At 43.0% G+C, this 144,179-nt stretch overlaps 7 protein-coding genes across 15 annotated transcripts; 3 read left to right on the top strand and 4 right to left on the bottom strand.

Annotated features, from left to right (window-relative positions):
* The first annotated feature begins 9,967 nt into the window (after positions 1 to 9,967).
* Positions 9,968 to 14,636, top strand: LOC106583486 (DNA damage-regulated autophagy modulator protein 2). Of its 2 annotated transcripts, none has more exons than XM_014167719.3 (8): positions 9,968 to 10,070; positions 10,940 to 11,145; positions 11,298 to 11,365; positions 11,482 to 11,624; positions 11,770 to 11,947; positions 12,152 to 12,234; positions 12,327 to 12,419; positions 12,582 to 14,636. In XM_014167719.3, exons 2-8 carry the CDS (start codon positions 11,015 to 11,017, stop codon positions 12,702 to 12,704), a joined length of 819 nt encoding a protein of 272 aa, XP_014023194.1. In that variant the 5' UTR covers positions 9,968 to 10,070; positions 10,940 to 11,014; the 3' UTR covers positions 12,705 to 14,636. The 2 variants fall into 2 exon arrangements, with proteins under 2 accessions (XP_014023194.1, XP_014023193.1); XM_014167718.3 differs by lacking the exon at positions 9,968 to 10,070 and adding an exon at positions 10,368 to 10,582.
* A 4,067-nt stretch (positions 14,637 to 18,703) lies between these two features.
* On the bottom strand, positions 18,704 to 21,055 carry tpgs1 (tubulin polyglutamylase complex subunit 1). The gene is made up of 3 exons (XM_014167721.2): positions 20,512 to 21,055; positions 19,848 to 20,007; positions 18,704 to 19,390 (listed from the first exon to the last, which is right to left on the bottom strand). Exons 1-3 carry the CDS (start codon positions 20,919 to 20,921, stop codon positions 18,905 to 18,907), a joined length of 1,056 nt encoding a protein of 351 aa, XP_014023196.1. The 5' UTR covers positions 20,922 to 21,055; the 3' UTR covers positions 18,704 to 18,904.
* An 819-nt stretch (positions 21,056 to 21,874) lies between these two features.
* Positions 21,875 to 51,534, bottom strand: LOC106583491 (DENN domain-containing protein 2D). Of its 2 annotated transcripts, XM_014167729.3 has the most exons (13): positions 51,165 to 51,534; positions 47,826 to 47,924; positions 44,603 to 44,763; positions 43,955 to 44,067; positions 41,521 to 41,590; positions 41,361 to 41,438; positions 32,671 to 32,811; positions 29,583 to 29,731; positions 29,283 to 29,454; positions 28,903 to 28,953; positions 26,951 to 27,032; positions 25,725 to 25,964; positions 21,875 to 22,466 (listed from the first exon to the last, which is right to left on the bottom strand). In XM_014167729.3, the coding sequence occupies exons 2-13, from the start codon at positions 47,914 to 47,916 to the stop codon at positions 22,378 to 22,380; spliced, it is 1,437 nt and encodes a 478-aa protein (XP_014023204.1). In that variant the 5' UTR covers positions 47,917 to 47,924; positions 51,165 to 51,534; the 3' UTR covers positions 21,875 to 22,377. The 2 variants fall into 2 exon arrangements, with proteins under 2 accessions (XP_014023204.1, XP_082823751.1); XM_082967625.1 differs by lacking the exons at positions 21,875 to 22,466; positions 25,725 to 25,964 and adding an exon at positions 26,525 to 26,835.
* A 15,803-nt stretch (positions 51,535 to 67,337) lies between these two features.
* Positions 67,338 to 70,842, top strand: LOC106583492 (transmembrane protein 263). 3 transcript variants are annotated; one of them, XM_014167733.3, is made up of 3 exons: positions 67,338 to 67,725; positions 68,591 to 68,672; positions 69,216 to 70,842. In XM_014167733.3, the coding sequence occupies exons 1-3, from the start codon at positions 67,717 to 67,719 to the stop codon at positions 69,521 to 69,523; spliced, it is 399 nt and encodes a 132-aa protein (XP_014023208.1). In that variant the 5' UTR covers positions 67,338 to 67,716; the 3' UTR covers positions 69,524 to 70,842. The 3 variants fall into 3 exon arrangements, with proteins under 3 accessions (XP_014023208.1, XP_014023207.1, XP_014023206.1); XM_014167732.3 differs by having other exon boundaries at positions 67,346 to 67,725; positions 68,588 to 68,672; XM_014167731.3 differs by lacking the exon at positions 67,338 to 67,725 and adding an exon at positions 67,803 to 68,450 and having other exon boundaries at positions 68,588 to 68,672.
* Positions 70,843 to 71,704: 862 nt separating this feature from the next.
* Positions 71,705 to 82,925, bottom strand: LOC106583488 (cryptochrome-1). Of its 2 annotated transcripts, none has more exons than XM_014167722.3 (14): positions 82,724 to 82,925; positions 80,696 to 80,867; positions 78,863 to 78,971; positions 76,964 to 77,106; positions 76,688 to 76,872; positions 76,478 to 76,575; positions 76,246 to 76,386; positions 75,807 to 76,112; positions 75,462 to 75,613; positions 75,035 to 75,237; positions 74,773 to 74,886; positions 74,529 to 74,624; positions 73,367 to 73,575; positions 71,705 to 72,912 (listed from the first exon to the last, which is right to left on the bottom strand). In XM_014167722.3, exons 1-14 carry the CDS (start codon positions 82,821 to 82,823, stop codon positions 72,895 to 72,897), a joined length of 2,046 nt encoding a protein of 681 aa, XP_014023197.1. In that variant the 5' UTR covers positions 82,824 to 82,925; the 3' UTR covers positions 71,705 to 72,894. The 2 variants fall into 2 exon arrangements, with proteins under 2 accessions (XP_014023197.1, XP_014023198.1); XM_014167723.3 differs by having other exon boundaries at positions 82,684 to 82,924.
* Positions 82,926 to 83,272: 347 nt separating this feature from the next.
* LOC106583489 (retinoblastoma-binding protein 5) lies at positions 83,273 to 100,350 on the top strand. 4 transcript variants are annotated; one of them, XM_014167727.3, is made up of 14 exons: positions 83,273 to 83,513; positions 84,566 to 84,591; positions 86,807 to 86,979; positions 87,190 to 87,330; positions 87,681 to 87,843; positions 88,030 to 88,139; positions 88,337 to 88,456; positions 88,701 to 88,854; positions 89,059 to 89,130; positions 97,561 to 97,678; positions 97,759 to 97,828; positions 97,946 to 98,193; positions 98,281 to 98,478; positions 99,577 to 100,350. In XM_014167727.3, exons 3-14 carry the CDS (start codon positions 86,837 to 86,839, stop codon positions 99,627 to 99,629), a joined length of 1,590 nt encoding a protein of 529 aa, XP_014023202.1. In that variant the 5' UTR covers positions 83,273 to 83,513; positions 84,566 to 84,591; positions 86,807 to 86,836; the 3' UTR covers positions 99,630 to 100,350. The 4 variants fall into 4 exon arrangements, with proteins under 4 accessions (XP_014023202.1, XP_014023203.1, XP_014023200.1 ...); XM_014167728.3 differs by lacking the exon at positions 83,273 to 83,513 and adding an exon at positions 83,520 to 83,639 and having other exon boundaries at positions 98,281 to 98,358; XM_014167725.3 differs by lacking the exon at positions 83,273 to 83,513 and adding an exon at positions 83,520 to 83,639.
* Positions 100,351 to 109,676: 9,326 nt separating this feature from the next.
* LOC106583493 (uncharacterized) lies at positions 109,677 to 121,719 on the bottom strand. The gene is made up of 6 exons (XM_014167734.3): positions 121,239 to 121,719; positions 115,479 to 115,738; positions 115,155 to 115,266; positions 113,225 to 113,320; positions 111,660 to 112,174; positions 109,677 to 111,467 (listed from the first exon to the last, which is right to left on the bottom strand). Exons 1-6 carry the CDS (start codon positions 121,281 to 121,283, stop codon positions 110,000 to 110,002), a joined length of 2,496 nt encoding a protein of 831 aa, XP_014023209.2. The 5' UTR covers positions 121,284 to 121,719; the 3' UTR covers positions 109,677 to 109,999.
* Positions 121,720 to 144,179: the final 22,460 nt, after the last annotated feature.

The raw sequence follows: 144,179 nt of genomic DNA, 5'->3' as shown, positions 1-144,179 counted from the left end.
AAGCAATTACGCAGTTAGTGTCTTCCTCATTATTGTCAACCTCCACACAGAAGAGGCACAGTTGGCTCAGGTCATCTAGCAAAACATAATGTCAAGTAGTCTATACATCTTTACATGTATTTTTCAGAGAAAACAGGGAACAAGGGAATAGTATAGGTTTCTTGTAACATAATTATTTAAATACATGTGTTTTAGTGGCCATCTAGTCAGACGTTGGATCAAAGATAATCTTGAAAGGTCCATATAAATGTTGTTTTTTAAAAATATACAATTATATTAAATTAGAAATTGAACATTCTGGTGTTTTGGAGGAGAGTGACTGCTTTTTCTTCTCTCATTATGTTAACATCTTTATCCGTATTTGAAAAGACAATCGACTCCTCCTTCAGAACACATTCAGCAAACTGGAGAAAACATTTGATGGGCATTTCAGTTTTCCCAACAAAATGATGTTACACTTAAGATTCTAATTCGCAAGTATACAAAGACACAGCTATAATATAATTTTACAGTTCTGTTTTGCTTTTTAGTCAGTATACTTTCAGTAGGTTAATTGTACATTACTTATACTCTCATACTTACTTTCAAGGCAAAGACCCCACAAGAAGTAACATCTTGTTGGCATGGGTGAGGAAGGGTACCACACGCCCATCTGGAGATATTACACCCCTTCTCTCTCAGGAATTATCTGAACATATAAATTATGTTAATAAAAGTACAGCATTTTGAAACACTTTATTGATTACAATATAGAGATTAATAACAGAGGGGAATCTGAGAATGCAGGGATTCCAGCAGGGTGTGAGCTGAAGTAGTCAAATCTGGAGTTGACAATGGCTGGAATGTAAATGACATGTGCTCATCTGGGATTATCTAACATCTGAGAATGGGCAGGCATTCCCTCGGTCTTGCTGATTATGTGCTGTCATCCAGGTGGAAATGACACCTGCATATCTGATGTAGGAAAAGAGATAAGAGAAAAGTTGAGTGTCCTGTGAATATGTTTATGTATATGTACTGCACATGTATATATATATATATATATATATATATATATATATATATATATATATATATATATATATATATATATACTGCTCAAATAAATAAAGGGAACACTTAAACAACACAATGTAACTCCAAGTCAATCACACTTCTGTGAAATCAAACTGTCCACTTAGGAAGCAACACTGATTGACAATACATTTCACATGCTGTTGTGCAAATGGAATAGACAACAGGTGGAAATTATAGGCAATTAGCAAGACACCCCCAATAAAGGAGTGGTTCTGCAGGTGGTAACCACAGACCACTTCTCAGTTCCTATGCTTCCTGGCTGATGTTTTGGTCACATTTGAATGCTGGCAGTGCTTTCACTCTAGTGGTAGCATGAGACGGAGTCTACAACCCACACAAGTGGCTCAGGTAGTGCAGCTCATCCAGGATGGCACATCAATGCGAGCTGTGGCAAGAAGGTTTGCTGTGTCTGTCAGCGTAGTGTCCAGAGCATGGAGGCGCTACCAGGAGACAGGCCAGTACATCAGGAGACGTGGAGGAGGCCGTAGGAGGGCAACAATCCAACAGCAGGACCGCTACCTCCGCCTTTGTGCAAGGAGAAGCACTGCCAGAGCCCTGCAAAATGACCTCCAGCAGGCCACAAATGTGCATGTGTCTGCTCAAACGGTCAGAAACAGACTCCATGAGGGTGGTATGAGGGCCCGACGTCCACAGGTGGGGGTTGTGCTTACAGCCCAACACCGTGCAGGACGTTTGGCATTTGCCAGAGAACACCAAGATTGGCAAATTCGCCACTGGCGCCCTGTGCTCTTCACAGATGAAAGCAGGTTCACACTGAGCACGTGACAGACGTGACAGAGTCTGGAGACGCCGTGGAGAACGTTCTGCTGCCTGCAACATCCTCCAGCATGACCGGTTTGGCGGTGGGTCAGTCATGGTGTGGGGTGGCATTTCTTTGGGGGGCCACACAGCCCTCCATGTGCTCGCCAGAGGTAGCCTGACTGCCATTAGGTACCGAGATGAGATCCTCAAATCCCTTGTGAGACCATATGCTGGTGCGGTTGGCCCTGGGTTCCTCCTAATGCAAGACAATGCTAGACCTCATGTGGCTGGAGTGTGTCAGCAGCTCCTGCAAGAGGAAGGCATTGATGCTATGGACTGGCCCGCCCGTTCCCCAGACCTGAATCCAATTGAGCACATCTGGGACATCATGTCTCGCTCCATCCACCAACGCCATGTTGCACCACAGACTGTCCAGGAGTTGGCGGATGCTTTAGTCCAGGTCTGGGAGGAGATCCCTCAGGAGACCATCCGCCACCTCATCAGGAGCATGCCCAGGCGTTGTAGGGAGGTCATACAGGCACGTGGAGGCCACACACACTACTGAGCCTCATTTTGACTTGTTTTAAGGACATTACATCAAAGTTGGATCAGCCTGTAGTGTGGTTTTCCACTTTAATTTTGAGTGTGACTCCAAATCCAGACATCCATGGGTTGATAAATTGGATTTCCATTGATTATTTTTGTGTGATTTTGTTGTCAGCACATTCAACTATGTAAAGAAAAAAGTATTTAATAAGATTATTTCTTTCATTCAGATCTAGGATGTGTTGTTTAAGTGTTCCCTTTATTTTTTTGAGCAGTATATTTGACTCTAGCCACAAAAATAAGGAAATTAGAGGGGGGGGGGGGGATTTCGGCAAGGCCATTTTCTTGCCTGCCGAAATTCTCCCCCCCCCCCCCCCCTTTCTATCTTGGGACTGCAAGGCCTGGCACACTTCTGAATCATTTTGGTAGCTCATGTTGACCAGTAGTGTGTGCCACAGAAAGCAAAATTAGAGTATAAAGAAACATAAACATTTATTTTAGAAACATTTTGTAATGTATAAGAAAATAATTATAATACACAAATATTATCACACAATAATACAAACATCACAGAAAGTTAAGTTTGTTAACAAACATTAAATAAGAAATACACATTTCGATATTTGCATAATAAGATACAAAATGACAGTAAATCGAATATAAAAAGACAATAAATCACATAAATATTGGAAAGCTGCAACAGATCGACTGAACATTTAGTCCACTTTTTATGGAAGTTGACCAGGGAATACCATTGCCTGGAGCTCAAGCCTAACCTAGTCCTGACAGGCAGCGCAGACATAATCCTCCAATGATGGGATGGTTTTCATACAGGACTGGTGGAACCATCGTGGGCAGCGGTCACAACCAATCTGAAATTTATGATTACTTTTTTTTATATATTTAAAACATTAAATACATTTTCTTGAATTACAATTATTTCATTATCAGACAAAGCGGATGATGCTACCTCTAGAAATATTACTGCTTATACAAATTCGTACTCCTAAAAATGTGCCTTTAAAATTGAACAAGCAATTACGCAGTTAGTGTCTTCCTCATTATTGTCAACCTCCACACAGAAGAGGCACAGTTGGCTCAGGTCATCTAGCAAAACATAATGTCAAGTAGTCTATACATCTTTACATGTATTTTTCAGAGAAAACAGGGAACAAGGGAATAGTATAGGTTTCTTGTAACATAATTATTTAAATACATGTGTTTTAGTGGCCATCTAGTCAGACGTTGGATCAAAGATAATCTTGAAAGGTCCATATAAATGTTGTTTTTTAAAAATATACAATTATATTAAATTAGAAATTGAACATTCTGGTGTTTTGGAGGAGAGTGACTGCTTTTTCTTCTCTCATTATGTTAACATCTTTATCCGTATTTGAAAAGACAATCGACTCCTCCTTCAGAACACATTCAGCAAACTGGAGAAAACATTTGATGGGCATTTCAGTTTTCCCAACAAAATGATGTTACACTTAAGATTCTAATTCGCAAGTATACAAAGACACAGCTATAATATAATTTTACAGTTCTGTTTTGCTTTTTAGTCAGTATACTTTCAGTAGGTTAATTGTACATTACTTATACTCTCATACTTACTTTCAAGGCAAAGACCCCACAAGAAGTAACATCTTGTTGGCATGGGTGAGGAAGGGTACCACACGCCCATCTGGAGATATTACACCCCTTCTCTCTCAGGAATTATCTGAACATATAAATTATGTTAATAAAAGTACAGCATTTTGAAACACTTTATTGATTACAATATAGAGATTAATAACAGAGGGGAATCTGAGAATGCAGGGATTCCAGCAGGGTGTGAGCTGAAGTAGTCAAATCTGGAGTTGACAATGGCTGGAATGTAAATGACATGTGCTCATCTGGGATTATCTAACATCTGAGAATGGGCAGGCATTCCCTCGGTCTTGCTGATTATGTGCTGTCATCCAGGTGGAAATGACACCTGCATATCTGATGTAGGAAAAGAGATAAGAGAAAAGTTGAGTGTCCTGTGAATATGTTTATGTATATGTACTGCACATGTATATATATATATATATATATATATATATATATATATATACTGCTCAAATAAATAAAGGGAACACTTAAACAACACAATGTAACTCCAAGTCAATCACACTTCTGTGAAATCAAACTGTCCACTTAGGAAGCAACACTGATTGACAATACATTTCACATGCTGTTGTGCAAATGGAATAGACAACAGGTGGAAATTATAGGCAATTAGCAAGACACCCCCAATAAAGGAGTGGTTCTGCAGGTGGTAACCACAGACCACTTCTCAGTTCCTATGCTTCCTGGCTGATGTTTTGGTCACATTTGAATGCTGGCAGTGCTTTCACTCTAGTGGTAGCATGAGACGGAGTCTACAACCCACACAAGTGGCTCAGGTAGTGCAGCTCATCCAGGATGGCACATCAATGCGAGCTGTGGCAAGAAGGTTTGCTGTGTCTGTCAGCGTAGTGTCCAGAGCATGGAGGCGCTACCAGGAGACAGGCCAGTACATCAGGAGACGTGGAGGAGGCCGTAGGAGGGCAACAATCCAACAGCAGGACCGCTACCTCCGCCTTTGTGCAAGGAGAAGCACTGCCAGAGCCCTGCAAAATGACCTCCAGCAGGCCACAAATGTGCATGTGTCTGCTCAAACGGTCAGAAACAGACTCCATGAGGGTGGTATGAGGGCCCGACGTCCACAGGTGGGGGTTGTGCTTACAGCCCAACACCGTGCAGGACGTTTGGCATTTGCCAGAGAACACCAAGATTGGCAAATTCGCCACTGGCGCCCTGTGCTCTTCACAGATGAAAGCAGGTTCACACTGAGCACGTGACAGACGTGACAGAGTCTGGAGACGCCGTGGAGAACGTTCTGCTGCCTGCAACATCCTCCAGCATGACCGGTTTGGCGGTGGGTCAGTCATGGTGTGGGGTGGCATTTCTTTGGGGGGCCACACAGCCCTCCATGTGCTCGCCAGAGGTAGCCTGACTGCCATTAGGTACCGAGATGAGATCCTCAAATCCCTTGTGAGACCATATGCTGGTGCGGTTGGCCCTGGGTTCCTCCTAATGCAAGACAATGCTAGACCTCATGTGGCTGGAGTGTGTCAGCAGCTCCTGCAAGAGGAAGGCATTGATGCTATGGACTGGCCCGCCCGTTCCCCAGACCTGAATCCAATTGAGCACATCTGGGACATCATGTCTCGCTCCATCCACCAACGCCATGTTGCACCACAGACTGTCCAGGAGTTGGCGGATGCTTTAGTCCAGGTCTGGGAGGAGATCCCTCAGGAGACCATCCGCCACCTCATCAGGAGCATGCCCAGGCGTTGTAGGGAGGTCATACAGGCACGTGGAGGCCACACACACTACTGAGCCTCATTTTGACTTGTTTTAAGGACATTACATCAAAGTTGGATCAGCCTGTAGTGTGGTTTTCCACTTTAATTTTGAGTGTGACTCCAAATCCAGACATCCATGGGTTGATAAATTGGATTTCCATTGATTATTTTTGTGTGATTTTGTTGTCAGCACATTCAACTATGTAAAGAAAAAAGTATTTAATAAGATTATTTCTTTCATTCAGATCTAGGATGTGTTGTTTAAGTGTTCCCTTTATTTTTTTGAGCAGTATATTTGACTCTAGCCACAAAAATAAGGAAATTAGAGGGGGGGGGGGGGATTTCGGCAAGGCCATTTTCTTGCCTGCCGAAATTCTCCCCCCCCCCCCCCCTTTCTATCTTGGGACTGCAAGGCCTGGCACACTTCTGAATCATTTTGGTAGCTCATGTTGACCAGTAGTGTGTGCCACAGAAAGCAAAATTAGAGTATAAAGAAACATAAACATTTATTTTAGAAACATTTTGTAATGTATAAGAAAATAATTATAATACACAAATATTATCACACAATAATACAAACATCACAGAAAGTTAAGTTTGTTAACAAACATTAAATAAGAAATACACATTTCGATATTTGCATAATAAGATACAAAATGACAGTAAATCGAATATAAAAAGACAATAAATCACATAAATATTGGAAAGCTGCAACAGATCGACTGAACATTTAGTCCACTTTTTATGGAAGTTGACCAGGGAATACCATTGCCTGGAGCTCAAGCCTAACCTAGTCCTGACAGGCAGCGCAGACATAATCCTCCAATGATGGGATGGTTTTCATACAGGACTGGTGGAACCATCGTGGGCAGCGGTCACAACCAATCTGAAATTTATGATTACTTTTTTTTATATATTTAAAACATTAAATACATTTTCTTGAATTACAATTATTTCATTATCAGACAAAGCGGATGATGCTACCTCTAGAAATATTACTGCTTATACAAATTCGTACTCCTAAAAATGTGCCTTTAAAATTGAACAAGCAATTACGCAGTTAGTGTCTTCCTCATTATTGTCAACCTCCACACAGAAGAGGCACAGTTGGCTCAGGTCATCTAGCAAAACATAATGTCAAGTAGTCTATACATCTTTACATGTATTTTTCAGAGAAAACAGGGAACAAGGGAATAGTATAGGTTTCTTGTAACATAATTATTTAAATACATGTGTTTTAGTGGCCATCTAGTCAGACGTTGGATCAAAGATAACCTTGAAAGGTCCATATAAATGTTGTTTTTTAAAAATATACAATTATATTAAATTAGAAATTGAACATTCTGGTGTTTTGGAGGAGAGTGACTGCTTTTTCTTCTCTCATTATGTTAACATCTTTATCCGTATTTGAAAAGACAATCGACTCCTCCTTCAGAACACATTCAGCAAACTGGAGAAAACATTTGATGGGCATTTCAGTTTTCCCAACAAAATGATGTTACACTTAAGATTCTAATTCGCAAGTATACAAAGACACAGCTATAATATAATTTTACAGTTCTGTTTTGCCTTTTAGTCAGTATACTTTCAGTAGGTTAATTGTACATTACTTATACTCTCATACTTACTTTCAAGGCAAAGACCCCACAAGAAGTAACATCTTGTTGGCATGGGTGAGGAAGGGTACCACACGCCCATCTGGAGATATTACACCCCTTCTCTCTCAGGAATTATCTGAACATATAAATTATGTTAATAAAAGTACAGCATTTTGAAACACTTTATTGATTACAATATAGAGATTAATAACAGAGGGGAATCTGAGAATGCATGGATTCCAGCAGGGTGTGAGCTGAAGTAGTCAAATCTGGAGTTGACAATGGCTGGAATGTAAATGACATGTGCTCATCTGGGATTATCTAACATCTGAGAATGGGCAGGCATTCCCTCGGTCTTGCTGATTATGTGCTGTCATCCAGGTGGAAATGACACCTGCATATCTGATGTAGGAAAAGAGATAAGAGAAAAGTTGAGTGTCCTGTGAATATGTTTATGTATATGTACTGCACATGTGTGTATGTATATATATATATATATATATATATATATATATATATATATATATATATATATATATATATATATATATATACTGCTCAAAAAAATAAAGGGAACACTTAAACAACACAATGTAACTCCAAGTCAATCACACTTCTGTGAAATCAAACTGTCCACTTAGGAAGCAACACTGATTGACAATACATTTCACATGCTGTTGTGCAAATGGAATAGACAACAGGTGGAAATTATAGGCAATTAGCAAGACACCCCCAATAAAGGAGTGGTTCTGCAGGTGGTAACCACAGACCACTTCTCAGTTCCTATGCTTCCTGGCTGATGTTTTGGTCACATTTGAATGCTGGCGGTGCTTTCACTCTAGTGGTAGCATGAGACGGAGTCTACAACCCACACAAGTGGCTCAGGTAGTGCAGCTCATCCAGGATGGCACATCAATGCGAGCTGTGGCAAGAAGGTTTGCTGTGTCTGTCAGCGTAGTGTCCAGAGCATGGAGGCGCTACCAGGAGACAGGCCAGTACATCAGGAGACGTGGAGGAGGCCGTAGGAGGGCAACAATCCAACAGCAGGACCGCTACCTCCGCCTTTGTGCAAGGAGAAGCACTGCCAGAGCCCTGCAAAATGACCTCCAGCAGGCCACAAATGTGCATGTGTCTGCTCAAACGGTCAGAAACAGACTCCATGAGGGTGGTATGAGGGCCCGACGTCCACAGGTGGGGGTTGTGCTTACAGCCCAACACCGTGCAGGACGTTTGGCATTTGCCAGAGAACACCAAGATTGGCAAATTCGCCACTGGCGCCCTGTGCTCTTCACAGATGAAAGCAGGTTCACACTGAGCACGTGACAGACGTGACAGAGTCTGGAGACGCCGTGGAGAACGTTCTGCTGCCTGCAACATCCTCCAGCATGACCGGTTTGGCGGTGGGTCAGTCATGGTGTGGGGTGGCATTTCTTTGGGGGGCCACACAGCCCTCCATGTGCTCGCCAGAGGTAGCCTGACTGCCATTAGGTACCGAGATGAGATCCTCAAATCCCTTGTGAGACCATATGCTGGTGCGGTTGGCCCTGGGTTCCTCCTAATGCAAGACAATGCTAGACCTCATGTGGCTGGAGTGTGTCAGCAGTTCCTGCAAGAGGAAGGCATTGATACTATGGACTGGCCCGCCCATTCCCCAGACCTGAATCCAATTGAGCACATCTGGGACATCATGTCTCGCTCCATCCACCAACGCCACGTTGCACCACAGACTGTCCAGGAGTTGGCGGATGCTTTAGTCCAGGTCTGGGAGGAGATCCCTCAGGAGACCATCCGCCACCTCATCAGGAGCATGCCCAGGCATTGTAGGGAGGTCATACAGGCACGTGGAGGCCACACACACTACTGAGCCTCATTTTGACTTCTTTTAAGGACATTACATCAAAGTTGGATCAGCCTGTAGTGTGGTTTTCCACTTTAATTTTGAGTGTGACTCCAAATCCAGACCTCCATGGGTTGATAAATTGGATTTCCATTGATTATTTTTGTGTGATTTTGTTGTCAGCACATTCAACTATGTAAAGATAAATGTATTTAATAAGATTATTTCATTCATTCAGATCTAGGATGTGTTATTTTAGTGTTCCCTTAATTTTTTTGAGCCGTGTATATATCTTGGTATATCTTTTTTTCTATTTTTTTTTCTATTATTAATATCATTATTGTGTGTTGTGGTTGAGGGGTGCGGGGAGGTTGATGGGGATGGTGGAGGTGCTGGGGGTGTCCTATTGAGAGAGGACCTATTGGGGAGGGGGTTCTTCATGGAGGAACATTCAGTCATAGTTTTGTTTATTATATTATTATTCATTTGTTTATTTGTTCTTATTTTTTTCTATTATTATAACAGTTTACTATGATTATGGATATGCACTCATGTTGACTCATATATTTGAACTTTCTTTTTCGCCCAGAGTACAAATTGTATTATTATTATTTTACTATTACTACTGTACCTACGTTCTTAAAAACTAAAACAGAAAAAGTGTAAAAAAAAAATGTAGGAAAAGCCATAACAGGGAAAAGCACGATGGGATGGGGGATTCAGGGATGGGTAGAGAGAACAGTAGAGGGCTCTGAAAACTATTATTGCTGAAATAACCACTTCCTTTTGTGAGTAGAGTCTAATGCTTCCTGTGGCACACAACACCGGCACCTAAAATGTTCTACCCTTTGAGCTCACGTTCCTCGTATAGAATAAGTAAGTAAGCATTTCACGGTAAGGTCTACACTTCTTGTATTTAGCGCATGCGAAAAATAAAGTTTGATTTGATTTTGATATTAACTCAAAAGTATTCTGGTTCCTGCACCTAAATGTAAACAGTACCGGCAGACAAAATGAGTACCGGAACCTATTTCAGTCCAAGTCAAGCACTGTTTGTAAATATATGTATCATCATCATATCATAATTTAAGTAACAGAGCAACTTTTGTCTCTGCTGTCAGATGATTGACATGAAAGATCCTCTCTGTTAACTTTCGCTAAAAATCCGGGTATTTCAAGGCCACGCCTCTTCTGAAACACTAACAGGAAGTAAAGGGATTACGTTTTTAGTTGAGAGAGCATGACATAAACCCTAATCCGTGTCATGTATATTTAATTATAGCGATCAGAAGAGTAAACTACAGCTTTGCTTTTCTGCATTCTCGCTGTTCATTTTTCTTTTGTGAGACCAATTGACGTGTGATGAGGTGACAGCAAAGGAACCGAAGGTACAATAGGGTCATATTGTCAGAGTTCCAGTTATTGTATACACAACTGTTTGACTACGTATTCTATGTAGTTTGTTCACTCTCTATTTATCCGATTAAACAGTATCATGTACTCATTGTGGCCTAGCAAATGTAACCGTAACGTTTCTGTATCTCTCTAAAGTTACTTGCTAGTACATCGAGGCACAGAAACAGTAGTAAGAGGAACTGAGAAATGAGATCACGTGGGAGGAATGCATAGTCTCTTAATAATGTGATTTTATCCAGAATGAGGAAACAAGAGTGTGCAGATTTAGCTATTTAAGTGTGTGTGCCCACAGCGCACTCTGGCGCCTTACATAACCTCATGCTCTACAGGTGAAGACAACACACCAGCACAAGTGGTTTAACTTGGATAGGCTACTGGTGGATTGACACACACACACAGAGGACATGTGGTGGTTCCAGCAAGGTCTGTGTATTCTACCAGTAGCTCTGGTATTATGGACGACAGCCACGTTCATATTCGATTACATCACAGCTGTGGTGCTGAGACATGTGGACCCACTGGTGCCATACATCAGGTCAGATATAGGCTGATTCCCAAATGCAAACACCATCCTCCTTGTATCCTTGTCTTTTTACATTTATACCTGAAATCACTTCGGTTCATAAATAGGCATTGCATTGTAATAGGAAGTGACTGACATTGTGCTTGTCATGTTTCTGTTCACAGTGACACAGGGACAGTTGCCCCAGAGAGATGTGTGTTTGGAATCATGCTGGACGTGTCAGCATTCCTAGGTAACATCACCTTTACCTCTCTGAGTCCTCTTGAATCTAGCAATCAATTTGAAATCATGTGTATATCGGACTGAATTTGTGACTGTTTTAATGTGTGATCATGTTTGTTGTGGCAGGTGTAGCCACCATGTATGTACGCTACAAGCAGGTCCAAGCCTTGACAGACGAAGAGGAGTCAAAGCTCCATAAACTCAACGTCTTGGGCCTGGTGCTGGGATGGACCAGCTCCTTTGGCATGTGCATCGTTGCTAACTTCCAGGTACCCTTTGAGTTGTGTCCTGTTGTGTATATCTGTCTCTCCATTTCTTTCAGTCTCTCTTCTACAGTCCTTGTTCCACTTTTTCCTATAATGACAATCATGTATGTAGCTGTGATACTGTAAATCAATACCTCCCCCTCTACAGAAAACCACTCTGTTCTTCATGCACCTGGTGGGGGCGATATTGACGTTTGGTGTGGGGGCCCTGTACATCCTGGTGCAGACGCTGGTGTCGCTGTACATGCAGCCTCACGTCCACGGGAAGAGTATATTCTTGGTCCGACTCAGCATTGGAGTGTGGACCTTTGCCAGCATTATCAGCAGTATCCTTGACTATATTTCTGCCAAACATGCAAATATGAAATCATGATTCATTGTTACTTATAGATTGTTGTTGCTATTAGACAATTACAGTGAATGGAAGCTGATAACTTGCACAAATTGCAAGGACCTCTGACAACTGCAAGAGTTGCCCTCTGTAAAACTGCTCTAGCTCCTGCCTGTTGTACTCCTTGACTTCTTCTCTGTGTTTGTGTCATCTGTCATCATGTACAGCAGTCTGCCTGGAGTGGACGTGGCCCATAAACTGCACTGGATACCTGGAGAGACGGTTAGAAACCTTATTTGTGTGTGTGTGTGTGTGTGTGTGTGTGTGTGTGTGTGTGTGTGTGTGTGTGTGTGTAACAGTTCTGTTTGTTGCAGGGCTACATCCCTCACATCATCAGCGCCATCTCTGAGTGGTCTCTGGCTCTCTCCTTCGTCAGTTTCTTCCTCACCTACATCCGAGACTTCCAGGTACTACAGCTCTCATCCTCATTTCCTCTATTCACTTACTTTATCACTAGGGCCACATTTGTTATTGCTGGGCTGCAGTAAAATCCTGCATACCCTATAGCTCTCCTGGGCAGAAGTTGAAGACCACTTTTCTAACAACTGTGCTCCATTTCCCATCTGTAGAAAATAACGCTGCGGGCAGAGGCGGACCTACAGAGTAATCACATGTATGATTCACCACACTACAGCATCACCACACCTCCCAACCAATCAGAGACCTCTCCTTTGCTGGCAGGGGGCATCTGAACAAGACCACTCCTAGTAGTGTGGTGGAGTCGAGCTGTAAATGTCAACATACTGAATGGAATAAATGAGATTATAATGCGGATGGTTCGAGCCTGAATGCTGAAAGCCGTGGTATATTAGACCGTATACCACAGGTATGACCAAAAACATTTGTGTTCTAATTTAGTTGGTAACCAGTTTATAATAGCAATAAGGCACCTCGGCGGTCAGTGGTATATGGCCAATATACCACGGCTAAGGGCTGTGTCCAGGCACTCTGCGTTGCATCATGCATAAGAACAGCCCTTACCCGTGGTATAGTGGCCATATACCACACCCCATCAGGCCTTATAGCTTAATTATAAACAGGGTGGTTCGAGCCCTGAATGCTGATTGACTGACAGCTGTGGTATATCAGACTGTATACCACAGGTATTACAAAACATTTATATCTACTACTCTAATTATGTTGGTAACCAGTTTATAATAGCAATAAGGCACCTCAGGGGTTTGTGATATGGCCAATATACCACGGCTAAGGGCTGTATCCAGGCACTCTTCGTTGCATCACACATAAGAACAGCCCTTAGCCGTAGAATATTCGCCATATACCACACCTCCGCGAGCCTTATTGCTTAAATATAGAATGCTGAGTGTGCGATCAACAAGCACTAAGATACTGCTGATAAGCCTAATTCTTAGATACAGTAGAAATGCCACACGCCCTTCTAAACTGACATGCCTTTTTGATGTCAACTGCACTATTTTCACTGACATTTGGTTCTTGTGTTATGAGCGGTACATATTTTTATTGGGCCTAAGGGCATCATCTAACAAATGTCATCTGTGGTGTGTAAAGGTTTTCATACCTTGTACTTTTTTTAGTGTTCAGAACACAACTATGCTATTCTTATCAACCACTGGATGGTGCCAAAGAGCCAGCAACATGTTTGGTTCTGCTTTCTTACAAGTCGAGCAACCCCCTCAACACAAAAATAGATATGAGCATTTGTTGCGTGAGCTTACGTTGGTTGTCTTTCATGAGAATTTATATTAAGTGGTTTGAAGCAAGGCACTTGAACTAATTATCTAAAAGTATAATGATGCATTTACTCTACTTCACTTGTGCTTCGGAATGCTAAGTTATTGTGCTCTGGCTGTGAAGCCCTCTGTGTTAATGTAGGAGAATAAGGAAATAAGTGTGTTTTGCTTTAGATTTGATCATTACTGAATGGATTGTATTTTTTGTTACTTTTCTATTTGGTTTTGTGCTTTTCTGTTTCTTCCCCAATGATGATTTAAATTACTTCCATACAGACCCATTAAAAAGTAATGAATTCACATCTCTAACATTGAATGGATAAAATATAGGGGATATAAGCAGGTTTTACATTTTACTGAATCTCTGGTTATTAATTTTGTTTCTACTAAAAGTGAATTTTGTTGTATAAAAAAAATGGCAGCTGGCTACTTGTATTTGCACAACAAACACTTGTCTCAAATACATCATTACAGTTGTTGGTTAGCTAGTGAATTTTAGCCATATTAGCATTGATATGAATTCAGTCAAAACACATCAAAACATGGTATCAAGAACAAGATGAAACGAGTCACAATTCCCCACATGGCAGTTTCTTGTCATTGTTGGTAGCCATCTGGCCATCCAGAATTACAACTCATGGACTTCTGCCCCATTGAACTGTGAGGATCTTTTGTGTGACGTTGTCAGCTAACTCATCTATGATGCTCTGGTTATTCATTTGTTTTCTACTAAAAGGTTTATTTTGTTAAATAAAAAATGGCAGCTGGCTACCTGTAGCCACCTGTTTCTATGACCACACTGGAGGTGTGTGGAGGAGGTATTGCCATCATTGCTGTTAACTGACAGGGAAATATTTTAGGCAAATCTGATGTTCCATGTTTCCTAATAAACGGTCACATCTGCAGTAACTACATAGGAGCTTTAATTGTGTTGTCTCCATTCTCAGGAATGGCAAGCATTATACATTCACTGTTGCTTTATAACAGAATAAAAACCTTTTACTTGTATCTAGGTCTGTTACGGTGGCCACTGGCCATATCACGAGTCATGATAGCAGTAAAATTCCATGTCACAGTAATTAGGCTTTTCCAAGCTCTGATGCTGCTGATGGTCATTTATAACCTACCAAACTTGGTAACTGCCTCTCTGTCCCTCTAATCACTCTGACATCAATGCAAATGTCATCAAAAATCAAATAAAACACTTGATAAGAGCCCATGAGCTCATGTTGCGCAACATTTCTATAGGCTATGCAATTGCGTGAGAAAACAGTGATGGCCTCTTAAAAAGAAGATGATTCTATCATCTTTCGATAGGCTAGGCCTACTATATTGATTTCTCAACTTTCCTTATATTTCATGCGACTTCTTTCAAATCATCATTAGAGTCGCATCATGCAGCTATAGAATGTATTAAAAGTCAAACCATATAGCCCAATATTTGTATCACAACATAAATAACTCTAAATTAAGTATACAGTGCCTTTGGAAAAAATTAAGTCTGAATACTTTCCGCTTTGTTACATTACAGCCTTATTCTAAAATGGATTAAAAACAAAAAAATCCTCAGTAATCTACACACAATACCCCATAATGACAAAGCAAAAACAGGTTTTTAGAAATTTTAGCACATTTTAAAATTAAAAACAGAAATATCTTATTTACATAAGTATTCAGACCCTTTGCTATAAGACTCGAAATTGAGCTCAGGTGCATCCTGTTTCCATTGATCATCCTTGAGATGTTTCTACAACTTGATTGGAGTCCACCTGTGGTAAATTCAATTGATTGGACATGATTTGGAAAGGAACACACCTGTCTATATAAGGTTCCACAGTTGACAGTGCATGTCAGAGCAAAAACCAAGCCATGAGTTTGAAGGAACTGGCCGTAGAGATCCGAGACAGGATCTGGGGAAGAGTACCAAAAAATGTCTGCAGCATTGAAGGTTCACAAGAACACAGTGGCCTCCATCATTCTTAAATGGAAGTTTGGAACCAACAAGACTCTTCCTAGAGCTGGCTGCCCGACCAAACTGAGCAATCGGGGGAGAAGGGCCGTGGTCAGGAAGGTGACCAAGAACCCGATGGTCACTTTGACAGAGATCCAGAGTTCCTCTGTGGAGTTGGGAGAACCTTCTAGAAGGACAACCATCTCTGCAGCACTCCACCAATCAGACCTTTATGGTAGAGTGGCCAGACGGAAGCCACTCCTCAGTAAAAGGCACATGACAGCCCACTTGGTGTTTGCCATCCCTACGGTGAAGCATAGTGGTGGCAGAATCATGCTGTGGGGATGTTTTTCAGTGGCAGGGACTGGGAGACTAGTCAGGGCTGAGGGAAAGATGAGCGGAGCAATGTACAGAGAGATCCTTGATGAAAACCTGCTCCAGAGCGCTCAGGACCTCAGACTGGGGCAAAGGTTCCCCTTCCAACAGGACAACCCTAAGCACACAACCAAGAAAATGCAGGAATGGCTTCAGGAAAAGTCTCTGAATGTCCTTGAGTGGCCCAGCCAGAGCCTGGACTTAAATCCGATTGAACATCTCTGGAGAGACCTGAAAATAGCTGTGCAGCAACACTCCCCATCCAACCTGACAGAGCTTGAGAGGATCTTCAGAGAAGAATGGGAGAAACACCCAAATACAGGTGTGCCAAGCTTGTAGCGTCATACCCAATAAGTCTCAAGGCTGTAATCGCTGCCAAAGGTGCTTCAACAAAGTACTGAGTAAAGGGTCTGACTACATATGTAAATGTATTATCAGTTTTAGTTTTTTAAATAAATTATCAAACATTTCTAAAAACCTGTTTTTGATTTGTCATTATGGGGTATTTGTAGATTGATGAGGAAAATGTTTTAATCCATTTTAGAATAAGGCTGTAACGTAACAATATGTGGAAAAAGTCAGGGGGTCTGAATACTTAACGAATGCACTGTAGGAGTACCTGTTTCTTTGTTAACAACTCAACACAGAATAGCCGCATGTGCGTACTCCCTCAAATTGTTTGGAGAAAATATCCTTTATTTTATTCAGCTATGTTCAATTGTATCTTCATACTATAAAATAATTCCACGGAATTCTAAGCAATTGCTGTTTGCTAAATGAACTAGTGTAACCCACAACCATATGGAATAGCCAGATCAGGGCCTAACATAAGGACAACTCAGAGTATGCCATTCTGTTCTTCCAAAATATACTACATTTTTCTTCATATCATGTTTCTTTAGACCAGCCTAAAATTAATGATGGATTTATTGTAATGGTGTAGGCTAAATTACATGGATTTCTTATAATTTTTTAAATGTAGATGTCCCAAAGGTCTGATTCAGTGGCTTGTAGGCTCTGGGTGGAAGCCATGAGATGCTAAATGGGTTTCTTAATTAACGGTCAATTACTGTGAGAACGGCAGTTACAGTGAGGGAAAAAGTATTTGATCCCCTGCTGATGTTGTACGTTTGCCCACTGACAAAGAAATGATCAGTCTATAATTTTAATGGTAGGTTTATTTGAACAGTGAGAGACAGAATAACAACAAAAAAATCCAGAAAAACGCATGTCAAAAATGTTATAAATTGATTTGCATTTTAATGAGGGAAATAAGTATTTGACCCCTCTGCAAAACATGACTTAGTACTTGGTGGCAAAACCCTTGTTGGCAATCACAGAGGTCAGACGTTTCTTGTAGTTGGCCACCAGGTTTGCACACATCTCAGGAGGGATTTTGTCCCACTCCTCTTTGCAGATCTTCTCCAAGACATTAAGGTTTCGAGGCTGACGTTTGGCAACTCGAACCTTCAGCTCCATCCACAGATTTTCTATGGGATTAAGGTCTGGAGACTGGCTAGGCCACTCCAGGACCTTAATGTGCTTCCTCATGAGCCACTCCTTTGTTGCCTTGGCCGTGTGTTTTGGGTCATTGTCATGCTGGAATACCAATCCACGACCCATTTTCAATGCCCTGGCTGAGGGAAGGAGGTTCTCACCCAAGATTTGACGGTACATGGCCCCATCCATCGCCCCTTTGATGAGGTGAAGTTGTCCTGTCCCCTTAGCAGAAAAACACCCCCAAAGCATAATGTTTCCACCTCCATGTTTGACGGTGGGGATGGGGTTCTTGGGGTCATAGGCAGCATTCCTCCTCCTCCAAACACGGCGAGTTGAGTTGATGCCAAAGAGCACCATTTTGGTCTCATCTGACCACAACACTTTCACCCAGTTGTCCTCTGAATCATTCAGATGCTCATTGGCAAACTTCAGACGGGCATGTATATGTGCTTTCTTGCGTAGGGGGACCTTGCGGGTGCTGCAGGATTTCAGTCCTTCACGGCGTAGTGTGTTACCAATTGTTTTCTTGGTGACTATGGTCCCAGCTGCCTTGAGATCATTGACCAGATCTGTTGTCACCTTCTCACCAAGCTGCTTGGCGATGGTCTTGTAGCCCATTCCAGCCTTGTGTAGGTCTACAATCTTGTCCCTGACATCCTTGGAGAGCTCTTTGGTCTTGGCCATGGTGGAGAGTTTGGAATCTGATTGATTGCTTGCTTCTGTGGACAGGTGTCTTTTATACAGGTAACAAACTGAGATTAGGAGCACTCCCTTTAAGAGTGTGCTCCTAATCTCAGCTCGTTACCTGTATAAAAGACACCTGGGAGCCAGAAATCTTTCTGATTTTGAGAAGGGGTCAAATACTTATTTCCCTCATTAAAATGCAAATCAATTCATAACATTTTTGACATGCGTTTTTCTGGATTTTTTTGTTGTTATTCTGTCTTTCACTGTTCAAATAAACCTACCATTAAAATTATAGACTGATAATTTCTTTGTCAGTGGGCAAACGTACAAAATCAGCAGGGGATCAAATACTTTTTTCCCTCACTGTATTTGCTTGACAATCACCGGGTGACAAAATTTAATGACCGTGATAGCCTTGTAACAGATGTTTTCATTATATTATAAATTGAAGCATAAATAAGCAAAATCCAGTTCTGAAATTTATTGGTATATTGAATCATATTTACATGATCGTACTATATTATACAGTATATATTTAGCCATGCTGTATGTTCTTCAAGTGCTTCATAAGAACGAGGAAAGTCATACACACATCTCATTATACTAGGATCTGACACTACATTACAAGGAACAGTGCAGGCATTATAGGATGAGAATACACCAGCAGCTAACACACAACTCTTACTCGAGCGATAAAGAGCTCTGCCGCAGCGTCCTCAAACTCCTTGGCGTCCATGTTGCCCCCGGCTGGCTCCGCTCCAGCCATAGCCTGGGCCAGCTTTCCGGGCGAGATCTTAGCACTCGCCTCCAGGTAGCGGCTAACCTTAGCCTCTAGGTAGGGATTGGCCTTAGCGTTAGCATTAGAGTAGTGGTTAGCATCTGAGGAGCCACCATCAGACCGGGAGGTCTCCAGGGCTTCATGGAGGGTGCCCAGCACGGCAAGACATAGTGTCCGACCAGCAGGCCCCTCAGCTGGGCCGCAGACCTCCGCGTACAGCCTCTGCGCCCGCCGGATGTAGTCAGAAAACACAGCACACGTCAGCACACCGTGCCTGAAGATGTCGTAGGGCACGGCCTCATGGTCCTGGCAGTAGAGCCGGCGTAGCAGAGGGGCTGAAGTGGAGATGGGGACACCTCCCTCGCTGCAGAGACACTTTAGAGTAGAATATAGCAGAACAAAATACTTAGATGTCCATCTACAACAGAAATTGGTATTTTGCTCTGCTCCCAAATACCTCAGACAACACACAAACACAGCACTTGAGAAGACCACACAGGGTCAGCTGCAGAGGTTAAGGGCTAGATTCTATCCGATCTCCCCTTTTAGGATATGCACCATATATATAATATATATCATATTTATTTATCGTCACATGCACCGAATACAACAGGTGTAGACTTTACAGTGAAACTTAAAAGGCAATGTTTCCTCGTTCATGGAGACCACATTCACGGTAAATGCTGCATATGTCAGCTCAATCAAAAATTACCTTTAAATGTCAATCACGCTATAACGCTGATCTAAGTGCCTTGCTCAAGGGCACAATGGAAATGAATGGTTTCTGAAACCAGCAGTGTTTACAGTATGACTTGTCAATTGTATACCCTACCTGGAGGGTGTGTGTGTAGAGGCGGCCCCTGACCCCCCCACCTGGGTTGTTAGAGCTGCATTGACCAGCAGGGCCACTGGGACCCACTGCTCCTCGCCGCTGGGGCCCTGTCTGCGTTAGCAGGTCGTAGGCCACACGGACGTTGTTGCTGAAGGCAGATCTGAATACATACACATGTGGACGTACACATCACAGGAGGACAGGCTCGTGGTAACAGCCGGAGCGGTGGAATGATGTCAAATACATTGTTTCCATGTGTTTGATGCCATTCCAGCCATTATTATGAGCTGTCCTCCCCTCAGCAGCCTCCACTGGTACACGTGCACAGGCACACATGGATCATTTCCACTGGAACAACGTCTAGTTATGATTAACATTTGGTTGAGCAGTTGTCAACTAATGTAAATTCAAACAAAAATGTCACCTGGTCATTGGATGTAGGTTAAAAAGTTAGGTAAAAAAATATGTTGACGACTTTTTGCAAATCCAATCACTTTTCCACGTTGATTCAACACCACATATATATTTTTTAATTAAAATCACATGGAAACACGGTTGATTGAACCCGTTTTTTCCCAGTAAGTTGTGTTATTTCATTGTGAGATAAAACGAGAACATAGACTTGAGCTTGGCAGTCGCAAAATGCATGTTGTTTCTGGTTTACCTCTGAGAGTGATGCGCTAGACGCAGGTGCCATAGGGCTCGACTCAGCTGCTGCTGCTCGTGTGCGCCTGCGCCGAGGTTTAGCAAATCATCGCTGCAGCATCCACCCGTCCCATTCTCAGCCTCCGAGGCCTGATTACTGAAATGGTCTGCCAAAAACCCCATTGGGTCCTCCGACCTGGCCTCTACCATTTTTAGCAGAGCCCCCCGGAGTAACTCCCCGACTCCCGCCTGCGATAGGAACTCCCGCTCGGAGTCGGTCTTGGTCGGTTTGGATTCGGACATCCCCGAAGTTCCCCCGGACCGACGTTTCTCCGCCATAGTCGTTCTAGGTAGTGACGGAAGTGATTCGTTCCTCAGGACAGCTCCGTTTGGAAAACGTAATCGTTGTGGATGCTCATCCTGCTCCATTGTACACCGCAGTAATATAAAATCGCATTGAATGTAAAATGTGTGTGCTTAATCGTGATGACAGAGATAAAACCCCGACAAATTGTTGATTTGTCTCTCGCTCTCTGGCACTGGTTGCTAGGGACGCTATTTCATGCTCCGGATGTGATGTATGAGTGTCAAAGATCATCTCAATGGTTGCTAAAATGGGAAGAGGTCTGGCCATGTAGCGTTGCTCTGCCTTCTTGACATCTCAGTCGACCAGATAGGTCGTACAGGCCCAAGTTTTGTCGCACCTGGACTACTTACTGTATGGTTATGTGCGGCAAAGAAACACATTGGTAAATTGTAGTTCGTCCATAACAACGCATATCACACTTAGAATGTATAGTGTCAGTGACAAGCATGTAAGTCTCTCCTGGCTCAAAGTTGAGGAGAGATTGACTGCATCACTATTGGTCTTTGTGCGAGGTGTTGATGTGTTGAAGGGAACTGTATATTCAAGCAGTTGGCACACAGTTCAGACACAACACAAGACATGCAACCAGAGGCCGCTTCATAGTCCCCAGGTCCAGAACAGAGGCTGGGATAAGCTCAGTATTAAATAGAGCCATGACTACATGGAACTCTGCCACCCTAGGTAACTCAAGCTACCAATACAACCAGTTTAAATAAACATAAAATAACACCTTACTGCACAAAGGGGATTGTGAAGAGAAGGCCATTTCATATATATTGAACGGTAATTTGCATTGCACTATGTATTAGACCTAGTTTGTGTGTATGTACTGATATGTAGGCTGTGTGTGACATTTTAAATTAATGCATTTCAGTCCTTGACTAATAATGTTCTGTACTGTGTATTATGTCATGTTTCATGTGGACCACAGGAAGAGTAGTTGATGCTATTGCAGTGGCTAATGGGGATCCTAATATATATACACCAATCTCATGAATGCTAACTTAAAGGCATGTTAAAACATCATTGATCCAACGTTTATTCACATTTTTTTTTTAAAGCGCTTATTCGCATCCTAACTTTCACATTCATACCCACAGCTTAAATAAACAAAATAACAATTTATAAATACTATGAAATACTCATAGGCATGTTTAGTTATGAATGTAAGAGCATCTTGCAGCACAAAAGTGCAATAAATAAACCTTTATCAATTAACATTTTGCCAAATCACCACAACAGAAGTAACATCCTTCAATAAACCTAGAAACATTGACAAAAACTTGTTTAAGTGTTTCTTCATCTTTAGCACACATTCATTCAACATGACAGGGGAGTAGCCTACCATTTTTACAGGCAAGAGGAAATACTGCAGACTTAGATTGTCACCATCTCCGCTCCACTGAGACAGCAGCAACATCCTGTAGCGTCACCTTTATCCAGCATCACAAATGTATACAAATAACGTATATACACACACACAATGGTCAGAATCCATTTGTCTGAGGATGCCTACATTTACACCACAAGTCCTGTCACCCAGCCTCTCTTTGCCTTCTCTTTCTTCTTACTTTGTTGGTACTCCGCAATTTTTTGGTGGAAGAATCCTACAAAAAAAATGACAGGAAAAACAAATTATTCATTGCTAGGTAAGTGAATCTTAAGTGAATATGCTCCTATGAAAAAGTTATTTTTTGTTGTTAACCACACATCTTCCTCCAGCTTTGGTTAGTGCTTGGCCCAAATCTGTTTGTTGTACATCAATGATCTACCATAGAGCCAGCCTTCAAATGTACACCAATGACACTTGTCCATTTGTCTGGTAAAACCTGTGCTGATGTCTAAACAACTGACAGAACATCTGGACTCAGTGGCTTGCAACAGTGCCGAGACCCCTAGAGTCACTGTTCCAATGCTTTGAAAATCCTGGACCAAAAGCATATTCGGTACCATCACGGTCACATCTTGAAAAACTACAATGTACTGAGCTTTGAACACTTAATCAGATTTGCACATGTGAAGCTTGTGTTTCAATGTCTCAAATGGTCTTGAGAGGTTCTAAAAACGTTTCTTTTAATGAAAATGACAAACAAAAAAAATCCTAGCTTTCAAATAGGCACATTCTTCTAATCTCCTCTCTCTTACAACTCTTCCACGGGCCTTAGTGTACAGTCGTGGCCAAAAGTTTTGAGAATGACAAATATTAATTTTCAAAGTCTGCTGCCTCAGTGTCTTTAGATATTTTTGTCAGATGTTACTATGGAATACTGAAGTATAATTACAAGCATTTCATAAGTGTCAAAGGCTTTTATTGACAATTACATGAAGTTGATGCAAAGAGTCAATATTTGCAGTGTTGACCCTTCTTTTTCAAGACCTCTGCAATCCGCCCTGGCATGCTGTCAATTAACTTCTGGGCCACATCCTGACTGATGGCAGCCCATTATTTCATAATCAATGCTTGGAGTTTGTCAGAATTTGTAGGTTTGTGTTTGTCCACCTGCCTCTTGAGGATTGACCACAAGTTCTCAATGGGATTAAGGTCTGGGGAGTTTCCTGGCCATGGACCCAAAATATCGATGTTTTGTTCCCCGAGCCACTTAGTTATCACTTTTGCCTTATGGCAAGGTGCTCCATCATGCTGGAAAAGGCATTGTTCGTCACCAAACTGTTCCTGGATGGTTGGGAGAAGTTGCTCTCTGAGGATGTGTTGGTACCATTCTTTATTCATGGCTGTGTTCTTAGGCAAAATTCTGAGTGAGCCCACTCCCTTGGCTGAGAAGCAACCCCACACATGAATGGTCTCGGGATGTTTTACAGTTGGCGTGACACAGGACTGATGGTAGCGCTCACCTTGTCTTCTCCGGACAAGCTTTTTTCCAGATGCCCCAAACAATCGGAAAGGGGATTCAGAGAAAATGACTTTACCCCAGTCCTCAGCAGTCCAATCCCTGTACCTTTTGCAGAATATCAGTCTGTCCCTGATGTTTTACCTGGAGAGAAGTGGCTTCTTTGCTGCTCTTCATCTTCCAAAAGTCTTTGCCTCACTGTGCGTGCAGATGCACTCACACCTGCCTGCTGCCATTCCTGAGCAAGCTCTGTACTGGTGGTGCCCCGATCCCGCAGCTGAATCAACTTTAGGAGACGGTCCTGGCGCTTGGACTTTCTTGGGCACCCTGAAGCCTTCTTCACAACAATTGAACCGCTCTCCTTGAAGTTCTTGATTATCTGATAAATGGTTGATTTAGGTGCAATCTTACTAGCAGCAATATCCTTGCCTGTGAAGCCCTTTTTGTGCAAAACAAACAATTCCTCCAAACATAACGATGGTCATTATGGCCAAACAGTTCTATTTTTGTTTCATCAGACCAGAGGACATTTCTCCAAAAAGTACGATCTTTGTCCCCATATGCAGTTGCAAACCGTAGTCTGGCTTTTTTATGGCGGTTTCGGAGCAGTGGCTTCTTTCCTTGCTGAGTGGCCTTTCAGATCATGTTGATATAGGGCTCGTTTTACTGTGGATATAGATACTTCTGTACCAGTTTCCTCCAGCATCTTCACAAGGTCCTTTGCTGTTGTTCTGGGATTGATTTGCACTTTTCGCACCAAAGTACATTCATCTCTAGGAGACAACGCGTCTCCTTCCTGAGCGGTATGAGAGCTGCGTGGTCCCATGGTGTTTATACTTGCGTACTATTGTTTGTACAGATGAACGTGGTACCTTCAAATGTTTGGAAATTGCTCACAAGGATGAACCAGACTTGTGGAGGTCTACCATTTTTTCCTGAGGTCTTGGCTCATTTCTTTTGATTTTCCCATGTCGTCAAGCAAAGAGGCACTGAGTTTGATTCAATTGGAGGTGTACCTGTGGATGCATTTCAAGGCCTACCTTTAAATGATGTGGGGTAACTGCCTTCCTGTAGCGCCGTCTTAAGCGTCTCACAGTACGGCCATTGCAATTTATTGCCCTGGCCACATCTGCAGTTCTCATGCCTCCTTGCAGCATGCTTAAGGCACGTTCACGCAGATGAGCAGGGACCATGGGCATCTTTCTTTTGGTGTTTTTCCAGAGTCAGTAGAAAGTCCTCTTTAGTGTCCTAAGTTTTCATAACTGTGAACTTAATTGCCTACCGTCTGTAAGCTGTTAGTGTCTTAACAACAGTTCCACAGGTGCATGTTCATTAATTGTTTATGGTTCATTGAACAAGCATGGGAAACAGTGTTTAAACCTTTTACAATGAAGATCTGTGAAGTTATTTGGATTTTTACAAATTATCTTTGAAAGACAGGGTCCTGAAAAAGGGACGTTTATTTCTTTGCCGAGTTTATATTTGTGGGTCTAACTTTCTCACTCATTTATGATCAATTCAGGACTATCCGTATACCAATACTTTTGGTCCCCTAAAATGGAGGGACCATGTACAATAAGTGCTGTAATTTCTGAACGGCTCACCCAATATCGATGGCAGCTCACCCAACGCTCAAATGCAAGCTGACAGTATGCACTTAACCTCAGTCAATGTATCATTTCAAATCCAAACTGCTGGAGTACAGAGCCAAAACAAAGGAACATGTCACTGTCCCAATACTTTTGGAGCTCACTGTATGTATGATATTTGCTGTGTGCATATAACTGTAAACTATGACATTTTGCTTTGTGCATATAATTGCGTTAATGTAGTGATATGTGATTTAGTGATTATGCATTTCTTTCTTTTGTTTCTATTAGAACCTTAGACTATAGTGCATGCACTGGACCATTGTTTATTCAATGTGTTTTTACTTGACCCTATCCAAATAAACCAAATTCAAGTTGTATTCTATTCCATCCTATTCTATTGTTTCAGAAAGTGATGCAACCAGACCTTCCTGTGTGGGCTGTCTCTCCACTTCCTGGATGAAGAGGTCGAACATCTGTGTCTGGATGAAGCGTTTGACAAATTGGCGGCTGGCCTTCGGCTCGGAGGCCTTGCAGAAGCTCTTGATCTGGAATACTCCAGGCTGCCCGCCGCTTCTGCGTTTAACATGGGAGGGGAAGTGACCCACAGTCTTGACAAAGAAGGAGAGGAAGGCCTCCGAGACCACCTTATTCAACTCCTCCGAGGCTAGATAGAAAACACAGTACAGAGAATACAGATGATCCAGTCAGGATGCTGAGGTGGTGTCTACAAACACAGGTTGAAAGGCCTCAGACAACACCCCTCTCATATATTCTGAGGCAGGACACAAAGTGTACAGAAGATTGTCCGTTTTTAAGTGGCGTCTGCTTTGAGATAGCCAATATGTTGTTGACACAATCATAGTTGTCTTGGAGACTTTCCAACCTATGTTAAGCTGTATGGCAACCACAACACATGGTGGATTGGCATGTGTGTGTGGATGGATGGGGGTGTGGTGTGTGTGTGGATGGATGGGGGTGTGGTGTGTGTGAGCGCTGAGGGGTTGCAGAGGTGCATCTGTGTCTGGATCCACTTAGGCACTGTCAACAGTATCCAGAATAGAACTTCCAGGGTCGTGACGCTGGTCAAACCCTGGGTGTATGTTTCTACAGTATTTTCTCCAACATCACAACCCTCCCACGCACACCCAGACTAGCATAAACTTGGGACATTCCAGGGTTCATACTGTGTGGTATGAGAGAGAGATATGTTCATATTACAGCAACCATCCAGAACATTTCATTGCACATCCACCTCATCATTATTTCTCGCTCATTCTGCACAGAGGATCTCACTTCTACCGTTGGGTTTGTATGGACTATGATCGAGGATCTCACTTCTATCGTTGGGTTTGTATGGACTATGATCGAGGATCTCACTTCTATCGTTGGGTTTGTATGGACTATGATCGAGGATCTCACTTCTATCGTTGGGTTTGTATGGACTATGATCGAGGATCTCACTTCTATCATTGGGTTTTATGAACTATGATGCTGCCTCATGTGTTTCGATTTGTTGCTGATGGAGTCCGTCTTATCTGAAATCGAATGAAAGCCTGAGTCACTGTGTTTACAGAATCCTCTTAAGCCCTATAAACAAGAGTAAAAATTCTAGTCAGTCATCAGAACAAAATGTAGAATGAGTCCACTCACTGGAGTTGTCTTTCCTGCAACACAAGGCCTGGAGAAGCTCCTCCTGTAGTTTCTCTGGTAGGATGGTGCTCTCGTCTCCTATCTGTGCAAAAGAGAGAGGACACAGGAATCTGAGAGGTTGTTGCCAGACCAGCAAGAATGTTTTGGTATTTCTGAGTATACACACATTCAGCCAGAGAGGGAAAAACATTTGAACTGAACTGGTCTGAACCACATACACGATCAAGTTGGCTTTCAAAATGAGAATCATGGGAGTAGTGACGCTAGTTTACTAATCTGATTGTGAGATAAGCGTTTTAGTTTATTTACAGTGGGGGAAAAAGTATTTGATCCCCTGCCGATTTTGTACGTTTGCCCACTTACAAAGACATGATCAGTCTATAATTTTAAATGGTAGGTTTATATGAACAGTGAGAGACAGAATAACAAGAAAAAAATCCAGAAAAACACATGTCAAAAATGTTATAAATTGATTTGCATTTTAATGAGGGAAATAAGTATTTGACCCCTCTGCAAAACATGACTTAGTACTTGGTGGCAAAACCCTTGTTGGCAATCACAGGGGTCAGACGTTTCTTGTAGTTGGCCACCAGGTTTGCACACATCTCAGGAGGGATTTTGTCCCACTCCACTTTGCAGATCTTCTCCAAGACATTAAGGTTTCGAGGCTGACGTTTGGCAACTCGAACCTTCAGCTCCATCCACAGATTTTCTATGGGATTAAGGTCTGGAGACTGGCTAGGCCACTCCAGGACCTTAATGTGCTTCCTCTTGAGCCACTCCTTTGTTGCCTTGGCCGTGTGTTTTGGGTCATTGTCATGCTGGAATACCCATCCACGACATTTTCAATGCCTTGGCATCAGGGAAGGAGGTTCTCACCTAAGATTTGACGGTACATGGCCCCGTCCTTTGATGCGGTGAAGTTGTCCTGTCCCCTTAGCAGAAAAACACCCCCAAAGCATAATGTTTCCACTTCCATGTTTGAAGGTGGAGATGGTGTTCTTGGGGTCATATGCAGCATTCCTACTCCTCCAAACACGGCGAGTTGAGTTGATGCCAAATAGCTCCATTTTGGTCTCATCTGACCACAACATTTTCACCAGTTGTCCACTGAATCATTCATATGTTCATTGGCAAACTTCAGACAGGCATGTACATGTATTCTTGAGCAGGGGGACCTTGCGGGCGCTGCAGGATTTCAGTCCTTCACGCGTAGTGTGTTACCAATTGTTTTCTTGGTGACTATGGTCCCAGCTTGCCTTGAGATCATTGACAAGATCCTCCCGTGTAGTTCTGGGCTGATTCCTCACCGTTCTCATGCTCATTGCAACTCCACGAGGTGAGATCTTGCATGGAGCCCCAGGCCGAGCGATATTGACAGTTCTTTTGTGTTTCTTCCATTTGCGAATAATCGCAAATGTTGTCACCTTCTCACCAAGCTGCTTAGCGATGGTCTTGTAGCCCATTCCAGCCTTGTGTAGGTCTACAATCTTGTCCCTGACATCCTTGGAGAGCTCTTTGGTCTTGGCCATGATGGAGAGTTTGGAATCTGACTGATTGATTGCTTCTGTGGACAGGTCTCTTTTATACAGGTAACAAACTGAGATTAGGAGCACTCCCTTTAAGAGTGTGCTCCTAATCTCAGCTCGTTACCTGTATAAAAGACACCTGGGAGCCAGAAATCTTTCTGATTGAGAGGGGGTCAAATACTTACTTCCCTCATTAAAATGCTAATCAATTTATAACATTTCTGACATGCGTTTTTCTGGATATTTTTGTTGTTATTCTGTCTCTCACTGTTCAAATAAACCTACCATTAAAATTATAGACTGATCATTTCTTTGTCAGTGGGCAAACATACAAAATCAGCAGGGGATCAAATACTTTTTTCCCCCACTGTATGTACTTTTGTTTGTGAACTTGAGGGGAAATATGGTGCATGCAATACTTACACAAGTGATGAAGGTGTTCTCTGCTCCCTCTGTCAGATCTACAATGAGCATCTGTTTATAAGACAGAAATACACACAAAATCTTCAGGTCGGAGATAACACTCACACTGGCTGTTTTCCATAGGCTGTAATTCTGTTAGTGCTAGCTTAATGAGTGTCACTGGATATATTCTCCCATCTGTAGCCGGTCACAGTGTAGAGACAGGAATGCCTGATCCCAAACAGTAAAACATTGTTTACAATACTCAACAACTGCCCTTAAATTTCTTTAAAAAAAAATCTGTCTTTGTCCCCAAACCATAACTTCATCAAATAGTATTTTCTGAAGCCGACATGTACAGTACGTATACAAACACATTCTGCTCTGCAATACACACTCACGTCACTCTGGTCGATGACATCATCCAGTTTGTTCTTTTGCACACCAAGCAGGTAGGGAGTGGGTGCCATGACGACATCAATCAGCACTGAAGGAACGATGGAGATGAAGGTGTGTTGCCATGTGAACGGATAGAGCAGCGCCGCAACCGCATGCAACACCTGGGACAGGGTACTGTAGGGGGGGGAAGCAGGTACAAACTTTACACCCATTCAACATGCAGACAATAGGCCTGCCCTTGTCTCAGACAACCCAGGCTCAGTGATGTCCTTTTGGGGTTAGGATTAGGGTTGGTGTTGTACCTGAGTTCGTCAGCCATGAAGATGATTCGTCGTTCGAGAACGGTGGAGGCAAACACCCGCAGCACCTCCTCGTCTGTGAGACAGCGGAACAGTGTCCGGAAATCCACATGCTCCAACCACGAGTCCAACGGCCTTGTCAAACTGATGACCTGGAGACACACAGGCCAGGAACAGAGACAAAAAGGTCTTCAGGAAAAGAGAGATGGAGCGAGATCTGAGAGCTCTTTCAGTGCTGGACTCTAGGATGAAGGTCTTGATCCTCATCGTGATGTCAAGGGCTTTGTGTGTGTCTCCAAACTCCATGTGTCCTCAAGGGCTGCGGGTTTTTGCTCCTTCTCTGTACTTAATTGATCGATGAAGGTTATTGATTAATTAGGAACTCCCCTCACCTGGTTCACTAGGTTTTAATTAGCCATGAATTTAAAGGAATTAACAAAAAACAGAAGACACACAACCCTCTAGGAATTGAGTTAAATACCCCTGTTATTGATAACTTTGACACCTTCTGGAAACAGGAGATACTCTACAGGAATGACAGAGTCCATCCAAATCATCTTGGCTCCTGGACTCTGTCCATGCATTTCAAGTCTGCGTTGAAACAATGACTGGTAACTGATCCAAGACCAGTTCAGTTAATCCCTACCGTTGTGACAATGAGTCATCATATTGCATGATCTTAGGGGCATTGGCAAACACAATGCAAGTAATTTAAAGTACCCTAATTGCGTCGAAAACATCTGTTTATCATACAGCTAACGTAAGCAGTAATCATGAGCCTATAAACCAGAGTTACACTGTTAGCACTGAGGCGGTGTGCAATAGTAGGAAGACCACGTCATGCAGTTCACCCTGCACTATCAGCTCCAATGTACCTCTGATAAGCTTCCCAGTAAAGCATTAAAAACAATCAAGCAACACAGAAAAGTGCTGAAAATAGGTTAATATGGGCTATGTAACCTAAGAAACAAGGTCCATGAAGCCAATAACTTGCTTGTAACAGATTACATTCATATTCGGACTATATCTGAAACTCACTTAGATACTACAGTTGAAGTCGGAAGTTTACATACACCTTAGCCAAATACATTTAAACTCAGTTTCACAATTCCTGACATTTAATCCTAGTAAGAAATCCCTGTCTTTGGTCAGTTAGGATCACCACTTTATTTTAAGAATGTGAAATGTCAGAATAATAGCAGAGAGAATCATTTCTTTCAGCTTTTATTTCTTTCATCACATTCCCAGTGGGTCATAAGTTTACATACACTCAATTAGTATTTGGTAGCATTGCCTTTAAATTGTTTAACTTGGGTCAAACGTTTTGAGTAGCCTTCCACAAGCTTCGGACAATAAGTTTGGTGAATTTTGGCCCATTTCCCCTGACAGAGCTGGTGTAACTGAGTCAGGTTTGTAGGCCTCTTTGCTCGCACACGCTTTTTCAGTTCTGGCCAGAAATATTCTATAGGATTGAGGTCAGGGCTTTGTGATGGCCACTCCAATGCCTTGATTTCATTGTCCTTAAGCCATTTTGCCACAATGTGGAAGTATGTTTGGGGTCATTGTCCATGTGGAAGACAACCAAGCACTAACAGTCAGTATCTGGATAGCGTGTGTGAAATCAGAGGTATATTTTCTGGGTGACCTAAATACTGACTGGCTTTCATCAAGCTGCCCACTCAAGAAAAAACTTCAAACTGTAACCAGTGCCTGCAACCTGGATCAGGTTGTCAGTCAACCTACCAGGGTAGTTATAAACAGCACAGGAATTAAATCATCAACATGTGTTGATCACATCTTTACTAACGCTGCAGATATTTGCTTTAAAGCAGTATCCAAATCCATACGATGTAGCGATCACGTCGGATATTTAATTCGATTTTTCTTCTTTCCTTGAAACCAACTGGCTAGTACTTTAGTTAGCTAATCAAACTAACGTACATGCAGGCACAAGTCCCAGTGCCCTCCCATTAATTATATGCCAACGGAAGCCTCAAATATAATCCAGTTAGAATCAGGAATTCCCCAGCGTAGATGATTAGGCCCCTTGCATTTTTACTAAATGACATGCCACTGACTGAGTAAAGCCAGTGTCTATGTATGCGAATGACTCACTATGCATGTCAGCTACTGAAATGACTGCAACACTCAACAAAAAGCTGCAGTTAGTTTCAGAGTGGATGGCAAGGAATGAGTTAGCCCTAAATATTTCTAAAACTAAAAGCATTGTATTTGGAACAAAACTCACTAAACTTCAACTAAATCTTGTAATAAATAATGTGGAAATTGAGATGACTAAACTGCTTGGAGTAACCCTAGATTGTAAAGTGTCATGGTCAAAATATATTGATGTCGTAGTAGCTAAGATGGGGAGAAGTCTGTCCATAATAAAGCGTTGCTCTGCATTCTTAACACAATCAACAAGGCAGATCCTACAGGCCTGAGTTTTGTCGCACCTTGACTACTGTTCAGTCGTGTGGTCAGGTGCCACAAAAAAAAAAAAAAAAGACTTAGGAAAATAGCAATTGGCTCAGAACAGGACAGCACAGCTAGCCCTTGGATGTACACAGAGCTAATATTAATAATATGCATGTCAATCTCTCCTGGCTCAAAGTGGAGGAGAGATCGACTTCATCACTACTTTTATTTATGAGAGGTATTGACATGTTGAAAGCACCGAGCTGTTTGTCTAAACTACTGGCACACAGCTCGGACACCCATGAATACCCCACAAGACATGCCACAAGAGGTCTCTTCACAGTCCAAGTCCAGAACAGACTATGGGAGGCACACTACATAGAGCCATGACTACATGGAACTCTATTACACATCAAGTAACTCATGCAAGCGGTGAAATTAGATTTTAAAAAAATAAATAAAAAAACTTACAGAACAGCGGGGACAGCGGACACACACACACACACACACCACACACGATTTAGTACAGTAGATGTGTGGTAGTGGTGAAGTAGGGGCCTGAGGGCACACAGTGTGTTGGGAAATCTGTGAATGTATTGTAATGTTTTTAAAATTGTATAAACTGCCTTAATTTTGCTGGACCCCAGGAAGAATGGGGATCCATAATAAATACCTCTGTTCCAGACTCTGGTATGAAGCTCTTGATCTTGACAGTGCTTCCGGGAGCAGGGAAAGGCGCCTCCCTCAGGCTCTGCATGAATGGATAGATCATCGCCATGGAGATCTGCCTGCGCTTCTCCACCTCATCAAAGATCTGAAAAACACATATAGAATTATATAAGTTGTAAGCACCAATCATACTGTAGTAAAGCTCTGTTGTGTGTAGACCAGCCTCCATATTAGGCCTACCATTTAGAATGGGTCATCAGCCCTATGTAAATGTATTGCAACCTGACTTTTGATGAATGCTATACTCATCTAGTTAACACTGACTAGTTGGGATAAGTGTATGTGGAAGAGTGGCTCTCAGGTTCTAAATATAGTTGTTCATAAACAGTTTGACTCATCAGGGAATTTTGGCCTAATGAAGTAGTAGGGAATGTCATTACTAGACCAGCCCGTTTCTCTCTTCGTCTGACACACACTCTCCTTGCCTGCCGCAGCATAGATAATCTACTGTAAGGGTTAGAAGTCACCCTGACGGATGAGGACATCAGTTGAACAACCCTCAGTGAAGATTGCCTTGCTACAACAGGGCAGGGAGCTGAAGAACACCCCATTCTCTATTAATGAACAATTTCCCCATTCAATAGGGGAGAGAAGACGTGCCCTGTACCCTACTTTCAAGTCTCAGAACAGAGAAGCAGAATGTCTACTGGTCGATTAATTGTACATAAACAACCAAGAGTTCAAGAACTAGAAGAATACAACGTGGCTGTGAGTGATAGCTACCTCCTGCTGAAATATATATCTTTTTTTATGCATGGACACTTTATTTAAAAAAATGTATTCATGCAGTACAGAACCATGTGGACTTAAAATAAGGTTGGACTTACGGGAAGGCGAAATGGGTATGCAGGATTAAAAAAAAATATGTAACTTATGCAATATGGAACTTGACTTAAACAATTTTTTTTTTAAATATATTATATAAATAAATCAGGTTTGGATCTAGGGGAAGACGAAGGAGGGTAAGGCAGACCTTTCTTTTCTTTCTTTTTGTTTGTTTATTTAAATTTGAAGACTGCACAGGTAGTAAAATACAAAACCAAGGTTGTTTTTTTGGAGTTTGACATAATATGGCCCAATTGTAGGGATCAGGGTATATTATGACTTAAAAGCTGTTATATAGTGCGGCCCTTTTTGGGGATGTGAATCGGAACGAATAGAATTTAAGCTATACGATCCTAATGTGACATTATCTATTTTTCATTTTTTTTAAATAGATCTTAAAAATGTAAACGGAATATTGTTCTGATACACACCGGCAAATGGATTGGTTATTGTCAACAGGGTTGTTGTCTATATTAGTGTGCGGCTGGATTGGTTAACACTGGGTTAAACTGATTAAAGTTAATGGTAGAGCCAACACAATAACTGGCTTATGGAGGCACTTCTCTAAGTGAGAAGTGTATTATGAGCTACAGTTGAAGTCGAATGTTTACATACACCATAGCCAAATACATTTAAACTCAGTTTCACAACTCCTGACATTTAATCCTAGTAAAAATTCCCTGTCTTAGGTCAGTTAGGATCACCACTTTATTTTACGAATGTGAAATGTCAGAATAATAGTTGAGAGAATGATTTCAGCTTTATTTCTTTCATCACATTCCCAGTGGGTCTGAAGTTTACATACTCAATTAGTATTTGGTAGCATTGCCTTTAAATTGTTTAACTTGGGTCAAACGTTTTGAGTAGCCTTCCACAAGCTTCCCACAATAAGTTGGGTGAATTTTGGCCCATTTCTACTGACAGAGCTGGTGTAACTGAGTCAGGTTTGTAGGCCTCCTTGCTCGCACACACTTATTCAGTTCTGCCCACAAATGTCTATAGGATTGAGGTCAGGGCTTTGTGATGGCCACTCCGATACCTTGACCTTGTTGTCCTCAAGCCATTTTTCCACAACTTTGAAAGTATGCTTGGGGTCATTGTCCATTTGAAAAGACCCATTTGCGACCAAGCTTTAACTTCCTGACTACTGTCTTGAGATGTTGCTTCAATATATCCACAATTTTCCCTCATAATGCCATCTATTTTGTGAAGTGCACCAGTCCCTCCTGCAGCTAAGCACACCCACATGTTGCCACCCCCGTGCTTCACGGTTGGGATGGTGGTCTTCGGCTTGCTATCCTCCCCCTTTTTCCTCCAAACATAATGATGGTCATTATGGACAAAGTTCTATTTTTGTTTCATCACACCAGAGGACATTTATCCAAAAAGTACAGTCTTTGTCCCCATGTGCAGTTGCAAACTGTAGTCTGGCTTTTTTAATGGTGGTTTTGGAGCAGTGGCTTCTTCCTTGCTGAGCAGCCTTTCAGGTTATGTTGATATAGGACTCGTTTTACTGTGGATATAGATACTTCTGTACCCGTTTCCTCCAGCATCTTCACAAGGTCCTTTGCTGTTGTTCTGGGATTGATTTGCACATCAAAGTACGTTCATCTCTAGGAGACGGAACGTGTCTCCTTCCTGACCAGCATGACGGCTGCGTGGTCCAATGGTGTTTATACTTGTGTACTATTGTTTGTACAGATGAACGTGGTACCTTCAGGCATTTGGAAACTGCTCCCAAGGATGAACCAGAATGTGGAGGTCTACAATTTTTTTCTGAGGTCTTGGCTGATTTCTTTTGATTTTCCCATGATGTCAAGCAAAGAGGCACTGAGTTTGAAGGTAGGCCTTGAAATACATCCACAGGTAGACCTCAAATTGACCCAAATTATGTCAATTAGCCTATCAGAAGCTTCTAAAAGGCATGAAATTATTTTCTGGAATTTTCCAAGCTGTGTAAAGGCACAGTCAACTTAGTGTATGTGAACTTCTGACCCACTGGAATTGTGATACAGTGAATTGTAAGTGAAATAATCTGTCTGTCAACAATTGTTGGAAAAATTACTTGTCATGCAAAGTACAATCGTGACCAAAAGTTGAGAATGACACAAATATTAATTTTACAAACTTTGCTGCTTCAGTGTCTTTAGATATTTTTGTCAGATGTTACTATGGAATACTGAAGTATAATTACAAGCATGTCATAAGCGTCAAAGGCTTTTATTGACAATTACATGAAGTTGATGCAAAGAGTCAATATTTACAGTGTTGACCCTTATTTTTCAAGACCTCTGCAATCCACCCTGGCATGCTGTCAATTAACTTCTGGGCCACATCCTGAATGATTGCAGCCCATTCTCGCATAATCAATGCTTGGAGTTTTTCAGAATTTGTGGGTGTTTGTTGGTCCACCCGCCTCTTGAGGATTGACCACAAGTTCTCAATGGGATTAAGGTCTGGGGAGTTTCCTGGCCATGGACCCAAAATATCGATGTTTTGTTCCCCGAGCCACTTAGTTATCACTTTTGCCTTATGGCAAGGTGCTCCATCATGCTGGAAAAGGCATTGTTCGTCACCAAACTGTTCCTGGATGGTTGGGAGAAGTTGCTCTCGGAGGATGTGTTGGTACCATTCTTTATTCATGGCTGTGTTCTTAGGCAAAATTCTGAGTGAGCCCACTCCCTTGGCTGAGAAGCAACCCCACACATGAATGGTCTCGGGATGTTTTACAGTTGGCGTGACACAGGACTGATGGTAGCGCTCACCTTGTCTTCTCCGGACAAGCTTTTTTCCAGATGCCCCAAACAATCGGAAAGGGGATTCATCAGAGAAAATGACTTTACCCCAGTCCTCAGCAGTCCAATCCCTGTACCTTTTGCAGAATATCAGTCTGTCCCTGATGTTTTACCTGGAGAGAAGTGGCTTCTTTGCTGCCCTTCTTGACACTAGGCCATCTTCCAAAAGTCTTTGCCTCACTGTGCGTGCAGATGCACTCACACCTGCCTGCTGCCATTCCTGAGCAAGCTCTGTACTGGTGGTGCCCCGATCCCGCAGCTGAATCAACTTTAGGAGACGGTCCTGGCGCTTGCTGGACTTTCTTGGGCGCCCTGAAGCCTTCTTCACAACAATTGAACCGCTCTCCTTGAAGATCTCATAAATGGTTGATTTAGGTGCAATCTTACTGGCAGCAATATCCTTGCCTGTGAAGCCCTTTTTGTGCAAAGCAATGATGAAGGCACGCGTTTCCTTGCAGGTAACCATGGTTGACAGAGGATGAACAATGATTCCAAGCACCACCCTCATTTTTAAGCTTCCAGTCTGTTATTCAAACTCAATCAGCATGACAGAGTGATCTCCAGCCTTGTCCTCGTCAACACTCACACCTGTGTTAACGAGAGAATCACTGACATGTCAGCTGGTCCTTTTGTGGCAGGGCTGAAATGCAGTGGAAATGTTTTTGCCAATTCAGTTCATTTGCATTGCAATTCATCTGAAGACTCTTCATAACATTCTGGAGTATATGCAAATTGCCATCATACAAACTGAGGCAGCAGACTTTGTGAAAATTAATATTTGTGTCATTCAAAACTTTTGGCCACGACTGTAGATCTCCTAACCGACTTGCCAAAACTATAGTTTGTTAACAAGAAATGTATGGAGTGGTTGAAAAACGAGTTAATGACTCCAACTGTATATACGCTACCCTTATATTCTCAATCCTAATGATATAGGCCTATGTGTAAATCAGCCAAAGTGATAGAGCAACGACCCTGGAATAAAAACAAAAAATGTGTGTGGGTAGAGGTTGGTTTTACAGGTTCTCTCACTCTAGATTGTCAGTACTGCATGTCTTCTTTGTTATCGTGCCATGGCTGTGTCAGGGTCGATTGCAAGTTAAACTTATGTATCCCTTCATGGGTAGTGTGATGCGTAAGACATTTTTACTGGCAGTCATTAGCAGCTGTTGAAATGCATGTTCCTTTTTTAGGAATATAACAGGATATAAAGGACTACATGAAATATGTCCCTGCTGATCGGCAGCATACATGTAATGGACATAATGAACTGGTCTTGCGATATTTATAGAAAGTATTTATTCTCTAAATTTCATTATTTTTTAACAATTAGATCCAATTAACTAAGCAGGCTGGGCTGACATGCTTATAGCCTTTGCAAGGACATTCTTAATATGAGAAGAAAACTAATATTGTGCTGTTGTTTCTATTAATATGATCAATTATTAGATTTTTTCTGACTGTTTTCCATGTTATTTGGTTAGTTCTCTCTTAAAAAAAGCTTTGAATGTGTGAGTGAAGGGTGGCAGTATTTAATTATGTTATCATGACTGCCCATATTTCCCTCTGGCCAACGCCAAGCCTTTAGGACGCAAAGGTGCGTCATGAGTCAGGGAGATGGTCTTCGTGACAACAGACCTAGATATGGGGGGAGGTTTTAGTGGCTGGAATATTAGGACAATTGGAGGTTTACTCAATTACATAATGCTTAACAGTGCAAATATTATGGTACAGCTACAGTATATGGACACTTAATCATCATGGTGCTTTTGAATGGTAAGTTTACAAACATTGGTTGTGGTAAGAATAATTGAAACTTGGGTATCATTATGGTAAGTGGGGAAATAAGTATAGACAGTTACAATTGTAACTGCTCAGCAGAACATAAAAATATACATTTTTACTAGGCAAAAAAAAAAATATATATATAATATATATTGTTTCAGGAAACTCGCACTACAACTGTAGTTGTATGGAAAATAAATATATTTTGTCATGGGCAAAGAAACTCAAAGGGGGGGTGGTTATATTAATTAACAACAATTTTGATCTAATAGTGCAAACAGAGCAAGGAAGATGGATTCTTTTAAATATGCTATTGGACCAAAAACAGATCTGGTTAATGAATGTGCCAAATAATGATGATCCACACTGCTTCGAAAATATGTATAATAATCTATTGAGCACACAACAAATTAATCGATTATTATGGGGGGAAATAATATGGTTTTAAGTACCTCAATGGAACGAAAAGGAAATCCCCCTCATGCACTTGAGATAAAATATCCTGGATACATTTGAACTAGTGGATATATGGAGGCTGAAAAACCCTGACCTAGAGAGATATACATGGAGGTTTAATCAAGCTAGCCGTCTTAACTGCCTCATCTCATTTTTTCCTGGCATCAAAAGTATTAATAGGAGACAGAAAGCGATCAGACCATCATCTAATTGGCCTTCACATGACTCTTACAGAATCCCATGCGGACGGGGGACACTGGAAATTTAATCAAAGCCTACAGGATGACAATTTGTTTTTAACTAAGACAAAATCATTAATAAATTTACTTTTCTGCATAACATAGGTACAGTAGATCCTCTTATTGTATGTGACTTTCAAAATGTACTTTGAGGCCATTCAGTACAATACTCATTAAAACAAAAGCCGTTTTGGTCAAAAGAGAAGACTAAAAGCAAACAGGAAATAATAGCGCAGGTAGATGGCAATAAAAACCTGTACTATAGTGGCACAAAATAAGTTAGAGGAAAAACATTTGGAGGAACTTATTCAAGAAATATCAAGTGTAAATTTATAACAAAAAAAAGTGAATTGGATGGAAAAGTGCAAAATGCATTACGTTTTTCTTGAATGTTCAACATAGAAATGCTACCAAAAATAATTTACAGAAACTCATTACCAATGACGGAGTCATCCATGATTCACCAAATGATATGTTTGAAAGAGGAAGCAAAATATGTTAAGCATACAGTGCCTTTGGAAAGTATTCAGACCTTGACTTTTTCCACATTTTGTTACGTTACAGCGGTATTCTAAAATTGATTAAATATTTTTCCTCAGCAATCTACACACAATATCCCATAATGACAAAGTGAAAACAGGTTTTTAGAAATGTATTTACTTAAACAGAAATACCTTATTTAAATAAGTATTCAGACCCTTTGCAATGAGACTCGAAATTAAGCTCAGGTGCATCCTGTTTCCATTGATCATCCTTGAGATGTTTCTACAACTTGATTGGAGTCCACCTGTGGTAAATTCAATTGATTTGACATGATTTGGAAAGGCACACACTGGTCTATATAAAAGGTCCCACAGTTGACAGTGCATGTCAGAGCAAAAACCAAGCCATGAGGTTTGAAGGAATTGTTCATAGAGCTCCGAGATAGGATTGTGTTGAGGTACAGATCTGGGGAACGGTTCCAAAAAAAATAAAATAATAATAATAAACATTTAAAAAAGGACGCCGATGACGCAAGTTTTTTTCTAAAGTCCGCAATCTGGATCCCTACAGTCCCATTGAGAGCTTGATCACTTTTCTAGCCTCTCTGGACTAAAACCCAATTATGACAAGTATTACCATATTATGTATTGATCGTTAAAAGACAATGTTTACACTACCTTGTAGTTTACCAATACTATGGGCGGATGGTGAAGTAGACATACTTGGTATTAATCTAAAAAGATAATGAACGTAACATCAATTTCAATAGAAAAATTCCATTGATTAACTATTTGGTCTGATCACAGTTTACTTAATCATATGAGTAACTTCACTTTATTTGGAACGCTAAGCCAGAAAAATTCAGTGTGCCTATTTATATAATGAACAGAAGTTTGGGGGCTAAAATGATTAAATATTAAAAGTAGTGAACCTCACTAAAAGCTATACTTAATAATCTACTGAAGAACCAGTTGGGTTTAAGGCAGGCTCATCCTTTGTTAAATTGCCTTTCTACAAATGTCAACTTTCGACCAAATGAAAATGAAACTGTTCAAAGTATTGCCCTTTCTTAAATAAGCCATACAAAACTGGTTACAATTTTATCCTCCAGAAAATATTATATTTGTACTATGGTTAAACTCAAATATACTGAGACAAAAATGAATAAACTTGATTTCATTATATTTATTAATAATATAAACTGGAGTTACGTCATATGCAGCTATGGGAAATATATGGGAATGTCTGCTCAATCCAAAATTACAACCAACCGATTGCAGCATTACCGCAAAAAATGGATGAGGCAAATGAAATACCAGTTTCATTTGAGGACAAAAAAAAAAACTTAAACTCACAGCTGAGCCACAGGTTGCTAAATAAATGGAAAGAAATGTTATCATTTCCCGATTCCATGGCACATGGTATATGAACTGAAACAAAACATTTGATTCAACACTGAGTTGTTGAATATAAATGATTGTACAAAATGCTATAAAATATATCATAATCTAAGCTCTGTAGATTTTGCTGCGAACAGACGATCACTAGATCATTTATTTTGATATGGCCCCTATGTAGCTCGTTTCTGGTAACAGGTTCAGGAATAAAAAAAAAATATTCACTTCAAATTAACCTTACAAATAGCAGTGTTGGGCAATTTGGAAAGCCATAGTCAATCAATAATATAATAATACTCGTAGGAAAGGTTTTCATCTGTAGCTCACAATCTGTGGATACTATGGGATTAGAAAGGTTCAAAATTGATATAAAACATCACAGCACAAAAGACATGGCACATGGAAACCAAACGAGGGTGGTCCACAGTGATAGATGGGACGGGCTGAGATTAAAGAGCTCGTTAATGTATTATTGTTATGTGATTGCTGTATATTAAAGTATCACCTATGTAAAATGTAGGTAGCAAAAAAGCTGAACAAATATATTTGTGTCCTCTGAAGGGGAGGGGGGGACGAGACAGGTCGTGGATGAGTTAGTAATAATAAAGAAATAAAAAAAGAGTGAGTGAATATTACGACACCCTCCCCGCTCACCTTGGAGAAGAGTCCAAAGCAGGCCACCTGGCTGATGATGCAATAGGCCTCCGGAGGCCGTGCCCCTTTGCCACTGGGCTGCAGGAAACATCATGCCATGAGAAACTAAACACCGGAGAGTAATTCTCATGTCCTATGAATGACACCATGGATAATTTACCAGTAACCTCCTGCAGTAGCCATTCCTCCTACTGCCGTCGACCTCTGTCAACACGAAGGAGAATGTCTCACTGCAGAGAGAGAGAGAATAGAACATGTTGATCCCGTGTGCTTAGTACTCAGAGGAAGAATACTCAGATGTCATCATGATTTGTTTTCTTTAATCATTTTTTTTAACCCAATTTTGTGGTATCCAATTGGTAGTTAGTCTTGTCGCTGCAACATTTTTACATTTTATAAAAACATTTTAGCAGACGCTCTTATCCAGAGCGACTTACAGTAGTGAATGCATACATTTCATACATTTTTTTGTTGTTGCAAACACCATGCTCTACCAACTGAGCCACAGAGAATGCAACTCCCGTACGGACTCGGGAGGTGAAGGTCGAGAGCTGTGCGTCCTCGGAAACGCAACCCAACCGTACTGCTTCTTGACACAGTGCACTGCGCCCAGCCCGCCACAGGAGTCTCTAGTGCGCTATGGGAGGATGACGCTGGGCCAATTGCGCGCCGCACCATTGGTCTCTCGGTCGCGGCCGGCTGCGACAGAGCCTGGACACGAACCCAGAATCTCTAGTGGCACAGCTAGTACTGCGATGCAGTGCCTTAGACCACCACACCACTCTGGAGGTCCCATCGGAGTTGTTCTCATTCAGATTTTGTAGCAACGCTAATGAGTGCACCCATTCGTCTTGGTATTCTTGCAATTGTAAATTACACACACAATCACTGTGTACTCCAAGTAGGTCAGAGTATATAACATTGAGATTATAATTAGATAGATGAATATAATAGAATGACCCACCCGGTTCTTCATTCACAATTGGTGGTTACATAATTATGCTTCCTCTCGCTCATCAACTCATCCATTCTAACCTATCATACTTCAGCCTACATCATGTGTTTAATCCGATATTATAGCCTGTGAAAACCATTTAAAAAAATGACAAGCCCTCCTAAAACTGTCTACAACACCAGTTATGTTTGTGATATTAAGATTCTAACATGACTGTGTATTATATACACGCATTTCGGTAAAGCCAAGGACGAGGGGATGCATGACTTAAATTATGGCAGAGTAGTACTTTTTTAAAGTCATGAGCAAATGACTGCTTTAGAGGTTTTATAGTAGCGACATGTAATTTAACTGGAAAAATGTATTAACCTACCTTTTAATGTGGCATGAACACAACCAGTCATGAGGTCATCGGATTAAAAAACAAATCACTTCAAAAGTAGGTTACCTTGGAACATTAGTCCAAAATAGAATCCGATCAACCGAAACAGCACCTTCTGTCTTACACCTTCTGTAGCCCCATTTATCTACGTCATGCCATACTCTTTTAGTCCAGATCGCATCAGATACATGAGCTACACATACTGAGAGACAGGCTTGCTATGATCAATATTTAAATACTTTATTTGGATGGGCAAGGAGGTACGGTAGGGCGGGCAAGGCCCCCTAAGGCCCGACCATAACACTGACCCTGGTCAAAGCTAGGTTGTTTGCAGTGGTGTAAAGTACTTAAGTAAAAATACTTTAAAAGTACTACTTAAGTAGTTTTTGGGGGGGGGGGGGGTATCTGTACTTTACTATTTAGGGCAACTTTTACTTCACAACGTTTCTAAAGAAAACAATGTACTTTTTACTCCCTACATTTTCCTTGACATCCAAAAGTACTTGTTACATTTTGAATGCTTAGCAGGACAGGAAATGGTCCAATTCACACACTTATCAAGACAACATCCCTGGTCATCCCTACTGCCTCTGATCTGGCAGACTTAAACACAAATTAATCTTTTATAAATTATGTCTGAGTGTTGGGGTGTGCCCCTAGCTATCTGTAAATTTTAAAAACAAGAAAATGGTGCCGTCTGCTTTGCTTCATATAAGTAATTTGAAATGATTTATATACTTTTATTTGTGATTCTTAAGTATATTAAGAACCAAATACTTTGTCTAGTATTTTACTGGGTGACTTCCACTTTTACTTAAGTAACTTTCTATAAAAAAAAAAAAAAAAAAAAAAGGTATATATACTTTTACTCAAGTATGACAATTTGGTGCTTTTCCACCACTGGTTGTTTGCAAGAGATGACAGATGATGCTTTGCAGTCGTCGCACACAAACATTGCATACAGTCATAGAACGGTTCATGTAAAGCTCGCTGGAAACACTTCACCACATCCTGAAAACACTCTGCAGAGCGTTGGGGGTGTGGGAGGATGAAGAAAGTAGATGTGTGTGATTGTTTGTCCCAGGTGTGATTGCATGTGCACACACAAGAGAAAGCAGGTGTGGTTATTTTCAGCCAAGTGTGACACTGAACTGAAAAAAAAATGGTTGAGAGAGAAAGAGAAAACGCTCAGTGAGGGGGACCCAGAAACAGAGAGAGAGATGAGCGCAGAGAGAGATGGTGAGAAATGGCACGTACCTGGCGTATTCAGTCAGGGGGGCCCAGTTCACCCCCTCTGGGAAACAGAAAAGGAGGATGGCTTTCAGGGACTTCTCTTCTTCCTCTTTCTGAGAGCGCCTCATGTTAGCTAGCTAAAACACACATTTTAGATTAGTGCTAATTTACTATTACAAATACTTCCTCAGTGTGTGTGTGTGTGTACAGCTGAAGTCAGAAGTTTACATACACTTTAGTCAAATACATTTAAAACAATTCCTGACATTTGATCCTAGAAAAAAATTCCCTGTCTTCGGTCAGTTAGGATCACCACTCAAATGATGTCAATTAGCCTAACAGAAGCTTCTAAAGCCATGACATTTTCTGGAATTTTCCAAAGCTGTTTAAAGGCACAGTCAACTTAGTGTATGTAAACTTCTGACCCACTGGAACTGTGATACAGTGAATTATAAGTGAAATAATCTGTCTGTAAATAACTGTTGGAAAAAATACTTGTGTCATGCACAAAGTAGATGACCTAACCGACTTGCCAAAACTACAGTTTATTAACAAGAAATTTGTTGAGTGGTTGAAAAACAAGTTTTAATGACTCCAACCTAAGTGTATGTAAACTTCCGACTTCAGCTCTATGTATGTATGTATGTATGTATGTATATCTATCGGTTTGACCTTGGGGAACTGATATGTGATCTGGGGTTCGTACGTTCCTTCCCCTCTCTTCTTCCGTAGGCTGACCACCACCAGGTACTCAAAGAAGAGGTGACTCTGGTTCTGGGCTGAGGTCACCACTTGGGCTGTAGGCCGAGGCAGGGTCGAATCCCCATCACTCCCTAAAAGACAGACCGAAGACAGCAGTGAAGACAATTATTCATAAACCTCACTACCATCAACTAACTGTGGCTTGGACTCCAAGGCAGCTTTTCATTCCAAACATCACACGGCTGGGAACTGAAGATTTTACTTTGGTATGTAGCTAGTCAAGTAGGCCAAATAACTGTAAATAATGCATTGATGTTTATGGAATAATTAAAAAACAAAAATAGAATTAAGTTAGGATTTAGCACTGTGTAAGTATACTGAATAATGGCATATCAAGAAGCTGATTAAACAGTATGATCATTACACAAGTGCACCTTGTGCTGGGGACAATAAAAGGCCACTAAAATGTGCAGTTTTGTTACACAATGTCACAGAGGTCTCCAAGTTGAGGGAGCGTGTAATTGGCATGCTGACTGTAGGAATGTCCACAAGAGCTGTTGCCAGAACATTTTCATTTCTCTACCATAAACTGCCTCCAACGTCATTTTAGAGAATTTAGCAGTACAATCTGCTTTACAACCGCAGACCACATGTAATCCCGCTAGCCGGGGACCTACACATCCAGCTTCTTCACCTGCAGGATCAGAGACTGGCCACCCGGGACAGCTGTTGAAACTGTGGGTTTGCACAACAGAATAATTTTTGCAAACTGTCAGTAACAGTCTCAGGGAAGCTCATCTGCGTGCTCTTCGTCCTCACCAGAGTCTTGACCTGACTGTAGTTTGGCATCGTAACCGACTTCAGTGGGGAAATGCTCACCTTTGATGGCCACAGGCATGCTGTATAAGTGTGCTCTTCACAGATGAATATTGGTTTCAAGCGTACCGGGCAGATGGCGTCGTGTGGGAGAGCGGTTTGCTGATGTCAACGTAGTGAACAGAGAGCCCCGTGTTGGCGGTGGGGTTATGGTATGGGCATAAGCTACGGACAACAAACACAAATACATTTTATCAATTACAATTTCAATGCACAGAGATACTGTGACGAGATCCTGGAGGTCCATTGTTGTGCCATTCATCTGCCGCCATCACGTCAAGTTTCTGTGATAATGCACGGCCCCCGTTGCAAGGATCAGTACACATTTCCTGGGATCTGAAAATATCCCACTTCTTCCATGGCCCAGCATACTCACCAGTTTGAGATGCTCTGGATCTACGTGTACGACAGCATGTTCCCGTTCCTGCCAATATCCAGCACCTTCACACAGCCATTGAAGAGGAGTGGGACAACATTCCACATGTCACAATCAACAGCCCGATCAACTCTATGCGAAGGAGATGTGTCGTGCTGCATGAGGCAAATGGTGGTCACACCACATACTGACTGGATTCTGATCCATGCCCCTACCTCTTTTTTAAGGCATCTGTGACCAGAAGCATATCTGTATTCCCAGTCATGTGAAATCCCTAGATTAGGGCATAGTGATTTTATTTCAATTGACTGATTTCCTTATATGAACTGTAACATTAAAATCTTTGTTGCCTTTATATTTTTGTTCAGTGTAGTTCGAGAGGATGCCTACACCATGCTGTACAGATTTTAAACACACAATACTCAAAGGAAACCACAGCGCTAAAGAACTAAGACGAACACTGTTAACCAACCGAAACCACAAGAGGAGAAAACACACGGATGTGCACATATACAGTCTTATATAACTAACCTTCAGAGGACACAATTCAGTCCCATTCAAAACCCTATTTTCCCAAACCCCTAATCTAAAAACATAACACTAAAAACTAACCCCCTTAGAAATAGTATTTGATCTTGTGGGGAATAACAAAATGTCCCCACTTAGTCCCATGTGGCTCAGTTGGCAGAGCATGGTGTTTGCAACGCCAGGGTTGTGGGTTCGATTCCCACGGGGGACCAGTATGGGAAAAAAAAAAAAAAAAGTATGAAATGCATACATTCACTACTGTAAGTCGCTCTGGATAAGAGCGTCTGCTAAATGACTAAAATGTAAATGTAAAATGTAGTCAAATCTCTCCCTTGTGTGTATGAAGTACCACATTGACACAAGGCGGTCTGTCATAGACAGGTAGTGGTGGCCAGATGGGTAGAAAATGACACAGCAGTGTTTCCCATATATTCATTTAGCAGTGACAGGCCACTGCAGCTAAATCGTTGCCACTACTCCAAAAATAGGATTTAAAAAAGACAGTCGGGAGAATCTAAAATTCCATTGTATGGGGTCCCCATTGATTTTGTTACAATGTTTGAATCACTCAGCATAAGAACATGGCATAAGCCATGGGAAAATTTGTAGAATTTCAGAAAATTCACTTAAAACTAATTCTCTCAGCCCGAAGACAAAATGTGTAGAATTGCAGGAAATGAGCCACGCCCACACTGTTAGGCAACGTGAGGATTCGTTAGGCAACGTGAGGATTCGTTAGGCAACGTGAGGATTCTACTTGTTACCCACCACCAGTGAGAGTCCGGTGTGACTGTGCCATTTTTTGAAAGACAGGCAAGTACCTTCCTCTACCACGTGACTCCGTGGGAAGAAGGGAACCCATTAACAACGCCAGTTAAGCCACAATAGAACCATTAAGGCTAGATGGTCACTGACACACCTAATGACCTGCCACAATAGATGATATGCACACTGTCAAATACCAGGACCTGTATTTTACTAAACAATGTCTATTTGAGAAAAATGTCCAGCATGGTCAAGCATTAGGCTGGTTCTCTCAAAAATTGGAATTCCTCACATATCTCCAGAATAAGTGAATTTAGGAAAATGTGCCTGTTTCATAAGTGTTTATAAGAGGTGTCCTTTGTTTTATGAATCCAATGGGTTTGCCTGAGTGAGAGGGGAACAAAGCAGTCGAGGCCAAATCTTTGTATGCTTGACAGGCATGTTTAGTTCATGATAAGCATGATTCATGCTTGCCTCTTACTGTCTGTTTGCTTAGAGTTCTGTGTTTAACCTTTTCCAATAATGTATCATTTGTGTTCTATACACACACTTGGGCTCAGTTCCACTTTAACCCATAGCCATTTTCCCTAACCCCAAGTCACTATAGGCCCTAAACGGAACAGACACACTTCTATACAAGACACTCACGGTCTCTGTGGAACTTCTCCTGGAGGGACGAGAACATGGTATTGAGCCGTTTCATTGGCCCATGGTCCCCCGCATCAAGCTCATCGGACATCTTGGCACCTGCAGAGGAAGGAAGAGCAGGGGAGTGAAGGACTGATAAGAGGATAGAAAGTAGCATGTCAACATGGTGGAAAGCCCCTTGAGTTACTTTCACTTATCCTTATGATTAGAAATAAAAGGTTGGAGGGGATTATTCAGTGATTGTTATCATGTAAGTGATGGATAGTAGGAAAAAAATGACCCCTTTCCTGTTGAGCTCAGACAACAGTTATGGGACAGGATGTTGACACCAGGAAATTGACCTATAGGTCATTAATGAGAATGTGTCATCTTTTGTTGATGCCCTCTACACAGACCGTAGGTTGAAAACTACATGAGAGAGAGTCCAAGAGAAGAGGTGAAGGAGACAAAGGGAGAGAAATACAGAAACATTTGGTTGACAGAGATTGAGTATGTGAGAGAGAGAACTCCCAACTTGAAAGTAGGTAAGAAAGACTGCTTAAACTTGTGTTGAAAGATCAAGCACAACACTTCCCACTTATTCAGCCCCTAAACCACAAGCCTTCAAATCAATTAAGCCAGGACAAAAATGTGGATAAGAGTTAACAGGTCACATGCTGTAATTCAACACTCACGGTGTATCATACCAATATATATATGATAGCAATCTGTAATGGCATTTACTCTGTGGAGGTTGGATCTATATCAAGCCTGACAGTATAGTCGGAGTAAACAGGAGGCATTTCAGGTGAAGTTGAACAAGTCATATGACCAGCTTTCCATTACAACAAATCACTGTGGATCTGAAAGAATTGGATAGGTATTAGCACAGCCCTTTTGGTAAGGTATAGCAGTATGGTAATAACTCTGATTAATCCCTACAAGACAGTGATCCAACTCAGACTATGTGGATTGCACTATAATATTCTTTGTGTGTATTTAAAATGTACCGTCTAATGTATTGTGATTGTACACTAATGCCAGACATCTGAAATTGTCTCTGGAAAATCCAGTTCCATTCTTCCCAGCCAGCTGTCACTGAACCAGTAGCACCAGATTGGTGAGTTGTTTTTCAAAGTCATTGCCCTGACGCACTTAGGTAACCTTTTGAACATAGTCCCTATGTTCAATATATAAAAAAAGTGTGTTAGTAAGAATGACTACAGTCAGATCCTGTAACAGATAGCCATCTAGAATGGCGTAGTTAGTAAGAATCCATCTTTCCTGTCGTCATCAACAGCCATAATTTTACTCATAGGTATCCGAGTAGCCCTGGATTGATTGCTTAAATCTGTGAGTGCTTCAGTAAGATTGAAAAAGGTGTAGATGAACTTCAGACCGTAAAACAAGCTTACTCTGTTTTGTTTTTTCAGTGTTTGATGAGGCGGCCTTCTGCCTTCTCCCTACACTTCTCAGCCATTAGTGTTGCCCAAGACGGGCTCATGTGAACTATGATCCCGACACTGTGTTTTAAGGTTTAGAAACGTCAATAATCGTCACTTGCAATATGGCTTTCGAAACATATGGCCCTCATCTTTCATCAGCGAGAAAGAAACCTTATAATAAACGGATACAGTAAGTGTTGCACAGATCCAGACAGCTATGGGTGCCTCCATCTGATGAAAGTACACTTCGAGTCACGCTTTCACAGGTGTTCCGAGCAGGCTAATTAGCAGTGGTCATCTCGTCTTCCGTAAACAAGCTGTTACATGGAGATATGGCTGTGTGGGAACACTAACTCTACCAAGGCGTGTATCAATTTAACCTTGGATTTTTTGAAAATGATTTCTCGTTGAAAGAGAATGTCCTCATGCTTCCAAAACGGTACCGCAAGCGACACGTGTTTATGTTCAGATTGAGCATAGGGGCTGTTGAAGCAGAAATCCATGAGGTCAAACAATTCCAAATGACAAACCTTACACCTTGGCTTGAGCTAAGAGTAAAGCATCTTCCTTCAGACCCTCTAACATAACAAAACGGGCCAAACATAAGTGACTGAAAGAAAACAGACACGGAAGTGAAAAAGTTTCTAGTAAGTAACAAATGAGAGTTGGCCTTGGTGCCATTGAGATTTTAACTGTGGAGATCTACGCTTCCTCTTTAATAATTCACCATCAGTCTCACAGACCTCTCATCATCCCTGTCTGACATACAATGCCTTGAGAAACTATTCATATCGCTTGACTTGTGTGTAACAACCTGCATTTAAATGGATTAAATTGAGATTGTGTCACAGGCCTACATATGATACCCCATAATGTCAAAGTGAAATTATTATTTATTTAACAAATGTATTAAAAAAGAAAAGCTGAAATATCTTGAATCAATATGTATTCAACCCTTTTGTTATGGCAAGCCTAAATAAATTCAGGAGTAAAAATGTACTTAACAAGTCACAAAATCCTAGAGGAACACCTGGTGCAGTCTGCTTTCAAACAGACACTGGGAGCCAAGTTCATCTTTCAGCAGGTCAATAACCTAAACACACAAGGCCAAATATACACAGGAGTTGCTGACCAAGACAACATTGAATGTTCCTGAGTGGTCTACTTACAGTTGACTTAAATGGGCATGAAAATCTATGGCAAGACTTGAAAATGGCTGTCTAGTAATGTTCAACCACCAACTTGACAGAGCTTGAACAATAAAAAAAATAAAAAAAATAAAGTGCAAATATTGTACAATCCCTGTGTGCAAAGCTCCGAGTTACTCAAAAAGCGATTACAGCTGTGATCGCTGCCAAAAAGTGATTGTAACATATTCACTCAGGAGGATGAATACTTATGTAATTGAGATGCGTTTCCCCCCCTTCTTTCACTTTGACATGAGTATTGTGTAGATCGTTGACAAAAATTACAATTAAATACATTTCAATCCCACCTTGTAACACCAAAATGTGGAAAAAGTCAAAGGGGCGTGAATACTTTGAAGGCTCTGTATGGGTGCAAGTAAAAATACATTATTTCAGTCACTTATGATGTCCATACTATGTAATGGGAATATGGCACATTACAATACTCTTCTAGTGTTATTCACATTTTCAATAGCCATTTACAAAACATATACAGGTGGAACTATATGCCATTGCCAACAGTTGGAGCAATGTTGAGTATAGTTGAGAATAGCCTACTATTGTAACCATGGAAAATCAATACATGCTGATGTGAAAGGTGTCTCTATGTCTAACAAGCATATCATATGTACAGTTTTCATTAGACAAACAAAAAGGTATGAAAATTATTGATATACACAACCATTACAGCAAGAAAAATAAACAGTATATCAATGGCAAATACTCACTTTCCGCGGAATAATTCAATCAGTTGCTTAAAGTTCCCAAAACGTTTTAGTCGCTGTTCAATATCTGCCGTCTTTCACACCAGATAAACAAGCAAGCAACCTCGCAACCCGTTGTTCAAATGCCTTGTTAACTAACTACCCGGCACACATGCAATCGATTTCCAGGAACCGTCTCTATTCCTCTCAGTGCTAGATGTGCCGCATTCTGCTGATGAACACTTGTGGAAGACAGCTAAACCCTGAGCTCTCTTTATCCAGAAACTTTCATTTACAACACAGTTCCTTTGATGTGTAGCGTGAGTAGCCTACGGTTAAATGTGTTGATAGAATAGAACCGTACGCAGGTTATCGAGACGACAATAAAACTAATTTGACAGACACCATGACCCACGTCAGATGTGTGACCAAAGGGGACACTGACACGCCCTTTTCCAAAGGTTCCTTAAAGCCTATTGGAGGGCGCGTTGTCTAATTAATTAGGGAGGGTGGTCTGCTTCAGAGAATATGGAAATAATGTATAATATTATTTTGCCTATCCATGTTTCCTCTAGGCTCTCATATGGTGATGTATTAAGCTAACTAATGTATATTCTCACACTGCACTAAAGACTGACATTCATACATATTAACCATGCTCTCTTTCCTAGCTGTCTTTGAACGTGATGAGTAGGTCGTCTTTATTTTGGGTGTGTGTTTACACAGGCAGCCCAATTATGATTTTTTTCTCACTAATTGGTATTTTGATCAATCAGATCAGCTCAAAAGATCTGATGTGGAAAGATCTGATGTGATTGGTCAAAAGACCAATTAGTGGAAAAAATATCAGAATTGGGCTGCCTGTGTAAACGCAGCCATAGTGTCACGACTGATTTCTCACGTCTATGCTCTGATATTATATGACATGAATACAACAGCCAACAAGCAGGCTATGTTTCTCATGTTCCTGGTTGACTATTATGTTTTGGTTCTCCCTCCGACCATTTTCTAGTCATGCTTATTAAAAATGCATGCATGGGGCAATGGATCATAGACTGTTTATGAATGTCATAGCAGAGGCCCACAGGAGTCATCTTGAGACATTTTAGGGAAATGACTCCCCCTGGTGGAAAAGACAAGGATAGCAAAGGCCACTAACATTCCTTTATGTCATCCTTTGTCAGTGCAACAAATGTTCCCTTTATTCCCTTATAATAATACAGTATTTTTTCTTTGTCACTGAAACCTCTAAATCCTGTTTGGTCATTTTTTTGGCATTTTCTCACTTGAAAATAAAGTTCTAGTATTTAACTATTTTCCTCTACCTACTCTCATACAGATTAATCAAGAGCTTGCTTGTCCCTGAGCATACACACACTGTTGTGTGTTTGCATAAGAAGCCAACCAGATTCAACCAGCCACCACCGAACCATCCACATGTTCCGGAAGGTGTCTGCTTCTCCATGACGTGCCCGTTCCTGGTGGGGCCACTGGAGTTGTCACCGTGTGTGTACCCCATCATCCTGGACAGGCCCTTCATGGAGGGGGGCATGCGTACCGGGGCCCTGCGCTGGAGATTCCTCCTGCAGGTCAGTGGGTTAACTAGGGTATCCCGATGAAGGGTTCATAGTAGCACATACAGACATTACCTAGCCTATTAAGTGATTGTTTGGAATTGTTCTTGTACAGTTTTTTTTCTGATAGAAAGCAATACAACTCAATATGTTATGAAAGGGACAAGTTGGTCTCTAGAAACGTTAATTAATAGCAACAAGATGCACCAACAGAACTGCAAAATGAGTGGTCGGTTCATACAGAATGGTTTGAAATCACAATGACATGTTATTCTCCTGCAGTGTCTGGAAAACCTCCACCGTAGCCTCCAGGCCCTGAGCTCCATGCTGTATGTGCTCCAGGGGCCCTACCAGGGGACAGTGAGGTGTCTGGTGGCCCAGTGGGGAGTCACCCAGCTCAGCATGGACACAGAGATAGAGCCCCACACCACACCCAACTGGACCAGGGGCTCCACATCATGGCCTGGGAACTGGGCCTCAACATACACACCACTGTGGCACATATGCTCTATGATGTCCAGGGCCGGATTAATGCAGGGGTTTACCGGGGATGAAGCCCAAGAGGCAGCAAAAAAATATGAAAAAAAAACGTACAAAAAAAGCCAAACACATATACATTATATATTAAATATGTAGTATATGTATATATATATTATTTTACTGAAACCGCCAACCACAGGAGGATTCAGGAGCCTCAATGAGGGTAGATTAGCAGAGCGACAGCAGACAGTCGTCAGATGGTGATGAGAAAAGTTGATAGGGGGCCCACGATGGGGGGCCTTGCCTTGATTGGGTAACCGATTAAAATGTAAAAACAGCATAATAGCTGAATGTGACTGGTCAATGGTGTGAGTTAGGGGCTGGGCCCAAGCCCATGGGGAGCCCATGAGGTCAATGTTTTATTTCATCCATTTTAGATTAAGGCAGTAACGTAACAAAATGTGGAAAAAGGGAAGGGGTCTGAATACTTAACGAAAGGCACTGTATATATAGATGAATGGCATAAATAAAACAAATACTCAGCAATCTACACACATTACCCCATAGTGACAAAGTGAAAACAGGTTTTTTGACATTTTTGCAAACGTATTAAACATAAAAACTGAAATACTTTATTTACATAATGATTCAGACCCTTTGCATCCTGTTTCCATTGATCATCATTAAGATGTTTCTACAACTTCATTGGAGTCTACCTGTGGTATATTTCAATTGATTGATTGGACATGATTTGGAAAGGCACACACCTGTCTATATAAGGTCCCACAGTTGACAGTGTATGTCAGAGCAAGAACCAAGCCATGAGGTTTTAGGAATTGTCCGTTGAGCTCCGAGATAGGAATGTTTCGAGGCACAGATCTGGGGAAGGGTACCAAAACATTTCTTCAGCATTGAAGGTCCCCAAGAACACAGTGGCCTCCATCATTCTTAAATGGAAGAAGTTTGGAACCACCAAGACTCTTCCTAGAGCTGGCTGGCTGGCCAAACTGAGCAATCAGGGAGAAGGGCATTGGTCAGGGCGCTGACCAAGAACCCGATGGTCACTCTGACAGCGCTCTAGAGTTCCTCTGTGGAGATAGGAGAACCTTCCAGAAGGACAACCATCTCTGCAGCGCTCCAATCAGGCCTTTATGGTGGAGTGGCCAGACGGAAGCCACTCCTCAGTAAAAGTCACATGACAGCCTGCTTGGAGTTTGCCAAAAGGCACCTAAAGGACTCTCAGACCGTGAGAAACAAGATTCTCTGGTCTGATGAAACTCTTTGGCCTGTGTGCCAAGTGTCACGTCTGGAGGAAACCTGGCACCATCCCTACATTGAAGCATGGTGGTGGCAGAATCATGCTGTGGGGATGTTTTTCAGCGGCAGGGACTGGGAGACTAGTCAGGATTGAGGGAAAGATGAACGGAGCAAATGTTAGGGTTGAACTGGCTATTTGTATGCATAACCTTTATAATATACTGGGGAAGCTATGCTAAGTACATAAACTACGAGTAAATCAACTGTTGAAGACAAGAAGAACTACAACCGGCAACAGGAAGTGCGTCACGACGCTGGGATCAGCCTACACGCCGACGACAGGAGGAGCAAGTTTAAACCACGCTCCTCCTCCCTCGGACAGGCCAGCATTGAGCGGGAAATATCTCTCAGTATAAAAGAGAGAACAATAGGATGTGACGCCCTCTTCTCTGTTTTGCCCTGCGAGGTAAAACAGCGAGACCGTATATATATACGAACCACACATATACCACGCACGTGTTTGCATTAATTAAAGTACAGCTAAATCAGAAGTTACTATGTGCTGACTATTTTGTTCTGTTACCAGAAACGAACTGTCGTAACATTAACACAAAGTATAGAGATTCTTGCAGGGAACTGGATTTGGTTGTCTGCCAGTGCCTTCTTCCACCAGGACACATGCATCTGAATCCAAGATGGCGTAGCAGTCAGAGACGTCTTTGTCCTGTCCCTTGTATATATCTTTTTACATCTTTTTCTTCGCATATCTTTTTAAAATATTTTCCTAAACCTCAACTTCTAAGTACTCTCCTGCAACCCGCCCAACCCACTGTGGCGTGGATCTGTTTTTTTTCTAAAGTATTTCTATTTACTTCGGATCTGGAATCCCTCAACTGAAGCTAGCCAGCTAACTACCTACCAGCTATCAGTCAGCAAACCATTGCTAGCGGTCATCAGCTAATCTTTAGCTCGGAAAGCTCTCACCAGTTCGAACAACATGACTCAAACCAGAGCTTAACGGACCTATTATTATTATTTATTTATTTATTTTCCCCATATCCCTGGATTCCTACTGCAAATTCTGAACATTTTCATCTGGATCTTCGCAACTAGCTAACCGCAATCCCGGGTGACTACTCCTGGCTAGCGTTTCAATCCCTGAGCAAGCGCCAATTAGCCTGAAGCTAGCCCGGCCAGGGCTCCTGTGCTACCAGCGAAGCCCACTCCTGGGCTACAATATCCGGACCCCTTCTACTGCCGGTACGGGGCACGGAACCCCGCCGATCCTCTACGACTGGAATACCGACATAATCTGCCCGGGGATTCCAACAGGCCCCTCAGGCGCGACGTCCGCTGAAGGCCCATTCTGCTAACCGCGGCCTACTAGCTACCTAGAGTTACTTAGAACCCTACTAATTCCACGACTGGTCTATCGACGTCAACGCACGAAGAGGCAAAAACAGACTGACCCCCATGGCGACGTCCCCTAAAGGCTAACTTGCTAGCCCCGGTCTGTTAACTGCTAGCTTGCTTGCCCCGGTCTACTAACTGCTAGCTTGCTTGCCCCGGTCTGCTAACTGCTAGCTTGCTAACCCGGTCTGCTAACTGCTAGCTTGCCAGCCCCGGTCTGCTAACTGCTAGCTTGTTTAGCCACGGCCTACTAACTGTTAGCTTGTTAGCATCGGCCTGCTAACTGTCTGAATCGCCGTGTCCCCAGTAAACCCAACCACTCACTGGACCCATATGTTCACTTGGCTACGCATCTCTCTAATATCAATATGCCTCGTCCATTACTGTCCTGGTTAGTGATTACTGTCTTATTTCACTGTAGAGCCTCTAGCCCTGCTCAATATACCCTAACCAAACATGTTGTTCCACCTCCTACATATGTGATGACATCACCTGGTCTCATCATTACTCAATGCCTAGGTTTACCTCCAATGTACTCACATCCTACCTTACCTTTGTCTGTACACTATGCCTTGAATCTATGCTATCGTGCCCAGAAACTTGCTCCTTTTACTCTCTGTTCCGAACGTGCTAGACGGCCAGTTCGTATAGCCTTTAGCAGTACTCTTATCCTATTTCTCCTCTGTTCCTCTGGTGATGTGGAGGTTAATCCAGGTCCTGCAGTGCCTAGCTCCACTCCCACTCCCCAGGTGCTCTCATTTGTTGACTTCTGTAACCGTAAAAGCCTTGGTTTCATGCATGTTAACATTAGAAGCCTACTCCCTAAGTTTGTTTTACTCACTGCTTTAGCACACTCTGCCAACCCGGATGTCTTAGCCGTGTCTGAATCCTGACTTAGGAAAACCACCAAAAACCCTGAAATCTCCATTGCTAACTATAACATTTTCCGCCAAGATAGAACTGCCAAAGGGGGCGGTGTTGCAATCTACTGCAAAAATAGCCTGTAGAGTTCTGTATTACTATCCAAGTCTGTACCCAAACAATTAGAGCTTCTACTTCAAAAATGTCCCCTTTCCAGAAACAAGTCTCTCACTGTTGCCGCTTGCTATAGACCTCCCTCTGCCCCGAGCTGTGCCCTCGATACCATATGTGAATTGATTGCCCCCATCTATCTTCTGAGCTCGTGCTACTAGGTGACCTACACTGGGACATGCTTAACACCCCGGGCTATCCTACAATCTAAGCTTGATGCCCTCAATATCACACAAATTATCAATGAACCTACCAGGTAAAACCTCAAATCCGTAAACACGGGCACCCTCATAGATGTCATCCTAACTAACTCGTCCTCCAAATACACCTCTGCTGTTTTCAATCAAGATCTCAGCGATCACTGCCTCACTGCGACCAAACGACCACCCCTCATCACTGTCAAACGCTCCCTAAAACACTTCTGCGAGCAGGCCTTTCTAATCGACCTGGCCCGGGTATCCTGGAATGACATTGACCTCATCCCGTCAGTAGATGATGCCTGGCTATTCTTTAAAAGTGCCTTCCTCACCATCTTAAATAAGCAGGCCCCACTGAAAAAATGTAGAACTAGGAATAGATATAGTCCTTGGTTCACTCCAGACCTGTCTGCCCTTGACCAGCACAAAAACATCCTGTGGCGTTCTGCATTAGCATCGAATAGCCCCCGTGATATGCAACTTTTCAGGGAAGTTAGGAACAAATATACATAGGCAGTTAGAAAAGCAAAGGCTAGCTTTTTCAAACAGAAATGTGCATCCTGTAGTACTAACTCATAAAAGTTTTGGGACACTGTAAAGTCCATGGAGAATAAGAGCACCTCCTCCCAGCTGCCCACTGCTCTGAGGCTAGGAAACACTGTTACCACCGATAAATCCACTATAATTGAGAATTTCAATAAGCATTTCTCTACGGCTGGCCATGCTTTCCACCTGGCTACCCCTACCCCGGTCAACTGCCCGGCACCCTCAACAGCAACCCGCCAAAGCCACCACCATTTCTCCTTCACCCAAATCCAGATAGCTGATGTTCTGAAAGAGCTGCAAAATCTGGACCCATACAAATCAGCCAGGCTAGACAATCTGGAACCTCTCTTTCTAAAATTATCTGCCAAAATGGTTGCAACCCCTATTACTAGCCTGTTCAACCTCTCTTTCGTATTACCTGAGATTCCCAAAGATTGGAAAGCTGCCACGGTCATCCCCCTCTTCAAAGGGGGTGACACTCTAGACCCAAACTGCTACAGACCTATATCTATCCTATCCTGTCTTCGAAAGCTAAGTTAACAAACAGATTACCGACCATTTCGAATCCCACCGTACCTTCTCCGCTATGCAATCTGGTTTCAGAGCTGGTCATGGGTGCACCTCAGCCACGCTCAAGGTCCTGAACGACATAACCGCCATCGATAAGAGACATTACTGTGCAGCCGTATTCAGCAACCTGGCCAGGGCTTTCGACTCTGTCAATCACCACATTCTTATTGGCAGACTCGACAGCCTTGGTTTCTCAAATGATTGCCTCGCCTGGTTTACCAACTACTTCTCTGATAGAGTTCAGTGTGTCAAATCAGAGGGCCTGTTGTCCGGACCTCTGGCAGTCTCTATGGGTGTGCTACAGGGTTCAAATCTCGGGCCGACTCTCTTCTCTGTATACATCAATGATGTTGCTCTTGCTGCTGGTGATTCTCTGATCCACCTCTGCTCAGACGACACCATTCTGTATACTTCTGGCCCCTCTGGACACTGTGTTAACTAACCTCCAGACGAGCTTCAATGCCATACAACTTTCCTTCCGTGGCCTCCAACTGCTCTTAAACGCAAGTAAAACTAAATGCATGCTATTCAATCGATCGCTGCCCGCACCTGCTCGCCCGTTCAGCATCACTACTCTGGACGCTATGACTTAGAATACGTGGGCAACCACAAATACCTGGGTGTCTGGTTAGACTGTAAACTCTCCTTCCAGACTCACATTAAGCATCTCCAATCCAAAATTAAATCTAGAATCGGCTTCCTATGTCGCAGCAAAGCGTCGTTCACTTATGCTGCCAAACATGCCCTCGTAAAACTGACCATCCTACCGATCCTCGACTTCGGTGTTGGCATCTATAGAATAGCCTCCAACACTCTACTCAACAAACTGGATGCAGTCTATCACAGTGCCATCCGTTTTGTCACCAAGGCCCCATACACTACCCACCATTGTGACCTGTACGCTCTCGTTGGCTGGCCCTCGCTTCATACTCGTCGCCAAACCCACTGGCTACAGGTTATCTACAAGTCTCTGCTAGGTAAAGTCCCGCCTTATCTCAGCTCACTGGTCACCATAGCAGCACCGACTCGTAGCACGTGCGCCAGCAGGTATATCTCACTGGTCACCCCCAAAGCCAATTCCCCCTTTGGTCGTCTTTCCTTCCAGTTCTCTGCTGCCAATGACTGGAATGAACTGCAAAAATCTCTGAAGCTGGAGACTCATATCTCCCTCACTAGCTTTAAGCACCAGCTGTCAGAGCAGCTCACAGATCACTGCAACTGTACATAGCCCATCTGTAAACAGCCCATCTATCTACCTACCTCATCCCCATACTGTATTTATTTATTTATTTATTTATCTTGCTCCTTTGCACCCCAGTATCTCTACTTGCACATTCATCTTCTGCACATCTACCATTCCAGTGTTTAATTGCTATATATTAATTACTTCGCCCCCATGGCCTATTTATTGCCTTAACTTACCTCATTTGCACTCACTGTATATAGACTTTTTGTTTTCTTTTGTTCTACTGTATTATTTACTGTATGTTTTGTTTATTCCATGTGTAACTCTGTGTTGTTGTATGTGTCGAATTGCTATGCTTTATCTTGGCCAGGTCGCAGTTGCAAATGAGAACTTGTTCTCAACTAGCCTACCTGGTTAAATAAAGGTTAAATAAAAAATATTCTGCCCCGTACGTTTCGGATGATACACAGACCCTAAAGAGGGACAGTGGAGCCAAGTGGTTGAACCCTGACACCAACGATCGCAAACGCAATACCAGACCGTGCAAACTGGATCCACGTGGCCGAAGAGGTCATGTGACCAACCACATCCCTAAAAACATAAACCCTGCCCTAGTAATTGAGATCATGCCCCCTAAAAACATATCCGTAAAAACATGGATAGCCTCTTCCCCCACCTTCAACATCTGATCTGAGAGCAGTGGCCAGCTTTTCCATACAGAGTTGTCTTGTTCCTAGCAGTAAGTCTTCAGGATGGGGCGGCAGGTAGCCTAGTGGTTAAGCGTGTTGGGCCAGTAACCATAAGGTCGCTGGTTTGAATTCCCAAGCCGACTAGGTGAAAAATCTGTCGATGAAAGGCACTTAACCCTAATTGCTCCCGTAAGTCTCTCTGATGACTAAAATGTAAGACAATCTCTGGTAGGAAGAAGCATCAACTGTGGTGTGGCTGCTTTCCTCCAAGACCTGCTGTAATCCTTGCCAGGGGAGATGAAAAGTTTCCTGTTGGGGTGTATTCTCAAGGCTTTGCAGTAGTCTTAGGTTAAAAGACTGGGATACAGTTGGAATGTGTGAGTGCACAGACTGTTGGAATGCATTGAATTTCACGTGCACTTGTTTTGTTGCGTTTTATCTCGTTGTGGTGGAAGGCTGGCTCTGAAGCCAAGGGGTAACATCGCAGAAATGTTCATTCAACTGTCGTACTTCACCTGCTTTTCACAGGCCTCTGTAAGGCAGAGAGCCAAGGGGCTTAAATCTAGGACTTGACAGAGATAAGTATACAGCAGGTGTGACAGCCAGCCTTCACATCTATTATTGGAAGAGACACATTCTTCTTCTGTACAGTCTGTATGGCACTGCCATCACAGGAGACCATTCAGGAACAGAGACATGTTTTTCTCTAGGCCGGCAGTGGCCCAGGCGGCTGTCTGTTTCGAAGAACCTCGCCACCATCACCGTTGGCATGGCAACCAACACTGACTTGCTTCATGACGAAAACAGTGCTTCCTGATACTATGACTCACTTTGAGATCTCTGTGCATATTGACTAGGCTAACGTTATTTCCAAACATACCCTCGTAAAACTGACCATCCTACCGATCCTCGACTTTGGCGATGTCATTTACAAAATAGCCTCCAATACCCTACTCAACAAACTGGATGCAGTCGATCACAGTGCCATCTGTTTTGTCACCAAAGCCCCATATACTACCCACCACTGCGACCTGTACGCTCTCGTTGGCTGGCCTTCGCTTCATAATCGTCGCCAAACCCACTGGCTCCAGGTCATCTACAAGACCCTACTCGGTAAAGTCCTCCCTTATCTTCGCTCACTGGTCACCATAGCAGCACCCACCTGTAGCACGCGCTCCAGCAGGTATATCTCTCTGGTCACTCCCAAAGCCAATTCCTCCTTTGGCCGTCTCTCTTTCCAGTTCTCTGCTGCCAATGACTGGAACGAACTACAAAAATCTCTGAAACTGGAAACACTTATCTCCCTCACTAGCTTTAAGCACCAGCTGTCAGAGCAGCTCACAGATCACTGCACCTGTACATAGCCCATCTATAATTTAGCCCAAACAACTACCTCTTCCCCTACTGTATTTATTTATTTTATTTTGCTCCTTTGCACCCCATTATCTCTATTTCTACTTTGCACTTTCTTCTACTACAAATCTACCATTCCAGTGTTTTACTTGCTATATTGGATTTACTTTGCCACCATGGACTTTTTTTGCCTTTACCTCCCTTATCTCACCTCATTTGCTCACATTGTACATAGACTTATTTTTCTACTGTATATTTGTTTTACTCCATGTGTAACTCTGTGTTGTTGTATGTTGTCGAACTGATTTGCTTTATCTTGGCCAGGTCGCAATTGTAAATGAGAACTTGTTCTCAACTTGCCTACCTGGTTAAATAAAGGTGAAATAAAAAAATACATTTGAAGGTATTTTCATAAATATCTGTTTTACCGTTTAGAAATGAAAGCACTTTATGTATCCATTTGACTACATTTTCTTTTGGGGGGAGACAAATTCACTTATAGTGTATTATTATTACTATTATTATATATTTTTTTTTATTGAACCTTTAACCTTTATTTAACTAAGAAAGTCAGTTAAGAACAAATTATTATTTACAATGATGGCCTACCCCAGCCAAACCCTCCCCTAACCCGGACGACGCTGGGCCAATTGTGCAAAGCCATATGGGACTTCCGATCACGGTCAGTTGTGATATAGACCAGGATCGAACCCGGGTCTGTAGTGATGCCTCTAGCACGAAAATGCAGTGCCTTAGACCGCTGCGCCACTCAGGATCCCTTTTAAAGTAGTTAAAAGTTTAGTATTTGTGACTACAAGCTTGTTGGATGCATTTTCAGCTTGTTTTGGATGATGTTTTGCTCAATCGGAACTGCATGGTGAATAATGTATTGTGTCATTTTGGAAACACTTTTATTGTAAATAAGAATAGAAGATTTTTCTGACACTTCTACATTCATGTGGATGCTACCATAATTATGGATAATCATGAATGAATCATGAATAATGATGAGTGAGAACGTTACAGAGGAACAAAGATAGTACCACCCTGCAAAAAAACAGGGAGGGTAAAACAAAAATGTAGCTCAGTTGGTAGAGCATAGCGCTTGTAACGCCAGGGTAGTTAGTGGGTTTGAGTCCCGTGACCAGCCATACGTAAAATGTATGCACACCTAACTAAGTCACTTTGTATGAAAGCATCTGCTAAATGGCATATATCATTATTTATTATTAGATCAGACTAACCTAGTAATTTGCTTGTGATACAGCTTTGATAAACGGGTTGAGACCAAATAGAGACTACACTGAGTCAGTCATTTGTGTCAATAAATGAGGGTCAACACTTGGATCACGAGCCCCGTGTCTTATCTGATAAGCAGGTCACCACCTGGGGAGGTATCCAGACCACCCACTGAGATGGAGGGTGAAATAGTTCTGGAACACCAGTGGCCCAGTTCAGATACTTCTAGAATGCATTTGGAGAGATTTTAAACTGGGACCAGTGGCGGTCACTGCTGTTTAAAATGAGGGAGGTCAATTTGAAAGCTATTACATGATACTCAAATTTCCCCTATACCCATCATGAGGTTGCTACAACCTAGCCAATGAATGAATGTTTACAACGTACAGTTGAAGTCGGAAGTTTACATACACCGTAACCAAATACATTTAAACTCAGTTTTTCACAATTCCTGACATTTAATCCTAGTAAAAATTCCTTGTCTTAGGTCAGTTAGGATCACCACTTTCTTTTAAGAATGTGAAATGTCAGAATACTAGTAGAGAGAATGATTTATTTCAGCTTTTATTTATTTCATCACATTCTCAGTGGGTCAGAAGTTTACATGCACCCAATTAGTATTTGGTAGCATTGCCTTTAAATTGTTTAACTTGGGTCAAACGTTTCAGGTAGCCTTCCACAAGATTCCCACAATAAGTTGGGTGAATTTTGGCCCATTCCTCCTGACAGAGCTGGTGTAACTGAGTCAGGTTTGTAGGCCTCCTTGCTCGCACACACTTTTTCAGTTCTGCCCACAAATGTTCTATAGGATTGAGGTCAGGGCTTTGTAATGTCTTGAGATGTTGCTTCAATATATCCACATAATTTTCCTCCTCATGATGCCATCTATTTTGTGAAGTGCACCAGTCCCTCCTGCAGTAAAGCACCCCTACAACATGATGCTGCCACCCCTGTGCTTCACGGTTGGGATGGTGTTCTTCGGCTTGCAATCCTCCCCCTTTTTCCTCCAAACATAACGACGGTCATTATGGCCAAACAGTTCTATTTTTGTTTCATCAGACCAGAGGACATTTCTCCAAAAAGTACGATCTTTGTCCCCATATGCAGTTGCAAATCGTAGTCTGGGTTTTTTATGGCGGTTTTGGAGCAGTGGCTTCTTCCTTGCTGAGCGGCCTTTCAGGTTATGTCGATATAGGACTCGTTTTACTGTGGATATAGATACTTTTGTACCTGTTTCCTCCAGCATCTTTACGAGGTCCTTTGCTGTTGTTCTGGGATTGATTTGCACTTTTCGCACCAAAGTACGTTCATCTCTAGGAGACAGAGGTCTAAAAAAAAGACATTCTGAGGTCTTGATTTTCCCATGATGTCAAACAAAGAGGCAGAGTTTGAAGGTAGGCCTTGAAATACATCCACAGGTACACCTCAAATTGACACAAATTATGTCAATTAGCCTATCAGAAGCTTCTAAAGCCATGACATCATTTTCTGGAATTTTTCAAGCTGTTTAAAACCTGTTAAGGTATAGGGGGCAGTATTTTCACTGCCGGATGAAAAACGTACCCAAATTAAACTGCCTACTACTTGGGCCCAGAAACTAGAATATGCGTACTATTAGTAGATTTGGATAGAAAACACTCTGAAGGTTCTAAAACTGTTTGAATGATGTCTGTGAGTATAACAGAACTCATATGGCAGGCAAAAACCTGAGAAAAATCCAGCCAATTGTAGTTCTTCTTTTGAATCCCTATCAAAACTACAGTGTCTGTGGGGTCACGTTGCACTTCCTAAGGCTTCCATTGGCTGTCAACAGCCTTTAGAACGTTTTTTCATCCTTCTCCTGTTACTGGGCAGAGAATAGTAGCTCAGTCAATGAGTGGACTGCCTGAGGACAAAGGGCTTGGTGATGCGCGAGCCCTCGAGCGAGCCATTCCTTCTTTTTCTCCTGGAATGAATACGCTATTGTCCGGTTGGAATATTATCGCATTTTTACGTAAAAAATACCCTAAAGATTGATTGTAAACAACGTTTGACATGTTTCTACGAACGGTAATGGAACATTTTGACTTTTTGTGTCTCGAATTACACTCACGCATTATGCCTTTGGATAGTGATCTGAACGCACAAACAAAACGGAGGTATTTGGACATAAATGTGGAGTATTTCGAACAAAAAGAACATTTCTTGTGGAAGTAGGAGTCCTTGGAGTGCATTCCGCCGAAGATCAGCAAAGGTAAGGAATGATTTATAACACTAATTCAGAGTTTTGTTCATGCCAGAACTTGGCGGGTAGCTGTATCGCTTGCATTGATGGTTGAGCTATATACTCAGAATATTGAACAATGTGCTTTCTCCGTAAAGCTATTTTAAAATCTGATACAGCGGTTGCATCAAGGAGTAGTGTATCTATAATTCTTTAAATAATTGTTATATTTTGTCAACGTTTATGATGAGTATTTTTGTAAATTGATGTGCTCATTCACCTGAGGTTTTGGTGGGAATACATTTTCTGAACATCACGCGCCAATGTAAAATGCTGTTTTTGGATATAAATATGAACTTTATCGAACAAAACATACATGTATTGTGTAACATGATGTCCTAGGAGTGTCATCTGATGAAGTTTGTGAAAGGTTAGTTCTTCATTTTAGCTGTATTTTGGGTTTTTGTGACACATCTCCTTGCTTGGAAAATGGCTGTGTGGTTATTTTTGTCTATGTACACTCCTAACATAATCTAATGTTTTGCTTTTGCTGTAAAGCCTTTTTGAAATCGGACAATGTGGTTACATTAAGGAGAAGTGTATCTTTAAAATGGTGTAGCGGAACGCCTGTCCTCAACAGGTTTTAAAGGCACAGTCAACTTAGTGTATGTAAACTTCTGACCCACTGGAATTGTGATACAGTGAATTGTAAATGAAATAATCTGTCTGTCAACAATTGTTGTAAAAATGACTTGTATCATGCACAAAGTAGATGTCCTAACTGACTTGCCAAAAGTATATTTTGTTAACAAGAAATTTGTGGAGTGGTTGAAAAAATAGTTTTAATGACTCCAACTTGAGTGCATTTCAAAACTTCCGACTTCAACTGTTGGTGCACACAGGTGCACACAGGCCTTGCACACTCTTGCCTGCATCTAGCTGATATAGGGTGTAATTATTAGTCCAACAGTTGCAAACAAGATAAATGTTTTTCAACAGAATTGGCGGAATGAATACACCCCTGATCACTCGTAAACACAATTCACTTTCATAGCAGCCACGTTGTATTCCTTCTCGCATCTATGCGCTCTCCTTTTCTCACATTTTCTCTTCACTTGTGGACTTCAATGCACAACACATCAGCTGTATGTGACCAGACAAAAAACCTTCCCAAGCCAAACCATATAATAACTGCAACACACAGCCTAAATCGTTGACACCATATTAGTTAAAGTAACATCATAGTCAACATAGCTAATAGAACTAACATGTTAGTAAACCTGCTACAATCATGCAGTAAGGTTACAGTGTGCAGTCAGTAAGCAGTTTAGCACGGGCCCTGGTGGCAATCAATTAGTTAAACCAAAAGCTTACATTGACTTGGAAGAGTTCCAGTGTTGTGTTGGATAGTCATAGCCAGCTAGCTAACACAGCATCCCTCTGTTTGAGCAGGGTGTTTCAGTAGGCTAAACTAGCTAGCTGCATTTGCTAGCTAAGTAAGTGAAACTGGAGAAAAAAAACGATGTAATCTCAACTATTGTCTTTCCCTCTCTTTGAGTCAACTACTCACCACTTTTTATGCACTGCAGTGCTTGCTAGCTGTAGCTTCAGTACTAGATGTATTCTCTGATCCTTTGATTGGGTGGACAACATGTCAGTTCATGCTGCAAAAGCTCTGATAGGTTTGAGGACGTCCTCCGGAAGTTGTCATAATTACTGTGTAAGTCTATGGAAGTGGGTGAGAACCATGAGCTTCTTAAGTTTTGTATTGAAGTCAATGTACCCAGAGGAGGACGGAAGCTAGATGTCCTCCGGCTACACCATGGTGCTACCCTACAGAGTGCTATTAAGGCTACTGTAGACCTTCATTGCAAAATAGTGTGTTCTAATCAATTATTTGGTGATGTGATTATATTTAGTATAGTTTTATCTAAAAATTATAACTTTTTAAATGTTTTACCATTTTTATTTGTAAGAAATTCACTGAGGAGGATGGTCCTCCCCTTCCTCCTCTGAGGAGCCTCCACTGACTGGGACAGATAGAGCTCTTGAACCAGGGTTTGCCATGACATGTATTTATGAATTAGGATGCTGTTACCTAATGATGAACACAATATATTTCCTTCCCTGAAACACAGGATTTCTGTGATAAGGGTCCATATAGAGTTATTATATTGTTGGTATGGTGTAACATATGTTGAATATCTTAACATGGACAAATGCTGAATAAACAAACGTTATATATTACTCACCTGTTGTTATTTAGTTGAATGAATGTATTACCAAAATATAAAAGATGTACTGATTCTTATGAATGATATGCCATGTCGTGATTTTTTTGATAGCTATAGTCCAAAGGGTCAATGAAAATTCGTCCATATTACATAACAGTTTGTCATTTTCTCTTTAAGTGAAGCCTTAAAAAGTAAATATGTAGTCCATGTAGTACACGTAAGAAGTGTAGCACTCATGAAGAGAGACAGGCCGCAGCCTGTTTTAGGTGACGCAAGATCCGGAGATGAGGGGCAAACGAGCGCAGTAGTTGAGGCGCCACGTCGGCAGAACCAACAAGATAAACAGTATACTTTTTTTTTTAGGAAAAGTTTGAAGCCTCGAAAGTACGATTATACGTGCGTTGAAATAGAGGGCAGGGCGTTATTAGTAAAGAGCAGCTTTTAATATATATTTTTTAACAAAAGTAAGAACTCGGAGGCGGAACATTGCGATAGTATTTCTCAAGGAGACAAACGAGCGCACCAGTTATTCTTTGTCCCAGGTGCGTTGTTTTTTGAAGACGTAGCATTCCCTTCTGCAAGCGGCCATCGGAAAGTACTGGAAACATGGTGAAGGTAAGGATTTGTCTGGCCTATTATATCGATTTCATTTTCACAATGCATTCCTATGTGTTTCGACAAGTAAAGTGATACTGCATATAGATTGGGGTATGATAAAACCATTGCGTACGAACGAAATGCCAAACCGAAGTGATTAGATGCAGAGTGATGCACAGCTAGTCGTTTTACACAACAGGTTAAAAAACCCAAAATAAATATAGTAAAAACGATATATATAGTCCCCCAAATGATTGACGTTTTGCTTTTCGTTATCCACTTTTCGTGCGTGTTATTCACTCAGCGCAGCATACGTATTCCAAACAGAGCAGAGCTTTCACGACGGGGTGACTTTTTAAGACCCTTGTTTTTAAAAACCTGTAGCCTTGGCTCCGTCTTAATTTTTCTTTGATTAACAAAGGGGCATTAATCTACACGAAACAACCAAGGATTATAGCCTATGGTTCTACAACAAGAGCAAGAACTTTTAAGATCAACAAGCACAGGTTTGGAACATTGTTTGCTTGACGGGGCCCGTCAAATTGAATGTTTTGCGCAAGTAAGCCCCAATAATGGCCTTTCTAATATGCTGTTACTTAACCTACGTATTATGCACGTAGAACGTTTTTCATGGCTGCTCAGTAGGCCTACAGGGTAAAGCCTGAACGCACCCCCAACGTGGCAGCGAACATTTTGGATCAGAAAATGTACACCTATATTTCTATTGAGAAATGTATTTCCAAGTGAGTTTGATTATACTCTTTTGATTTTGCCTGCAGAGATGTTGCCTAATGCTTATAGGGCTAGTGGTGGTTTAACAACTTATAGGATATACTACTTGTATCTATTATTATAATTTCTTATTTCTTTTCTGTGTCAGAAGGTGAATGCCACCCCAGAGTCCCAGCCTGAAGGTTGTCTCATTGGAGAAGAACCTGAGCCCACTGAAAATGACCCCACATCAGGTAACTAGGCACAGAACACATCAACAGTGCACTCTGCATTGCGCAATCTTTCTCTGCTGCATCACTCTTGGTGGGCATTTTTAAAGTGCCAGTTTGTCAAGGGACCCTTTAATCATCTGGGATATGGTGCAATTCAGGTTAAGGGTTGGCTGTTGCTATTTAAGCAACTTGAGAGATGTATCAAGGGAATATGTTTGTTTGTGCAAGAGGAAGGGTAAGGGTTTTACTGCGTGTCAGTCTCTCTGTCTTGTGGAAAGATTTTTCAGTAAGTGCATTATGTAGAATACCTCAGTGTTGACATATGTTGCTATTGTTTAACAATATGATTCAATGTGTGTAGGTATAAGCCTATTTCTAAAAAGCAGCCTCTCTCCAAGCACAACCTGTTTTCTGTCTGGTCTCACACTCTCTGGTAACTGTCAGTCTCATAAACATGACATGTGGTCCTCACTCTTTCTTGCTCTCTGGTCTGTCTTTCTGAAACTCTACCGAGGTGTTTTTTTTATGTGTGTGGTCTTTCTAAAAGCTATCTCTTTCTTGTAGATGAGAGAAAGGATGAAGGGAAGGAGCACCCCGTGGCCCAGCCAGGCATGATCTGGCGGGTCGGGGGTGGCCTGTTCAGCGCCAGTAAAACGATGGTGGGAGCCACGGTAGGAGGAGTCGCCTGGCTGGGTGGGAAGAGTCTGGAGTACACCAAATCAGCAGTCACCTCTGTCCCCTCGATGGGCGTCGGCCTGGTGAAAGGGGTTGCTGGGGGCGTGTCATCGGTTGCCGGGGGCGTGTCATCGGTGGGTTCCACTGTAGCCAGCAAAGTTCCGTTCAGATCCAAGACTAAGGACAAGGCAGAGTGAGGAGGAGGAGATGGACACAACACACAATGCATTGCCCCCCCCCACCCCCCCCCGACTGAGCCATAAGAGGATGTGATGAGTTGAGACAAAGCTAGTCACCGTGTTTTCAAAGTTCAATGGACATTTATTTTTCTTCTGTTAGTTTGTACAGCACATTCACTAAGTTGTACTTAGGGAACTTGTTCAGTAGTGCCTTCTGTAGCCTCCCCTTTTCCCTGTTTTTTTGTTGTTTTCTTAGTCTGTAACCATGTTTTTATGCAAGTAAAGTCAGATCGTATAAACATTTTTAAATCACGACAGCTGTGATGGAAACAGGTAGTTTTGGTAATTTGCTATTTAACGCAACTGTTATTCTGACAGCTATAGGTAGAGTTGAAAATGCGAAGAAACATATTGAACTTGAGATTTTTATTCGGTACATGAAAACTGAAGTGAAAAAGTACATTTTGTGTGCACTACGTCGTCACGCACTAACTTATCTGCAACAAGTATGTTTGGAGGAAACACCATTGGTGGGGAAAAAGCGTGTTTTCTTTATTTGAATATTTGCATGAAAATCTGTCGCCAATTGGATGGAAACGTAGCTGGTGTTGAGGGAACTTCATGTTATTCAGGGCAGGGGTCACACGTCCCTTTCTCTGCTGTCCTTGACCCCCGTTCCCCCTCGACACAATTTCGCTATGCAATGTGTACAGGGGCTCGTCATCCAATACAACATGGGCCCCTGAAGCCTTAAGACATTGTCTAGCAGTTCGAGAGAGACAGACATGCTAAGCTGGGTTCTTCTCCAACCAACTAAAGCCTGGTTTATGATGTGCTGGTATTTTTGTTTGTTCTTTTTGTGAGCGCTGTCCTAACACAGAACATTGCTCGTTTCAAAATGCTACAGTGAACATGTGTTGAAGATATAGCTGTTTGGGACTTTTGAAAAGAGTTTGATAGCATTTACAAAATAAGAGTTGGAGGTGCTATGATTCCGAGAGAGACAATAGCCCTGTTGGGTTGCGGTGGTGGCATAATGATATGATCACTTTAACCTTTGGTTTTTCAATTGATTCATATATGAACTGGAAATGTCATCAATTTTATATAAAAAAATATATTTACTGATGAAGGGCTAGTTTCTCTACTGCCTGTCTGTTTTGGCCCCTTTTTTTAATGTTTGTGAATATTTCTATGGAAATTCAGCATTTCAATGCAACATTTTGGGTTTGTCTACATTCTGGCATGACTGGGCTGTTGCTGGTAGAGAATGCTGATGTGAATGTCTTGTATGTTTACTTTCCGACATATTATTAAAGTGTCATAGGGAAGTTTAACTTTGCCCCTGTGTCTTAATCACAACTTGATGTACCTTGTGGTTTCAAGTCAAAGGCTGCCCAAATCTGTTCTTTTGCTAAATTATTGGTCAATGAACTAAGCAGACCAGACCCAGCTGCTATTGCATTGGTGCCTATGGGAGAGCAACCCTGTTAAAGAGCATTTTTGTTCAATGGTAAACTGCCTGAGTAGGACATCTTCATTTATCCACTGTCTTTGGTACCACATCACTAGATGAGGGTAGTCCATTGGGAACTGCATTTCTCTAATGGCATCTTACTCTAGTGTAATGTCTATGTTGCCATGTTGAAAGTCTGAGTGTTGCTGAGCCTCAAGGGTCTGAGTGTTGGGGTCACTATGGAGTCCTATTATTAGCCTGGGTGCCAGACTTGCTGCATGACACAGCACTACATCACTATGGACAAGACAACAGGTTGACTAGTCTATAGCTCAAACTGGCAACCAGCCAGACAAGATATAGAATCCTCTCTTGACAGTTATTTTTACTGCTCTACATGTACCAAAAGATGTGCTAAATGACAAATGATCACATGTCTATTTCAACAAGCTGCTGATAAACCAATGGTATCTTGTATGTTATGTCTCAGGGAGGGATGTTTACAGATGCTTACCTGCTCCATATCCTTGCTGTCAGTCTGGAACCAAGATGGTCTCTCTTCAAGTCAACTATTTCCAAACACAGAAGCAGATGAGAATGAGTGTCCCAGCTAAATGATTGTAATAACTTTATTACCAATATCTCTTATGAAATAATTAATCAAATGTTGCAAATTCCTAAACAGAAATTAGAATACCCTTAGAAATTGGACAAGATGGAACCACACATTAAAAAGTCAAGTGTACAGAGAGTTGTTTCAACCATTTAATTTCAGTTGAAATAGAATGGTCTACATAGACAAGCCGAGAGAGGTATACTGTATATACAATATATATTATTTGAACATCATGTATATCTGAAGGCTATTTGTTGGTAATTCTGTAAAAACAAAAGCAGCCATACACAGTGCCAGTGGGAAAACCCCCAAAAACAATGTACAAAAGCAACATACTGTTATTTATGGAAACATAACCTGCATGATCCCAGTCAACATAACATACACTAGCATTTTCAAACTGAAGATTGACGTCCTGCCTGCTGGTCACTGATATTACATTTGAGGGAGTTGACATTACACTATGGAAAACAGTATAAAGGCATGTAATGGTAATACATCTTTCAGAATCTGGTCAATCTAAGAAGAATGTTTTCCAACGGAGGTGTCTCCAGCAGACTGCTGGATAGATGGAACATTACTGCTGTGTGTCTAATACTGTATAGTATAGGACACTGGTCTACCAACAGAAGTACCACTGACCTCGTCTAGGCACTTCATATTCTATACCCAGAATAGCATTCATTCTTCACCCTCCATTTTAGCAGAAATTAAGAAACATGGTGGGAAAATAACACATGATGAACAGCCATATGCTATTACACACACTTTCGCTACAGAGAGCTGCTGGTTTGATTTGACCAATCCACTTGCTGCGTCCTCATGGTTAGAGGTCAAAGGTAAACACTAAAGGTAATGGGTGACCCAGATTTAAATATCAGGTCTCCTGTGAAATGGTTATATTATTCGTCTGTCTGCTCTGTCAGAATAAGTCCAGAAGGAATTTGTCTTCAGGCTATCAGTCTGTTTCACACATACAGTACAGAAGTAAAGCTACAGTCTAACAGTCTTACTGACATATTTACATCATCAGTCAAGTTCAACCTAGGTGGGGAATTTAGAGTCCTAACCTTGGGCTCCCAAAATTAGATTACGATAAGTCCAAACTGATTTCAACATTTTTTCAAATTTAAATAATACATTTTGAGATCACAAATCTGAATACTCAGGGACTTTCATGTCACATCTCATACAGGAACAGAGGCTTTTCCTTGATACAAAAATGTAAAATATTTATTTAAACATCTATGTACAGTATGTATAATAATATCCATCTGTGACGGCAGCAGCTTATGAAGACACAGCCATCCTCTCATCCTACTGACCCGTACTCTTCTGAAACACAGAACAAAGGAAACATTATTATTATGCTTTACTAAGTAAATACCAGATGGGTTTACAATATCACAATGCAGAATCACTGATAAACTGAGTGTAAAATAAATAAATAACGTTTAAAAAAGTCTTGACTTTTCCCCCTACTAGCTCTGACTTTGCTGATAGCTACATTATTGAGGAAAAATGTACTTACTATGACTGTGATATGTGGTTGTTCCACCTAGCTATTTTAAGATGAATGCACAAACTGTAAGTCTCTCTGGATAAGAGCGTCTGCTAAATGCCTAAAATGTCAATGTTGAGTCAGTTATACTATGCTCCTAAAAGTCTAACTTCATGAACTCAGAAACATGAATATTCCGATTTTTTTGTAACTTATCGATCCACCCCAGAGACATTACATTCTGTTTTCTACAGTCTATGTTAACACACACATTGACCCCTGACTTACCTGTTTATTGTGTCGCTGCACCTTGAAGGCGTAAGACAGAGAGTCGTTGTCTCTGGCCACTTCCTGTTCCAACTCCCGTCTCCTCTTCCTAGACCTGCACCCGGCCCCACCCCGGACCAGATAACCTGGATACTGAGGCACAGCAAAGTCATGGGCACATCCTGTCCGACAGAGTTCCTGATTGGACGATTGGGCCTGTTCTGCACAGCCTGCAGTGACAAAGAGAAAAACAGAAATAGACACATAAGAATTTCCTCCTCAACATAATACTGTAAGTGACTGTTGTGTCTAGTCTGATATGATATACCGTGTCTAGTCTGATATGATATACCGTGTCTCGTCTGATATGATATACCGTGTCTAGTATGATATGATATACCGTGCCTAGTATGATATGATATACCGTGTCTAGTCTGATATGATATACCGTGTCTAGTATGATATGATATACCGTGTCTAGTCTGATATGATATACCGTGTCTAGTCTGATATGATATACCGTGCCTAGTCTGATATGATATACCGTGTCTAGTCTGATATGATATACCGTGCCTAGTCTGATATGATATACCGTGTCTAGTCTGATATGATATACCGTGTCTAGTCTGATATGATATACCGTGTCTAGTATGATATGATATACCGTGTCTAGTCTGATATGATATACCGTGTCTAGTATGATATGATATACCGTGTCTAGTCTGATATGATATACCGTGTCTAGTCTGATATGATATACCGTGTCTAGTCTGATATGATATACCGTGTCTAGTCTGATATGATATACCGTGCCTAGTCTGATATGATATACCGTGTCTAGTCTGATATGATATACCGTGCCTAGTCTGATATGATATACCGTGTCTAGTCTGATATGATATACCGTGTCTAGTCTGATATGATATACCGTGTCTAGTCTGATATGATATACCGTGTCTAGTCTGATATGATATACCGTGCCTAGTCTGATATGATATACCGTGTCTAGTCTGATATGATATACCGTGTCTAGTATGATATGATATACCGTGTCTAGTCTGATATGATATACCGTGTCTAGTCTGATATGATATACCGTGTCTAGTCTGATATGATATACCGTGTCTAGTCTGATATGATATACCGTGTCTAGTCTGATATGATATACCGTGTCTAGTCTTACTCTGAGTGTATATTGGTCCAGGTCGTGGTCTAACTCCCCTGGGTCCCGTCTGCTCCTCACCGTTCACTATTACACTTCTGTTTTCTCTACCACGGCCTGGATAGAGGAGAGGAGAGGGGGAGGAGTAAAGGAGAGTGGGAGGGGAGGGTGAGAGGAGAGTAGAGGAGGAGTTAGAGTACGCTCACTTTGCAGTCATGGTGTGATAACAACAGGAAAGGTGTTTTAGGCCATGGTCCTTGCTCACCATGATGACTGTTGGTCCCGCTGTGTTTTCTACCAGTAGAGGGCGACGTCAGCGGCTTGACCGCATTCACATTCAGACCCTCAATAGGACTGTTTGGCACAGCAGCTAGTAAGCCTATCAGAAGAGAGACAAGTAATAATGAGCAGGTGTGAGAAAGAGAGATAGCAACACAGAGAGGAGACAGACAGAAAGCAAGACATAGATAGAGAGAGAGAGATAGAGAGAGAACAATACAAAGAGAGGGAGGGAGAAAAATACTTACTGAGTCCTCTGTATCTTGACAGCTGCTGGTAGATTTGTCTCATCCTCTCTATGTTGAGTCGGCTGGCCTCTGCATGGTTCACCATAGGTATGGGGTAGTCCACGCCGACCACACACCTGGCCGCCGACTGCACCTCTATGGGGGCGTTCCAAGGGTCGTAGATGTACTTGTCTGGCATGTCTTTCAGGACAGGTAAGTATCGCCTGCAAGCAGAAGAAGAAATTAAAACAGCCCATCGCCAGAGGAATTGGTTCAGCACCACATACAGACAGCAGTCAGACAGACTTACAGAACAGCCTTGCCAATGTATGACTTGTTAAAGCAGATACTTTGATACTTTATGCTTTGGTACTTTGTGTGTGTGCATGTTGTTTGTGTGTGTGTGTGCATGTTGTTTGTTTATGTGCGTGAATTTAGATATACCAACCTGATGAAGTCTCCTTCTGGATCTATTTTTCGTCCAAAGCCCACAGGACAGTAGCAGTGGAAGAACTGCTGGAAGAAGGAACTGCAGGAGTAACACATCCAGCTGCCTGCGTTCACACTCCAGTCTGCATCCAGGAGCAGCTCCTCAAACACCTGACAGACAGGTAAACATAGTCAGATTCACAGAACAACAACACACAGTCATTCACACATAATGTCTCTACAGTTTTCTTCCTCCCCCTTCCCTCTCTCTTCTTTCATCCCCTCCTCCTAGCTAATCTACATGTCTTCTCTCCTCCAACCCTTATCTCCCTCCCTCCACCCTCCTCCTCCTCTCTCTCATTACCTTCATGCCCTCCTCCCAGCTGATCCACAGGTCTCCCCGGGTCAGGAAGCAGGCCACGGCGTGTCTGGCCAGGTGGTGGATCCATCCTTCCTGCCTCAGCTGGGTCATGATGGCGTCGATCCAGGGGAAGCCCGTCTTGGCCTCGGCCCACTTGGCCAGCGCCTCTGTGTTGCGGTCCCAGGGGATGCGGATACAGATGGGGTTGCCCTCCATCTTGTCGAAGCGAGGGTTGTTAGTGGCAGCAGTATAGAAGAACTCACGCCACAGCAGCTTGTCGTAGAGGGAGATGGGAGGACTGTTGTTCGTCTTCACCCGAGGTGAGGACAGAGAAGAGAAATATAACACAAACAAAAAATAGAAACAACCTTGCGTGATAGTTGTGATGATTGTGAGTTGGGGTTAGTGTTCAGTAGGGATAGCTGTGTCTAATGTACACTACCTCCTTGTACAGCTCTGCCAGTTTGCTGTAGAAGAGTCGACTGGACAGACATCCAAAGCGGAGGTAGGGGCTGAGACCCAGAGGACTGGGCAGCAGGGGGCTGGCGGTCTTCCTGGGATGCTCAAAATTCACCTGCCATGTCTGGAGAGAGAGAAAGGTTTAATATATGATACATATATGATATAAAACATTAGTCTGAGTCTGTGTGTGTCTGTGTGTGTGTGTTACGTACTGTGGAGAGGTCAGGTCGAAGTTGTTTTTCTACCCTGGTGAGAGCTTCACTCTCTCCTCCAGACCACACAGCTGGAGCCAAGCCCTCAGTGTCAAAGCCTGGGGAGGGAAACAGGCACACAGCATGTTTAGACACTTGCGGTAAAAGTATTGTGAAATGGTTTTTTTCACAAGTATGGATTTCAATGGGAACAATTGTGAACTGTCTTACCCAGCTCCTCCAGTAGGGGCACTCCATACTTGTCCCTGTGGTTGTCTGAGACGGGGGTGACACATCGACCCATGCTGGCCTGGGACAGAGCCTCTACTGGGGAGTCCGGGGGCAGCATGGAGCCCACCAACATCTGGAAACGCTTGAAGGTGAGAGGAGGGTGACTCCCGTTCAGCTCCATGATCCTACAGAGAGGAGAGGAAGAGAGGGTTTCAATTCAGGGCTCGTTTTAATCCAAGCCTCCATGTGAAAATGTCACCCGGGTGTCCCACTCACTTGTCCAAGTCGTAGAGTGTGTGTGAGGTCCTGCTGACCACCTCCACTCCAGCCTCTGTGGCCAGCTTCTTAATGGCTGCATCCCTCTCCTTACCGAATGGCTCAGAGTCACACTCAAACGTCAGCTGAGAGATGTTCCAGTCCTGAGAGGAGAGGACACAGCAAACACTGATACAGTATGGTGGATACAGTCGGAAATGTACATACCCTTAGGTTGGAGTCATTAAAACTTGTTTTTCAACCACTTCACAAATTTCTTGTTAACAAACTATACTTTTGGCAAGTCGGTTAGGACATCTACTTTGTGCCTGACAAGTAATTTTTCCAACAATTGTTTACAGACAGATTATTTAACTTATAATTCACTGTATCACAATTCCAATGGGTCAGAAGTTTACATACTCTAAGTTGACTGTGCCTTTAAACAGCTTGGAAAATTCCAGAAAATGATGTCATGGCGTTAGAAGATTCTGATAGGCTAATTGACATCATTTGAGTAAATTGGAGGAGTACCTGTGGATGTATTTCAAGGCCTACCTTCAAACTCAGTGCCTCTTTGCTTGACATCATGGGAAAATCAAAATAAATCAGCCAAGACCTCAGAAAAATAATTGTAGGCCTCCACAAGTCTGGTTCATCCTTGAGAGCAATTTCCAAATGCCTGAAGGTACCACGTTCATCTGTACAAACAATAGTACACACGTATAAACACCATGGGACCACGCAGCCGTCATACCGCTCAGGAAGAAGACACGTTCTGTCTCCTAGAGATGAACATACTTTGGTGCAAAAAATGCAAATCAATCCCAGAACAACAGCAAAGGACCTTGTGAAGATGCTGGAGGAAAAAGGTACAAAAGTATCTATATCCACAGTAAAACGAGTCCTATATCGACATAACCTGAAAGGCCGCTCAGCAAGGAAGAATCCACTACTCCAAAACCGCCATAACGAAGCCAGATGGTTTGCAACTGCACATGGGGACAAAGAGTGTACTTTTTGGAGAAACGTCCTCTGGTCCTATGAAACAAAAATAGAACTGTTTGGCCATAATGACCGTCGTTATGTTTGGAAGGAAAAGGAGGAGGCTTGCAAGCCGAAGAACACCATCCCAACCTTGAAGCATGGGGGTGGCAGCATCATGTTGTGGGGGTGCTTTGCTGCAGGAGGGACTGGTGCACTTCACAAAATAGATGGCATCATGAGGTAGGAAAATGATGTGGATATATTGAAGCAACATCTCAAGACATCAGTCAGGAAGTTAAAGCTTGGTTGCAAATGTGTCTTCCAAATGGACAATGACCCCAAGCATACTTCCAAACTTGTGGCAAAATGGCTTAAGGACAACAAAGTCAAGGTATTGGAGTGGCCATCACAAAGCCCTGACCTCAATCCTTTAGAAAATTTGTGGGCAGAACTGAAAAAGCGTGAGCGAGCAAGGAGGCCTACAACCCTGACTCAGTTACACCAGCTCTGTCAGGAGGAATGGGCCAAAATTCACCCAACTTATTGTGGGAAGCTTGTGGAAGGCTACCTGAAACGTTTGACCCAAGTTAAACAATTTAAAGGCAATGCTACCAAATACTAATTGAGTGTATGTAAACTTATGACCCACTGGGAATGTGATGAAAGAAATAAAAGCTGAAATAAATCATTCTCTCTGCTATTATTCTGACATTTCACATTCTTAAAATAAAGTGGTGATCCTAACTGACCTAAGACAGGGAATTTTTACTAGGATTAAATGTCAGGAATTGTGAAAAACTGAGTTTAAATGTATTTGGCTAAGGTGTATGTAAACTTCCGACTTCAACTGAATTTGCTGTCTCTGGGTTGAGGGTTTGGGTGAGGGGAGAGCGTATGGGTGAGGGGAAGACTGTAGGGGTGATGGGGTCTCACCTTAAAGAGTCGGGGGAAGATGTTGGCCGGCTGGCCTCGGATCACAAACAGACGGGAGTTGAGCTTCTGGAGGCTTGCATCTAGATCTTCCAGACACTGCAGCAGGAACCTGAAACACAGGAGTGGGAGGACAACCGTCACTATATGGCCATGCAGGAGAGGACACTGCTTTATGGGCATTCTCACAGTGTGAAGAGACTCATGTTTGTGAGTTAAACCTGACACTATGTATGATTGAATAAAACCCTAATAAGTCCCACTAAATAATACATTATTTAGAATGAAGAACATGGTTGTGGGCCAGGATATAAATAAAAACTCTAAATTACTTTCCAAGAAGCAGACTGGTGCCCATTGACCATAATTAATATTAAGATGGTGATCGTATATACAGTATAACAGTGACGGTTTCTGGCACAACCTGCATAACTGTAGGCCACCACAAGAGAGAGCGGACTACAACAGAAGCAGCCTAGCACACAGAGGCCACTCACACCTTCACAACAAGCATGATTTCACAAAAACATGGTCATTGAGGCACAGATTCTGGCACAGATTCAGTCCTTACTGTTTCAGCAGTAATATTTGGAATGAAAGTGTGCAACGGTTACATGGTTCAGTGATCAGTGTGGTATCCCAAATGACTGATTGACAGAAAACTCTGATCCTGCTGCCACAGAACAGCCCCCTGAGAGGAGAGCAGCAGGTGGTACATGGTGTGTGTGTATGTGTGTGTCTAGTGTGTTTGTGCAGAGTTAACACCTGAACACCTTTTGAAGGAAATAAACAAGCTGTGGACAAAGACCAGATAACCCTGTGTAGGCCTGCTATCTGCCTGTCGATTCACAAGAGTTTTCCAGATCAAATAAAATTGGAATAAAAAAGAGAAAAAAGTATAGGTGTGGACAAATGGACTTTTTCCTCAATTTAAAAGATGGCTGATCCAGCTACAGATCTGAGGGCCACTGCTGCTTCCTGCTGCTTGAGCGGTTTTAAAGATCCAGCTAGGCCGCTCCACCACAGCACAGCCTGCTGTAAAGTCGGTCATCCCAATACCAACCACTAACTCAGGAAACTTAACTCTCTATTGGCCCACTAACCTGTCTCCCTAACTGGAAGACGCCATTTTACAGGCCTTGGCTCTACCCTCGTTGGTTTTTGGATGCCAGAAAAAATGCCCCAGAGAGGACTTAATAATTTGTACAGAAAGTGAAAATATTGTCTGTGTCTATTACACTATGAATGCTCTCTTAACCGTGTCTAGTAGAGAGAAGCTGTTGCTTTTGCCTGCCATTCATTCAGTTAGGCCTAGTAGTATTTATTCTATCTTCTGAGTTAAAAGAATCAAGCAGACAGAATTACATCTTATATCTTCAAAGCAGACAGAATTACAATATAGGCCTACTTCTGCAGTCCTGCTCTGCTGGGCCTATACATCTACCTGATCCATGGATGTCAAGATCCAGGCCTTCCACTGGCACATCTGATCACTCCATAGCCTACTTCTGTTTTCTCTAGCTTGGCCAGATAGTGGAAATCGTCTAATGGGAGCTGTTCTGAGAACCACTAGATCACTACAACTAACCACTATAACATCTGGTCTGGGTCAATCAATTGGACTTCCAATTCACTTCTTGAATTGAAATGGAACAGACCACAATCCTGCCTACAACATCAACTTTGTAATACACTGAACAACACTGTTAAATAGTTAACACTGTAATAACACAATCAGACATACACAATGCATTTATGTCAACTGGGACAATATAATCTTATTGATTGGTTGGTTGATAGATAGATAGATGAATAGATAAGTTAGTTGTGCCTCACCTCCACCGGTTGACCCCCAGGTTGGAGGAGCCAGCGAACCAGGGGTCCAGGAAGTAGACACAGCGCACCGTGTCTGAATCCCGCACTGCCTCCAGCAGAGCCGGGTTGTCATGGAGACGCAGTCCTTTCCGGAACCAGTGGATGGAGTTCTTGGCCATATTTGAAACAGGGACTGAAGAAAAATAGGGATCTTTTTTTTATGTTTAGAAGCCCCGTATGTGCCATAGTGCAGGTTTTCCCAAACTCGGTCCTGGACCCACGGGTGCACGTTTAGTTTTTTGCCCTAGCACTACACAGCTGATTTAAATAATCAAAGCTTGATAATGAGTTGGTTGTTTGAATCAGCTGTGTAGTACTAGGGGAAAAAACTAAACGTGCCAACCAGGACCAAGTTCGGGAAACCCTGCTATAGAGAACGGGTCACCTTAAAAAAAAAAAAGCTAGTTATATATTTTTTGGTGCAAGTTATACTACATCTTTAAAGAGATGTAGTATAGAGAGAACTGATAATTAAACACTGGAATAGAGCTTGCCATCTTCTATGAGTGAAATTAATGGGGAAGAATGGGGTTTTGTGACAAATGCCGAAAATAAGGTCTGAGATTAGTTAACACAGGTTTAGGACATTTTATACGTTTTGTTCTATCAGTCAGCTAACGTTACCTTTATGAATTATGAAACCTTTATGTACTTTATATTCTTGTTTTGATTATGTAAATGCTTAAAAATTCACAAAAAGTGACGTTAGCTGATGAAGATTATCACATAGAGCTAAACATAAGATCTCTTAAGCCTGTGTTTACCACATACCTTATTTTCGGCAGTTATCCAAAAACCGTAAAATAACCCCATTCACTTCCCTGTTGGCTTTTGCCAAGGAGACATGGCAGAGTTAGTGCCTACAAAAAGACACCATTACTATTGCTCTCTATTATGATTTATAATATTCATATTACACTATTTAATGCAATGCACTGTTCAATATTCACACTGTAATGATTAAGAAATGCTAGGTGAAAGTAGCAGACTAAACTAAACTCCACGATTTAAGATGTAGTTGAGTGTGGGAGGACTGGAGCTCCAACGTCACATTTTTTTTTTAAATAAAAAAGACTACTGATTTCAGCACCCAAAGAATAGCTCACAATTACACACAACATTGTTATGTGTAAATAAATGCAGGTTATTCTTTGGGTGCTGAAATTATGTGTATATATATATATTTCTTTTTTTTATCAATTCGCCCACACCAGTCGCATCTCAACTCCAACGTAAATCGTGGAGTTGAGTTTAATCGGCTAAGTGAAAGTGGACTTTAGTCAGAAATAATGTAAAATGCTTGCAATGCTCACAGCGCTTCCATTTGTCTTCAACTCTACCATGACATTATTTTCATATTTCTGTGACGTGTATATAATATAATGCATTTATATGATGTATACAGTCAAATGGGACTGAAACAAATATGGCCATCCAAAATAGTTTAGTTTCCTTCTACTCACTAAAAATAATAATACAAAAAAATAACATATTTTTGGAGACAAATCAAACAAAAATATTATATTCCAAAAATAACAAAATATTGCTTTAGTTTTTATCAGCAGGCATGAAGAAAATGCAATAAATTTAGTTTCTCGATTTTTAAATAAACAGACGTTATATCACACAGACACAGGACCGTTTAAAGCACTTCACAATGTAGGTCAATCTGGTGACCATAACAGCTAGACTGTTACAGCATCTGACCACAGCATCATTCGCATTATATACATTGCATACCTGCACACAAATTGTTCAGAAAACTCAGACACACGTAAACACACATTCTATACCTAATCCAAGGAAACATCACTTTTTTGTTAATTGGCAATGCACAGCCTCAGAAGCGGGTCAATTACACTTACCTTATGTAAGTGTAATACATGTTCCCCTACTTTACAGGGAATACACCAAATACGTTATGATAACCAATAATCCCAAAAATGTACCTGTAATGTGTACTCAAGGATGTGTCTCTTATGTAATTACCGTTGACAGTTTCGTTAAATCCCACGGGTGGTCTCTCAAAATGTAAATTAAACTGTCTAGGGTTTTCTTTCCAGGTTACAGTTCTACCAGTGCAATACATAGTTTCATAACTGTTCTAGCTACAGCGCATGCTCAATGTTCCAGTGAACAACAGATGATATAGAAAATATATTAATAGATATGATGTATGTTTTAAACCACAGTACCTTTACTGTCTAGTTAGAAATATCTATTCTCCCAGCGACACGCCCCAACAAGCTACAAATAAGCGACCTAGAAAAAAGACGTATCCAATTGGTGGATTTCCAAGTTACGCAGTGGGCATGAATTCACGTTTCTGTGGCATGGCTCCGGAACACTTTGTGCAATATTTAGAGGCTTTTGGTGCACTACATATTATTTTTTTTGTGAAGTTTTCATTATGGGTTGAGCATTTTTATTTGACATGTAATACCTACATTTCGATAATCTGAAACCCCGCCCTGTTTTTATGTGTACGATGTGATTGGTTACTTTGGGAGAGACCCGGATGATCACTGGTGGTAGAATTTCTGAGTCCACTGGAACCAATGATGGCTTGTTAAGAACATCCGCACAAGCGCAACTCTGTCGGTCTTGATGGCGGGTGTTTCGTATAACGTTCATTTATTCAAATTTTGAATAAGTAGATTAAATCATGCGTACACAAATCTAAGTAACAATAATTAAACGAAAACACCCCCGTATCGACAAATGAATTGATTTTTGTTTGGGCAGTTTCAGCATCGCTTTGTTTGGGGTCCTTCGTTAGGTAGGCAACAGTCGCGGTCTTGTTAACAACATAGCTATAAAGCAGTGTTTTGGATACATCAACTTGACTGTTTATTTTGATATTCGTTGTATCAGAATTGTTCAGCGATGAATTTAGAGTTGCTCGGTAATGATCATTTATCATTCTTCAATAACTGATTGGGCGCAAAAGCGCACGTAAACGAGGATACCGTAATCGGGCAGCAATACTAGTTAACGTTAGTAAATAACGAACGCTAGCTTGTTCGCTACTAGTCCTCAAGAAACAATAAGAAGTAGTGAATAGTTAAAATAAATGTCCCTAGTGTTAATCGTACATTGAGGTACAAGGTGAAATCATACAGCAAATAGCAGGAAACGACTATACGTTAGCCAATGAATGAACGATCTGCGTATGTGAGGAACTGTCACTGCCGTTAGAAGGATAAACAGTAGTTTGATAGTCTATTTACTCTGCAGCCTGCGGATTGAGCTGGCCTATTCCAGTCAGTGATATTGAATCTGTTTTAGCATAACGGCTTGCGATACGGTTTTAGAAACCTTTGGAAGTTAACTAATATAAGCGATAATCTTTCCAATTCAAAATATACACTTACTGTACGGATTTGCACACTGCTGTGTATTGTTTGCGTTTGAACAATTATCACTGAAATGAAAGGAACGTTTAAATGTTTCCATAAGCGAGATATTACAGTTTAGACAGAGCGTTTGGGTGATTTCCCTCACATGGCGGATATGTTCCTAAATAGATATAGTGTCATTATACACAATGGTACTCGGCATCATCTGGATATGTGTAACAAAAGATAAACATTCACCTTCTACTACCATTTCTGCCAAGCCGTCTGCACATACAGTTTGATACATACGTTCGATAAATCCAAGGTATGCACCAGACAACGCAATGCTGCAAGGCAAACGCAGCGTTCCATTGGAAATAAAGTACTTCTGGTATGATCGTGGCGTAATACGCTAGCGTTACCGTCTGAATGGGGACACCTAGGCATTACAGTACATGCATGGGCTAACCATATTCTTTGTTTTCTACTACAGAGTCGTTCGGGCAGAACTATCCGGAGGTAGGCCATTTTTGTTCTAATGTTACCTGTAACTTGTCAACACATCTCTCCCTCACATGCCCTCTTCCTCACAGTGAATGGTTATGCATATATGCTCATTCTAGTCATCGTAGTAGAACATAGCCAAGCAGTGCTCAAACCTACAGAGGCATAGCAGACGGTCCATTGAAAATATGACCCAAAAATTGTCAACCAAACTTTACTTATTGATACTGACGTAATTCTCGATTTGGAAGGCACTGATGTCTTAGACAATTTTTTATATTTGCCGGTAGAACCCCGATAACAAAAAATATTCTGAAAGATTTAAAATTTAAACTTTTTGCACCGAGTTAGTTATCTTACCATTGTAGCTGCCAGACATCTTACATTTCCCATCATCTTTGCTGGAATTAGTTATTTCTAGGCGCCACGTCCACATCATGATGAAGATAACAGCTTGTCACACATCGATCTACGCCAATGCTAGAGGCATTTCTCACTTGGTACAAATGTCTTTCTGAATATTTCCTCATCGGAGCTCCACCTGCAACTAGAAACATTTGTTTTCCTAAATTTTCCAAATCAGGAATGAAGGAAGTACTATGCTGCAGTGGAGCAGGTTGAGAGCTTCAAGTTCCTTGGTGTCCACATCACCAACAAACTAACATGGTCCAAGCACACCATGACAGTCATGAAGCGGGCACAACAAAACCTATTCCCCCTCAGGAGACTGAAAATATTTGGCATGGGTCCTCATATTCTCCAAAGGTTCTACAGCTGCACCATCGAAAGCATCCTGACTGGTTGCATCACTGCCTGCTATGGCAACTGCTCGGCCTCCGACCGTAAGGCACTACAGAGGGTAGTGCCAAGCTTCCTGCCATCCAGGACCTCTATACCAGGCGGTGTCAGAGGAAGGCCCTAAAAATTGTCAAAGACTCCAGCCACCCTAGTCATAGACTGTTCTCTCTGCTACCGCACGGCAAGCGGTACCGGAGCGCCAAGTCTAGGTCCAAGAGGCTTCTAAACAGCTTCTACCCCCAAGCCATAAGACTCCTGAACATCTAGTCAAATGGCTACCCAGACTATTTGCATTGCCCCTCCTCCCCTCCCCTCTCCACACCACTCTCTGTTGTCATCTATGCATAGTCACTTTAATTAGTCCTACCTATATGTACATACTACCTCAACTAACTGGTGCCCCCGCACATTGACTCTGTACCGGCACCCCCCTGTCTATATTGTTATTTTTTTACTGCTGCTCTTTAATTACTTGTTACTTTTCTCTTATCCATATTTTTTGAAACTGTACTGTTGGTTCGGGGCTCATAAGTAAGCATTTCACTGTAAGGTCTACACCTGTTGTATTCGGTGCATGTGACTAATATAATTTGATTTGAAGTTAAAGGTATAATCCACCCCAAACCACTAATTCCTATGAGGTAGCTACACAATAATAGCAAAGTCAATTTTAGCATGTGAAGTAACTAGCTAGGTGTAAAGTCGCAGTAACAAACTGCACTATCAATTCAGGAGTTTATCTTACCAAGTTCAACTTGCAGTTCTCTACCCAGAGTGAGTGCAAGAGTACTTTGCTGTGGCAACAACGGCCCTTTTTGGCCCTTTCCCACGTTTCCGACAGACAGAGACAGGGCTCATTGCGAGATGGTACTTGAAGGAGAAACTGAGTTGAATAATTTGGTACACTGTTGAGCACATCTAAGCTAAATATATACATTGTCATGACGATATAAATAGATGGATGTGTTATAGACAAGTATGTTATTGGCTGATTTGGCGATCTGGAGTGCAGGTAATTGTTTTAAAAGTGTTATGAAATGTGATAGGGAATAATTGCTAGGGAATAATAATCTCCATTGACAAGAACCATGTAACTTTAACTAGCTATGACGCGTTCCTACATGATTTCCTAATTTCACAGAGGGACCACTTAAAAGTTAAATAATGGGGACATTTTTTATTGAACATAGGCTTTCACCAAATTGACAGGAGTTTCATGATTTTATTTTTGTGAGTGGATTATCCCTTGAAGTTTGGTTGAATTGTATTTTTTTTTTTACACCGTATTGTCAATGGACTGTCTGCTCGACCACAAGCTTTAGCTATGCACAGGAGGTTCGAGCACAACTTGGCTAAGTAGAACATCAATATACAAATCTGTATGTGTGTTGTTTGTGTGAGTGTCTTGACATAGTTGCTGTCTCATTGGCAGGAGGCAGATGGCACTCTGGACTGTATCAGTATGGCTCTCACCTGCACCTTTAACCGCTGGGGCACGCTTCTGGCGGTGGGGTGCAACGACGGACGCATCGTCATTTGGGACTTCCTGACACGGGGCATCGCCAAGATTATCAGTGCTCACATCCATCCAGTCTGCTCACTATGGTGAGAAAACAAACTATGGCCACAAGAAACACCAGCAAGCACACCAGCAAGTACACCGTTCAGAATCCGCAAACCATGTTTATATATGCTTAAATGTTCTTCTTGTATTTTCTCATAAACCATCATTTCGTTCCAGAGCCCTTGTCAAGGGGAGTATTGACTGTGGTTCTGAATCTTAACCTTCCTAAACGTTTCCCTGTGTGTCTGCAGTTGGAGTCGAGATGGGCACAAGCTGGTGAGTGCGTCAACAGATAACATAGTGTCCCTGTGGGACGTCCTGACTGGAGACTGTGACCAAAGGTTCCGCTTCCCCTCGCCCATCCTAAAATTGCAGTACCACCCCAGAGACTTGTGAGTATATATCTATATCTACCTCGTCCTATACCTCAGCCCAGTCTTATCCTTTCTAAATAATTGTAACTCCTAACCTCATCCATCAAACTACAGTTAGTAGTACTGTCCCCACCCACCTGGGAGTATATATCTGTACCCCAGCTCAGTATATACCTCCACCTTAGCTCAGCCTACACCTCAGCCTCTTATGCTTCCCAACTGATTGTCACTCCTAACCTCAACCCACCAAACTACAGTACCACTCAACAGACCTTTGAGTATCTGTATGGAATAATGGAATACTTGTATGGAAAAATATGGAAAGTACCCCTTGAAATCCCAACCTGTCCCCTCCCATTGTGTTTCAGGGACAAGGTCCTGGTGTGTCCTATGAAGTCAGCCCCGGTGCTGCTGACGCTGTCAGACTCTAAACATGTGGTTCTGCCCGTGGATGACGACTCCGACCTGAACGTGGTGGCGGCCTTCGACCGGCGGGGGGAGTACATCTACACTGGCAACGCCAAGGGAAAGGTCAGAGGTCACTAGGGGCTGGGGCAGTGGGCACAGTTTAGATTTGAAACCTTGTTTATTTACTTGTGAATCATACATATTTTGTCATATTATTTTTCTATTTAGCACTTTATAAACAATATATAGGTTGTGTATGTGTGTCTTGGTGTGTGTGTGCTGATTGTTTTCATTGATGTGACCTTGCAGATTTTGGTGCTGAACACGGACACACAGGATCTGGTGGCATCGTTTCGGGTTACGACAGGGACCAGCAACACTACAGCCATCAAGTCCATAGAGTTTGCACGCAAGGGCAGGTGAGAGGATTGACAGTGACCTAATTAGTGTGTGTTTGGGAAGGCTGAAAAGGCGCTAGGACTAATGATTGTGTGGGAATTAATTCTGGTGTTTAGAAGGTAGTTGTGGGCCTTTTATGGAGAATATTTTGAAGTTTCATCAATAGACTCATCATGATCCATTCTCTTTTCTTTCTCCTCTCTTCTCCTTCCTCCAGTTGTTTCCTCATCAACACAGCAGACAGAATCATCAGGGTGTATGACGGGAGGGAGATTCTCACCTGTGGGAGAGACGGGGAGCCAGAGCCCATGCAGAAACTACAGGACCTGGTCAACAGGTATACACACATCGCCGCTGATAATGGCTGACCCTGGGCGTGACCCCAGTCACGGGGGAGTTGGGATATGCCAAAAACACATTTCCATTTCACGCATGCGTATAATAGAAAACAGGACAAATATAAACACCACACACAGACACACCTTCATGGTGCACACAAACCACACACATGCACACTTTGATACATCTCTCTCCTCTTCTCTTTCCCTCGCTCCCTCCCCTCTCCTCCCATCTCTCTGAAGAACTCCGTGGAAGCGATGTTGTTTCTCTGGGGATGGGGAGTACATCGTGGCTGGTTCAGCCCGGCAGCATGCTCTGTACATCTGGGAGAAAAGCATCGGTAACCTGGTGAAGATCCTCCATGGAACCAGAGGAGAACTACTGCTGGATGTGGCTGTAAGGAACCCCAAACCTCTTTCTTTCTTTCTCACCCTCACCCCCTTGGTTTCTTTCTGGAGATATTCTCTCTTTTTTGTCTTGTTTCAGGGGGGAAATAATTTTTGCAATTGTCTTTAGACTAACAGAATGAACAGTAACTCATTGTGCTGATGAACTTTGACCTGACCCTGTGCTGACCTATGAACCCTGCCCTCTCTTCAGTGGCACCCTGTACGGCCAATCATCGCCTCCATCTCCAGCGGAGTGGTGTCCATCTGGGCTCAGAACCAAGTGGTGAGTGACAGACAACACAGGTTGGACCTGAGTTCTATACCATGGATCTGGTCTGGGTGCTGGGCTGGTCTTTTTGGTATTGGCGAGGTCTTCAGATTGAGTGATTCCACTGCCTTTGTAAAGCAACGATGAAGGGTGATTCCATGCCAGCGGGCTATGTCACATTGTTCTGGCTATTTTCACATAGAAACTTCATTGGGAGGAAGGATGTTTGATATTCTTTTTACATCTGTAACACAAACCATTTTTGACAAAATCATGATGAAAATGGAAAATGTAGGAACTTTTTAGACCTTAAAGGGCTTGCAGTTGCGTCACAAATCATCTACCCGCACCAAGCGCCATGGAAGACCGAACCCAGTCTATTGAAAGTCCTCGAATCGTCCACATGGCTGGCTGTGTTTTGCTACCACCGGAAACTTTGGGAAGATTGCCCATTATTTCGTTTTTCTAAGGATCCAGAAAACGGAGGCAGTGGGAGAACCTATTCAAGTAAGTAAATATATGTTGAAAGTGATCAAAAACAATGTATTATTAGCTAGCTTGCTACAGAAACTTAGTGTAGGCTAACTCAAATGAGCTGCTAACGTAATGTTCACTACTTAGCTAACTGCACATACTGTATAACTAGCTAGGTGAATTAAATATCACCAGCTTGCTAACTTCATAATAGCTAGTTAGCTATCTTAATGTATTTATCATTGTAACTCCAAATCCTTTTGTAGCTAGCTAACAGCCATGGAAGAGGGTGACAGGATTAGCTAGCACTTCCAGCTGTCAGAGAAGGGATACTTTCCCTTCTCTGGCTACTCTGGATAGGGCAGGTCACTTTGTGGGAGGACATTATGAAACTATTCTCCAGGCCCTAGCGGGAAAACTGAATACAGAGATATAGCAATATAATATTCGGGACTGTCTAACTGGAGTATAATGCAGTTGATTTCTTTGTGACGTTTTCGGTCCTCAGATACAGAGAGCCGTCAAACCCCTACTGCAGATGAAGAGGTCCCAATGAATGTCCCAAGAGAATAAAGGTACGTCCTTGTATACCATGGATTATTCAGTGCATTCTGAAAGTTTTCTGACCACTTGACTTTTCCCACATTTTGCTAGATTTTGTATGTGCCTTGTGCTGACATTACATTTTTTGGTGCAAATCGATCCCTTGTAATCTAGGTGGTGAAATGTCTGACAGCAGGAGATGGGATCCTTAGCTTATAACATACACACAACTACTACTACTACCACCACGTTCAATGCTAGATACTTTTCTCCAAGAAAGTCTGAGTGGCACTTGGAAGTGCCACTGTGATAATGAAGACCTTTTGCCTAAGACTAACACAACAATTACATTGTCTATGCTAGATGTGTTTAAATTGTAAAGAAAAAAAAGAAAAATAGTTGGGGTATAAAGAAATACATTTTGTTCAATGGGGCTTGGCAAAGCAGAGATGACAAAATAATTTTTGTTTCACCCATACATCAATATTATTGAAGTACAGTATGTTAATAATATCATAAACAAGTCTTATAAATTCCAAAATACATTTCCTATATTCATACATTTTGAAGGGAATTTTTGTCATGACAACAAGGTAAAGGTGCCCTCCTCAAATGGCACAACAGAATCTTTCAGATTGACCAAAGCACAGCATAAAGCAACCATCTCGTATACTTGAGGGATGTCTCCTTTCATATCTGGAAAAGGACAAAGTAGTAGAAGTAGATGCTGCTGTAGCATTGCTCATCTTCACGGTGGGAATCCAGTCGACATGGTGTCTTGATAAAGGTCAACTGGTGAACCTACAGTAGTACATCAACAAATGAAAAGCAAACCTGATGTTAGAATATCACCTCTTTAGGTCACCTATACCATCAGGGCTTTTAATAGTTTGCTTCCTGTTTAATTCATTCAGGTGTTTAGTGTCACATAAAGATGAAATCTATTGTTGGGCTTGAACAATGAATATATGATAACCACTGGAGTTTTTTGGGACAATAATGTCCTCCAAGCTATATGGATGTCATATTCTACAATTTGTCTCCCCTTTTCATGGTCATGGCTAGAAAGGATCCAGCTTTTGTCAAATGAACATCATATCTGACATTTCGTAACAGATTAGGAGAATTAGGTTAAGATTAGGAAACAGGTTAACTAAAATTAACAAAAATTACTTTTGACAAAAGCTGAATCCTTTTAGCCAGGACTCCTTTTTTATAGGCCTAGATTACAAGGTTGCGTTCAAGACAAGGTCGTTTTTATTGATCTGTTGTCAGTAGAGTAGGCCTAGGCTACCATCCTATAAAAAATTATTCTGCTAATTTCTCCAGTCATATAAAGTGTATTAAAGTGAATATCAAAGGCCACATTTTTCCTGTGCAAAGGAAACGGCTCTGATTTAGCCTATAAACCTATGCCACTACGTGCTTAATAGCCTAAAGTATCACTATCCTATCTAGTCATAACATTAGGAAAAGAAAGCTTAAATTTGTCTGCAATTGCGATGAGGCATGCAGTCCTTTGTCATAAAGGACTGCATGCCTAAGACCGAGTGTAAGGCACTGAATCTCAGTGCTTGAAGCGTCACTACAGACCCTGGATCGATTCCAGGCTGAATCACAACCGGCCGTGATTGGGAGTCCCATAGGGCAGCACGCAATTGGGCCAGCGTCGTCCGGGTTTGGCCGGGGTAGGCTGTCATTGTAAATAAGGATTTCTTCTTAGCTGACTTGCCTAGTTAAATAAAGGTTACATTTTTTTAAATAATAAATGTCTCCATTTTTGTTTTTCTTGGAAAGTTGTTAGTGCTATTATATGATACAGTATCAGTACATGTGTGTATAAATGGTTCGCGAGCCAACTAAAACATTTTTATTCTCGAGACATTTTATTTTATTATTCTCGATTCATTAAGCAAAGAAGTTAATGTAATAAAATGTAAATATCAACACTTTATAATAGTGGGCCAAATCCTGTCATGCCTCCCTGTGGCTCAGTTGGTAGAGCATGGTGTTTGCAATGGTGTTTGCAACGCCAGGGTTGTGGGTTCGATTCCCACAGGAGGCCAGTACGGGGGGGGAAAAAAATCTATGAAAGGAATTGAAATGTATGCATTCACTACTGTAAGTCGCTCTGGATAAGAGCGTCTGCTAAATTACTAAAATGTAAAAATTCCTGTCACATAGGCTTATTTATTAGTTTCAAGCACGTCGCTAATGTCAATGCCACATAAGAAGATATTTACGAAGTTCCTAAGAAAACGACGAATTCCTAAGTACATTTTGAGGAATTGCATTTACGAACTATCTTATGAACTTCTTATTTTTTATCTTAAGCAGCTTCTTAAGTTTTTTCGTAAGTAATGTTTATGTGAATCTGGCCCCTACAATGCAGATAAATTCTTAAAATACATTATTTTACACTGTTGTTGACTACTCCTTGCCAAAAATGGCTGACTTTTAGACCATCATAAGAAGGTTCATGTTCATTCTAGTTTTCAAATTCCTAATTCTACGGTACAGACAACATCTTGGTGTCATACTCCTTATAGCGTGCTCGAAAATATATAGTATAGCTATATTCAGAAAAAAAATTCTAATTAATTAAACATTAAATATATTATTAATATCTCAAATGTACCCTTTTTGATTTTATTTTTATAACAATATATCTTCAAAAACATTACATTTCCAGAGTGGGCTCTGCTACTTCTGAAGAAATTATCCATTTTATACATAGAAATTGACATTATAGGTCATTATCCAGCAGAGGGAGTTCCCTTTGAATCCATTTACCCATTCACTGTGTTGCTGGTGCTCATAAAATGTATCATACCTTTAAAAGTAGCAGAGAGCCCACTCTAGAAATGTGATGTACTTGTAGAGTATTTTTTACATACTAATATGAATAGTTTTAATGTTTTACACACAAATTCATGTGTAAAATTGTATTTCAGAATGTAGTGATACTCCATATTTTAGAGCACACCATTAGGAGTATAATGACACCAAGGTGATGTCTGTATCATGTACGGATCATTTGGTCTAACAGGGGGCATGTATAGAGAGAGGGCTTGCAGTTGACACCTCTTGGCGGCCATGTTGGAAGACCACCACATTAATTCTTCTGACAACAGCTGAGTGGCTACCCCAAACTGCATGATAACAGTGCCAAAAACTAGTTGATTCATTACTACGGTTATTTTCTGTAGAGTATTTGGCTGCTCTAACAAGGCAGGAAAGACAATGGGGGGAAAAATGTTTACAGATTCCCGCAATCATGAAACACCATTGGTGACACCAAGAAAAGACCCAAGAACAGTCAGAAAAGCGAAGAAACCTTTTTCCCCGTCAAGACCTGAACCCAGACAGATGTCAGTAACGGGTCAGCTACAATCATTTCCTCACTGGTAAATCAATTCTGAATGATTTCGAGTTTAGTTTAGCTGTTATGCTAACCAGGTGTTAACAACAATACTAAGTTAGCCAAAATTAGCTAGGTAGATAGCTTGTAGTCTAGCAATTAGCATTAAAGTTTTGGGAAAGCAATTTTTCACCCCCCAAAAATGTGACCTTTATTTTTATTTTTTATTTAACCTTTATTTAACTAGGCATGTCATTTATGGTCTGTATGCATATATTTTACGCTATTTATACAGACAATGGGTCTAAAATCTGTATACGCTGGATTTATGATCATATGACCATAGTTTAGGTTTCTGATATCACATGCCTTACTTTTATTTTCCTGCATAAGGAAAATCAGGATTATGCCTCTAATGCCATTCATTCCAGTTAGACTGATTTGGGTTTCTCCCTGGCCAATATGGCAGCCATTTTAATTCCACTCTGGAACTTTGAGGGTTTATGACATAGCCAGCACTAGTCATTTAATAGGCTTTCTTTGGTCTGTACCAAGGATCAGAGGGTCTTTAAAAAAATAAAATAAATAGGAGGCATAGGTCCTAAAAGGGCCACTTTCATCATGATTTTAAAAAGAATGTTATTTAGTTTGTTTTGTGACCAACCTTTTTTTATATAGGGTTTTTTTTTCAGAAGAGGTTTACAGGTACTTCTTCTTTTTTTTTCACCTTTATTTAACCAGGTAGGCTAGTTGAGAACAAGTTCCCATTTACAACTGCGACCTGGCCTAGATAAAGCAAAAGCAGTGCGACAAAAACAACAGAGTTACACATGGGATAAACAAATGTACAGTCAATAACACAATAGAAAAATCTGTATACAGTGTGTGCAAATGAAGTAAGGAGGTAAGGCAATAAATAGGCCATAGTGGCGTAAGTAATTACAATTTAGCAATTAACACTGGAGTGATAGATGTGCAGATGTGGATGTGCAAGTAGAAATACTGGTGTGCAAAAGAGCAGAAAAACAAACATGGGGATGAGGTAGGTAGTTGGTTGGATGGGCTATTTACAGATGGGCTGTGTACAGCTGCAGCGATCGGTAAGCTTCTCTGACAGCTGATGCTTAAAGTTAGTGAGGGAGATATTAGTCTCCAACATCAGTGATTTTTGCAATTTGTTCCAGTCATTGGCAGCAGAGAACTGGAAGGAAAGGCGGCCAAATGAGGTGTTGGTTTTGGGGATGACCAGTGAAATATACCTGCTGGAGCGCGTGCTACGGGTGGGTGTTGCTATGGTGAGCAGAGATAAGGTGGAGCTTTACCTAGCAAAAACGTATAGATAACCTGGAGCCAGTGGGTTTGGCGATGAATATGTAGTGAGGACCAGCCAACGAGAGCATACAGGTCACAGTGGTGGGTAGTATATGGGCTTTGGTGACAAAACGGATGGCACTGTGATAGACTGCATCCAATTTGCTGAGTAGAGTGTCGGAGGCTGTTTTGTAAATGACATCGCCGAAGTCAAGTATTGGTAGGATAGTCAGTTTTACGACGGTATGTTTGGCAGCATGAGTGAAGGAGGCTTTGTTGCGAAATAGGAAGCCGATTCTAGATTTAATTTTGGATTGGAGATGTTTAATATGAGTCTGGAAGGAGAGTTTACAGTCTAAGTCAGAACCGTCCAGAGTAGTGATGCTAGTCGGGCGGGCAGGTGCGAGCAGCGATCGGTTGAAGATCATGCATTTGGTTTTACTAGCATTTAAGAGCAGTTGGAGGCCATGGAAGGAGTGTTGTATGGCATTGAAGCTCGTTTGGAGGTTTGTTAACACAGTGTCCAAAGAAGGGCCACATGTATACAGAATGGTGTCGTCTATTCGAAGTCATATTCATTCAGATATTTTCATACATTCAGTTATAATATTTGCATTTCATACTTTCCTGGACCTGTGGGCTGCCACTCGAAAGAAGAAAAATGCATACAAAGACAAAGAACAGCATCAACAGTTTTGTAATATTCTGTATGCAAGGAAAATAAAGGAAAAGGCTCTCCAACCCCCTCAGTCCCCATGCACCCGCCCTCATCCTCCCTCCCCACCCGGAAACCATGTCTCCCACCCCGCCTAGCCCCCCTCCACCCGCATCATCATCATTCCTCAAAACATTACAATCCATGATATCGCCAAGGGTATAGATACCACATTGAGGCAAGGCATTATTGTTAAATATTAGAGTCTTGGTGTGCCATTTCAATCCCAGTTGCATAGATTTTCAATTTTGCAGCAAATAGAAATTGTGTGATAAATAATAGGGCTAAAGCGTAGTTTACATTTGTTTAAGAGAGAGATCAATGAACACCACATCTTCCAGGGCAATTAGAGCCACCATATTTCTCTCTGTTCTCAGCCAGGGAGAGGAAGAGTCATGTCTAGACCAATTCAAAATTGGGGGGTGAAATGCTAAATGCCCTCTCTGTAAATTTGTTAATGTAGTCTGGGATCTCTTACCTTTTCATATACATTTTGAATACGCTCTGTGGATTTTATCCCAATAGCTGGAAGGGGGAGACTCACAAAACTCAACTGAGGCAATGTATTACATTTCACAATAGAAATTTTGCCGGTGAGAGCGACTGAGATGTTAGTCCATTCTACTGAGGTCTGATTGAAATGATTTTAGCCTTCTGTTGAAGTTTTTAGCAATGGTTTTATCTAAAGAAGGAAATATACTGTATCTATTCCTACATTTTTATAATGATAAACCATTGGGATTCCATATATAGAGATGGGGTCCTCTGTCGCGTTCTTGAGGGGGAGTAAGGCAGATTTGTTTAGATTTCTTTCATTTTTGAGATGGAGCTGAATTTGTTCACAATCTTCAAAGTGTTTGTGAGAGATTGAGATACTTTATCTAAATGATGTAAGATATCGTCGGCGTATAATGAGTAATTCGTAGGCTTGAGAGATATTGGTGTAATTTCTTTCGATTGTCGAACTGCCTGGGCCAGGGGCTCCATAAAAGAAAAAAAAATAGCAGAGGTGAGATGGGTTCACCTTGCTTACTACTTCTTGTGATTCTGAATGGAGCAGAGCAGGTATTGCCTGTTATTACTATGGCTAAGGGAATTGACATATAGAATTTTTTGTCCTATTCAATGTTTGCAATATCCGCTAATTGATCATTACTGCAAAGCTTGTTATCCAGTAGAACACTGGGTGGATTACCATGGAAGTAAAGGTTGAGTCTAACTCGATGGATGGCAAATTCTGCTCTCTGTCTGATAAAATGGTTTGTGATACAAATGTAAAAAGCATGTTAAAGGTAGACTCAGCGAAATGACGTTACCACGAGCAGCACCGCAGATATTGAGATGAGTGAGATAAAGACTTCGCTATCACACAGTCACACACAATGTCTTCACATGTGCATGGGTTCCCTTCACGCTGTTTACAGTGCACCAAAACAGCAGAGAAGTTGAGCCCTGTGCTTCAACGCTCATAGTTTTTGCGGAAATTGACCCATTATCCTTGACCGCTGGCTACGTCCCTTCCGTCTTCAAGAGAGCGAGAGTTGCACCCCTTCTGAAAAAACCTACACTCGATCCCTCCGATGTCAACAACTACAGACCAGTATCCCTTCTTTCTTTTCTCTCCAAAACTCTTGAACGTGCTGTCCTTGGCCAGCTCTCCTGCTATCTCTCTCAGAATGACCTTCTTGATCCTAATCAGTCAGGTTTCAAGACTGGGCATTCAACTGAGACTGCTAAATGTAAATGTAATTATGTTGTTTACTTTCTGCATCTACGTCATATTGCTGAGTCTACCTTTAAACATCCTTCCTCCCAAAGAAGATGTGAGAATTGCAAGAACAGTCTGGAATACCAAAAATATTTTGGAGCTGTGCTGGCGTGGAATCACTCATGAAGCAATGTTGAAAGAGGAATCATTCAGGAGTCCACAAGATTCCAGAATCATAAACCAAAACGGTCTGCTGATGAGGATGGATGTTATGGTTGTGGACCTAATGGAATGGTTTGGTTCATTCATTCCATGCTGTGATTTTGTGTTCAGGAAAACTGGAGTGCGTTCGCCCCAGACTTTAAGGAGCTGGATGAGAACGTGGAGTACGAGGAGAGAGAGTCTGAGTTTGATATAGAAGACGAGGATAAAAGTGAACCTGAACAGACAGGTACACACGCACACAAACGTGTGCATAAATGGAGAGACATTGCTACTTGTCAGGGACTTATTATTGTGTGTGTGTCCCAGGTGCGGATGCTGCGGAGGATGAGGAGGTGGATGTGACCTCTGTTGACCCCATTGTGGCTTTTTGCAGCAGGTGAGTGTGTGTGATGATGATGAAGGTAGACAGGTGTTGTGATGGTGATACTTTTATAGCTTTAAATAAGGCAAGGCAATTGAATAGAAATGTAATTGCAACATAATACTGTGTTAGTGATGAGGAGCTAGAAGACTTCAAGGCCTTGCTCTACCTGCCCATCGCTCCAGAGGTAGAGGACCCTGAGGAGAATCCATTTGGTCCCCCTCCGGATGCAGCCGTCCAGACCGCCCCCGCAGAAGATGGTTCTTCCCACACAGGGAGCGGGGACAAGAAGCAGCGACAGCCATCCTCAGAAGGAGCTCCGCCCAAAAAGAAGGCCCGTACCACCACCATCATCGAACTACAAGGGGTGCCCAGTGATGGTGAGAGTCAGAAGAACACACACACACAACAATTTTTAACCATTGATTGGATTCCTATTTGACTTGTGTATTCTCCCCCTATCCCAGAGGTGCACCCCTTACTGGGGGTGAAGGGAGACAGCAAGTCCAAGAAGAAGACGGCAGGGCGGCCAAAAGGCTCCAAAGGTAAAGAGAAAGACTTCAGGCCCAAACCCTACAGGGGGGACAGGGTCTACCCTGACGGAGTGGAAGTGGGAGGAGGAGGAGGGATGAAGGGCAGAGCGGAGGGGGGCCTTACTGCTGCAGGTAAGGATGTGATATGATATGACGCCACCATTGGGAGCTATGCTGATCCTGCTAGCTACAATGCTTCACCAGCCATCTGCTCCCGCAGCCCGGCTAGGCCCAAACCGCCCACTATCCCCAGGCCCCCAACCCCCCCACCCTACAACCCACCCTCCTTAACTCTGCTGATTAGGAGCTGATTCTGGGACAGATTTGAAATGTGGTGGGACTAATCCAAACAAAATCAAGAGATTCTCCCCACTGTGAGGGTTTGGGTTAGTTGTGATTCTGGCTTTCTGGTTGGTTGTTTGGTTTCCAATATGGCCATCGGCCAGCCGACTGACCTGGGGCTAGATGGCTTTATACTGACCTGACCTGCGGCTGGTTTGTCTACTTCCTGCTTGCCCTTCCTGCTCCACTCCGCACCGGCCTCGCTCTTCCCTGGGCTTGTGTGTCTGTAGGTGTGTGTTGGTGGATGGGTATATCCAGGTTTGTGTCTATGTTGGATGTGTTTGGGTGTTTTGTATACTTGTGCTTTTTTTTAACAACTGTCAAATCATCCTGCTGGACCACAATGCAAGACACTGAGAGTTGAGCATAACTGAGCTGTCATAGGCTGTGTTCAAAGTTCTTCTCATTTTTTGTTGGTAAAAAAACAACTCATGGTCCCTTGGGACCTATGCAATGTAATTGGGTCAAATTGCATCAGTGATTCAAAAGGAGAAATGTACAAATGTTTGCTATTAAAATAAATTTGTGAAACCTTGCAAGCAAGCAGTGAGGGAATTTCTTCTTTTGATTTATGTTTTACTTTCCAATGCACCTCCAAAATCATCTTTTTTCAAATTGCATTATTGAAAAATTGTTATGGTAAGAGATTATATACCTGAAATGCCTCTGCTTTGAATTCTGTGTTTATTTCATGTTAACCATACTGTCTGCTCTGGGAAAAGTATGAAATTGATAGACTATAATTTCTGTACCTGGGAAGAAGGTAAGACAGACAATGTTTAGTGTTCAAGGACAGGTCCTGAGTGTTTCTCCTCAGTAGATAAGAAGTATGTTCATTATGAGACCTCTTCTATGTATTCTATGTGATATTCTTGGTGTGTCCTACAGGGAGCCTGGTTTCACAGCCCTACAAACAGCATGATATTGTGGGTCTGGACTGAGCCAGCATCTTCATCATCGCCCCCCCGTGGTTCTGGAAGGAGAAGGACTGGCACCAGAACATTTTTTTAAATGTAAACTCAAAAGACAATTTTTGTGACATCACTCAAGACTCTCATTATGACATCACAGCCTTCTATCGTGCAGGCTGTTGACTGTGGGGTTTCGTAAACCCACGGGCTGTCTCTCTTTCTGTGTTGCCATGGTTACTTGGATTATCTCCCTTCTATCAAAGACTGCTGTATGAGACCTAATGATATCACAGGTTTGGATGAGAGTTCCTGACTGGTAACTCTATGCTCCAGCAACATGGCAGATTCACACTTTCTCTTTTTGCAGTTTTTGGTACTAGTAACAGAAATGGACCAAGAGAAGGGTGGCATGTAGCCTAGTGGTTAAGAGCTTTGGGCCAATAACCGAAAGGTTTCTGGTTTGAATCCCAGAGCCAACTAGGTGAAAAATATGTCGATGTGCCCTTGAGCAAGGCACTTAACCCTAATTGCTCCTTTAAGTCTCTCTGGATAAGAGCGCCTGCTAAATGACTAAAACATAAAATGTAGAAGAGGGAAGCAACAGTCTGCAATAGTAAAGGATCACCTCTTCTCTATGTCTGTCTTTTTCTCTGTTGGATGACTGTACAGAAATAATAATGTTATAAGCTGCAGTGTAGTGTGTCCCAACTTGTCTGCTTTTAACTCCTTCAATATATATATATATATATATATATATATATATATATATATATATATATATATATATATATATATATATATATTATTAAACCATTTAGATTTTGGTGACGCTACCTCTGTGTAATTATTGAGTCTTCCTGACTGGAGTTTCTTGTCTGTGGAAGAATGATCTCTCACTCTGAATACCCCCCCCCCCCCCCTGCAAACCCAATAAAATATCAGATTACAGTCACTCACTGCACAGTAGGGTTGAATAGGGGGTTTCCTGCCAAAACCCACTGCCTTTTCCCGGGATAAATATGTGAGAAACCGTTCAATTCTATATTTCTAAATGATATGAACAGCATAATGTGAAATGGAACCGTTAAATCATATCATCTGTCTTCTCTGCTATCTGCATGATGAATCATCAACGCTCAGGGTGGGGACAGAGACCACATCCCAGTAGGCTATGGACCGCAGTCCATCTATCATCTTATGGTCACTTTGTTTCTTCTGACAGTTGGGCCTACAGTGCATTTGCTGAATAATGCATTGCCTATACTACAGTATGATAATATAACGAATGAATGCACGTCTAATTTACACATCTCCATCTGGCTTTCAGCGGTCACCTTACTTTTTCATTGTAAAGATATATATATTTACAGCTGCAGAGTTTTAAACAGCCTATAACTCGAATATCATTGCTGTAAATCAGTGCACATTTGAACACTCTCTTTCTCCATTAATTCCATTCAAATTGAGTCCAAAATAGATAATCCTGTTCAAGATTGATATATGTATGTATGTGTGTGTGTGTGTGTGTGTATGTATGTGTGTGTATATATATATATATATATATATATATATATGTTTGTATATACAGTTGAAGTCGGAAGTTTACATACACCTTAGCCAAATACATTTAAACTCAGTTTTTCACAATTCCTGACATTTAATCCTAAATCCTAGTAAAAATTCCCTGTCTTAGGTCAGTTAGGATCGCCACTTTATTTTAAGAATGTGAAATGTCAGAATAATAGTAGAGAGTGATTTATTTCAGCTTTTATTTCTTTCATCACATTCCCAGTGGGTCAGAAGTTTAAATACACTGAATTAGTATTTGGTAGCATTGCCTTTAAATTGTTTAACTTGGGTCAAACATTTCCGGTAGCCTTCCACAAGCTTCCTACAATAAGGGGTGAATTTTGGTCCATTCCTCCTGACAGAACTGGTGTAACTGAGTCAGGTTTGTAGGCCTCCTTGCTCGCACACGCTTTTTCAGTTCTGCCCACACATTTTCTATGGGATTGAGGTCAGGGCTTTGTGATGGCCACTCCAATACCTTAACTTTGTTGTCCTTAAGCCATTTTACCACAACTTCGGAAGTATGCTTGGGATCATTGTCCACTTGGAAGACCCATTTGTGTCCAAGCATGAACTTCCTGACTGATGTCTTGAGATGTTGCTTCAATATATCCACATAATTTTCCTTCCTAGTGATGCCATCTATTTTGTGAAGTGCACCAGTCCCTCCTGCAGCGAAGCACCCCCACAACATGATGCTGCCACCCCCATGCTTCACGGTTGGGATGGTGTTCTTCGGCTTGCAAGCACCCCCCTTTTTCCTCCAAACATAACGACGGTCATTATGGCCAAACAGTTCTATTTTGTTTCATCAGACCAGAGGACAGTTCTACAAAAAGTATGATGTTTGTCCCCATGTGCAGTTGCAAACTGTAATCTGGCTTTTTTTGTTCCTGTTTCCTCCAGCATCTTAACAAGGTCCTTTGCTGTTGATCTGGGATTGATTTGCACTTTTCGCACCAGAGAACGTTCATCTCTAGGAGACAGAACGGGTCTCCTTCCTGAGCGGTATGACAGCTGTGGTCCCATGGTGTTTATGCTTGCGTACTATTGTTTGTACAGATTAACGTGGTTCCTTCAGGCGTTTGGAAATTGCTCCCAAGGATGATCCAGATTTGTGGAGGTCTACAATTCTTTTTTCTGAGGTCTTGGCTGATTTCTTTAGATTTTTCCATGATGTCAAGCAAAGAGGCACTGAGTTTGAAGGTAGGCCTTGAAATACATCCACAGGTACACAATTGGCTCACAATTCACTCAAATGATGTCAATTAGCCTAACAGAAGCTTTTAAAGCCATGACATCATTTTCTGGAATTATCCGAAGCTGTTTAAAGGCACAGTCAACTTAGTGTATGTAAACTTCTGACCCACTGGAATTGTGATACAGTGAATTATAAGTGAAATAATCTGTCTGTAAACAATTGTTGGAAAAATTACTTGTGTCATGCACAAAGCAGATGTTCTAACTGACTTGCCAAAAGTATAGTTTGTTAACAAGAAATTTGTGGAGTGGTTGAAAAACAAGTTTTAATGACTCCTACCTAAGTGTATGTAAACTTCCGACTTCAACTGTATAATGTGCGGGAGCCTAGCTATATATTTTATTTTACCTTTATTTAAGCAGGGAGTCACCATATTGGATAACGGCACAATAATTTGGCCTTCTTTGGGCTTGGACTCATTACATTTCCATTGTGTATGACTCATCAGGCTCCGGTAGGATCAGGTTTGAATCTTCATTCATTTTCAATCAAGGCATATTTATATGCTTTAGAATGACACTTTCGGTTTTGGCGGGAAATACCAGGGAGAAAAGTGATTTATTCTTGGGATGGAACATTTGTAAAATTCCGGGAAAATATTCAACCCTATTACACAGTACACATACTGTAGTATCCTCTCCACCAATCAGAGCTAATGCAGTCCAGTCACTATTGTAACCTTCAGAATACTATGACACAGGTTTGTGCCACATGATGTCGCTACTGCAGCACCAATCCCCCAGCGGAGTGGGGCCTGGTGAGATATAGCCTCACTGCCTGGCAAGCTAGATGGTGATAATGAAGAGCTTTTCTCTGTCATTTGGATTCCATTTTGTGCTTCTGCACAGTTGGATTCCATTTTGCCTTTATTTTAAAAAGAACTGACAAAAAATATGAGAGAAATATGGATTGTGATTGAGAATAGAGAAAAGACACCACATAACAGCGAACTGGCCAGTTCTACATCAGATCCCAGTGTGTGCATTGTTTATCTGGTAGAGTGAACCAACTTTGAGTGTTGCAGATGAAAATGTACCATATAGGAAAAAATCACAGTTGTGTCTGACTGTGTGTGTCTGCACATCTGGCCACCCTCTCAGGCTGTCAGGGTGAGAAAGGAAGGAGTGAATGGGCAGAAAAAGGAGTGTTTCCTTAACATGGCTGACTGGCTCATCATTCACACTGGTTACATAAGACTGAGCTCATTAGACGATTGGCCAGATGTATCGCGTGTTGGCGTTCTGGTGTTGGGTTGGTTCTGCTGACGACATGGGTTTGGAGTCAGACGATGGACAGGCTGGAAGAATTTAAACCAGGAAGAAGTCTTCTTCAGATCAATGTCAGAGACTCAAGTGACACCCTATGCTACCGTGGCCAAAGACAGTACTGTGCCATGGCCTATAGCATGCACTACGATGGTGTTGACCAGAGTGTATGTGGTGTAGTCGTGCACATTGCACTATATGTGAAATAGGGTGTCATTTAAGGTTTGCTTAAAGAATCTATATCCCATGGTTGTCAGCTATTTACAGTACATGGTATAATCTTTCCAGATATCAGATCATCTCTGTAATGACTGATGACTGACCAAGTTATCATCATCAACACCTGTTTATTAGCTAGCCTGTGGTCAACATGACATGAACTACGGAAGCCTACGAGGGTGAACATTGATCACATATTGATGTTGTGTAAAGGGTCCATTAAGAGGAGTGGGTCCATCTACTTTTCTCCTTTTAGTTATCCACACACTGATGTAAAAGAAGTTCACCGGTCGAGTCAAATTCCTGGCAGGCCATATTGCGTTCAGCCATCTTGTTTCTTCAGATCAGTTAGGTCCATGTTGGACAGCTCAACGAGGGCAATGGTGTCTCTGCTCTAGGAAACAGAGTGGAGGACCACATTTACATGTGACTCAACATTAATGTGAATGGTTGTGGAAACGACTCCATAATAATACAGATTTACAAAATGGCTGGAGGCCAAACTGCTGTGAGAAGTAAATACATTAGCCTAGTCTGAAAAGTAAACAACAAGCTCCAACCCCTTCTGTTTTAGCAAATCTGAAGGAACAGAGTAGGTAAGGAGGCTCTATGGAAGGATAGATGAAGCTAAATGTACCTTATTATCTGATCACATCGTAGAATCAAAATTCAAACACTGGACAGGTTTTAGTAGCTAATTAAAATATCTTTATTACAACCACATGTACATCATCCTCATATTCCAAAAAGAGTCTTCTGAAAAGTGAAAATGAGCAGAACCAGAGATTTGCAGGGAAACTGCCTGAGGGGAAACAGTACAGTGTGGGTAGAGAAAAAACTTTGAGGTGTGCAGAGCTTTAAATCACAAGTGTCTCTCCTGTGTGCTTTCACTTCTCCTAGGAAAGGAGGGCTATTTTCATCCTTGATAATCCTCACATATAGAGGGAGGAGGGGGATGAAGGGAATAAATCCTATCTTGTTCATCCATTATTCAGGGAGTTTGAGTCATGCCGAGTGTGACGTGGAACACCTTGAGGAGAGAGCGAGCAATCCAACATGCTCTCTCTCTCTCTCTATATATATATATATATACACTGCTCAAAAAAATAAAGGGAACACTTAAACAACACAATGTAACTCCAAGTCAATCACACTTCTGTGAAATCAAACTGTCCTCTTAGGAAGCAACACTGATTGACAATACATTTCACATGCTGTTGTGCAAATGGAATAGACAACAGGTGGAAATTATAGGCAATTAGCAAGACACCCCCAATAAAGGAGTGGTTCTGCAGGTGGGGACCACAGACCACTTCTTAGTTCCTATGCTTCCTGGCTGATGTTTTGGTCACTTTTGAATGCTGGCGGTGCTTTCACTCTAGTGGTAGCATGAGACGGAGTCTACAACCCACACAAGTGGCTCAGGTAGTGCAGCTCATCCAGGATGGCACATCAATGCGAGCTGTGGCAAGAAGGTTTGCTGTGTCTGTCAGCGTAGTGTTCAGAGCATGGAGGCGCTACCAGGAGACAGGCCAGTACATCAGGAGATGTGGAGGAGGCCGTAGGAGGGCAACAACCCAGCAGCAGGACCGCTAGCAGGAGAAGCACTGCCAGAGCCCTGCAAAATGACCTCCAGCAGGCCACAAATGTGCATGTGTCTGCTCAAACGGTCAGAAACAGACTCCATGAGGGTGGTATGAGGGCCTGACGTCCACAGGTGGGGGTTGTGCTTACAGCCCAACACTGTGCAGGACGTTTGGCATTTGCCAGAGAACACCAAGATTGGCAAATTTGCCACTGGCGCCCTGTGCTCTTCACAGATGAGAGCAGGTTCACACTGAGCACGTGACAGACGTGACAGAGTCTGGAGACGCCGTGGAGAACGTTCTGCTGCCTGCAACATCCTCCAGCATGACCGGTTTGGTGGTTGGTCAGTCATGGTGTGGGGTGGCATTTCTTTGGGGGGCCGCACAGCCCTCCATGTGCTCGCCAGAGGTAGCCTGACTGCCATTAGGTACCGAGATGAGATCCTCAGACCCCTTGTGAGACCATATGCTGGTGCGGTTGGCCCTGGGTTCCTCCTAATGCAAGACAATGCTAGACCTCATGTGGCTGGAGTGTGTCAGCAGTTCCTGCAAGAGGAAGGCATTGATGCTATGGACTGGCCCACCCGTTCCCCAGACCTGAATCCAATTGAGCACATCTGGGACATCATGTCTCGCTCCATCCACCAACGCCACATTGCACCACAGACTGTCCAGGAGTTGGCGGATGCTTTAGTCCAGGTCTGGGAGGAGATCCCTCAGGAGACCATCCGCCACCTCATCAGGAGCATGCCCAGGCATTGTAGGGAGGTCATACAGGCATGTGGAGGCCACACACACTACTGAGCCTCATTTTGACTTGTTTTAAGGACATTACATCAAAGTTGGATCAGCCTGTAGTGTGGTTTTCCACTTTAATTTTGAGTGTGACTCCAAATCCAGACCTCCATGGGTTGATAAATTGGATTTCCATTGATTATTTTTGTGTGATTTTGTTGTCAGCACATTCAACTATGTAAAGAAAAAAGTATTTAATAAGATTATTTCTTTCATTCAGATCTAGGATGTTTTGTTTAAGTGTTCCCTTTATTTTTTTGAGCAGTATATATTTAATCTCTCCCTCCCTCTCTCTCTCTCTCTCTCTCTCTCTCTCTCTGTTGTTCCTTTCTTTCTTCTTTCTTCTTCCTCTCTCAGCTCCACACCAGACAGGTGTGAGTCCTACTTGCTGTGTGTGTAAGAATCACATGCATGCTGTGTGAGAGTGAGTGTGTGTGTGAGAAACACACACAGTGCATTAAGCTGTGTGATCCTGTAGCCACAGTAATGAGTGCTGATGACGCTACGCAAAAAACAAATCACACCTCTGATCACACCTTTCATTTCAGTTATCAATGATAGTATGAGTAGTACCTACCACAGTGACTTTAACATTTGCTGCATAGCCCTGACATAAGCCTGCATAACCCTGACATAGGCCTACATAACCCTGACATAATCCTGTATAACCCTGTCATAAGCCCATTTGACATCTGACCCCTATCTATTGATCAATTAAGTGAGAAACAAAATGTGACAGACCTTAGAGCGTGACACAACATTGTCCACGTGTACCCTAGTGTTGTACCCTAGTGTTGTACCCTGGCGTTGTACCCTAGTGTTGTACCCTAGTGTTGTACCCTAGTGTTGTACCCTGGCGTTGTACCCTAGTGTTGTACCCTGGTGTTTTACCATAGTGTTTTACCCTAGTGTTGTACCCTGGCGTTGTACCCTGGTGTTGTACCCTGGCGTTGTACCCTGGCATTGTACCCTGGCGTTGTACCCTAGCGTTGTACCCTAGTGTTGTACCCTGGCGTTGTACCCTGGTGTTGTAACCTGGCGTTGTACCCTAGCGTTGTACCCTAGCGTTGTACCCTAGTGTTGTACTCTGGCGTTGTACCCTAGAGTTGTACCCTGGTGTTGTACCCTGGCGTTGTACCCTGGCGTTGTACCCTAGCGTTGTACCCTGGCGTTGTACCCTAGTGTTGTACCCTGGCGTTGTACCCTAGCGTTGTACCCTAGCGTTGTACCCTAGAGTTGTACCCTAGTGTTGTACCCTGGTGTTGTACCCTAGAGTTGTACCCTGGCGTTGTACCCTAGAGTTTTACCCTGGGGTTGTACCCTGGCGTTGTACCCTGGCGTTGTATCCTGGTGTTGTACCCTAGCGTTGTACCCTGGCGTTGTATCCTGGCGTTGTACCCTGGCGTTGTACCCTGGCGTTGTACCCTGGCGTTGTACCCTGGCGTTGTACCCTGGTGTTGTACCCTGGTGTTGTACCCTATTGCTGTACCCTGGTGCTGTACACTAGTGCTGTACCCTATTGCTGTACCCTGGTGCTGTACACTAGTGTTGTACCCTATTGCTGTACCCTGGTGCTGTACCCTGGTGTTGTACCCTAGTGTTGTACCCTATTGCTGTACCCTGGTGCTGTACACTAGTGTTGTACCCTATTGCTGTACCCTGGTGCTGTACCCTAGTGTTGTACCCTATTGCTGTACCCTGGTGTTGTACCCTATTGTTGTACCCTGGTGCTGTACCCTAGTGTTGTACCCTGGTGCTGTACCCTAGTGTTGTACCCTATTGCTGTACCCTGGTGCTGTACCCTGGTGTTGTACCCTAGTGTTGTACCCTGGTGCTGTACCCTAGTGTTGTACCCTGGTGCTGTACCCTAGTGTTGTACCCTGGTGCTGTACCCTAGTGTTGTACTCTATTGCTGTACCCTGGTGCTGTACCCTAGTGTTGTACCCTAGTGTTGTACCCTGGTGCTGTACCCTAGTGTTGTACCCTGGTGCTGTACCCTAGTGTTGTACCCTGGTGCTGTACCCTAGTGTTTTACCCTGGTGCTGTAACCTGGTGCTGTACCCTGGTGCTGTACCCTAGTGTTGTACCCTGGTGCTGTACCTTAGTGTTGTACCCTGGTGCTGTACCCTAGTGTTGTACCCTGGTGTTGTACCCTGGTGTTGTACCCTGGTGCTGTACCCTGGTGCTGTACCCTAGTGCTGTACCCTGGTGCTGTACCCTAGTGTTGTACCCTGGTGCTGTACCCTAGTGTTGTACCCTGGTGCTGTACCCTAGTGTTGTACCCTAGTGTTGTACCCTGGTGCTGTACCCTAGTGTTGTACCCTGGTGTTGTACCCTGGTGCTGTACCCTGGTGCTGTACCCTAGTGCTGTACCCTGGTGCTGTACCCTAGTGTTGTACCCTAGTGTTGTACCCTGGTGCTGTACCCTGGTGCTGGACCCTGGTGTTGTACCCTGGTGCTGTACCCTGGTGCTGTACCCTGGTGCTGTACCCTGGTGTTGTACCCTAGTGTTGTACCCTAGTGTTGTACCCTGGTGCTGTACCCTGGTGCTGTACCCTGGTGCTGTACCCTGGTGCTGTACCCTGGTGTTGTACCCTGGTGCTGTACCGTACGTTCCATAATGAATATGTACTAAACAACAACAGCCCTGAACTCCAGAGACCTCCAGCAACAAACCACCAATCCCTGGCCAGCTCAGCCCACACCATCTACCTACTACTCTACAGTACATTTACATTTACGTCATTTAGCAGACGCTCTTATCCAGAGCGACTTACAAATTGGTGCATTCACCTTATGATATCCAGTGGAACAACCACTTTACAATAGTACATCTATATCTTTTTTGGGGGGGGGTTAGAAGGATTACTTAATCCTATCCCAGGTATTCCTTAAAGAGGTGGGGTTTCAGGTGTCTCCGGAAGGTGGTGATTGACTCTGCTGTCCTGGCGTCGGGACAGTACCTATCTCTGGAACAGCCACTTCAGAATATAGAATTAATGCCTCAATAGACAGGCAATGGAAACATCATGCCAATGATAGGATGGGTTGGGTTGGTTGTTGTGCAATCAAGGGTACCAGGTAGTTTGAGCACGATCACATCCGGTACCAAAATCTCCTACTGCAGCACCATTCCCCTATAAGACTGTAAATCTCTGTTACAAAAACACATTGATTGTGTGGGGTGGTTATCAAGTGCTCCACTAGCTTTGTTGTGGCATCTTATCTCCTCGCCAGTAAGCTGCTGTTTTCTGGAGGATTCTCTTACAGTGCAGTATTGCTTTTAGAAATCTCAGTTACAACTTTAGTTGAGGCATAAAAGTTCAAAGAGTTTCATCAATGTCACCAGGCAGCATTTTTGCACTCAAAAAATACCCAAAGATAAAATCAACAAAATGACATGATATTGTATTGTGTTTCAAATTGTTTCACAAACCCCATGAGCATGAGGTAGCCAGACATGGTGCAGACACACACAGACCGATCCTCTCTCACACAGACACACAGATTGTAATAGATACACACTTGCAGTGTGTTACAGTAGTCAGTACGAAGGTCTGACACATACACACACTTTGTCAGCGATGCTGTACAGTGGTGACATATACTTATATACTCACACGCATACACTTACTCTCAAACAAATGTATTTTCCATGGTGCTTTATGTTGGAAAACCACACAGACATACACGCACAGACACACTCTATACAGTAGTGACAGTCAGTAGTGAGCTGGAACAGAGGGACATCTCCTCCCCGGTGCCCAGCCTCGTCCCATGAGTCAGCAGCTCCTCCACCGTCGTCCAATCATCTAACAGCTTCCTGTTCCTCAGACGACTCAACTTCTTTTGGCTGAGCTCCAGCACCGTGCTGCACCGGCCGTCTCCCAAAGACCCTCCCCCTCCAGACATAGCCTCTCCTTCTCGGATAACTCCTCCCCCCTGTCCACCCATAGCTCCTCCTCTTGTGTTGACCCCTGCATCTCTCATAGATCCTGATCCTCCATTGGCTCCTGGCCTTGTGTAAGTCTGCTGCCCTCTGGCCTGCTGTTGTTGTTGTTGCTGCTGTTTCTGCTCGCGGGCCAGTAGGAGGTGCTCCCGTCTCTCAGTGCGGCTCCAGTACTTCCCCCTCATCACCTCCTGGCTCTCCTCATCTGTACTCATCCCGCTGCGCTCGTCCGCTAGCCGCGATGCCCGGTCACGAAGAAACTGGTTCCTCACAGCCCTTGCATTAGTGTTAGGGTTAGGAAGGTTGGGGTTGGTGTTGGGGGTAGTGTCAGGGTTGGGCTTAGGATTAGGATTGGAGCCCATCCTAGACACTCCAACGACCCCAGACCCGAACCCAGTGTGGCTCTCCAGGGTGCTGTAGAGGCCCCCACCACCCCCGGACCCCTGGCGGGACAGACGGTTGGCTGGTTTAGGCCATGTCTCATGGATGTCCATGGATGTCTGGGGTGGGTGGCTGAGGGTGTGGAAGCGGTGCACCTCTCTTCCTCTCTCTCTTTGTCTTTCTCTTTCCCGCTCTCTTTCTCTTTCTCGATCTCTTTCTCGTTCTCTTTCTTGCTCTCTTTCTCGTTCTCTTTCTTGCTCTCTTTCTCGCTCCCTCTCTCTTTCTCTCTCTCGCTCCCTCTCCCACACTGGTAGGTCTGTCATGAAGCTCTTCTCCTGCTGCCTCCTGTCATTAACCAGCTGGTCACGACCTCCACTACTGTCCCAGTAATGTTCCCTGGGTAAGGGCATGGCCCCTCTGTGTTCCCCCGGAGAGGTTGCATGGTGCTGAGGTGAGAGGGCAAATCCTGCTGGGTGTGTGAGCACTAGTTCTGGTTCTCCCTCTTCAGGCAGGCCCAGCTCCAGGCCTCTAAGTGGAGCTACTCCACAGTGCTGCAGGGTGGCGTAAGAGGGGGAGGACGGGTGACTGGCCCGTCGGACACGCTCCTGGGGTGGAGCCCGGTGGTGCAGGGTCCTGCTTCTCCTCAGCTGACCCTCCGAGCTGGAGCCCTGGTGCTGCAGCGGAAGCCTGTGGTGACCGGAGGGGGTACTGCAGGAGGAGAGGACAGGGGCGTGGACAGAGAGGGGGCCAGCGGTGTGCTGGGGGTTGAAGAGGGAGCCACTGCTGGAGCTGTGTTTGCTCAGACAGGGACGATCCGCCTTCCGGAATTGGACAGACGACACCCTGAAGAAACAGAAAACAACTATTAGAAACGGAAGCAATAAATACAATGGTACCGTGGTGAACAACCTGCATTATCATCGTTGAACCCTGGACTGAGAACACTTTGAAAATGGGGTTTGGATGGTTATGGATCATGTTATCATGATAAGGTATGATAATCACAGTGATGTTAGTCTGGTGATAAGCTCCTACCTGAAGAGTCCGTGGGGTGGAGGGCCCATGGATGGAGCAGTCAGGCCAGGCGTGAGGCAGGAATGCTGGGGCTGCATGGTCAGTGCCTCAGGGATGGCCTCCAGCAGCTCTCTGTGGTTCTTCTGCCAGCTGTCGCGGCGCTCCCGTGCACACACCTCCCCTTGGTGGTGCAGACGAGCGTTGTACAGGCGCATGCGTTTCTCTAACAGCCTCTGGAAACGCCGGAACTCTCCAGTGCTCACGCTGTAGAAGCCAGAGTCACTCAGCTCAGACGAGATGAAGGATTCAGAGGACGGAGACCCACCAGCTCCACCCCCTCCTCCGCTGACCAGCAGGCCCCCACCGGAGCTTCCTCCCCTGGGGTGACACTCCTCCAGACCCCCCTCCTCAGTCTCCAGGCCAGAGAGGTCTCCCTGTTGCAGGCTACCGTCGGTCCAGCCCAGGCCACTGTCCAGCTCATGATGGAGAGGTAGGTAGCCCAGAGGTTTCTCCAACATATAGTCCTCATCCTCAGTCTGAAGGAGAGAGAGCGTGAGAGAGGGACAGAGCGAAAGAGGGAGAGAGAGAGAACACACAGTCACACTCACATACAGTATGTAGATATACAGTACACACACACATACAGTATGTAGATATACAGTACACACACATACAGTATTTAGATATACAGTACACACACACACATACAGTGTGTAGATATACAGTACACACACACACATACAGTATGTAGATATACAGTACACACACATACAGTATGTAGATATACAGTACACACACACACATACAGTATGTAGATACAGTACACACACACACATACAGTATGTAGATACAGTACACACACACATACAGTATGTAGATATACAGTACACAGATACACATACAGTATGTAGATATACAGTACACAGATACACATACAGTATGTAGATATACAGTACACAGATACACATACAGTATGTAGATATACAGTACACAGACACACATACAGTATGTATATATACAGTACACAGACACACATACATTATGTAGATATACAGTACACAGATACACATACAGTATGTAGATATACAGTACACAGACACACATACAGTATGTAGATATACAGTACACAGATACACATACAGTATGTAGATATACAGTACACAGACACACATACAGTATGTAGATATACAGTACACAGACACACATACAGTATGTAGATATACAGTACACAGACACACATACAGTATGTAGATATACAGTACACAGATACACATACAGTATGTAGATATACAGTACACAGACACACATACAGTATGTAGATATACAGTACACAGATACACATACAGTATGTATATATACAGTACACAGATACACATACAGTATGTAGATATACAGTACACAGATACACATACAGTATGTAGATATACAGTACACAGATACACATACAGTATGTAGATATACAGTACACAGATACACATACAGTATGTAGATATACAGTACACAGACGCACATACAGTATGTAGATATACAGTACACAGATGCACATACAGTATGTAGATATACAGTACACAGACACACATACACACCTGGCTGTGGAAACTGCTGGGCTCCTCAAGGTTGGTGTTGCAGCAGCCAATCAAACAGCTCTGATCTCTTGGAACACGACGGTCCAGCTCCGGGTCCTTAGGGAGAGAGAGAGAAAGAGCGGTTAATCAATGTTTAACTAACTGTGAATAATGTGTGTTTACGTGAATAAACAAGCAGTCCATTTTTTTATGCTAATTCTAGAACTTTGGTTATGTAATTCAAATGTTCATCAAGCCTCTCTCCCCTAAAAATATCCCTATGTTTCCAAGAGTCCTGATTATTAAGCATGGCCTTTAATGGAACTGCATCACATGCTGTCGGTTTGCAATCCAGATTGACTGAACTGAGGCTTGTGTCTTGCAGCAGTGGTTAAATCAGTCTGTAGACAGTAATTGTTTGTAGATGGGAGAGAGGAGTGTGTTTTTCCCTCTGTCTCTCTAAGCTGAGCATCCTTCCATTCTCCAAGGGGATTTCATTAGGCACAGCTCACATTCCACCCACTGAACACGTGAGTGCTGTTCATGACTGTGTGACCGTGTGCGCATGATGTGTGTGTGGCGGTGCGTGTTTGGGAATATACTGTGTATTGTGTGTTTATTTGTGCTTCAGGATAAACGTGGTGATGATTTAGATGTAAATGTGATCATATTTTTGATTTGGTTAGTCTTCTTTTATTTATGCAGCATAGCATCCTGGCTGTTTGGGCCTGAGCAATCATGCTTGTCTGTGTGTACTGTATTTGTGTGTGTACGTCTTTGTCTGTGTGTGTGTGAGTGTGTGCGCGAGCGTGTGTGTGAGTGAGTGCATGTGTGTGTATAGTTCCACATGTCCCAGATGCTTGGCGGCAGCATGTATAATTCCAGACTGGGTTGGCTGAGGGGAGCTGCTCCATTTTTTAAAAAAGGCATCGTTTTACAGCCTTGATCTACACTGAAGTAAATACTCAGCCCCTCTGAAAAATAAAAGTATCTTTTATAAAAAATATTTTGCCATTAAAGCCTTAATCACCGAACTTCAAGGGTGCTTTTCCTCCAAGAGAGACTCCCATATAGACGGCAGGTCTTTTGGACGTTAGCCCTCACTCAGACCAAACATTTACAACCTGGATTCTATTCAATCAAAAAGGTTATCTGGATGTCTACGGTTTATTTCTCTCTCTCTCTCTCTCTCTCTCTCACTCACTCACTCACTCACTCACTCACTCACTCACTCACTCACTCACTCACTCACTCACTCACTCACTCACTCACTCACTCACTCACTCACTCACACACACACACACACAAAACCTGGAGAAGTAAGCCCTGAACCACCTCTAGTGCAGTCCCCTGTTCAAAGAGCCCTGTGTGCACTCTGACCTTCAGAGCCATACAGCCCACCACTACACCCACACAAGCTTCCCAGTGTTGTTTATTTAACATGACAGTTCTCTTCAATAGAAGATGTATTTCCATCCTCTCAATGGACAGAACAACACAGACACACGGTATGCTGTAGTTCTAGATACTTCTGTCACATGTACTGTACCATACAATACAGTGGGTCAATTATATTGGCTCTATTATCACCAGTGACAGAAGAAGTCATATCAGTCACAATAATTAGTGGGGTGCAGGATTAAACACTGGTGTAAGGCCTTTAATGGATGTGTCTTGTAACTGATACAGGTACTGAGTGACACTCACAGACAGAGTGCCCACATTTGTAGACCTTATTATAGGGTATGGCTTTGGCTGACAACATCAAGTGATTATTTTTCATTCAAAATAAAAGCAAAACTAAATGGCATCCTACTACTACTACTAGTGTGTGTGTGTGTCTGTGTCTGTGTGTGTGTGTGTGTGTGTGTGTGTGTGTGTGTGTGTGTGTGTGTGTGTGTGTGTGTGTGTGTGTGTGTGTGTGTGTGTGTGTGTGTGTGTGTTGTCTCACCTGGTAGTACAGTGGATCCATGTCCTCTAGGTCTGGTGGAGCGTTGGGCAGGTACTCATATCTCCCGTTGTCACGGTGATCACGAGGCAGACTCATGTGGCTGCAGTAGTGTCTGAGAGAGAGAGAGAGAGAGAGAGAGAGAGATGTCGAGTCAATAAATCTAACATTTAGTGGAGTAAGATATTAGTGAATTTTATCGACATCTGAAGTGTGTGTGTGAGAGAGAGAGAGAGAGAGAGAGAGAGAGAGAGAGAGCATGTGTGTTAGCATGTGTATGTGTCTGTGTGTTAGAGTGTATGTGTGTGTGTGTGTCTGTGACTCTACCCGTCCGGGTTGAACCTGGGCATGGTCCCGGCTGCTGTGACCCCCAGACTGTGTAGGGCCAGGTGGGAGGCCAGGGGGAGCGGCTCCCAGTCTCTTTCCGTCTGCGTGCTGCAGTCCTGTAAGCCATAACCCCTCCCACGCCGGCCCTTGATCTGCAGCGTGATTGGGTGCTCATAGGCAGCCAGGATTCTAAGAGCATCCCGTTTGCTCAGGTGAGAAAGATCCCGTTTAGTCAGGTGACTCAGCTCCCGCCCACTGACCTGTGAGGAGACATAGAGAGAGACAGATGACATCCTATTCCCCATATAGTGCACCAGGGATGCATTGTGGGGGTTCAGAGGTAACTCATCTACTCTGTAGAACACTCAAATGAAGGGAGGGGATGCAGAGATGAAAACTAAAGGGTTCCAACCCAAGACGAGAAACAAAACATTTGGGATTCGATACCTGGCTTCTACGTTATACCCGATGCCAAGCATGGCACCAGAGCCATGTCACTAGAGCCGTGAGCTACAACACATGACCCAACCCAACACAGCATTTCAGAACTACTACCTATCACCAACATGACTCACCACCTACTACAGTACACACTCAACTACAGAGACAGCACAGGAGGCTGGTGAGAAGAGGACAGTTCCTAATAATGGTAGGAATGAAATGAATGGAATGGTATCTACCACATGGTAACCATGTGTGGGATGTGTTTGATACCATTCCACTTACTCCATTCCAGCCATTATTATGAGCCTGTCCTTCCCAATTAAGGTGCCACCAGCCACCTGGAAGAGACAGAGAGAGAGAAAGTATTTACTATGTAGATTACAGAGAGAGAGAAAGTATTTACTATGTAGATTACAGAGAGTGAGAAAGTAGTTACTATGTAGACTACGGAGAGAGAGAAAGTATTTACTATGTAGATTACAGAGAGAGAGAGAGAAAGTATTTACTATGTAGATTACAGAGAGAGAGAGAGAAAGTATTTACTATGTAGATTACAGAGAGAGAGAAAGTATTTACAATGTACATTACAGAGAGAGAGAAAGTATTTACTATGTAGATTACAGAGCGAGAGAAAGTATTTACTATGTAGATTACAGAGCGAGAGAAAGTATTTACTATGTAGATTACAGAGCGAGTACTGTGTGTGTGACACATTTCTCTGTGAGGGTAACTGCAAAATGTGTTGTATTCAAACACAGTCAAACCGTGTGTGTGTTTCTGATTTGCAGTTGTGTGTGTGAGTGTGTGTGTGTGTGTGTGTGTGTGTGTGTGTGTGTGTGTGTGTGTGTGTGTGTGTGTGTGTGTGTGTGTGTGTGTGTGTGTGTGTGTGTGTGTGTGTGTGTGTGTGTGTGTGTGTGTGTGTGTGTGTGTGTGCTGTGTCTGTGTCTGTGTGTGTGTATATGATTCACTGTCCAGCAGGGTTACTATGCACTAGCTGTGCAAGGGGGGGTGGGGCCTCAACACAAGACTGGCACATAAGAAGGAAGGGAGAGATATAGAGGGAAGGAAGGAGAGAGAGTGTGATAGATAGAGGGGGGTAGAATGACAGTTGAAAGAGTGTAAACATCCAGCCTTACCTGAGGCATGCTGTAACATACACACACACTGGCAGTATTATGGTGGCCTTTTACTGCATGCCATGTGCGCTGAAACAAAATGGCACCTGTACAAAAAAGCTCTGTGGAGGAAGAGACAGGGGACTGGCCATCACCCCACGACAGAAAGAGAGAGAGAGAGGAGAGGAGACATCACCCCATGACAGAAAGAGAGAGAGGAGAGGAGACTGGACATCACCCCACGACAGAAAGAGAGAGAGAGAGGAGAGGAGACATCACCCCATGACAGAAAGAGAGAGAGGAGAGGAGACTGGACATCACCCCACGACAGAAAGAGAGAGAGGAGAGGAGACTGGCCATCACCCCACGACAGAAAGAGAGAGAGGAGAGGAGACTGGACATCACCCCACGACAGAACGAGAGAGAGGAGAGGAGACTGGTTGTCACCCCACGACAGAAAGAGAGAGAGGAGAGGAGACTGGACATCACCCCACGACAGAAAGAGAGAGAGGAGAGGAGACTGGACATCACCCCACGACAGAACGAGAGAGAGGAGAGGAGACTGGCTGTCACCCCACGACAGAAAGAGAGAGAGGAGAGGAGACTGGCCATCACCCCACGACAGAAAGAGAGAGAGGAGAGGAGACTGGACATCACCCCACGACAGAAAGAGAGAGAGGAGAGGAGACTGGCCATCACCCCACGACAGAACGAGAGAGAGGAGAGGAGACTGGACATCACCCCACGACAGAAAGGGAGAGAGGAGAGGAGACTGGGCATCAACCCACGACAGAAAGAGAGAGAGGAGAGGAGACTGGCCATCACCCCACGACAGAAAGAAAGAGAGAGGAGAGGAGACTGGACATCACCACACGACAGAAAGAGAGAGAGGAGAGGAGACTGGCCATCACCCCACGACAGAAAGAGAGAGAGGAGAGGAGACTGGGCATCACCCCACGACAGAAAGAAAGAGAGAGGAGACTGGGCATCACTCCACGACAGAAAGAGAGAGAGGAGACTGGGCATCACTCCATGACAGAACGAGAGAGAGGAGAGGAGACTGGACATCACCCCACGACAGAAAGGGAGAGAGGAGAGGAGACTGGGCATCAACCCACGACAGAAAGAGAGAGAGGAGAGGAGACTGGGCATCACTCCATGACAGAAAGAGAGAGAGGAGAGGAGACTGGCCATCACCCCACGACAGAAAGAGAGAGAGGAGACTGGACATCACCCCACGACAGAAAGAGAGAGAGGAGAGGAGACTGGACATCACCTCACGACAGAAAGAGAGAGAGGAGAGGAGACTGGGTATCACCCCACGACAGAACGAGAGAGAGGAGACTGGACATCACCCCACGACAGAAAAGGAGAGAGAGAGGAGACTGGACATCACCCCACGACAGAAAAAGAGAGAGGAGAGGAGACTGGACATCACCCGACGACAGAAAGAGAGAGAGGAGAGGAGACTGGTCATCACCCCACGACAGAAAGAGAGAGAGGAGAGGAGACTGGACATCACCACACGACAGAAAGAGAGAGAGGAGAGGAGACTGGGCATCACCCCACGACAGAAAGAAAGAGAGAGGAGACTGGGCATCACTCCACGACAGAAAGAGAGAGAGGAGACTGGGCATCACTCCATGACAGAACGAGAGAGAGGAGAGGAGACTGGACATCACCCCACGACAGAAAGGGAGAGAGGAGAGGAGACTGGGCATCAACCCACGACAGAAAGAGAGAGAGGAGAGGAGACTGGGCATCACTCCATGACAGAAAGAGAGAGAGGAGAGGAGACTGGCCATCACCCCACGACAGAAAGAGAGAGAGGAGACTGGACATCACCCCACGACAGAAAGAGAGAGAGGAGAGGAGACTGGACATCACCTCACGACAGAAAGAGAGAGAGGAGAGGAGACTGGGTATCACCCCACGACAGAACAAGAGAGAGGAGACTGGACATCACCCCACGACAGAAAAAGAGAGAGGAGAGGAGACTGGACATCACCCCACGACAGAAAGAGAGAGAGGAGAGGAGACTGGTCATCACCCCACGACAGAAAGAGAGAGAGGAGAGGAGACTGGACATCACCCCACGACAGAACGAGAGAGAGGAGAGGAGACTGGACATCACCCCACGACAGAAAGAGAGAGAGGAGAGGAGACTGGACATCACCCCACGACAGAAAGAGAGAGAGGAGAGGAGACTGGACATCACCCCACGACAGAAAGAGAGAGAGGAGAGGAGACTGGACATCACCCCACGACAGAACGAGAGAGAGGAGAGGAGACTGGGCATCAACCCACGACAGAACGAGAGAGAGGAGAGGAGACTGGACATCACCCCACGACAGAAAAAGAGAGAGGAGAGGAGACTGGACATCACCCCACGACAGAAAGAGAGAGAGGAGAGGAGACTGGACATCACCCCACGACAGAAAGAGAGAGAGGAGAGGAGACTGGACATCACCCCACGACAGAACGAGAGAGAGGAGAGGAGACTGGACATCACCCCACGACAGAAAGAGAGAGAGGAGAGGAGACTGGACATCACCCCACGACAGAACGAGAGAGAGGAGAGGAGACTGGCCATCACCCCACGACAGAAAGGGAGAGAGGAGAGGAGACTGGCCATCACCCCACGACAGAAAGAAAGAGAGAGGAGAGGAGACTGGCCATCACCCCACGACAGAAAGGGAGAGAGGAGAGGAGACTGGACATCACCACACGACAGAAAGGGAGAGAGGAGAGGAGACTGGACATCACCACACGACAGAAAGAAAGAGAGAGGAGAGGAGACTGGCCGTCACCCCACGACAGAACGAGAGAGAGGAGAGGAGACTGGACATCACCCCACGACAGAAAGGGAGGAGAGGAGACTGGACATCACCCCATGACAGAAAGAGAGAGAGGAGAGGAGACTGGGCATCACTCCACGACAGAAAGAGAAAGAGAGAGAGGAGAGGAGACTGGCCATCACCCCACGACAGAAAGAGAGGAGAGGAGACTGGGCATCACCCCATGACAGAAAGAAAGAAAGAGAGAGAGAGAGAGAGAGAGAGAGAGAGAGATTGAAGAGAGAGAGAGATTGAAGAGAGAGAGAGAGAGAGGGAGAGAAAAGAGGAGGGAGAGAGATTGAAGAGAGGAGAGAGAGGAGAGAGAGAAAAGAGAGGAGAGAGAGAGAGAGATTGAAGAGAGGAGAGAGAGAGAGAGAGAGAGAGAGAGAGAAGAGAGATTGGAGAGGAGAGAGAGAGAGAGAGAGAGAGATTGAAGAGAGGAGAGAGATTGAAGAGAGGAGAGAGAAAAGTGAGGAGAGAGAAAGAGAGAGAGAGAGAGAGAGAGAGAGAGAGAGAGAGAGAGAGAGAGAGAGAGAGATTGGAGAGAGGAAATAGAGGAGAGAGAGAGAGATTGAAGAGAGGAGAGAGAAAAGAGAGGAGAGAGAGAGAGAGAGAGAGAGAGAGAGAGAGAGAGAGAGAGAGAGAGAGAGAGAGAGAGAGAGAGAGAGAGAGAGAGAGAGAGAGAGAGAGAGAGAGAGAGAGAGAGAGATGTCACTCCTTGTAATCATCAACGCTGGTCACAAGAGGCTGCCATACACACACACAACGCTGAATACCCCAACACAGAAAGCGCAATCACGAGCCTCACTATGTTGCTAGAACAGGCAACAGATCTGTCTGTAGACACAATCTTTCTAGAAGTAAATACAAGAACTCTTTCAAACACATATGGTCATTTCTCTCATAATAAGATCCGTGCCTGTCTAACTCTTATTCTGTACTACTCTCACAAGCACACGCACAGACTCCCACGTATTGACACACACCAACATGCATACACACACACACACACACACACACACACACACACACACACACACACACACACACACACACACACACACACACACACGCACACACGCACACACACACACACACAGAGAGAGCAGGCATCATGTCATCGTGTGTATTCTGTTCCGTTATTCTCCATCTCCTTGATCATCTACATGACCCTTCCTCTATCCATAAATCCCATCTACACATTTACACACACACACACACACACACACACACACACACACACACACACACACACACACACACACACACACACACAGAAGCGCATACGTATGCAAGAAAGAATGCACACGCACGCAGGCATGCACGCACCACACACCCACAGATTTAGAAGGGTGCACACTAACCCCCATTCCATCGCCGAACCACGGCCCTGAGAGCCGACAGCCCATTGCCACGGCAACGGATGAGCTCTGAGTCCGAGGGTTCCCTCCGTTTTAAAGACAGCGCAGACAACAAGAGGAAGAGGAGGACAAGGAGTTATGCAGGATCCAGCTCGGGCATAGACTCCTGTGCTTCAGCAGAGACAGAGAGAAAGATCTAAATGCTCTCTCTCTTCTCTCTCTTCCTCCTTCACGCTCTCTGTTTCTCCCTTGTTTTCTCTCTATCTCTCCCTACCAGAGACAGAGACAGAAGGGACTTTCTTGCTCTCAGCTCTCTCTCCGCTTGCTCGCGATCTCCTTCACTCTCTCTCTCGCCCTCTCACACACACACACTCTTTCAACTGTCATTCTACCCCCCTCTATCTATCACACTCTCTCTCTCCTTCCTTCCCTCTATATCTCTCCCTTCCTTCTTATGTGCCAGTCTTGTGTTGAGGCCCCACCCCCCCTTGCACAGCTAGTGCATAGTAACCCTGCTGGACAGTGAATCTATATACACACACACAGACACAGACACACGTGCGCATGCACACACGCACACACACACACTTGTGATTGGTCACTTGCTCTGGGTTATCAGCTTATCACATGGCCAGGCTAGGGGGTAGATGAGAGGGGTACCCTCCCCCTGCAGGGTTTTCCTCAGATGGAGAGAGATTCTTCTCTGTCTAATATAGGTTCTCATATGCTCTCCTCCTCTCTCTCTCTCTTCTCCCTTTCCATCTTTCTCCTGTTCTTATACTCTCCTTCTCTCATTCCTGTACCTCCCATCCTCTTTCTTTCTCTCGCTACTGTACCTCCCACCCTCTCTCACACCCTTCCCTTTCTCTCTGCCTCTAAAGTATAGTTATCCTCCTTGTTATCCATTCCCCATCACTCTCCCTCCCTCCCTCATGCTCTCACTCTTTATTCTGTAGAAACATTATGAGCTGGAAGGAGGAACCCTTTTCTCCCCAATAGAACACAGGAAGCAGGTCACATATGAACACATATTGTATACAGTACCATGACAGATATTGTTTACGGTATGTTGCCCCCACACACGTAATGAATAATCAGTTCATTGTTGCAGCGCTGTGTACCAATAATAATATACTGACGCAGGCATGGAGATGCTGGATGGATGAGAGAAGGAGAGATGGAGAGTTTGATAGGTGAGAGATGGATGTAGGTTTGATTACATGCGACTCATCCTCTGTAACCCCACACACACTGTGCGTTGCCCTGGATACCAAGATCAGCTCGACGACTAAATGTAAACGTTAACTGTAACTGTGTGTGTGCTTACTGTGCCTTCAGAAAGTATTCACACCCCTTGACTTTTTCCACATTTTGTTGTGTTACAGCCTGAATTTAAAATGTATTACATTTAGATTTTGTGCCACTGGCCTACACACAATACCCCATAATGTTAAAGTGGATTTTTTTTGACAAATGAATACAAAATGAAAAGCTGAAATGTCTTGAGTCAATAAGTATTCAACACCTTTGTTATGGTAAGCCTAAATAAGTTCAGGAGTAAAAATGTGCTTAACAAGTTGCATGGATGCAATAAGTGTTTAACATGATTTTTGAATGACTACCTCATCTCTGTACCCACACATACAATTATCTGTAAGGTCCCTCAGTCGAGCAGTGAATTTCAAACACAGATTCAATCACAAAGACCAGGGAGGTTTTCCAATGCCTCGCAAAGAAGGGCACCTATTGCTAGATGGGAAAAACAAAAAGCAGACATTGCATATCTCTTTGAGCAATACAACATGGGATTTTACTGGGAGTCACCTAGTTACCGTTTTGACTTAAATGGGCTTGAAAATCTATGGCAAGACTTGAAAATGGCTGTCTAGCAATGTTCAACAACCAACTTGAGAGAGCTTGAAGATTTTAAAAACAGTCATGTGCAAATATTGTACAATCCAGGTGTGCAAAGCTCTTAGAGACTGAACCAGAAAGACTCAGCTGTAATCACTGCTAAAGGTGATTCTAACATGTATTGACTCAGGGCTGTGAATACTTATGTAAATTAGATATAACAAAAAAATTCAGGCTGTTCCACAAAATGTGGAATAAGTAAAGGGGTATTCATACACTTTCTGAAGGCTCTATACATGCATGCGAGTGTATAAATGTATTTAGATTTTGTGTGTACTGTGTGTTTGTTACATTTACAGTGCATTTGGAAAGTATTCAGACCCCTTGACTCAGTACTTTATTGAAGCACCTTTGGCAGCGATTACAGCCTCGAGTCTTCTTGGGTATGACGCTACAAGCTTGGCACACCTGTATTTGGGGAGTTTCTCCCATTCTTCCCTGCAGATCCTCTCAAACTCTGTAAGGTTGGATGGGGAGTGTTGCTGCACAGCTATTTTCAGGTCTCTCCAGAGATGTTACATCGGGTTCAAGTCTGGGCTCTGGCTGGGCCACTCAAGGACATTCAGAGACTTGTCCCGAAGCCAGTCCTGCGTTGTCTTGGCTGTGTACTTAGGGTCATTGTCCTGTTGGAAGGTGAACTTTCGCCCCCAGTCGGAGGTCCTGAGCGGAGGTCTTTCCCTCGATCTTGACTAGTCTCCCAATCCCACCGCTGAAAAACATCCCCACAACATGATGCTGCCACCATCATGCTTTACCGTTGGGATGGTGCCAGGTTTCCTCCAGATGTGACGCTTGGCATTCAGGCCAAAGAGTTCAATCTTGGTTTCATCAGCCCAGATAATCTTGTTTCTCATTGTCTGAGAGTCCTTTAGGTGCCTTTTGACAAACTCCAAGCAGGCTGTCATGTGCCTTTTACTGAGGAGTGGCTTCCGTCTGGCCACTACCATAAAGGCCTGATTGGTGGAGTGCTGCAGAGATGGTTGTCCTTCTGGAAGTTTCTCCTATCTCCACAGAGGAGCTCTGGAGATCTGTCAGAGTGACCATTGGGTTATTGGTTACCTTCCTGACCACGGCCCTTCTCCCCCGCTTGCTCAGTTTGGCCGGGCGGCCAGCTCTAAGAAGAGTCTTGGTGGTTCCAAACTTCTTCCATTTAAGAATGATGGAGGCCACTGTGTTCGTGGGGACCTTCAATGCTGCAGAAATATTTTGGTACCCATCCCCAGGTCTGTGCTTCAACACAATCCTGTCTCGGAGCTCTACGGACAATTCCTTCGACCTCATGGCTTGGTTTTTGCTTTGTCATGCACTGTCAACTGTGGAACCTTATATAGACAGGTGTGTGCCTTTCCAAATCATGTCCAATTCATTGAATTTACCACAGGTGGACTCTAATCAAGTTGTGGAAACATCTCAAGGATGAAACAAGATGCTCAATTTCGAGTCTCATAGAAAAGTGTCTGAATACGTATGTAAATTAGGTATGTCAGTTTTTTGTTTTTTATATACATTTGCAAACCTTCCTAAAAACCTTTTTTCGCTTTGTCATGGGTTATTGTGTGTAGATTGCTGAGGGGAAAAAAGTATTTAATCAACTTTAGAATGTTTTGTGTGTAGATTGCTGAGGAAAAATGTATTTCATCAACTTTAGAATAAGGCTGCAACATAACAAAATGGAAAGGGTGTGAAAACTATCTGAATGCACTGTACATTTGAGTCATTTAGCAGACGCTCTTATCGAGAGCAACTTACAGTAGTGCATACATTTTCATACTTTTTCATACTGGTTCCATACTGGTTCCTTGTGGGAATCAAACCCAAAACCCTAGCGTTGCAAGCTCCAAGTCCTACCAACTGTGTGTGTGTGTGTGTGTGTGTGTGTGTGTGTGTGTGTGTGTGTGTGTGTGTGTGTGTGTGTGTGTGTGTGTGTGTGTGTGTGTGTGTGTGTGTGAAGATTCCTGCTAGATGCATGTCTTAGAAATACAGTCGTTTGTATGTTGATGTGTGGGGGTGTTAGGATGCGGAAAACAGAGAGGAGAGAGAGCAGAGAGAGAGCGAGAGCAGAGAAAGAGAGAGAGAGAGCAGAGAGAGAGAGAGCAGAGAAAGAGAAAGAGAGAGAGAGAGCAGAGTATGAAGAACAGACCGACACACACACATGCTCGTTCTCGCACTCTAACACACACACACACACATACACCAACCCAGTCACACCCCATCCATTACACATGGGGTCTGATTCTGAAACGGTAGTAGAGCAGTGAGCAAGATAATCCAGCCCTCCTGTACATGTAGGCCCCTTCAGTGTGTATTAATTATATAGATGCTCAGAGACTATAAATACTGGTGACTGTGTTCTAAGTACAGACACACACATTCTTCAGTTGCCATCTGTGCCAGGACAAAGAGCCAATCACACCATCTCTGTCTCACTGTTTTCAAGGAAAGAATGAGTGTGCGTGTACGTCACATGGGCTATTAATATATTGCATATACACAAACAGTATTCCATCATTTCTATCTCATTGGTGAAGTAATTTGTGTCTCACCACTGAGTATTAATATGCAGTTAAATGTATTACCTCTTCCCGCTGGAAATCATTTCATTGAGTATGGGATTCCATTCCACATTAGTTCATGTTATAGCATGTACTGTAATCTTTTTAAATAATTATTCCCCTAGAAAAAAGAGTAGTGTAAATATTGAGCTAAGCTGTCTCAAAGTGAAATAATGAAATTATAACCAAGCAAGCCCACATCGCTAGCGTCCTTGTTAAGGCTAATAGAACTGGACGCTTGCTGCATCTCTTCTGCATGACCTCCTAAATGTGTTTTCTGCTTTACTGCTGCTGCTGGTTAGACTGAACTAAAGCTGCCTGGCCTGGCCTGGCCTGGCCTTGCTTCTATCTGCACTGGGACGCCACACTGAGCAACCCCTAATGAAGTTGGTGTGTACAGTCAGGGTCATGACGCAGAGCCTCATTCCCCTCTTTTCAACTAGGGAGGTAAAGGGAGGATAAGGGAGGTAGAAGGAGAACGAAAGATGACAGAAATTATGAGGGGAGGATGGGGGAGAATGAGTGAGGAATAGGGAGGACAGGGAGGATGTGGGAGATAGAAGATGAGGGAGAGAGAGGATGAGGCAGGAAGAGAGAGAGGATGAGGTAGGGTGAACAAGGGCCTGGGTTCACCCTGAGGGAGAGGAAAGGAGTCACACAAAGAAGAGGAGGCACCAGGGTAACAAACCAAACCAAGCAGAGATAGTGTGACTGAGAGATGAGGGGTGAGAGGCATTCGCTTACATCTCCATACCACATATCCCTTACATATCCATATCACATATCCATATCCCTTACATCTCCATATACATATCCCTTACATATCCATATCGCATATTCCTTACATATCCATATCGCATATCCCTTACATATCCATATCACATATCCATATCCCTTACCCAGTGGCGATTTTAGCATGTAAATCTTGGTGGGGCAACATTTTTTTAAGTGGGACGCATGCCAGCAAAGCCACAACACTAAATTAATTGCACTATAACAACGGCCTACATAAAGCTGTCCGAACAGCAGTCCCAAAATTTTACCGCTGCTACACCTGGCTATCAGCGGTGCCTTGTCTGGCAGCGAAACAGTTCATTCAGCCTCATTTACTGACTTTAAAAAACATAGCTGATATGGCTGACTTGCTGAAACAAATGTGGTTTCTGGCATAAGGGGACGACAAGCGGATAAGAGACAATCCGTAATTTCGATTAAGAGCGAGCTACAACGGACATAGTCAATATAACTATTTGTTTAGCACTTTTGAAATGTACAGCGACAGAATTCAGAACATGGGGCATTCTTAGTGTTCTCCCTGTACACCAAGTCAGAACTGTGGAATAAATAAAGGGGGCATTTAAGCAGACAATGAAAGTGCTTACAATATTTGATTATTACATTTCTCTAAAACAGGTTTTAGGCTACATGTGCACCACCAAGTCAGAACAGTAACAGGAGGTGAAATTGAGAGGGGTAAATAGACTGAATTATTAGGGTGAGGCACATGGGCTACTAACACCTTACTACACAACATACACGTGTTTCTTAGCTACAGTGTACATATCACCCTGGTATATTACATCATTTACGCAGCAGCATACAATACATTTTTGGACTCATCTTGTTGTGCTGTGCTCACTTGAACAGGAAGGTGGCGCCGCAGTCCTTCGCGGGCAAATTTTGTCATCAAAGTCTGTCATTCTCTGGATTTATTATGCTTTCAAAACAACTGGGAACTCTGAAAAAAACAAGGTTGAATCATGATGACGACATTGATCTTCAGATCGTAGCTCTAGAAAGAGTCCGGATTTACAATTCCGAGTTCGATGACCGTTCAAAACTTATTTTCCCAGTCGGAGATCGTTTATTCCCGATTTCCCAGTTGTCTTGAACTCACTGAAGTCAAGTTTTTGCAGTTCCGAGTTAAGAGTTGTTTTGAGCGCGGCACAAATCATGCTTCATTGACAGCATGGCCAATGTTGAATGTTTATCATTTAAACTTGGAAAAGCACCCCTTAATCCCAGATTTGGGACCACACAGCCACTCCACTGAATAGCAGGCTAGTGATTGCTTCTCAATGCTTGCAGTTAGCCGCTGATTCCTTCCAAACCACTCATTGTTGAATTTGCGATTTCCAACTTGTTGTGTAATGTCCAATGGCCGATGAGCACCAATACGTTTTATCTATAATTTCTCTTCATACGACAAGGATTTTAAAGGATTTGCAAGTAGATTGTCAACTTGATTCATGATGATGACTGCTAGCTAAGATTTCTAAAGTATGATGTTGACATGATCAGTGCAATCCAAGCTACTGTACATATAACGTGATTTAACGTTATTTTATCTGTGGCCAATGACCTTGAGCCTTCTTGGATGGGCACTTCTAATGTAACTCTATGGCAGCACCCAAGAGACTACAATTTTTTTCGCTCTACCCTTAGACTTGGTGGTGATATAGTGTCCCCATGAGTGACAGAACACTGAGCCAATCACGGCGCAACGCTCTGTATTTTCTGCTGGCTTGCCCCACCACCACAGAAAGCACTGAGCTAGGCTGAAACACCTGCATTTTGGAGCTGCCTTACTCAAGAAAACAAAAAAGAGACCATGTTTGTATGCAGCTTCATTAACTCAATGATATATATATATTTTACATTGTTTGCAAACTGATATGTGACAGGTATTAATGCCAAAATAACATGCAAAACAGGCAAGCCCTTCAAAATTTGTATTTATTTTTTATTTATTTATTTCGCTAAAAATGTGGGGCTCAAAACAGGGGCTGAATGATGGGTCACCACTGCCCTTATATATCTACTGTATATCATATATCCATATCCCTTACATCTCCATATCACATTTCCATATCCCTTATACACTGAGTATACCAAACATTAGGAACACCTTCCTGATATTGAGTTGCACCCCCCATATCCCTTACATATCCATATCAAATCAAATGTTATTTGTCACTTACACGTGTTTAGCAGATGTTATTATGGGTGTAGTGAAATGCTTGTGTTTCTAGCTCCAACAGTGCAGTAATATCTAGCAAATAATATCTAACAATACACACAATCTAAAGGAAAGGAATTAAGAATATATAAATATATGGATGAGCAATGTCAGAGCAGCACAGACTAAGAAACAGTAGAATAAGACAGAATACAATATATACATATGAGATGAGTAATGCAAAATATGTAAACATTATTAAAGTGAGTAGTGTTCCAATTATTAAAGTGGCCAGTGATTTCATGTCTATGTATATAGGGCAGCAGCCTCTAATGTGCTAGTGATGGCTATTTAACAGTCTGATGGCCTTGAGATATCCCTTACATATCCATATCACATATGCATCTCCCTTACATATCCATCTCCCTTACATATCACATATCAATCTCCCTTACATATCCATATCACATATCCATACCACATATCAATATCCCTTACATACATATATCACACATTCATCTCCCTTACATATCCATATCACATATTCATATCCATTACATATCTATATCACATATCCATATTCCTTACATATACATATCCCTTACATATCCATATCACATATCCCTTACATATCCATATTACATATCAATCTCCCTTACATATTCATATCACATATTCATCTCCCTTACATATTCATAACACATATTACATATCTATATCCTTACACATCCATATCACATATCTATATCCCTTACATATCCATATCACATATCCCTTACATCTCCATATCATACAGTGTATATCTCTCATTCTATTTTTGCCCAAGAAATGACCATAGTTTTCGACTGAAGAGACAATTATCAGCAAATGACAAAGAAAAGGTCCTTCATCATACATTAAATACACCGATTGTTTCCGTTTATTTTCCAACTCCACATTAACACCCATGATTTTGTAATGAGATGTTCGACAAGCAGGTGTCCACATATTTTTGGTAATGTAGTGTAGTTTTGGCCATATTGCTTTCACCACTGTCATCTATAGGGGACAACTATTTGGAATGAAATTGTTATATAGGCTATGTCTTGACCAGAATACATGTTTTTATATATGCATCACATTGCAGTAGACAAAGAGAACCTTCTCATATCTCTACCTCACCGTTTCATGGCCCCGTTTCCCTGGCCTGGAAGAAGCCTTTCCATCAGGAAGGAGGGAAGGAGAGCACTCTAAAGACCTCTGTTACGTCACCACCTCAGAAAAGGCTCATGTCAATAATTTATTCCCTCCCTTTTCCCAGAACTCTCCACTCACTGACGAGAGCAACACAGATCTGCACTTTCCTGGAGCTTGTCTGAAATATCCTTACCACACACACACACACACACACACACACACACACACACACACACACACACACACACACACACACACACACACACACACACACACACACACACACACACACACACACACACACACTGGCCTGTCTGAAAAGCTCTCTGGCGTTTGCATTGCCCCGCATTTATTTTCCTCACGATTGTCAAATGGTGTTACATCGTCCTCTTCTCCACCCGCAGATATACAGAGCCCAGCCTGGGGTTTAAATCCCAGTACTGGAGGCACAATAACTAGAAACACTCCCTATCCTTCTCCTGTTCAGCCATGATAATGCTTTAAATCCATCAAATCACAGACTGCATCCTACTGTACAGTATAATGAACTACTTTGCAGCTATACTCAACAACACTCAACTTGCTACTCAACTACAATGAACACATGTATATGGGGCTTTTTTGTAGTGGTCATGGTAATAACATACAATGCAACACACAATTGGAGCTAAGGCATTAGCACTCATTGGTAGGGAAAACAATACATGATCTAAACCCACACGATCAGGAATGTAAATATTAAGGCAGTGGGGTTGAACTCTTCAATTTGCAATGTACCAGAAATCAGCCATGCCCTTATCCTGTGGGAAGACCGATAAAACATTGATAGAAAAGCTGAGCTTCTCTCTCAAGGCTGAGCTCAGAGCGCAACACTGATTTTTCTGAGAAATACATGTATGGTAAGAGGGAGTATGTGTGTGAGAGAAGTAGAGAGGGGGCAGAGAGAAAGAGGGAGGGAGAGAGAGAACAACGAGAAGAAGCGGAGAGGGAAGAAGAGAGTGAGAGAGAAAAAAAGAGAGAAACAAGAGAGAGAGATGAAGTGGCTAACAAACACAAGGGGCTTGAGGGAGATGTCAGCTCTCATCAGACAAGCTATAGGAGAAGTGCTAAGGGGTGTCTGTGTGTGTGTGTGTGTGTGTGTACTGTATGTGTGTGTGCATGCTTTCATGTGTGGGTGTGTATGTGAATGGTTACATCCATGCATGTGTGTGTGTGCTTATACGTGCCTGGCTGTGTGCATGTACAGTAAAAGTCAAAAGTTTGGACACACCTACTCATTCAAGGGTTTTTCTTTATTTTTACTATTTTCTACATTGTAGAATAATAGTGAAGACATCAAAACTATGAAATAACACATATGGAATCATGTAGTAACCACAAATAAGGCCCGTAACCATGCCATATGTGTGAGAGCAGACATCACCTCAGGCTCCAGAGTGTAGGGTCAGCCTTCACCTGTAGGTTGCACCTTGCTGCTCACACAGCGCAGGGGTCAAAGGGCACTCAATCAAAGCAGGAAGTGGCCCTGAGGCAGCAGGAGTATGACTAGTGTGACTAGTGCTATCAGGGATCCTTGGGACGTCCATAACTTAAACCCTACACTCTTACAAAAAAAGGTTCCAAAATTGTTATTTGGCTGTCCCACTAGGAGAACCCTTTTTGGTTGCAGGAAGTACCCTTTCTGGTTCCAGGTAGAACCCATTTGGGTTCCATGTAGAACCCTCTGGGTTTTACCTGGAACCAAAAGGGTTCTACCTAGTACCAAAAAGGGTTCTTCAAAGGGTTCTTCTATGGGGACAGCCAAAGAACCCTTTTAGGTTCTAGATAGCACTTTTTTTCTAAGAGTGTAACCTTAACCCTTACCCTAACCATAACCCTTACCTTTACCAGGACGACAGGTAGCCTAGCGGTTAAGAGCATTGGGCCAGTAACCAAAATGTCGCTGGTTCGAATCCCCGAGCCAGCAAGATGAGTTCCTGGACTATAGTCAATACAAGCATCTCTAAAACTAAGAGCATTGTATTTGGTTCAAATCATACCCTATGTTCTAGACCTCAGCTGAATCTGGTAATGAATGGTGTGGCTGTTGAACAAGTTGAGGAGACTAACTTACTTGGTCTTACCTTAGATTGTGAACTGTCATGCTCAAAACATATACAGTAGATTCAATGGTTGTAAAGATGGGGAGAGGTCTGTCCATAATGAAGAGATGCTCTGCCTTTTTGACTCCACAAATCAAGTCCTGCAGGCTTTAGTTTTGTCTCATCTTGATGTCCAGTCGTGTGGTTGAGTGCTGCAAGGAAAGACCTAGTTAAGCTGCAGCTGGCCCAGAACAGAGCGGCACGTCTTGCTCTTCATTGTAATCAGAGGGCTGATATAAATACTATGCATGCCAGTCTCTCTTGGTTAAGAGTTGAGGAGAGACTGACTGCTTCACATTTTCTTTTAATAAGAAAATTCCAAATTGTTTGCATAGTCAACTTACACACAGCTCTGACACACACACGTACCCCACCAGACATGCCACCAGGGGTAATTTCACAGTCTCCAAATCCCAAACAATTCAAGAAAACGTACAATATTATAGAGCCATTATTTCATGGAACTCCCTTCCACCTCATATTGCTCAAATTAACAGCAAACCTGGTTTAAAAAAAACAGATAAAGCAACACCTCACGCCACAACGCCTCTCCCCTAATTTACTTAGATAGTGTGTGCCTTTTTTAAATTGATGTCCTTGAGCTGTTCTTGTCTATTAATGTTCTGTATTATGTCATGTTTGATGTTTTGTGTGGACCCCAGGAAGAGTAGCTGCTGCTTTCGTAATAGCTAATGGGGATTCCAATAAAATACCAAATACCAAGCATTCACACCTGATTCAAATAATCAGGTAGGGCTGATCCTAGATCTGTGGCTACAGGCTACTTTTACCTGCAGCTGTATTCCAATAGACCAACATGCAAGGAAAGAGAAAAGTCACATTAGCATAGTTAGTTCCATTAGTTGACTATTACATCAAACAGGACACCTTTTTATTATTTTTGACCTTTTTTGTCTCCCCAGTTCAGAACTGAGCCTGAGTGGGGAAAGTGGGGTCCTGAGAGCCAGATGGCCTGTGGAGTGCTAGGAGTCAGTCTACTGAGATGGCGCTCTCTGTCCATCCCACTCCAACACAGCCCCGTTAGAATCTCTCTCCTCAACACTGTCTCCTCAGGCATCTCTCCTCAACACTCTCGCTACAGGCCTACATTTTACTATCTCTGCCCTTGGTTTGTTAAGCGCATCAGCTGCAGTCGAAGAACATCACCTGTCTGGAAAGCACATCATCAGCTCCAAGAACAATCCCAGGCAGCACATGTATAACAGAGTGACAAATGCAGTAATTAGATGGTTAGGACATTTGTGACTCATAGCTCAAGGCAGGAGAGACTTTTCACAGCTTTCATAGCTTGACAAGTAGGACTAATACAGTAGCTTTCATGCGGGAAGTAATCGGATGGATTTCTGAGAAACTGGTTTGAACTGTGTGATGTAGACTGGAGTTATAGAGGATTTCAGAGCATGTGGCATAGACTTATTATAACATGCTGGAGTTATAATGCATGATTACCGCTCTGAATAAAATACAATGATATTCAGATTGAAAAAGGCAATCATACGTGCACACAGCGAGCAGCCAGCCGTCTGCATTCACACACCTAGCTACAAACATACACAAATTGAGAGAAATAAACGACACATACGGAGTGAAAAGTTGCAAGAAAATCAACAGTAGTGGCAAATCAGACAACAACAAAAACAACAGCAACAAAAACGTCCCTCTTTCGGCTGAAAATCATTCTGGTGTTGCCATGGTGAGGGGGTCCTGTGCTTGAATATAACTGTGACAATGACATCATCCCATTCAAACATAGCCTAGCATTTAGGATGGGTGTCATGGGCTGAATAATACCCTGAGGAAACATAATGGGATTCTGCTTAAACACTTAGTGTTGATCCTTTTTAGATGGACCATAGAGAGTGGCTGGAGTCTAGCCAGTGCCGAGGGGCACTCTGTTTCTGCATCAGACAGCTCTATGGTCAGTCCTTCATTTGTAAGTCGGGAGGTGCCCGAACAAAGAGTGAACTTGAGAGGTACCAGAACTGATTAAAAAAATCCCCTTTATAATAAAGCATTGCATGCATATCATAGCATTTGCGTAATGGCATATAGCAGTAGAAGTTACAGACGTTGCACACATGGGGAACTTTTTAGTAACCTAGGGGCTGGGAAAAATGTGGCCTTTTATAAACGCATTTCATGCAATTCTACATCATTTTACATGTCCGAAGACTTTGGCAGAATCTTTTTTAATATTGCACATATGATCGAAAAGGCAGGCTACTTTGACTCTGACAAACTGAGAATCTGAGATACATTAAAACGACCTTGAATCCATCAATAGCATAGGCCTAGGTGTGTGGAGACATATTGTAGGCTACAACTCTGTTTGTAGGCGGGGACCTTAATGAGGATGAACTTATAGTCCTAAACATGCTTTCCGGTTTCACTGACTCACCCAGTGAAGTGCAGCTCACCCGCCTGTGATGGCTGATGCGTTCGGGCCATAAGCCTATATTTCGCTCTTGTTTTACTTTGTAAAACAATATTTGGAAGTTGATGAAATATTTTGGTAGCCTACAGGATAGTCTTTTCAGCTGGAGACATTTGCTTTCAAACCTGTGTTTTTCCTTGATTATATTTGAAATATTGCGAAAGGCCTGTTTTGTCTGCTTGTTCACTGACAGATTTGCCGCATGATCCCAACTGTAGGCTATGTCATGTTATTGGGCTACACAAAATCCACAGCTGTGGAGGCTCCTCAGAGGAGGAAGGGGAGGACCATCCTCCTCAGCGAATTTCATAAAAATCTAAATAGTGAAACATTAAAAAAAAGATATACTAAATATATTCACATCACCAAATAATTGATTAAAACACACTGTTTTGCAATGAAGGTCTGCAGTAGCCTCAGCAGTACTCTGTAGGGTAGCACCATGGTATAGCCTGAGGGCAACTAGCTTCTGTCTTCCTCTGGGTACATTGACTTCAATACAAAACCTAGGAGGCTCATGGTTCTCACCCCCTTCCATGTACTTACACAGTAATTATGACAACTTCCGGAGCACGTCCTCAAACCTATCAGAGCTCTTGCAGCATGAACTGACATGTTGTCCACCCAATCAAAGGATCAGAGAATGAATCTACTACTGAAAGCATTAGCTACAGCTAGCTAGCACTGCAGTGCATAAAATGTGGCGAGTAGTTGACTCAAAGAGAGAGAAAAACAATAGTTGAACAAATTAATTTCTTCCAAAATTAAGGAGAAGCGAGAGCGAGAAAGAGAGAGCTAGCTATATTTGGTTGTATTTTTTAAACTTTCACTTAGCTAGAAAATGCTGCTAGCTAGTTTAGCCTAGTTAAACACCCGACACAAACAGAGAGGGATGCTATGTTAGCTAGCTGGCTATGACTATCCAACACTGGAACTCTTTTAAGTCAAGGTAAGCTTTTGGTTTTATTAATTTATTGCCACTGGGACACACCAGTGTGGCTGCTAAACTGCTTTCTGACTGTAAATTGTACTGCATGACTGTAGCGGGTTTACTAACGCATTAGTTCTAGTAGTTTTGATAGTAGATTTGATTTCTAGTTGACTATGACGTGACAACTACAGTATGTAGAATGTGTGCAGCGGTTAGCATTCATGATATGAAGGTTTGGCTTGGAAAGGTTTTTTCGCCTGCTCACAGACAGCTGATATGTTGTGCACTGAAGTTCACAAGCAATGGGAAAAGGTGAGAGAAGAGCGTGTAGATAGTTGTGAGAAGGAATTATATATACAACGAGCAAAGTGATCATGCTGTTTTTATGTGGCTGCTATGAAAGTGAACTGTTTGCGTGTGATCAGGGATGTATTCATTCCGCCGATTCTGTTGAAAAACGTTTCTAAAACGGAAGCAAACAGAAGAAAACGGGGATAAACATACCTGAAGAGTGTTCAATAGAAACTCTCATTTGCAACTGTTGGACTAATAATTACACCCTAGATCAGCTAGATGCAGGCAAGAGTGTTCAAGGCAGTATTTAATGTGTCACTGTCTGTCACCTTGAATCCTCCAAATTCTCTCGACCTGTGCAGCAACGTTTTAAACTTTTATTCATAGCAACGTTTTAAACTTTTATTCATAGCAACCTCATGATGGGTATAGGGAAAATTAGAGTATCATGTAGTAGCCTAAACCTATCAATGTTACATTAAGCTGGGTGAATGGAATATGAATGACAGTCATCCAATATGCTGTAAAAGGCCATGCTCATAAAATTATAATTCTCCTTCATCTTAAATGGCACCGACCTCCACTGATCCACAGCTAGGCAATTTTTTAAAAGAAGCTATTGATCCTCCATGGCTAAATTATGGGCATTTTCATGGTGTAGTATGCTATTCTAAATGATTTCATTTATTTCTGAACAGACGGCAGTTATTCTATAACTTTGGAAAATGTATTTCAATTTATCATGGGTGTTGCAAGCAGTTCCTCCAGAACCCTTCACACGGCTATGATTCTATAAATAAATAAATGATGAAGTGCAACGCTGGAGAGATGAGAGTTGCAGGCTCAGGTCTATCAGAGCATCATAGAAAGGGAATCTCATTCTATTTCTGTAAGAGATACAGGCGCGCTACTCACACAGCTATGGCCACGCTTTGGTCTCAAACATAGTTACAATGTTACGCAAACTATAAACCCGGGCCTAGCCAACCTGACTCAACTCTTAGAATATCAGGCCCGGGCAGCAAATCTACTTTTTCACATTACGTTTTCTTTTGGGGGCGGGGGGTACCGGATCCGGCCACATAGGTTCCGGAACGAAACAGTCCAAAAATGAAGCAGTCTATGGTCATTGTCGATGGTCAATATCAGAGGTGTCGTAACCATTGAAACTGAGCAGCCACTTACCCCCTCACTTTCATACAATAGTTTCAAGACATATGATGACATGGTTACAGCACACACACACGAACACACACACACACCACTTCAGGAGCTGCTGTGTGCAATGCTGTGCGAGCATAAATGCTAAAGTTAATTTGCAATTCAGAAGAGTAGGTCAAGCATGTGGTTGTGGCATTTAAGCAACAGGTGGTTGCCCACAAGATAAAATTAATATCAGTGGAGAACTAGATATGGATCTTATGTCCACCTACCAAAATTCTAACCTGAATACCACAATACTGATAGCCAGGTCAAATGGCCTAGGAGGACAAAAAGCAAATCAGATGGCTCTAAACAGAAAGTATTTAACCTGAGACCTACTGGTGCTGTTGAGAATGGATTGTGATGTGTAAAGTGCATTTGGAAAGTATTGAGATCCCTTTTTCACTTTTCCACATTTTGTTATGTAACTGTTACGGTTGTCCAAAGGAGTAGACCAAGGTGCAGCGTGGTAAGTGTTCATCCTGATATTTATTTTAACTCAGAACACTTAAACAAAATAATAAACAATGGTAAACAACCGTCACGTCTTGCAGGCTTTACAGAGCAGTACAAAAATAAGATCCCACAACTCAAGGAGGAAAAAAGGGCTGCCTAAATATGGTTCCCAATCAGAGACAATGATAGACAGCTGCCTCTGATTGGAAACCATACCTGGCCAAAACATAGAAATATAAATACATAGAATGCCCAACCCATATCACACCCTGACCTAACTAAACAGAGAAAAACGGCTCTCAGGTCAGGGCGTGACAGTACCCCCCCCCCCAAAGGTGCGGACTCCCGGCCGCAAACCTGAACCAATAGGGGAGGGTCCGGGTGGGCATCTATACTTGGCGGCTCTGGTTCGGGGCGTAGCCCCCACTCCGCCTGCTGATCCCCCCTCTTCTGTGTCGCCGGAGGAACCAGACCGTGGATCATCACCGGAGGCTCTGAACTGCCGTCCGCAGCTGAAGACTCCGGGCTGCAGGCCGCCGCTGGAGACTCCGGGCTGCAGGCCGCCGCTGGAGACTCCGGGCTGCAGGCCGCCGCTGGAGGCTCCGGGCTGCAGGCCGCCGCTGGAGGCTCCGGGCTGCAGGCCGTCGCTGGAGGCTCCGGACTGGGGAGCATCGCTGGAGGCTCCGGACTGGGGAGCGTCGCTGGAGGCTCCGGACTGGAGAGCGTCGCTGAAGGCTCCGCGCCATGGATCATCACTACAAGTTCCGCGCCATGGATCACCACTGGAGGCTTTTTGCCATGATCATCACTGGAGGCTCCAGGCCATGGATTATCACTGGAGGCTTCGTGCCATGGATTATCACTGGAGGCTCCGGGCCATGGATCATCCCTACAGGCTTCTTGCCATGGATTATCCCTACAGGCTCCGGGCCATGGATTATCACTGGAGGCTTCGTGCCATGGATCATCCCTACAGGCTCCGGGCCATGGATCATCACTGGAGGCTTCGTGCCATGGATCATCACTGGAGGCTCCGGACCATGGATTATCACTTGAGGCTTCGTGCCATGGATCATCACTGGAGGCTTCGTGCCATGGATCATCACTGGAGGCTTCGGACCATAGATCATCACTGGAGGCTTCCTACGTGGAGCTGGAACCGGTCTCACCGGACTGGGGAGATGCACAGGAGACTGGGTGCACAGAGCAGGCACAGGGTATACTGGGCCGTGGAGGCGCACTGGAGCGGAGCGCTGGCACAGGACAAACTGGTTTGTGCTGGTGAACGGGGGGTGCCGTGCGTAGAGCTGGCGCAGGATAACCTGGGCCGAAGAGACGCACTGGAGACCAGGAACGCTGAGCCGGCACAATTCTTCCTGGCTTACTGCCAACTCTACCACGGCAACTGTGGGAAGCTTGCACCGAGCGCACTGGGCTGTAGCTGCGCACTGGTGACACAGGATCTCCTCCCAAGTCCAGTCCTCCTGACCACGCTGCTTGGTCCGTCACGTAAACGACCGTCACGTCTTCCAGGCTTTACAGAGCAGTACAAAAATAAGATCTCACAACTCAAGGAGGGAAAAAGGGCTGCCTAAGTATGGTTCCCAATCAGAGACAACGATAGACAGCTGCCTCTGATTGGAAACCATACCTGGCCAAAACATAGAAATATAAATACATAGAATGCCCACCCCATATCACACCCTGACCTAACTAAACAGAGAAAAACGGCTCTCTCAGGTCAGGGCGTGACAGTAACAGCCTTATTCTAAAATGGTTTAAATAAATACAAATACTCATCAATCTACAAACAATACCCCACAATGACAAAGTGAAAACAGGTTTTTAGAAAGGTTTGTAAATGTATTAAAAATACAAAACAAAAATACTTTATTTACATAAGTATTCAGACCCTTTGTTATGAGACTTGAAGTTGAGCTTTGGTGCATCCTGTTTCCACTGATCATCCTTGAGATGTTTCTACAACTTGATTGGAGTCCACCTGAACCCGATGGTCCCTCTGACAGGGCTCCAGAGTTCCTCTGTGGAGATGGGAGAACCAAGATTCTCTGGTCTGATGAAAACAAGATTGAACTCTTTGGCCTGAATGCCAAGTGTCACATCTGGAGGAAACCAGGCACTGCTCATCACCTGGCCAATACCACCCCCATGGTGAAGCATAGTGGTGGCAGCATCATGCTGTGGGGGAATATTTCAGCGGCAGGAACTAGGAGACTCGTCAGGATCGAGGGAAAGATGAACGAAGCAAAGTACAGAGAGATCCTTGATGAAAACCTGCTCCAGAGCAATCAGGACCTCAGACTGGGGCGAAGGTTCACCTTCCAACAGGAATACGACCCTAAGCACACAGCCAAGACAACGCAGGAGTGGCTTCGGGACAAGTCTCTGAATGTCCTTGAGTGGCCCAGCCAGAGCCCAGACTTGAACCCGATCTAACATCTCTGGAGAGACCTGAAAATAGCTGTGCAGTGATGCTCTCCATCCAACCTGACAGAGATCAGCAGAGAAGAATGGGAGAAACTCCCCAAATACAGGTGTGTCAAGCTTGTAGCATCATACCCAAGAAGACTCAAGGCTGTAATCACTGCCAAAGGTGCTTCAACAAAGTACTGAGTAAAGGGTCTGAATACTTATGTAAATGTATTTATCTCAGTTTCTTTTTTTTTTACATTTGCAAAAATGTCATTATGGTTTATTGTGTGTAGATTGTGGGGGGGAAACAATGTAATACATTTTAGAATAAGGTAACAAAATGTGGAAAATTGAAGTAGTCTGAATACTTTCAGAATGCATGGTATAACTGAAAGTTGAGCCAACGTTACAGGAAAACAAATTATCAATGAGAAGAAACTGACTACACCGATGAAGTGTCTTCACAGACATTTTCAATCTATCCTTTGCCAGTCTGTTATCCCAAAACGTTTAAGCTGACCACCATTGTCCCTGTTCCAAGGTAACCTGCCTAAATTACTATAGCCCTGTAGCACTCACATCTATAATTATGAAGTGCTTTGAAAGGCTGACACACATCAACACCATCATCCCAGACACTCTAGATCCACTCCAATTCGCATATCGCCCCAACTGATCCACAGATGATGCAATCTCAATTGCACTTCACACTGCCCTCTCCCACCTGGACAAGAGGGGAAATAACTATGTGAGAATGCTGTTCATAGACTACAGCTCATTCAACACCATAGATCCTGGGCTTCCTGATGGGCCGGCCCCAGGTGGTGAGAGCATACGGTTTATGAAATGGTACAAAAAACTACACTTGATTCAACATTTTTTTTTTTCAATTTAAATGATTATATAAAATTATTGCCACTGCTCAAAAAAATAAAGGGAACACTTAAACAACACATCCTAGATCTGAATGAAAGAAATAATCTTATTAAATACTTTTTTCTTTACATAGTTGAATGTGCTGACAACAAAATCACACAAAAATAATCAATGGAAATCCAATTTTTCAACCCATGGAGGTCTGGATTTGGAGTCACACTCAAAATTAAAGTGGAAAACCACACTACAGGCTGATCCAACTTTGATGTAATGTCCTTAAAACAAGTCAAAATGAGGCTCAGTAGTGTGTGTGGCCTCCACGTGCCGGTATGACCTCCCTACAACGCCTGGGCATGCTCCTGATGAGGTGGCGGATGGTCTCCTGAGGGATCTCCTCCCAGACCTGGACTAAAGCATCCGCCAACTCCTGGACAGTCTGTGGTGCAACGTGGCGTTGGTGGATGGAGCGAGACATGATGTCCCAGATGTGCTCAATTGGATTCAGGTCTGGGGAACGAGCGGGCCAGTCCATAGCATCAATGCCTTCCTCTTGCAGGAACTGCTGACACACTCCAGCCACATGAGGTCTAGCATTGTCTTGCATTAGGAGGAACCCAGGGCCAACCGCACCAGCATATGGTCTCACAAGGGGTCTGAGGATCTCATCTTGGTACCTAATGGCAGTCAGGCTACCTCTGGCGAGCACATGGAGGGCTGTGCGGCCCCCCAAAGAAATGCCACCCCACACCATGACTGACCCACCGCCAAACCGGTCATGCTGGAGGATGTTGCAGGCAGCAGAACGTTCTCCACGGCGTCTCCAGACTCTGTCATGTCTGTCACGTGCTCAGTGTGAACCTGCTTTCATCTGTGAAGAGCACAGGGCGCCAGTGGCGAATTTGCCAATCTTGGTGTTCTCTGGCAAATGCCAAACGTCCTGCACGGTGTTGGGCTGTAAGCACAACCCCCACCTGTGGACGTCAGGCCCTCATACCACCCTCATGGAGTCTGTTTCTGACCGTTTGAGCAGACACATGCACATTTGTGGCCTGCTGGAGGTCATTTTGCAGGGCTCTGGCAGTGCTTCTCCTGCTCCTCCTTGCACAAAGGCGGAGGTAGCGGTCCTGCTGCTGGGTTGTTGCCCTCCTACGGCCTCCTCCACATCTCCTGATGTACTGGCCTGTCTCCTGGTAGCGCCTCCATGCTCTGGACACTACGCTGACAGACACAGCAAACCTTCTTGCCACAGCTCGCATTGATGTGCCATCCTGGATGAGCTGCACTACCTGAGCCACTTGTGTGGGTTGTAGACTCCGTCTCATACTACCACTAGAGTGAAAGCACCGCCAGCATTCAAAAGTGACCAAAACATCAGCCAGGAAGCATAGGAACTGAGAAGTGGTCTGTGGTCCCCACCTGCAGAACCACTCCTTTATTGGGGGTGTCTTGCTAATTGCCTATAATTTCCATCTGTTGTCTATTCCATTTGCACAACAGCATGTGAAATTTATTGTCAATCAGTGTTGCTTCCTAAGTGGACAGTTTGATTTCACAAAAGTGTGATTGACTTGGAGTTACATTGTGTTGTTTAAGTGTTCCTTTATTTTTTTGAGCAGTGTATATATATATATGGGGCATACAACAATCTCAGCTCCGTCGATTTTGCTGCGAAGAGACAGAATCAATAGATCATTTATTTTGGTATTGTCCCTATGTAGCTCGTTTCTGGTCACAGGTTCAGGAATGGTTAGAAAATCACAACATGCACTTAAAATGAACTTTACAAATAGCAGTGTTGGGCGATCTGGAAAGCCATAGTCAGATAATAAATAATATAATAATACTCGTAGGAAAGGTTTTCATCTTTTGCTCACAATCTGTGGATACTGTACGATTAGAAAGGTTCAAGAATGTTGTAAAACATCACAGCACAATTGAAAAACATCTGGCACATGGAAACCAAACAAGGGTGGTCTATGGTGATAGGTGAGATGGGCTGAGAGTGGCTGAAGGTTAAGATTAAAGAGCTGATGTTTGGTAAAGTATTATTGTTATGTGACTGCTTTATATAAAAGTACCATGTACTGTATGTAAAATGTGTATGTAAAATGTATATATATATGTAGCAAAAAAGCTACAAAAACGAAAAGATATTTGTTCTCCGAAGAGTGGAGGGGTTAATAATAACAATAACATTTAAATTAAAAAACATATCCGCAACGCTGACTCGCATCACGGTGGCCCCTTAGTCCCCTCCTGTACTCCCTGTTCACCCACGACTGCGTGGCCTAATCACTGACGGCAATGAGTCAGTCTACAGGGAGGAGGTCAGAGACTTAGCAGTGTGGTGCCAGGACAACAACTTCTTCCTCACTGTCAGTAAGACCAATAGGCTGATCGTGGACTACAGGAGAAAGAGGGGAGAGCACGGCCCCATCCACATCGAAGGGGCTGTTGTGGAGCGGGTCGAGACTTGAGAGCTTCAAGTTCCTTGGTGTCCACATCACTAAGGACCTAACATGGTCCGCACAGTCGTGAATAGGGCACGGCAGCGCCTCTTCCTCCTCAGAAGGCTGAAAAGATTTGGTATGGGCCCTCGGATCCTCAAAAAGTTCTACAACTGCACCATCGAGAACATTGACTGGCTGCATCACAGCTTGGTATGGCAAATGCACCACACTTGACTGCAAAGATCTACAGAAGGTGGTGCGGAGAGCCCAGTACATCACTGGGGCCGAGCTTCCTGCCATCCAGGACCTCTATATCAGGCTGTCTCAGAGCAAAGCCACCGAAGCCATAGTATGTTCACTCTGCTACCGTCCGGCAAATGATACCAGAGCATCGAGACAGCTAAATAGACACAATGCTAAATAGTCAATTAATGGTAACCGAACTATCTGCAACTGACTCTATCTTGTAAATGAATCTACGCACACTCACTAGACTATATATATCAATCAATCAAATGTATTTATAAAGCCCTTTTTACATCTGCAGATGTTACAAAGTGCTTTAATGCAGACGTAGAAGCACAAATCATATACACACTCACTTACACACACAAAACCCACACCCATTCACATACACTTCATACGCACACATATAACACACACACATAGGCTTACATACACATTACACGCAAACACTTTTACACTCATCATTTGCTGCTGCTACTCTGTTCTTTATTTTACTCGTATTATTATTTATCCTGATGCCTAGTCACTTTACCCTGCTTTAATGTACATACAGTTGTACATACAGTATCTTTTTGGCTTCCCGAGTGGCGCAGCGGTCTAAGGCACTACAGATCCGGGTTTGATCCCAGGCTGTATCACAACCGGCCGTGCTCAAGAGTCCAATAGGGCTGCCATGCCCAGCGTCATCCGGGTTAGGGGAGGGTTTGGCAGGGGGGCTTTACAAGTAGGCCGTCATTGTAAATAAGAATTTGTTCTTAATTGACTTGCCTAGTTAAATAAAGGTAAAATATTAATAAATAAAATGTACCTCAAATACCACGTACCTCTGCACATTGACCTAGTACTCCCTTTATATAG

The sequence above is a fragment of the Salmo salar genome, chromosome 22 (assembly GCF_965601325.2).
Source record: "Salmo salar chromosome 22, fSalSal1, whole genome shotgun sequence".
Classification (NCBI taxonomy): Eukaryota; Metazoa; Chordata; class Actinopteri; order Salmoniformes; family Salmonidae; genus Salmo; species Salmo salar.
The sequence above is the reverse complement of the archived record's forward strand: the minus strand, read 5'-3'. Positions and strand labels throughout refer to the sequence as shown.

Bases quoted from the DNA above. Each gene is read 5' to 3' on its own strand.
- LOC106583486 (XM_014167719.3), top strand. From the start codon at position 11,015: ATGTGGTGGTTCCAGCAAGGTCTGTGTATTCTACCAGTAGCTCTGGTA. The intron at 11,948-12,151 runs GTATCCTTGACT...ACTTCTTCTCTG, and splicing joins CTTTGCCAGCATTATCAGCA to TGTTTGTGTCATCTGTCATC. The intron at 12,235-12,326 runs GTTAGAAACCTT...TGTTTGTTGCAG, and splicing joins ACTGGATACCTGGAGAGACG to GGCTACATCCCTCACATCAT.
- tpgs1 (XM_014167721.2), bottom strand. From the start codon at position 20,921: ATGGAGCAGGATGAGCATCCACAACGATTACGTTTTCCAAACGGAGCT. The intron at 20,008-20,511 runs GTAAACCAGAAA...GTATGTATTCAG, and splicing joins CTAGCGCATCACTCTCAGAG to ATCTGCCTTCAGCAACAACG. The intron at 19,391-19,847 runs GTAGGGTATACA...TCTACTCTAAAG, and splicing joins TCTACACACACACCCTCCAG to TGTCTCTGCAGCGAGGGAGG.
- LOC106583491 (XM_014167729.3), bottom strand. From the start codon at position 47,916: ATGTCCGATGAGCTTGATGCGGGGGACCATGGGCCAATGAAACGGCTC. The intron at 41,439-41,520 runs GTAAATTATCCA...TGTTTCCTGCAG, and splicing joins GCTACTGCAGGAGGTTACTG to CCCAGTGGCAAAGGGGCACG. The intron at 25,965-26,950 runs GTGAGTGGACTC...TTTTCTATCTAG, and splicing joins TTGCAGGAAAGACAACTCCA to CCTCGGAGGAGTTGAATAAG.
- LOC106583492 (XM_014167731.3), top strand. The intron at 68,673-69,215 runs GTAACTAGGCAC...TCTTTCTTGTAG, and splicing joins TGAAAATGACCCCACATCAG to ATGAGAGAAAGGATGAAGGG.
- LOC106583488 (XM_014167722.3), bottom strand. From the start codon at position 82,823: ATGTATTGCACTGGTAGAACTGTAACCTGGAAAGAAAACCCTAGACAG. The intron at 76,873-76,963 runs GTGAGTGGGACA...TCCTCTCTGTAG, and splicing joins ACACTCTACGACTTGGACAA to GATCATGGAGCTGAACGGGA. The intron at 76,576-76,687 runs GTAAGACAGTTC...TTCCCTCCCCAG, and splicing joins GCCCCTACTGGAGGAGCTGG to GCTTTGACACTGAGGGCTTG.
- LOC106583489 (XM_014167725.3), top strand. The intron at 84,592-86,806 runs GTAGGCCATTTT...TCTCATTGGCAG, and splicing joins TCGGGCAGAACTATCCGGAG to GAGGCAGATGGCACTCTGGA. The intron at 88,457-88,700 runs GTATACACACAT...ATCTCTCTGAAG, and splicing joins CTACAGGACCTGGTCAACAG to AACTCCGTGGAAGCGATGTT.
- LOC106583493 (XM_014167734.3), bottom strand. From the start codon at position 121,283: ATGGGCTGTCGGCTCTCAGGGCCGTGGTTCGGCGATGGAATGGGG. The intron at 113,321-115,154 runs GTGAGACAACAC...TCTCTCCCTAAG, and splicing joins TGGATCCACTGTACTACCAG to GACCCGGAGCTGGACCGTCG. The intron at 112,175-113,224 runs GTGTGTATGTGT...TCTCTCCTTCAG, and splicing joins CCAGCAGTTTCCACAGCCAG to ACTGAGGATGAGGACTATAT.